At 45.0% G+C, this 142357-nt stretch overlaps 5 protein-coding genes and 1 long non-coding RNA gene across 15 annotated transcripts in view; 2 read left to right on the top strand and 4 right to left on the bottom strand.

Annotated features, from left to right (window-relative positions):
* Positions 1-707, bottom strand: part of lin7b (lin-7 homolog B (C. elegans)) — a 12691-nt gene extending 11984 nt beyond the window's left edge. The window contains exon 1 of one of the 2 annotated variants that reach the window (XM_038277833.1): positions 507-707. In XM_038277833.1, coding sequence (XP_038133761.1) covers positions 507-582 — 76 coding nt within the window. In that variant the 5' untranslated portion in view covers positions 583-707. The remainder of the gene's footprint in view (positions 1-506) is intronic. The other variant, XM_038277825.1, reaches the window with a different exon arrangement.
* Positions 708-4819: 4112 nt separating this feature from the next.
* On the bottom strand, positions 4820-17551 carry snrnp70 (small nuclear ribonucleoprotein 70 (U1)). The gene is made up of 10 exons (XM_038277811.1): positions 17342-17551; positions 16937-17089; positions 16464-16526; positions 14884-14938; positions 14742-14806; positions 14597-14659; positions 14438-14519; positions 9117-9218; positions 6020-6119; positions 4820-5940 (listed from the first exon to the last, which is right to left on the bottom strand). Exons 2-10 carry the CDS (start codon positions 17081-17083, stop codon positions 5235-5237), a joined length of 1383 nt encoding a protein of 460 aa, XP_038133739.1. The 5' UTR covers positions 17084-17089; positions 17342-17551; the 3' UTR covers positions 4820-5234.
* Positions 17552-28914: 11363 nt separating this feature from the next.
* rgs9a (regulator of G protein signaling 9a) lies at positions 28915-89266 on the bottom strand. The gene is made up of 17 exons (XM_038277803.1): positions 88855-89266; positions 85588-85684; positions 66782-66832; positions 64484-64590; positions 63612-63663; positions 62992-63050; positions 61458-61534; positions 59994-60075; positions 58853-58915; positions 37661-37690; positions 37467-37528; positions 36927-37040; positions 35838-35953; positions 33760-33847; positions 32463-32601; positions 32178-32260; positions 28915-29260 (listed from the first exon to the last, which is right to left on the bottom strand). The coding sequence occupies exons 1-17, from the start codon at positions 88921-88923 to the stop codon at positions 29104-29106; spliced, it is 1446 nt and encodes a 481-aa protein (XP_038133731.1). The 5' UTR covers positions 88924-89266; the 3' UTR covers positions 28915-29103.
* Positions 89267-93000: 3734 nt separating this feature from the next.
* LOC119778522 (guanine nucleotide-binding protein subunit alpha-13) lies at positions 93001-122405 on the top strand. The gene is made up of 5 exons (XM_038277790.1): positions 93001-93355; positions 105268-105497; positions 110063-110113; positions 119604-119804; positions 121771-122405. The coding sequence occupies exons 1-5, from the start codon at positions 93073-93075 to the stop codon at positions 122140-122142; spliced, it is 1137 nt and encodes a 378-aa protein (XP_038133718.1). The 5' UTR covers positions 93001-93072; the 3' UTR covers positions 122143-122405.
* A 4507-nt stretch (positions 122406-126912) lies between these two features.
* slc16a6b (solute carrier family 16 member 6b) lies at positions 126913-141892 on the bottom strand. 7 transcript variants are annotated; one of them, XM_038277749.1, is made up of 6 exons: positions 141805-141892; positions 129608-129855; positions 129380-129523; positions 128815-128943; positions 127828-128733; positions 126913-127749 (listed from the first exon to the last, which is right to left on the bottom strand). In XM_038277749.1, exons 2-6 carry the CDS (start codon positions 129837-129839, stop codon positions 127514-127516), a joined length of 1647 nt encoding a protein of 548 aa, XP_038133677.1. In that variant the 5' UTR covers positions 129840-129855; positions 141805-141892; the 3' UTR covers positions 126913-127513. The 7 variants fall into 7 exon arrangements, with proteins under 7 accessions (XP_038133677.1, XP_038133685.1, XP_038133650.1 ...); XM_038277757.1 differs by having other exon boundaries at positions 129608-129852; positions 141805-141856; XM_038277722.1 differs by lacking the exon at positions 141805-141892 and adding an exon at positions 141243-141268.
* Positions 132752-137167, top strand: LOC119778513. Of its 3 annotated transcripts, none has more exons than XR_005280073.1 (9): positions 132752-132917; positions 133316-133379; positions 134389-134590; positions 134692-134773; positions 134931-135204; positions 135325-135409; positions 135523-135708; positions 135828-135931; positions 136709-137167. It is a non-coding gene; the product is annotated as an uncharacterized LOC119778513 (long non-coding RNA). The 3 variants fall into 3 exon arrangements; XR_005280078.1 differs by lacking the exon at positions 136709-137167 and adding an exon at positions 135932-136015 and having other exon boundaries at positions 135828-135835; XR_005280076.1 differs by lacking the exons at positions 134389-134590; positions 134692-134773; positions 134931-135204; ... (1 more) ...; positions 135523-135708; positions 135828-135931 and having other exon boundaries at positions 132777-132917.
* Positions 141893-142357: the final 465 nt, after the last annotated feature.

Genomic DNA, 142357 nt, shown 5'->3' with positions numbered 1-142357 from the left:
TTTTTTTTGTTTTTTTTAGGTTTGTTTATATATGTTGGTGGATTTGAAATTGTTGTTGATTTAATTGCCACTAATGTGGCATTGCTACCTGGAAGATCGTTAAACCTCAGCATCAGATGGCGTTCCGCTGTGGGCGGCTCCATGCCACCTATAAGGTGCCCTTTTTCCAACCTGAGCCCCTGCCCCTAAAATATTTGTGCACGCCTCTGCAAAGCAGTATTTATTTCTTTATTTAATTTTGAACATAACGGCTTTCCATACTGCGGTCAGTGGTGGGCTTCACCATGACCACAGAGCCCCGATCCTGGTCCAGGACCAGGACCTGGATCAGGACCTGGACCTGGACCAGGACCTGGTCCACCTATGGACCTATGGCTGTGAGGCTGAGGACTCCTGCAGAGACCAGCAACAGCAGCAGTCTGGCGGCTTTTCGTCACAAACAGACGCTCTAAAGCAGGCCTGATGACGTCAGAGCGATGTCCGATGAAGGGCCCACCCCGCCTTACCTCGCTCCAGGCACAGCGGCTCCGTCATGGCCGCCATCTCCGCCTTCTTGGTCGGGTGGTAGAAAGAGGACATCATCGTGAGCTGCTCACTGACGCATCAGAACCAGGCGCTCCATGGTTCGGAAGGAGGACCGGTTCCGGATCCCGCACCTGCAGCCGCTGCTTCAGCCTGCAGAGAGCCGCAATCTGATTGGATGGAGCCAGAACCGTGACGTCATCCGCTGATCCAGAGGATGAAGAGCAGAAAGAGGATGAAGAGCAAGAACAAGAGAAAAACAGGATCACTGAGGAAGTGAAAAGTTTAGCGACTCAAAGAAGATATTTAAGAAAATAGAAAGTTTTTAGATGGAAAAACATCAAAGATTAATAACATGTTGGGTTATGACATTATTGATATAAAGTAAAGTATTTGCTAATATATTCAATTAGTTCCACAATCCCTACCAGTAGAGGGGGGGGGGGGGATTATTTACCATTAGGCATTACTCGACAGTTGCCTAGGGCCCCACGTTCCTAGGGGCCCCATAAAACTCAGTATGTTTAATTCAACTATTGCTTATTTATGCACATTATGATTTTGATAAAAATCCTTTGTCTATTCTATTAACATTTCTCTATCTGTATAATGAGTCCTAATTCAGAGGGGCCCCTGCCTGTCTTTGCCTAGGGCCCCAAACTTCCTAAATCCATCCCTGCCAGTAGGTGGCGGTAATAAACTTTAAATTGTTTGCCAACCGCCATTAAACATCACAAAAAGAGGTGGATAGAGAACCTGGACCGTTTCTCAATTCACTACAACACGAGCATGGACTCAATTATCTGAAGGTCACCTGGAACAGCAGCGTACTGATGACATCACCACATTCAAAGCTCGTCTGGAGCTGCAGTTAACCTCCTATTAATAGTCTCTAGATGATAATAAATTATGGAGGAATAATAAAGAACAGGGTCAGGTCAGCTGGCTCTCCTCCCTCTGACCTCTGCTCCCTCAGTAGAACATCCCACCTTCTCTGGTCTCTAAGACAAACGGTGGAGATGTAGCAGAACATCAGAGATCTGTCTCTTGTTGTTACTATTGCTGCTAATGTTTACTTCCTCTGTTGTCCTCTAAGTTAACTACATGTTAAGGTTCGATCTGTTCACTCTCTGCTGCTAACTAGCAACAGAAAGTGATTTACTGCTTTAGAACAACCGTCTAATCAGTTGGATGTTTTTGGTTTTAGCGGTTGGTGTGTGCACCCTGTATGGCTGTCAGCGTCCGGCCTCTCTGCTGGGCTGGCTGCTGGGTAACGGGAGCTGTCCGAGGGCTGGGTACTGATTTATCTGATTGACATAACTGTAGTTGCAACATATTTTATATTGTTCCACTTCATGTTATTGGTTCACTTTTTGAACGCAGTAAAAGAAGAGATGCAGATGGGCAGCCTTGCAGCCTGCAGGTTTGCTTAATGTGGACCAGGACCTGCAGGGACCGACATCCTGACCAACATGGAACCCAGCCTGCAGCCTGATCCATGCGTGTTCAAAGGTCCTGCCTGTTTCTCCACAATATTAACATTCAACAGCTAATTATTAAAGCAATGACTTTTAACGGCAGCTGGAAGGACAATAGAAAATACATTTTAAAAGTTGATGTTTGGTCGCATGAATCCATCTTTAAGAACGGACACAAGGAGATTCAGAATTGGAAAATTTATTTTTTCAATAAAGCCATTCTTTGACTGTGTTTTAATTAAGCATTGGCTGGTTTGATAATACCACCAATTACAGCATATCAGGTAGAATTGGTTGCAGGCTGTTAAAGGCCCTCTCCTCGGTGCTCAGTCATGGATCTACAGCCCTCGAACCCTTATCCTGCCTGCAGGCTGCTTCTCAACACATTTCTAGTTTGGAATCTCATCTAATCAAAGTATAATTTCTATCATTTCCGTCCGTCTGTTTATGGTGTTCAAGATTAGTGTGATCTAATCAGCTCAGTTAGATGTCGCTACGCCATCATTTTTCCATGCAAATATAGCACAGGTATACATATCCATAGATATGTATATATCTGTATGTATATATATGCATACATGCCAATGTTTTGAACATGACTGAACTCCCATTAAGGTAGTTTGAAGCTTATTTTTCGTACAAAACTAAAGGAATAAGCAGGTATTAACTTTGGGGAAGCTGGTCTTACAGAACACAGGCCATTTTTCTATCAAATATTTCATTTATATTCATAATTTAATTCTTACAGCATAGAATGCTGGTTCTCCTGGTTTTAGAGTCGTACACCAACCTGTGGCGATGGGCGGGGTCCGGCAGACCGCCCTCTCCCGTCCAGTTCGGCACATGGATCCAGAGCAGTGAACCTTGATTTACCAAGTTTAAAGGTTTTGGTAGTTTAAACAATCCCGGGAACATTGCTAACCTTCTCTGCTTTTCTCATTAAGTTTCATATTATTTCCACTGCAGTCAAAACGTCACTTCACTGAACGAGATTTGTTGACTTTAACCAGTTTGGACCCTTAGATAGAAAATGCTCTCATGACTGATTTTAAAACTGATGTCAGAAATAGCTTTCAATTCAAGAATATTCACATTGTGGACAGAGAGGATAGGCAGTTTGAGAGGGGTGTGAAGGATGCCAACCTTAAACATAGGGGGGGGGACTCAGATTTCAGCTTTCAAAAACATCCAATGCAGCGATAGAGTTGATTCCTTCCCGCTATCATCGCAGCTCCACCCCTTTACAGGAGAACAGAAGACCTCACCTGTTCAGCCAGACCAGTAATTCCCTCTAACGACCCCCCTTTCAGAGACATAGACAGGTATGGGGCATTGCAGGCTAACAAAGAAGCCAAGCGACCCCCATTCCAAAGGGGGGGACCCGTACGTCTGTTTCTATTTGCATGTTTTCTAAACTAAAACCAGGCTTTGTTGGGCTGCTGGATAAAACCTGGAACTAAACGCTATTTCTGACATTTTGGATTGAAAAATCTTCCTGGATGGAAGAGAAACGTCTTCAGACTAAAATAGTTTTTTAACAGTTTGGGAATGACTGACCTTGATGACTGAGGACCTTCACCAGCATACTCTAATGAACGATCCACTGACACCAGGTGGAGTTAGTTAGGAACCTCCTCAGATCTACCAGGTGAATTTCTACCTTATATAACCAACAGGCCTGGATGGGAGCAGAGTTCAGGCCCCTGGCGGCTCTACTAACCAAAGAAATGACCTTTTCCTAATTAAAATCAGGACGAAGCAGGTAGGTACCAGATCTGCTCAGCGCCATTACCCTTCCTAAGATGTCATCATATGGCAACACCCCTCGGACAAACTGTACCGCACCCGTTATTGAAAGGATCAAATCTTTTTGAGTCTCAACATATTATTACCTATATTTGGTATTATTTTACATTTCATGGGCGATCTAAAGTAGCTGATAGAAAATAATTGCCAGTCTGGATGGAAAGTGCTGCCTTCTCTGTGATTTACCGAGGTGACACAAAAGCTTATTTTATCCTTTTTATTGAGATCTGAGGGCAGAGGACAAATGAGACAACCTAAAAATTACTGTCAAACAAAGGAAGCAGTTATTCTACTTATAGAAAACAAAAGGTTTTTGTTGACATGAGGTTAAAAGTAACGTAGCTTAATTTGGCTAACTGGCCGATAGCTGTGTGTGTGTGGGGATATATCTTTCAGTACCTAGCATTAATTTTAAAATCAATGAGGGAAAACTGAACACCTCTGCACTGCTGCTGATAGATGGCGCTGTGGAGCCCTTTTGCTGAGCGGCGCCATATCTGTAGTTGGGGCCGTCACAGTGGAAGATGTGGTCGGACTACAACCCCAAACATGGATGCCAAGATGACTACATGATCAAAACCTCCTGATGAACACGATCAGTCCTCGCTGTTTTATCTATACATTCATAGTTGGGAAAAGTGTTGTAATATATAGTGACATCGTAGACCCCTACTGACCGAGCTAATATAGGCTAACCTGTTAGCCACAGCGCTACCCAGCTCTTTATATCTAACAGTTTGTTCACCGTTTTGTTAATAAGGTAAAGCGTCATCGGTTATTAGACACGCTAACGCTACAGATGCTCTCCACTCTGCATGATGTTATTGTTGTCAGGGCAACCATGGTGCGTTACATCATGTGGCAACGTTCAGCCAATCATGTAGCGTAGCGTCACTAGCATGAAGCAGATCCGGTAGCCGCAGCGGCCGGCGGGTTCTTAGAACCTCTGCGGACGCAGCCGGAGCAGGAAGTGAACGCTGGCGAGGTTTCAGAGAAGGAAAGACAAAGCGGAGTTTCGCTGTTCAGCCACATCTTTATTAAAATTACCTTGCAAATCTAGAAAGAGCTGATTAAAAAAAGACCCGAGCCGTCAGACCGATGTGCAGCTCCCACACATCCTCCAACAGCGGCATCAGCCTTCAACGCAAACTAACCCAAACTAACTCAGGTCCCGTTCTTCTTCTGCTGACAATTTCCTACCAAACCATAAGCGGGACCCCCCCCCCCCCCCCCCACAAAGACAAATAAAGATCATTAAGGTACTGGGATTACATCGGTGGCACACAGCTGGGGCGATGCAGGACAGGTGTTTGAATGAAATTTAAATGAGTCGACTGTTCGTGCAACAGGAGAGGCGGATGACGGACAGGAAGCCCTGGAGGAATGAAGGCTTTGGGCGCAGTCCAAGGACGCTGATGGAGGAGCGGCTCAGTACTCGTCCCCCTGGCCCTCCATCTTGAAGCCGTTCTCGCCTGAAGCGTAGTCCTCGGCCGACTGCTGGTCCATCATCCCGTCCTGGCTGTACTCCTCCATGTTAGCTGGAGGCCCCTCCTCCTCGTTGGCCACGTTGTCCTGGGGGCTTGTGTTGTCTCGCGTGGAGCCGTGGCGGTCCTCTCTCCGCTCCCTGTCCCTGTCTCCACGCTCCCTCTTGTGCTCCCTGTCTCTGTCCCGCTCCCTGCGTCTGTCTCTGTCCCTGTGGCTCCGCCTTCTGTCCCTGTCTCTATCTCTGTCCCTGTCTTTGCGCTCCTCTGTCCCATCAGGCCCCCCTCCCTCGTGCTCCTGCACGCGCTCCCCAGCCTCTGTGGCGCCGTCTCCCTGGCTAACCTCCTCCCCGTCCAGGCCTTTGGCTCTCTCCCTGTCTCGCTTGCGGTCCCTGCTCCTGCTCCTCCTCTTTCGGTCCCTACTTCTTTCCCTGCTCCTGCTGTCTCCTCCTGTTGCCCCACGCTCGCGGTCCCTCTCTCGACGCCGGCTGCTACCGCCGCCATCTTCAGCTGCTACAACTCCTCTGTCCCTCTCCCTCTCTCGCTCCCTGGAGCGGGTGTGCCGGCGCCTTTCGCGGGACCGGGTTCTCCGCCGTTCTCTGTCCTTGTCACGGTCGCGGTCCCGACTGCGCTCCCTTCGCTCTCCGCGGTCGCTGCGTCAGAAGAACCAACAGAAGCCATTAGGAAAATGTCTGGTTTAAGCGACCTGAATCTGTGAGGAGAACCACTCACCCTCCCAGTGAGCGGTCGTCATAACGCGACGCATCGTCTCGACCGGAATGCTTGATGTTGACGTCAGCTCCGCCTCTCCTCGTACCTCCCAATCCTCCTCCTGCACAGAGTTACGGCAGACATGTTGAATTTAGCAAATAGGAAATAAAACAACAACAACAAAAACATCCTCAAAGTCTGTCCTCCAACCAACAGGAGGTCGGCCATTTTAGGTCCAAAGATCATTCGTTTTTTGCTGAACTTTATCAGATACTGTCAATAGATTCTGAGGTTTCACCTTTTGTGACAAACGGACAATTATAAAGAGCAAAAACAACCTTACAGGTGCTGGTCATAAAATTAGAATATCATGAAAAAGTAGATTGATTTCAGTAATTCCATTTAAAAAGTGAAACTTGTATATTATATTCATACATTACATACAAACTCATATATTTCAGATGTTTACTTTGTTTAATTTTGATGATTACAAATGACAACAAATGAAAATCTCAAATTCATCATATCAGAAAATTAGAATATTGTGAAAAGGTTCAAAATTGATGGCCCCTGGTGCCACACTCTAATCAGCTAATTAACTCAAACCACCTGCAAAAGCCTTTAAATGGTCTTTCAGTCTAGTTCTATAGGCTACACAATCATGGGGAAGACTGCTGACTTGACAGTTGTCCAAAAGACGACCATCGACACCTTGCACAAGGAGGGCAAGACACAAAAGGTCATCGCTAAAGAGGCTGGCTGTTCACAGAGCTCAGTGTCCAAGCACATTAATAGAGAGGCGAAGGGAAGGAAAAGATGTGGTCGAAAAAAGTGTACAAGCAAGAGAGATAACCGCACCCTGGAGAGGATTGTGAAACAAAACCCATTCAAAAATGTGGGGGAGATTCACAAAGAGTGGACTGCAGCTGGAGTGAGTGCTTCAAGAACCACCACACACAGACGTATGAAAGACATGGGTTTCTGCTGTCGCATTCCTTGTGTCAAGCCACTCTTGAACCACAGACAGCGTCAGAAGCGTCTTGCCTGGGCTAAAGAGAAACAGGACTGGACTGCTGGTGAGTGGTCCAAAGTCATGTTCTCTGATGAAAGTAAATTTTGCATTTCCTTTGGAAATCAAGGTCCCAGAGTCTGGAGGAAAAGAAGAGAGGCACTTCATCCACGTTGCTTGAAGTCCAGTGTAAAGTTTCCACAGTCAGTGATGGTTTGGGGTGCCATGTCATCTGCTGGTGTTGGTCCATTGTGTTTTCTGAGGTCCAGGGTCAACGCAGCCACATACCAGGAAGTTTTAGAGCACTTCATGCTTCCTGCAGCTGACCAACTTTTTGGAGATGCAGATTTCATTTTCCAACAGGACTTGGCACCTGCACACAGTGCCAAAGCTACCAGTACCTGGTTGAAGGACCATGGTATCCCTGTTCTTAATTGGCCAGCAAACTCTCCTGACCTTAACCCCATAGAAAATCTATGGGGTATTGTGAAGAAGAAGATGCAATACACCAGACCCAACAATTCAGAAGAGCTAAAAGCCACTATTAGAGCAACCTGGGCTATCATAACACCTGAGCAGTGCCACAGACTGATCGACTCCATGCCACGCCGCATTGCTGCAGTAATACAGGCCAAAGGAGGCCCAACTAAATACTGAGTGCTGTACATGCTCATACTTTTCATGTTCATACTTTTCAGTTGGCCAACATTTCTATAAATCCTTTGTTTTTATTGGTCTTCAGTAATATTCTAATTTTCTGATATGATGAATTTGAGATTTTCATTTGTTGTCATTTGTAATCATCAAAATTAAACAAAATAAACATCTGAAATATATGAGTTTGTATGTAATGTATGAATATAATATACAAGTTTCACTTTTTAAATGGAATTACTGAAATCAATCTACTTTTTCATGATATTCTAATTTTATGACCAGCACCTGTACAGGGCTTCTTCAACGCATAAGAGCAAATACTTTAGACATCAAATTTCAGCTTCAAATTTCCCCACATGTTCCATGTCAGTTATCTGATGGTCGACATCCGTTCAGTGTCGGTTCCTCATCAGTCGTGGCGTCTAGCTGATCCTAAACCTCTGAGTAACTTCTGCGTGACTTATCCAGAACTTCTCTCCAACATATCAGCGTATCTGCCGTGTTCCAGACGAGCGCTGAACGTGTTTCTAACGTCCAGCTACTGTATAATGGCGTATTGGCAGCGTTTTGGTATAAAGGGGGTTCACAGGAGGAAACCGTCAGTTCTCCTCCAGACTTCATCCCCATCATAGGGTGAGCCAGAAGGTGAGTGATGGATCCTCCCTGCGTTCACGCCCACCACCAACAACCTTCCTAGCAGACATGACGCTCAATCTGCTGACACCAGAAACCTTTCTTTTTTTTTGGCAGGTGGTAAACCGCAGCTAGGTTAATACCACGACTGCAAAGTTTGGAGAAATCTTCTTCAGTGTAGTCCTGTTTTTCTGACTGTCACTAACCGGATGTGCTCCCTTCATCCTCTGCTGGAGGTTTCGTCCTGTTCAAAGGGAGCTTTTCCTCTCCACTGTCGCTAAAAGCATGCTTAGTGTGAGGGATTGCTGAAGAGTCAATGAGTCGATGCAATCAGCTGGTTTTCCTTAGATAGAAAACTTTGAATCAATCTGACTGGATGATCTGGTGAACTGGAAAGTGACCCGAGATGACATGATGGGAATTGGTGCTATAGAAATAAACTGAATAGAATACCTGTTTCTGCAGGCTGGTCGCATCGCTGCCCCCCACATTAAACTGTTCATCATTTTCTGGGCATTACGCTGCCGTGTGTTATGCAGAAGTTAGGCTGTTGGACAGAAGTTCTGTCCTCGTTATGAATACTCTATGTTTACGCCCAGAATAGAAATAATCCATAGAAAGTTCAGCGTCTGGTGCAACGGCTATTTTAAGGTGCTACAGAAACCATTGGCTGCCAAATGGTTCAACACCAGATGACTCCCTTCATCCTTTATGCCTTGAATCAATGTAATCTGTCTATCTAAAGGAGTCACTGAGTATCTAAACTATCTATATCTATCCTGACACCCAGAAGCACCGTAGGCAGAAAGCCCAGCTGACCTAGCCTGCGAGGACGCCATCCTTTGACGGTGCGTCCTCGTTCCACGTCCACCAGCACTCGTCTGCCGTCGATCTTCTTCCCATCGGCGTGCTTGTAGGCGGCTGTAGAAGAGCGGAGAGAGGAGAGGCAGAGATTAGACTGGAGGAAACCTGCAACAATGTGGCCAAGGGAGGAAAACAGTGGATTATTATACTGACCAGGAGCAGGTGAAGCCAAGACGGCTGCTCTCTGGGCAAAAGCCGAAGGATAATGGGAGTAGACTTCCTTCCACCAGATGAGTGACTGATACATTACATTTGGACGTAAAGCCTCCAGACACCGGCTACTCATTGATCAATTAGGCAGCAGACTAAGAGAAACCTACAACGGCTGCTAAAGCAACGGTTTCTGGGGCCTAAATTTATCCAAAGCCATCAAGTCCCACTTAGAGGCACGAGTCAGAGGATGAGACATGATGATTAATGAGTCTAAAAGTGAGCAAATAAACAGAGACTGAAGAGAAATTCAAAGAGTTATATTGCTGCTATGCAATAACTCATTCATGCAAGGTAAATTTCTGTTTTGATGGATCAAGAGTTTCTACAGAGTATTAGGGCCAGGGTAGAGATGTTTTTAGAATAAAGTCATCAAACCACAACCGGTTCCAGAAATAAAGCTTGGAGCTCCGACGGCCGACCAGCTCCTCCAATCAGCAACCACTTTGACAGTGCTGCTAAAAGATTTCCTTATTTGTCAAACTGATGCCAAAGTAGAACTTCACATGATGCTCTACATTCCTCATTTTAGGGAAGAAAGGGATTTTTGGAAGAGTGACTATTGGCTATGACTATTCTCTTAACTTTACGCGTTTACCCTGGTCACGTCAAGACTTTATGCTCGTCACGACTTTGTGCTCGTCACGACGTTGTGCTCGTCACGACGTTGTGCTCGTCACGCTACGACGTTATTCTCTAGCCCAGCCCTAATACTCAGTCGGAAAGAGTGTCTTTCAGTTCTAAATTATTTAATCTTTAAACTCGTAGAGAAGCGGCCGTTCCAACCGTTGCATTTCTGAATTCTCCCAGTGGTGCCCGACTTTACACGAGTGAATAAAGTGAATGTAATTGGTCGATTATCAAGGGGGCGGGATTGTTTTGGGGGAAGGTTCGCAAGCATGTTTAGTTGTAGCCGGTTTGTTGGAAGCATCTTGCTAACCAGTTAGCATCTTAGTGCTAGCAGGTTCCCAATGGGAAATTCCATTGGGACCAAGTAGCACTAAATTGGTGACTTAGAAACGACGCTGTCAAGGAACGCTATGGACAGCGGAAACATGCAAGAGGAGGAGAGTTTAGTGTCGGAGGTCGTGGATGAGTCTCCTCCGACATCCATTTTTTATTTAGAGGAGGAAAGCGGGGACGAAGATGTTGTGGAAGAGGACGCCAGGGCGGCAGAAGCTTGGTTTGGTGTAGAAGGCTTCCAGCCGTCCATGTTTGAGCCCTTGCCTCGCAACGCTGCCAGTTCTGTTAGCTCTACGCCTGCCGAAGACACAGACGTCCATCCCCGTGAACACTGGGACGCAACTCAATGGGAAAGGAAAGGATTCTGGTTTCAACCGTTGCGTATATTAGCTGCGACACATGGATCAAGATGCTATGACCGAAAACATTTGATTGACAGATGACCATTGATATATGATTGGCTGAATTTAGGTGTTCAGGCTGACGTAGAACTAACTATAGAAATGTTCTAAATTTTGGGACAATATGGTCTGATAAAGGGAACATTTATATACATGTTTAAGCCAGAACGATTTGACATTTAAATTTGATTTTAAGGTTCACGTTTGACTGATAAACTAAAGCTAATTTATTCTGTAAACCATTGAAGTCGTTTGATCAGTCTTTTATCAGTTTCCAATCAAAGGCAGTCAGAGGACGTTACCAAACCAATTCACTTGGTCCGTCCAAATACTCCAGAACCCCATCAAAGGTCAGGTTCACCACAGTTACCAGGACCACACGTCTGCCAGGGGCCTTAACCCCCCAGACCCCCACCCTCACCTGTAGGGCCTTACCACACCCCCACTGTTCCCAAACAAACTGAACGACTGAAGAAAACGGGACAAATGGGAGCAATAGAGGTGGACTAGCTTGTTTAGTTGTGTTTGGCAGCTGCTCTCAGACCCCCGCTGGCTTACACTTCTGCTTCTGACTCACATGCTTTACAGCAGAGCAGAGGAGATGCATGTATGTGGGCGTGTGTGATTGTTAGAAACTCCCTTAGCTAATTCTCATCGTGTGGAGGTTTGGTTTGGTGTTGGGGGGAGGGGGGTCTGTCTCTTAGGCCTGATGTTAGGCCTGAAATCTCTCAGGAGCAGTTTCCACCAAACCGGTTCCAGTACTGATCTGATGCTGGAGCTGAGGAAGCAACCAGTTCTCCAGCTCACGTCACAGAGCGGTTCCATCGAGAGCTGGAGGAGGTTTGACCTTCAGACGACCTCTGAGGTCATCGGCTTTGGTCTCAATCAGTGGTTCCCTGAAGAACTTTATATTAGTAAAGGACCGTGGGAGAGGAGGGCTACAGCTAGTAATTTGCTCAATGTTACACGGTTGTCATGGTTACAGGTCAGCATCTTCCAGACGGTTATTTTTTCTCCTGATCCATAATCTCTGGTCCTAACAGCTGCCAGACTTTCCTTTCCTTTCTCTGAACGCCATTGAGGAGGCGTTGGCGTCTGCAGGTAAACGTGGTTCAATGCGCTCCGTACGCCGCCAAGCTTACATGCTGTGTAAAACACAGCAGGAGGAAGAGAGGAAACCTATGAAGATGTGTTTCTGCAGAGCTGTAGCACCAGGCTGGGCTGACAGGTGGAACCGCTTTGGTGGAAAAGCTGGATGAGTGGATCAGTCAGGGCTGAACTGTGGCTGCAGGAAGTAGGCCTGATTCCTAATGTCAGAAATAATGAAGGAATTATCAAGGAGTTCCCCTCATCTGCACCTTGGACTAAAGCCAGATCAGGACCGCTGTAGGAGGTTCCAAACAGCTGAACCAAATATAAACATTAGAAATCCCTCCTATACGTACTTTTATCTGCTGGTTTCCACCCTGAGTGCAGTCGCAGTTAAAGTGGGAAACCCGGCAGACGTCAGCGCGCCTCACAGCAGCTGAACACGTCAGAACGAGTGACGGAGGACAGAGAGGATCCTGGCCTCAGGTCCAACCATACCACAGACATCAAGCCCTCCGTGCTTCTACACTAGAACCGCCTCGCCCTGCTCTGATTGGACACGGCTCCAGAACAGATGAAGCAGTTTGAGATTTTCACAACGAATCACTGAGAACAGACCAGATCCTGTTTATCAAAGCGACGCTCAGAATGATGGTTCTGGATGAACGGGTTGATCGGTCGACTCCTCGCTGACTGCAGACAAACTCTAAAATAAAACCTCCTTCTTCTCTGTAATTAACTAGTAAATAGCTGCTGTAAGTTCAGAAACCATCCTGCTCCCCCCTCCCCCGGCTCTGAGTGAAAGCCTGAACACGCTGCTGGTGGAAACCTGATCTCACTGGATTGATGATAGCCTAAAAAAAGGTAAGCCACCAGCCGCCATGTTGGTCCTCCCCACTCCCACAGAGCCATGCAGTGATAATGCCTCCCACTGCAGCATTTAGCTGCTAAAACTGCTGCAGGAAGACGTTCCACAGGTTTTTATAGCGTTTGGGTTTATTTCTCATTTAAAAAAGTCATGAACTAAAACATATTGCAGGTTATATTAACAGAAAAAAAGCAACTCAGACATATAACCCATATATATATATATATATATATTATTTATTTTTTTTTGAATAATATGTTATATTACATAATTTATAGACTTTACAATGATGCAATGTGACAGGCCTATTTATTTTATTCTAAGTTAAAGTTAATCTACTGTTGCTATGAAACATTCAGTCTGTATCAAAGTGATGAATTTATCTTTATTTTAAAAGTCTTAATTCCCCCTGAAAATGAGAACATCCTGGTTGTTCGATGCTGCAGCACACAGATTGTTTACATTGCGGCTGGTCTAACTAGGGAGTACCAATATGGCGGAAAGTGGCTTAAATTCCACCCCGTACTACCAACGGGCAATTAGCAATCCAGGGAATAAACAGACCAGCTGTGGAAACGCAAACCGCTGACCCGAACCAGGCCGCCGTCAGTGCGGCAGCGTCCAGCTCTGATGGAGATAAACCCGCCTTTAAAGTGGATCCCACCATCTGCCCTCATGACGTCACAGGGACCAAAAGCAGAATGATTTGGTACGCTAATCATCATGAAGTGGCTTTAGCCCAGAGGGCGGAGTCTTTGGGAAACGTCTCAGCAGACTAGTGTGAGGGGAGCGTTCAATGGCCAAAGCCTGGAGTCCACATGGTGTTAAAGGAAAAGCGTTTGGGGCCGACAGAGACGCTTTACCCATTGAACGCCGCTCCACTTCCCTATGTAGGAGATGGGAGGGTGGAAAAAAATCTTACCCATCATACAAACCCATTATACCAACCATATACTGAGCTGTGGTAGTAGGGTGTAGATGTATCATAACCATCATCATCTGCCAGCCAGCTCTGGCCAATAGCCATCACAGATTGGCGGCTGCAGTGGCAATGAGAACAACACACAGTTAATATACTGTTGAGCCCCACATCCCCCCGTACTCCCCCTCCCATCGCTACGGCAACTCTGGTCCAGGAGGCCTGACTGCACCATCGCTGGTCTGGTGGAGATGCTGTCCAGCTGAGCATCTGCTGCCTCATCAGATCCCTGCAGAGGCGTCGCTGGAACCAGAACATCAAACAGGCCCAGATGGTCCAGGGCAGCCAATCAATGAGCAGAACCGCGGTTCAGCCCATTCATTCAGAACCCGTGGAGGAAGAGCTAACAAGGAGAACCGGTCCGCAGAGCGAGGCTCGTGGATCCGGCCCGGTCCAGACGGGTCCCTGCAGGGATCGCTGAGGAAGCAGACGGCAGCCTTTGGGCCCAGAGGTCCGAACCGATACCTGGTTTAATGAACAGGCGCACCGTGACCAGAGTTCAGCTCCACCTTCTGCTTACCAATCCGTCCCACCGGGAGAACAGCTCTTCCACTGAACTACAACGCCTCACAGTTAAAGACAGTTTGGCCTTTGACAAGCAAACATGTTCAGGTTGACAGATAGAGAGCACACTCTGCTTCCTGTCCACAGGCATCAGGCACACAGACCAGACAGGCAGGCAGCACACTGGGCGTCACGCACACTCTGACCCTCCCCCCCAGGTACTACAGTAAGGCTGAGGCTATCCAGAAGGGCTGCTACTCACAGTGCATGTCCCGCTCATGCTCGTACTCAATGAAAGCGTAGCCTCGGGGCTTTCCTGTCCTCTTGTTGTAGACGATATAGATCTGCAGGACAGACGGAGACTGAGAACAGGTTCTAACAGCTCCTCACATAGAGCCGCGGGAAACAGAAGCTGACCTACCCGTTTGATGGGGCCGTAGACCTCAAACTCGCGCCGCAGTTTGGACTCTGTCGTATCATAGTTCTGTCAGAAACACAAAGATCTCCGTTCAAACGGTGACATGTTTGCAGTTTGAATAGAAAGACAATCTGTTCTTCTTACTTACAATTCGAGCAACAAACAAGGTCTTGAAGGCATCTCCTTGTGCGTTGGAGTCATTATGAGGGTCCCCTGCGGCCCAACAGAGAAGCATGGTCAGAACAGAGCAGAAGGACAGAAACAGTTTGGTGTCTGTGTTAGAAACCTACAGAGCTTCAGCTCCGTCTCCAGCACCGTCTGACGTCTCTCGATCTTCTCCCTCCTCTGGAAAACAGAAAACAAACATGACTGTTTCAGCCACACATGCTCAGGTAGAGCGGCCGCCGTCCTCATGGGGCCGAGACAGAGCCGGGGGAGAACCGGTGTTCTATCAGCTCAGCATACGGCGTCAGGCCAGCATACCCATAGTAATAAGCATTACAGAGTTCCCTCTGTCTCCGCTCTCCTTACAGCCAATCACACTGTTTTACTTCCTCATTTAGTTACATTTTTGTCATTGTTTTGTCAATAAAAAAAAAACTAAACAATGTCTTTTTGACGAGGATCTTTTTCATTTAAGAATGATCAGCATTTTTTCACAGAGAATTAAATATTTATGGGGAGAGGATTCTACAACTCAGTTAACAGGATATGAGATTTATTTGTTTTTGGTTTGTTTAACATGAATGACATGCAGATCATTTTATTTATTCCTTTTTACAGCACATAAAGAACTACTGGAATTATTTTCAGATTCAATAATAAAATCTGATTGGTTCAGATGTTTCTAAGAGGGCAGCTTCTAGTTAGAGTGGCTCAGGTTATCCTGAGCTATCTCTATAGTTCTGCTGCTATAGGCTTAGACTGCTGGAGGACATAGGGACCCCTTTTTCATCATTCTGCTTCATTCTATCTCTATTCTCCCACTCTGCAGAATCTGTTAGTTCAATCTCTAACGTTCTGCTCTCTCTGCTTTTTCTCATAGTAGCTTCATCTGGTCTGTTCCTGTTTGGCTGTGACTCCATCCTGGAGAGAAATATCAGCTGTGCTGCTGCCATCAACACCTTTGTTTCTAGATGTTGGAGATCGGCCTGTTTTCTAGTGTAGTCCTGTTTCTCTGACTGTGACTAACTGGATGTGCTCTCTTCATCCTCTGACATGGGAGCTGGCTCGGAGCTCGTCTGCCTGGCTGTGTGTTTCCTGGACGGGGCCGCCTGTGGAGCTGGTTGACAGTTGCCTTTTGTATCTATGCTTGTTTTTCTATGTCTGCTTCTGTCTCCTTGAACCCCAGTGGGCCTCAGCAGATGGCCGCTCACACTGAGCCTGGTTCTGCTGGAGGTTTCTTCCGGTTCAAAGGGAGTTTTTCCTCTCCACTGTCGCTGCCTGCTCACCCAGGAGTAGATAATCCTGTAAAGTCAACAACTGGATGATCTGATTGATCTGGATCTATAAAGTGACCTGGGATATTGGTGTGGAAGAAATAAACTGCTTAGAATACAAACCCCTCCTGTCTGTGGTAATCAGATGGGAACTGGTCTGGTTCTGTGGACAGGTCCATCCAACCAGAACACCTTCAGGACTGAGTGGAGCCATAAAGCCCTAACCTTCTGGACCAAACTGGCTTCCTGTCATTCCAGACCAAAGTTTAAAGACTGTTTTGACCTTTATTACTAAACCCTAAGTCCAGCTGCTTCCTCTGCTCTCCAGTCATTCTCTTTGCTTTAGGTCTACAGCTGATGTCTTCAAGCTACAATCATGGAGCAGAAACCTTCAGCAAATATCTGAGGTCCAATCAGCTGGAAGCTCTGACCTTTCTCTCCAGACGCTCCTCTCGGGTCTCCGCTCTGGTTGGTGGGGGGGCATCCCTCGGGTCCTGGTCCAAAAGAAAGGAGACATGGAGGTTAGAGAGAACCCACATTAACAGATCAAAGAGGTCCGGCAGCAGAACCCTGAGGTCCGGCAGCAGAACCCTGAAGGTCCGGCAGCAGAACCCTGAAGGTCCGGCAGCAGAACCCTGAGGTCCGGCAGCAGAACCCTGAGGTCCGGCGGCAGAACCATGAGGTCCGGCGGCAGAACCCTGAGGTCCGGCAGCAGAACCCTGAGGTCCGGCAGCAGAACCCTGAGGTCCGGCAGCAGAACCCTGAGGTCCGGCAGCAGAACCCTGAGGTCCGGCAGCAGAACCCTGAAGGTCCAGCAGCAGAACCATGAGGTCCGGCGGCAGAACCCTGAGGTCCGGCGGCAGAACCCTGAGGATCAATGAGGTCCAGAAGCAGCATTAATTACCTCGAAGTGCCTGATGAACGGAGCGATGCCACAGTACGGCTGGTTGTGGTGCTTCTCGTGGGGGAGTTTCTCCAGCTGGGGGAGGAAGGGGATCGGGTCTCGAGGCGCAAACAGGGCCAAGAGGTTCGGTGGGAGGAACTGGGTCATCTTTCACTGAAAAACCCAAACAGGAAGTCCGAACAGAGAGAGCTAACATGTCAGAGCTGCTAAGGGAAGCTAACTGTTAGCAGAAACACAATGGTGTATCTGCTGCCATCATCATCATCATCATAATCATGGGCCCTCACACCAGCAGCAGTCTGAACATCTGCAGCTCCTCTAATGAAAGAATCCGTCACTGAGGCTGCTTCAGTCAGCTAGCCGCCATGCTAACAATGCTAACACGCGCTGAAGCGTTGCTCTTACCTTCTCTCCTCCGGTGTTCGGGGACTTTCTCACCATCGACCTGAGGAGGAAGCCTCGGTGTTCGCGGGTCTCCTTCTTCTTCTCCCGAACCAGCGCCGCAGCGGACCCAACAGAACCGTTCAGAGCTTAGAAGCAGCGAGCAAAGCGGGCCGAGTGGCTGGATGTGTTCAGCAAAGCAGTTAGAATTCTCCACAATACAAAATGGCGGGATGTCGTAAAACAGGGGCTGCTGCCGTAAAACGAACCGACCTGACGTAAAAGTCAAACAAGCAGAGCTTCAAAACACAAAGCGAAGTAAGAAATGAGTGAAGTTAGAGTGAAAATGCTCCATTATCACAGTTTAAGATTTTTTTTTTCCAATGAACTTTATTTAAATGAAATTAGTATACAACAAACAGTATAATGAACAATACAACATTCAAGCAATACAACCAGGGGTGATTAGATAAGAACATGCAAAGACGTACATATCGAGATTGTCCTTTGAGCCTTTTGATTTGTAGAGTCTGTTATTGATTTGACATATAGACCCATATCTTTAATGAAAAAAGAAAAACAAGGTGTCCTATTAGCAAACTTGCATTTATGAATATAATATTTAGCAAAGAGTATTAGTAAGTTTATTATAAAGAAATGATCAGCAACCTTTCTATGAAATCTATAGAAACAAAATAAAACATTTTCCCAGCATAAAGAAAAATTGTTTAAGATATGGTCAATAATAAACCTGCTAAATTCAGACCAAAACCTTTGTATAACAGGGCAGAGCCAAAAAAGATGTGTCACAGTTTCTGAATGGCCCTCACAGAAAGTGCAATTAGTGTTTATGTCGCGTTTATATTTTATCATATAATGTTTAGCAGGGTAAATTTTATGGAGAATTTTAAATGACACTTCCTTCACCTTGTTTATAATTAAATATTTATGGGGGATCATCCAAACAGTTTTCCAGTGAATATCTGGGATATAACGGCTCCAATAAAATGTTATGGCTGGACGAGAAACAGTAAGTTCTTGGAACAATCTGCGTATTCTCTCATTGCTTTTCCTAAACTCCATTGAAAAACATCTTTTTCCCACAGATGATTCGGTTAGAGCAGGGATAAAAGGAGGAACAGACAGAGTATAATTAGTGTTTTTAAACAACATTAAGGTGCCCAAAGGTACAGCCTTAACCACCATGGAGAATTCCTGGATACTAACTGGAAAATTATATATCGAGCAGAATTCATTGTAATTGATTAATCGTCCTTCTTTATTAATCAGCTGAGCCACCAGTAAAATTCCATTTTGAACCCAGGTTTCAAGATAGAGGGACCTGTTTTTAAATAGAATATCTCTGTTGTTCCAGATGAGGTATTTGTGAGGTGAGAAGTTATGTTTATAAATGAGCGTCCACGCTAAGAACACCTGCTTATGGAAAGATGAGAGTTTTACAGGGAGTTTCTCAACATTGTAATTACAATGTAGAATAAAGTTGAAGCCACCAAAGCATGAGAAAATGTGTTGTGGTATAATGTTCCAGATAGAGGTTGGATTCTTAAGGAAGTGTTTAGCCCATTTAATTTTAAATGTGTTATTTAGGGTAGAGAAATCCAGAAAGTTAAGTCCACCTGATTCATAATTATTCATAATAACACTTTTTTTTGATATAGTGAGTACGATTTTTCCATATAAAATTAAGAAGCATACGATCAATATCTTTACAGATTTTATTGTCTAAATGTAAGGCGAGAGCAGCATAAGTCAGTCGGGATAATCCTTCAGCTTTAGAAATCAAAATTCTTCCTCTAAGAGATAAATCCCTCTGAAGCCACTGGTTCAGTTTATTTTTGGTTTTCTGTATAATTGGTATGAAATTAGAGGAGCATCTTAACTTCTGGTCTTTAGAGATTAAGATTCCTAAATAAGAAACTTCTTGTTTAATAGGAATATTGCAAATATCAATAGCATGACAATCCTTAATCGGTAGCAATTCACATTTTTTTTTTAATTTAAAAATAAGCCAGAGGCTTTGGAAAAAGTATTAATCACCTCTAAGGCCAGAGGGATCTGGTTTGCATTCCTTAAAAATAGTGTGGTATCATCTGCCAGCTGGCTGATTATGAGTACTTTGTTAGGTAAGCTGACACAGTTTATTTATTAAAGCTCCACTAAAGGCGGAAATATTGAGTTTGGTTCAAGTTTTGGTATAAAAAAATACTTAATAAAACAACTTATTTTGCAAATCCAAGGATCACTTAAAGCCTTCCGATGAAAAGGCTTCAGACTGGTTCAAACTGACACATAACTAAATAATGTTCTATCCAGCCGCCGCTGTCCAAACAGCAGCGGCTGTTTAACGTGAAGATTATTTCCTGAATTTTTAATTCATTGATCTAAAGCATCCAGTTTATGACCAGCAGGGGGCGGTATTCACCTATTTGTTTTTATTTGACCCTCCTCTTTCACACATATGTTGTACTTGTTCTTAATTGATGTTAATGTGGATCATCTTAATCTAACTGTAAATAGTTTATTAAAGCATTAATTAGGATAAACTCTGATTCATCATCTCCACTGGAGCGACCTTCATCCTTCCATGTCATGTCAAAGATTGGTTGAAAATTTTGGCGAATGGTTATTGAAAGAAAGAATTTAAATTGTTGTAAAAGTTTAAAATATATCATTTGAACGTCTGTCTATGGTTGTTTGTCAATTTGTAAACATTTTATTGCATTTCTTTCAATTCTATTCAGTTTATTTCTATGGCTCCAATTCACATCATGTCATTTCAGGTCACTTTCCAGTTCAACCAGATCATCCAGTCAGATTGATTCAAAGTTTTCTATCTAAGGAAAACCAGCTGATTGCATCGACTCATTGACTCTGTTAGGAACATAAGGAACAATCAGATCTCTGATATCAGATGGAGCTTGGCCATTTAAGGCTTTATATGTGAGAAGGAGGATTTTAAATTCTATTCTGGATTTAACAGGAAGCCAATGAAGAGAAGCCAGGATAGGAGAGATATGATCTCTCTTTTTCATTTTCATCAGAACTCTGGCTGCAGCATTTTGGATCAGCTGAAGGCTTTTAACTACAGTTTGTGGACTTCCTGATAGTAAAGAATTACAATAGTCCAGCCTTGAAGTAACAAATGCAAAGACTAGTTTCTCAGCATCACCCCTGGACAGGAGATTGCTCATTTTTGCAATATTCCTCAGATGAAAGAAGGAAATTCTAGAAACCTCTTTGATCTGGGATTTAAATGACAGGTCCTGATCAAAAACAACACCAAGATTTTTTTACTTTAATATCTATGTAATTTACATTATTTGAGATCAGTTTGAACCCATCCAGATGAAGTGACTAATACCAAGGAGTCTCACTGGATAGTCAGCTTTTAAAGGGTCCTGATTGACCTGGCATTGACTGCTGCCACTGTAGCAAGAAGATGGAAGAAAAAACTCCCCGTGGAACTTGACGACTCAGTATTTTGGACTGATAGTACCTGAGTACGCATCAATAATAAAACAACCAGGTTCTGCACTTTTATTGCCAAAGGAGTGTCTGAAATTGCAGAAGTTTAGAATGCTTTAAAGTGGAGATATGTTGATACAGATAACAACCCTGCAGATTTGGCTTTTAGATTTGGAGTTTAACAATTCAATCCTTTTTAAAGAAACATGGCTGACTGGGCTGCCGTTTATTCTGCTTCCACAGGAGGAGGGGCCTGATTATCCTGATGAAGTAATGGAAGTGTCATGAAACGACCCAGAAGGTAAAACAGCAGTGGATGCCGTTCAAACAGCACACCAAAGGGACACAGTTTCTCACTTTGTTCAACATTTTTCATCCTGGGTTCATTTAAAAGGCACAGGTGGATTCTAAGAATTAAAGAACTGCTTTCTGCAATGAAGCAGAAAGGAGAAACAGATTAAGGAGAACTCTAAACACGAACTTAAACTTCAAAGGCAGAACATCTAGAATGACGATGTTCCTGCTTCTGTTTTCTTCCCTCTCAGCAGTCCTTTTCTCGTTGGGTTTAATAAAGACCCTCTGGGATAACTATGCTGTCCTGATAATCCCTGTTCTCTCATCCTTGTCCATCTTTCCATCTCTATATTAAGATGTCCATCTTTCTATTTCTTTAAGGTAATTGGGACCAGGAAGATAACAAATCTTTCGCTGTAGATAAACCTAATGTTGCAAAAAGCTATATTCGTCTTCAAAGCCAGAGGTGACGATGGTATCAGTGTAACCAGATAGGCCATACACAGCACACATGTCCTGCCACTAAGCAGAGTAAACCTTTGCTTCTGTGATCAGCTCCCTGACCAACTCTACCTCCACCGGTTCATGAATCTGCTCCAACTGTACTGGTGTTAGTAAATGGTAAAGTTAAGGTGTTTCACGTCTACAACTAAATCAGCCTTAGATTTCATCACAGGCCCAACCCAGAGAGCGTTGCTCCCGTTTAGGAATCAGTCAGTTCTTTAATATCTTCAGATGAGATTTCCATCCTCACATGAAATAAATATTCACTTTGGCCCTTGAATTGTATCTGAATACCGCACATAAAGGGTTAATGTTTTACGCAGGTTACATTACAGTAAATACAGTAGGCCAATAGGATTATGTGTGTGTGTGTGGGGGGGGGTCACATGATGTCTTACGGTCTTCTGGTCAGTTCAATAAAGTGCTTATAATGTCAAGACACAATTAATATTTTTAACTAGAAGGTAGGACAGCCCTTCCTGTTACAGTCTTGGTTTTATTATGTTTATTTAGAGTATTCAGTTTTACTTTGCTCCTTGTTTTAGTGTTTAATTATTATTTTGTTGTTTTCTTGTTAGTTCCTGTCTTCCAGGTTTTCCATTTGTTGTCCTCTGCTGCCCTCTGGTGTCCTCTTTCCCTAGCTCTGTTTTCTGCTCTGTCCTCACCTGTTTCCAATCCCCTCGTTAGCCCTCTCTTTGTCTCTGTCCCCTTTAAAAGCTCTTCCTCTTCAGTTCCTGTTTGCTGGATCCTTGTCTAACATCTGTCTGCTTACCTCGTCTCTCCCTGGCTCCTAGAGTTTGGTTTCCCCTGATGTCTCCCTGGATCTGGTTTGTTTGTTATTTTCGTTGGATTTTTGATTCCTGCCTCTGTACCTGTGGACCTCATTAAACCCACCTAAATTTACCTCTGCCTACCTGCCTCTGCTTTTGGGTCCTCAATCCAACACCAAATTGTGACACTTCCACTCTCCTGTCGCCAGTTGAATGGCTGCTTAAGTAGACTCTGTTACATCATTGACATTTGATCTTCATGGTTTTATATTGAAAATTGTTTCTACTGCATGAAATTAGTTATTTTGTAATCATGTTACTCCATCCAGACAGTGTCTTGCCCACGACCAAAATCTAATAAATTAGCAAAGATTCCCAAAGGAGTAAATCATGATAATCTAATTAAAATCAACATAACTCCAATTGGGGAAAAAGTTAAAACAATTAAATGCGGTCTGTTTAACATAAGATCTCTTTCCTCTAAAAGTCTACTAGTTAATGACTTGATTTGTGATAATCACATTGACTTGTTTTGCCTTACAGAAACCTGGCTGCAGCAAGAGGATTATGTGAGCATAAATGAGGCAACTCCTTCAAGCTATTTAAATTTTCACATCCCCAGAAGTTCTGGGCGAGGAGGAGGAGTAGCAACAATCTTCGAGTCTGACTTACTGATTACTCCCAAAACAATTAATTCCTACAACTCTTTTGAACATTTAACCCTTAATTTCCCTGATCCAAATTTCAAGGCAAGAAAACCTCTTCTTTTTGTAACTTTGTATCGTCCACCAGGTCCTTACTCTGAATGTTTAGATGAGTTTTCAGAGTTCCTTTCTGATTTGGTATTAAATACTGACAGGGTCATCATAGTGGGAGATTTTAACATCCATGCTGACATTGAAGGCGATAGCTTAAGAGCAGCCTTTAATGCTATCTTAGACACTATTGGCTTTGTTCAAAATGTGAATAGTCCCACGCATTCTCATCTTCATACTTTGGATCTTGTGCTGACATACGGCATAGAATGTGAAGAAATAACAGTATTTCCTCACAACCCTGTCCTCTCTGACCACTTTCTAATAACCTTCAGGATTACTTTAACAGAGTTCTCCTCCCCCAAAAGAAGGTTCAATTTTAGTAGATCTTTATCAGATAGTGCAGTTATAAATTTTAAAGAATCTGCTTCACTTTCTCTCTCCTCTGTGTCGCTGAGCAGTGCTGCAGAGTGCAAAAGCATAGCTTATTTCCCTTCACAGGTTGATGATTTTGTTGATGGGGTTGCTAGTTCTCTGCGTATTGCCTTAGACAGCGCAGCTCCTTTGAAAATGAAAACCGTTAAAAATAGAAAGCTTGCTCCTTGGTTTAATGCAGAGCTGCGTACTTTGAAGCAAAATGCTAGGAAACTGGAGAGAAAATATCGCTCCACAGGCCTGCGGGAGTCCTTCCTAGTCTGGAAAAATGGTTTACTGCTGTATAAGAGGACCCTTTGTAAAGCAAGAGCAGCATACTTCTCCTCATTAATAGAGGAGAATAAGAATAATCCTAGATTTCTTTTTAATACAGTTGCCAAACTCACCCAGAGCCATAGCTCTGTTGAACCGTCCATTCCACCTGCTCTTAGCAGCAATGATTTTATGGGATTCTTTATAAATAAGATTGATCTTATTAAAAATAAGATCATAAGCACTCCTCTATCCGCGATTGTACCTGAGGTAGTCATGGAATCTGAACCGGGTTTAGACTGCTTTGATCCAGTTGAACTTTCTGAATTAGCAAAATTATTGTCTTCATCTAAGCCTTCAACTTGTATGTTAGATCCAGTTCCAACCAGGTTATTTAAGGAGGTATTCCCTTTGATCTCCTCCTCCATTTTAGATGTGATTAATCTATCTCTGGTACAGGGATATGTACCTAAAGCTTTTAAGGTTGCTGCAATTAAACCTCTGCTTAAGAAACCGTCTCTTGACCCAGATGACTTGGTCAATTATAGACCTATATCCAATCTTCCTTTCTTATCCAAAATTCTTGAGAAAGTAGTTGCCAAACAAGTTTGCGATCACTTCCACCATAATGAACTTTTTGAAGAGTTTCAGTCTGGCTTTAGAGCTCATCATAGCACTGAAACAGCTCTGGTGAAAGTCACTAATGATATTCTCATGGCCTCAGATAATGGACTTGTATCTGTGCTCGTCCTGTTGGATCTTAGTGCTGCATTTGATACAGTTGACCATAATATTCTTTTAGAAAGACTTGAATATTTTGTTGGAATTAAAGGAACAGCACTAGACTGGTTTAAATCTTATCTATCTGATCGAATTCAGTTTGTTCATGTTAATGATAGATCTTCAACACGCTCAAAGGTTACCTGTGGAGTACCACAGGGATCAGTGCTAGGACCAATTCTCTTTACTTTATACATGCTCCCAATTGGTAGAGTTATTAGACAGCATGGGATTAATTTCCACTGTTATGCTGATGATACCCAGCTATATCTGTCTATAAATCCAGATGAAGCTAACCCATTACATAGATTACAGGCATGTCTGAAGACATAAAAACCTGGATGACTCTTAACTTTCTGCTTCTGAATGCAGACAAAACAGAAGTTATAGTCTTTGGACCAGAGTCTCTGAAAAAGAAGCTGATTAGTCAGTCACTTCATTTGGATGGGATTAAACTGATTTCAGATAATAATGTAAAAAAACTTGGTGTTGTTTTTGATCAGGACCTGTCATTTAAATCCCATATCAAAGAGGTTTCTAGAATTTCCTTCTTTCATCTGAGGAATATTGCAAAAATGAGAAATCTCCTGTCCAGGGGTGATGCTGAGAAACTAGTCCATGCATTTGTTACTTCAAGGCTGGACTATTGTAATTCTTTACTATCAGGAAGTCCACAAACTGTAGTTAAAAGCCTTCAGCTGATCCAAAATGCTGCAGCCAGAGTTCTGATGAAAATGAAAAAGAGAGATCATATCTCTCCTATCCTGGCTTCTCTTCATTGGCTTCCTGTTAAATCAAGAATAGAATTTAAAATCCTCCTTCTCACATATAAAGCCTTAAATGGCCAAGCTCCATCTGATATCAGAGATCTGATTGTTCCTTATGTTCCTAACAGAGCACTTCGCTCTCAATCTGCAGGTTTACTAGTGGTTCCTAGAATTTCTAAAAGTAGAATGGGAGGCAGATCTTTTAGGTATCAGGCTCCTCTCCTGTGGAACCAACTACCAGTTTTAGTCCGTGAGGCAGACACCCTGTCTACTTTTAAGGCTAGGCTTAAAACTTTCCTTTTTGATAAAGCTTCTAGTTAGAGTGGCTCAGGTTATCCTGAGCTATCTCTAGAGTTCTGCTGCTATAGGCTTAGACTGCTGGAGGACATAGGGACCCCTTTTTCATCATTCTGCTTCATTCTATCTCTATTCTCCCACTCTGCAGAATCTGTTAGTTCAATCTCTAACGTTCTGCTCTCTCTGCTTTTTCTCATAGTAGCTTCATCTGGTCTGTTCCTGTTTGGCTGTGACTCCATCCTGGAGAGAAATATCAGCTGTGCTGCTGCCATCAACACCTTTGTTTCTAGATGTTGGAGCTTGGCCTGTTTTCCAGTGTAGTCCTGTTTCTCTGACTGTGACTAACTGGATGTGCTCTCTTCATCCTCTGACATGGGAGCTGGCTCGGAGCTCGTCTGCCTGGCTGTGTGTTTCCTGGACGGGGCTGCCTGTGGAGCTGGTTGACAGTTGCCTTTTGTATCTATGCTTCTTTTTCTATGTCTGCTTCTGTCTCCTTGAACCCCAGTGGGCCTCAGCAGATGGCCGCTCACACTGAGCCTGGTTCTACTGGAGGTTTCTTCCTGTTCAAAGGGAGTTTTTCCTCTCCACTGTCGCTACAAGCATGCTTAGTGTGAGGGATTGCTGAAGAGTCAATGAGTCAATGCAATCAGCTGGTTTTCCTTAGATAGAAAACTTTGAATCAATTTGACTGGATGATCTGGTTGAACTGTAAAGTGACCTGAGATGACATGTGTTGTGAATTTGGTGCTATATAAATAAACTGAATTGAATGTTATTTGTATTTTAGTCTTTAAAATACCAGAACCGTCACATAACATCTGTCCAACTATATTATTAGTAATAATTCATTCAGATGTTCTAGAATGTACTTTAGGAGCCTTTAACCAAATCATTTTTATTCATACTGTACTTTTTACTTTTACTTGAATAAATAAAAGTACTACTACTACTCTGAGTAGTAGTACTACTGATCCAACCTCTGCTGATATACGTTAGCCCTCCAGGGTTTCAGGGATCAAAATGACTGTGAAAACCATGTCAGGACTCTTCATAGAGTCTGAATGGCGCCATCATCTGTGGCGCTTCAGTCCTGTTTATCTTCTATTCTATTCCAGTTTTCTATGCTGTAGCAGCCAATGACTGACAGGACAGTTTTCCTATCATTTAATTGATCATAAAGCCATTTATCTCTACAGGACAGCAGAGCAGAGAGGTTTTAATCCTCCATTGCAGAATAAAGGTCAGAAACAGTGATGATATTTTCACACATTGGTTTGATCATTATGTGGTTTATAAATACTTCATGGATGTTCCAATCAGGTCACTTTAAAGTCAGACACAGGATGACATGAAAGATTCATTTATTGCATCAAAGCATAGCAGGTTACACATGGAGGGCCTGATGATGGAGAGTCACGAATGTTCTCCCCACAAAGAACATTAAAGCCTTACGGCCTCAAAATCACAGAACTACAGCAGCTGCTTTTCTTTTTCACCCCCCTTTACTCTCATACCACTAAATGGTCCAGGTTCAGTAAGCACAGCCCTGATGGGGGTTAAATCTCCCAGAGCTCTGATCAATCCATCACCTGAAGCCAGAGGACAGAGGATGGACCACCTACAGACCTACGTCCACCTGAAGATATGGCAGATGGCTGCTCACACTAACTGCTAAAATCCTATTAGAATCAGAGAGAAAAAGCAAACATCCCAAAACTTAAAATGCTAATTAGATGTGTTCCCCTCCGCTGCAGCAAATGAACCAGGCTACAGATAGCTGGAATAAACAGGAAAGCTCACAGGGACCACAGATCAGTGGTGGAGGGAGGTTATAATTAATGTTTTCTAACCAGGCAGGGTGTCCTTCCTGTATCAGGTCAGCTAGCTCTAGCCACGCTACCTGCTATCGGCACATAAACCACCTTAACTAAGCCTAAAAACTTGTGAAATTTAGTAATTGATTCAAATTTAGTTGTTTCCATCAAGATCTTCTAAGGAGCATAAAACACACAGAAGGAAACCCGTTTTTTTGACTCTGATGAAGCTGGATGTTCTTGCTGGGAGGAAGTCTTTTCTTTCCACAGTCACCACATGCCTGCAGAGAGCAGATATCTGGACAGGTTTGTAAAATGCTTAGAGATGAGATTTATTATTCATCATGCTAAAAGTGGTCCAGTCCAAACTCAAGGTCTGAACACAGCAAATCTGATTTTGCGTCCGATCCAAACAGAAAATGGTGCCTCAGAGGTGGCGGCATTTAGCGCTGATTGAAAGTTAATGGGGATGTTTTCCTGCAGGGGGCAGCGTAGCTCCGACTGAGATAGATCCCAGGTCTGTTTTAGTCGGACTACGCAGCAATTCAGCAGTAATTTCATGGGTCTGACAGGAAAAGAGAAGCGGTTAAAAAGTAAAACAGATCCGCTTTGGAGGAAAATAAAAAATAAAATCTGTTAATCTCACGGGGAAAGAGTCAGTTTGGGTCACACATCGGGTTTAAACAGGACAGACTGGAGCAAAAACAATGAATGAAACATTAAAATAGAAAATTTTCCCCATGATGGGAGTTCAGGAGGACAGAAACGGATAAAGTAGAGATCCTCCAGAATAAGGAGGAGCAGACAGAGCAGGTCAGCGCAGCGTATCTCTCTCACCTCTTTAGGAAACAAGAAAGAAAAACTTCCCAGATTTCTCTGAGAATCACCTCTCTGTCACCATGGAAACCGTCCCACGGAGTTTATTGCTGCGATTTTCTTTTCTTTAGACGTCGATCTCATTATGTTTTTAATAGATAAACATTCTCTATCTGTTCTGGTTCTAGATGCTGCACAGACTCGTTAAGTAGAGCTTTGGTTCATAGAATGCACAGGTGGCTTATAATTTCTTTTATTTTAATAACTTTTAATGATCTGATCCAGGCAAATGTGGGAATACGTTTAATGTGTGTAAAGCACAGAGATGGAAGTGAAAATCATCTGGTTAGATCTGCTCATGCTGCCTAGTCGGAGCCTCTCTATGCGCAGTCAGTGGGACATGGAGAAAACATCCGTTCAGAGAGTAAAAAGTCGTACGCAGCCGATGTGTTCAGGCCTTAAAAGCTGATGGAGAAGCTGTAGCAATGCTGGAAAACTGGAGCTCACAGATGTTTTGCACCAGTTCTGCTTCTGTGGAGAGACACCTGCAGGTTGTTCAGTTCTGGATCTGTGATTCTATAGACAATCTGTTCTAGATTTGACTTTGTTTTGTTTTGTGACTTGCGCTGTGATGTTTCACCAGTCGTATCCTTTTATTGGGTCTGTGCAGCGCTCTGCATGAAGCACCTTCACCTAAACCTCCTCAGGTCAAACATTTTATGTCTCATTATGGGAACGGGGAATCTTTGCTAAGCAGAACTCAGACCCTACAGCAGCTCTGGTTCCTGGTTCCACCTAATTCAGGATCACTTTTCTCTACTTCTTCCTGTCTATTTTGCTCATCACAGCCTTGACGTCGACTGGAGCCGCTGCAACGGCGGCCTTGGCCTTCTCCTCCTCCTCCTGCTGCCACAGGATGATGGGATGGATGCCGGCGCTCCGGTTCCGAGCGTTTTCCTCTAGCTGGGCTGGACTGGAGTGGGAAAAGCAGAAAGGCTCAGTTTGTTTGGTTTTTTAACTATAAATAAATCATATTTAAACTCATTAAAATATTTTAGGTTCTTTTCCAACTATTTTTTGCTAAATGGATTTTTTTTCTCACTGTATATATTTGCGGATGATTAGAAATTTAAAAAATCCTTTCATTCAAATATTTTTAACGAAAAAAAGCAAAAAGTTAATAAAAACATAAATAAAGGCTAAGATGCTAACAGTTCTCCAGGCGTCCGTTTCACAAAGCAGGTTTAACACATTTAGATTAAAATCTGCAACGTCGGAAACTCTGAGTTTTCGGTTTCATAAAAGCTGCTGTAAATCAGTTTAATCAACTCTAATTAGGTCCAAACCGAGTTGAACAAGTGTGTAATAAGTTTGAAAAGCCATTATCAGTGGAGCCCAGATTCAACAAATCACCATGACAACAGGAAACAGGAAGTGCTTATTTCACTCCACTGGAACTACAGATATGAATGCAATAATAAAAAAAAGGAGAGATTGTTTAAAGGACAGAGAGTCTGAGCTATAGCTGCAACAGAGAGGAAGATGGAGAAGATTGTTGGTTGAGTTTATGTATGTGTATGTGAATTTGTCTATGGCAGGCCATTTTATTAATTCATTTATTATTTATTTATATTCATTTATTAAAAGCACTCTCCTTTCTGTTGTTCCATTTGTAGATCTCTAAAATAAGATTCTTCCTGATCAAAATCACTCTCCTAGACTGAACTATAATAAAATATTTTCCAAATTTAATTTTTGTTGCAGAAACTGAATTTCATAAATAAAAAATAAAATAAACTGTACTAGTAAGAATTAAGTTTTATATACCTAGAAATGTTTACACAACAATTTCTAGACATCCAGAATGTTTATTCTAGATGTGAATAATGTCATTTTGACAAGGAAAAATGTTTGAAATATAAGGAATACATTTTCAGTCAAATTACAAGTTTAATTTTTTGAATGGTGGTGGATCAATGTTAGCCTGACGTAGTCCGACTCAATTCTAGTCAGAATATGAGTCTGTTGCTGCTCCATAGAGCTGTGATTATGGGGCGTGTTTCGAACGAACCAGGAAAAAAAATGCCTCTGCACTCAATTGGATAGACCTACAACCAATAAGAGCAACGGAGTGCGTGACGTATGTTAAGCGACGCATAGTTGTTGTCCACAAAAATCAAAGCGTGCAGTTGCACGCCTAGAATAAGAAGATGAGACTTGATCGCGTTTCTCTGTTCCTCTTTTAAAATTGATTTGCTGTCGATGTCTTCTAGAACAGACCTAATAGCAGAATCTACTCACCTCAACTCTCCAGCGGCAGCCATTGTTGTTGTCACCCAAGCGCGCATTGGTCACGTGGTTGATTACGTTACTGTTGATCATCTGTCCATCATCGTATAAAGCCCGCCCTGACAATTTGATTGGCCCGCCAGATATTGTGCGAGCATACTCGCGCTACTATGGAGCAATGCCAGACCGAACTTCCCGACCTCAAACGTTGTGGGCGGGACTAAGTTCGGAATGGCACCCAGGCTAATTCAATGTATCTATTTAGGTGAAATCAGTTGTCAGCAGGTGAAGTCTAAAAATGTTGTTCTAATATATCGAACCTGTTCATCATCTCATGGGTTCCTCCTCATGTTGATTCAGTCTCTTTTACACAGTAAATACTAAATGTCTGTTTGCAGCCGTTTTGGATCTTATCATCCCAATAAATGGTCGTTATTAGCGGCTATCAGTCCCATAGAATGGCTTCAGATTGAGCCGGTAGGATCCGTAGGTTTTTATCGCCTAGTGAATCCTAATCCTAACCCTAAAGTCATTCCTTTTTCCCGTGGAATTAATTCATCTATTTATGTGTAATCTGAAAATAATTTCATTTACTTCCTGTACTGTAAATATAACTAAATAAAAATAAAATGATCAACTTATAAAAAAAAACAATCAGATAATCTCCTATCCTGTCACTGAGTTGTAGAATTCTCTCCCTATAAATATTTAATTCTCTGTGAAACAGTGCTGATCGTTCTTCAATAAGATCCTCATCTAACGGAAATGCAATGTTAGTCTTAATATCTAATGTGTCTAACTAACCTAGTGAATTATTGCTTTTTGTGTGCATTAAACTAAGACAAAAATTTGATTAATTTAGGAAATAAAACAGCCTGATTGGCAGTAAAGAGGGCGGAGCCAGAGGACACTGAGTTTACTGAGGAAAACCTGCTGCTGACCAGGTTAGCTCTGAGGAGGATGTTACTATGGCAACAGAAACAGAGGATGGAGAAACTCTTGAACAGAAAAGTCAGAGTTTCCCTCATTTCAGGTTTAGACGACTTAGTTTTCAGTAAACCTGCTTGGTGAAACGGACCCTTTGGCTATTCCCACTTAATGCTCCCTCTGGGAATTTGTAAAAAAAATATAAAATGAACATAAAAGATAATTAAGAGCTAATCTTTAGCTCATCTTGGATAGGATCATTTCAGTCATTTTAGCAGGACAGCTCTATTCCTCTGCAGAGCGGTTCTTTCCATATCATCCAGACTGATCACCACATTGGTGATTAGTGTGATCACCAATGTGGTCGTAGTGATCACCACCATGGCACCACGTTTGTTCCCACTGAAACAGGAAGGACTGCATTATTAGGCAAAGGTTCCTGGACATTCATCAGGTTAAACAAAGAGAGGAACTTTTCAGTGACTTCTACTTTATTTATAAAACCAGCATTTGGATTCAGGCCTCAATTGAATAAATAATCAGACTATGGGTTTGATTTGCTTTGACTTCAGGTGATAAAGAATGTTTGATTGGACCTGTGGGTTCTAACATGTTCTGATGGTGTTTGAAGCTGATAGCTGCTATAAGCATGCTAGGATCCAGCTCATACCAACCTGAAGTTATGGGCTTCAGGGTTCAGGGCCTTCTTCTGGATCTCCTTGTAGGTTGGTGACTTGAGGTAACGGAAGAAGGTGTCCTGTACAATAAAGAAGTGCGATCAAACTGCATGTCATCACCCTGAAGGGAAGGTTCTGGTTTGACACAGCAGAGACCCTCCGATGTGTTTTCCATCGAATCAGTTTTAACGTCTCCATCTTTACATTCTTCATTTGGCCCAGGATGCCTGACCCAATAACGGCTGCATTTTGGTCAAAACTACAATCTAAAACAGGACTCACCTTCTTCATGAGCATGAAAACATGCGTCTGCGCCGCCTCCAGGACATAGCGGTGAGGATGCTCCAGACCTTTCACTGTCAGCCCCATGGTCCGCCCATCGATGTTGATCCAGCGAGGGGCCCCCGGCGCCAGGAAGGTCCTGGTGGATCGAACACACGATGCTGGATGAACCCAGATCAGATTCATCAGAGCGAGTCTGACTGCAGGACTCAACGCCTAACAGTCCTTTAAAGTCGCTCATATTCAGAATCCAAACGTCTGAAAGTTCTTTAAATCTGAAATTATTCCATCCTGTTCAATAAATGATCAGTGTTTTTAATTCAGAGTAATTTTCATGTGAATGTGCTTTACTGGAGGCATCCATGTTTGCCAAAGAACACTACTGCCACCTACTGGTTAGTGACGTCACGGTGCGGTATCGGCTGTTGATCAAGTCCCAGTGCTGTATCTGGTGTTTGTCACAACGCGCTATTATCCAAGTCATCTTGAAAACATTCTTCTTCCAAATGTTGGCTACATATTACGGGTTTTTTCTCTGGCCAGAAGTTCGATGGCAAATCCTCCCTCTTCAAGTTGGCGATCCAACGACCAACCCGTCCGTGGAGGATCAGGAACCAGAAAGGTGGAATAACTCTTTTTTTTCCCTTTTACCCGATGTATTCCAGCATCCAGCTGCCATGCACGTGGGCATTGTCAGTTTCACTATAGCTCTGGTGAATTTCAATGGTGAAGTCCTCTGGAAATCTTCCATAATTGTTGTTGATTGCAGATGTGTCTAGTAGTTCCCATTGATTTAGCTTGGAAAGCGGGGAGAATGGTGCTAGGCTTACCGCACCGTGACGTCACTGCTGGAAGATGGCAGGAGGGAGGGGCTACTGTATTTGGGCAAAGATGGCCGCTCCCAGACTCAGTGATCGCAACGAAAATTATTGTTTGATTGTTCCTCGCTGACCGGACTTTTCCTTTAATGAACAGAACATGTTTTGGTTATTTCTCCTCAAACAGGTTTAGTTGGAAGAAGAAAACTTTTTTTCCAGGAAGATGGCCTTTGATTTTAATGACAAATACTTTGTTTATTAACTATGAAAATGTAATGCCATGTTTATTATCAGCACAGTTCTAGTATCCTCAGTGTCGGTCGGACACTTTTTACCATTCAGTGATGGATAAATTCAATATGCTGGAGAGTTTAGAACAATAATTAAATCACCGGCCCTTCATTGCTAAGATCGATATATAAATGAAACCAGGCCATAACTACAACACACTGAGTGGAACAGTCCGTTTACGGGCTTACTTAAAGATGGTCTCAGCCTTTGCTGACATGGAAGAGGCGGTGCCCCACTTCAGTTCCTCAGCTGCTTCCCAGAAGGCCAGGTTCTCACCTGGAACACAGAACGGATCCACAATCAGGGCCAACGGCTCTACCACCCATCTACCTCCTCAAAAATAAAAAATCAATCCTCTGGACTTTGTGTCCAAGTTTGAAGACGTTTCTCTTCCATCCAGGAAGCTTTTTCTATTCCAAATGTCAGAAATACCGTTGAGTTCCAGGTTTTATCCAGCAGCCCAACAAAGCCTGGTTTTAGTTTAGAAAACATGCAAATAGAAACGGATGAACGGGTCCCCCCCTTTGGAATGTTGCGATCGCTATCAACGCAGCCCCAACCCATTTACAGAGGAACAGAAGACCTCGCCTGTTCAGCCAGGCCAACATTTCCCTTTAACCTCTTAAAGGAATAGTACACCCAAAACATGATTAGCCTTCATTTTCTACTCCCCCCCATGCTGAACAACACTCTGGAGTACTTTTTTGATATCTCAAATGCATCTGGAGATCTGGGAGGCTTCTTGCTGTCTGCTGACATTCAAATAATGGAGGTCTATGGCGCCCGAGGCAGAAAGGTCCATAAAAGTCCACAAAAAACGTGTCAATATTCCTCCATACTGCTCGTCCAATGTATTCCAAGTGTCCTGAGTGGGTAGCGTCCAGAATTTACTCGAAACAAAGTCATTTAGAATGTTTTTAGAGCATAAACAGTAGTGTATAGGATTTCCTGAAAGCGCGCGCCGGCGAGTTCATGACGCTACGGAAACCGCGGCAGACCAAACCAGATGAAAGTGCGCATTCAGCTCGGCAAAGAACTCATGCTCTTCCTCAACACTGAAGTCCTCAGACATTTTTCTTCCGTTGTTTCTTTCTTTGCACAGGTAAACAGCACATTTCTTCTTCTACGCTTGCATTATCGGCAGAGCAGACGCTGAATGCGCACTTTCATCTGGTTTGGTCTGCCGGCTTCTGTAGCGTCATGAACGCGCCGGCGCGCGCTTTCAGGAAATCCTATACACGTTATGTCAACCACAAATGCAGAAAATGTCAGACCTCTAGCTATAACAGTTCCAGAGCTGTGGGGCTTTGAACGTTTGGTGTCAGCATGGAGCTGCGCGCAATGGCTCCACCTGCTGGTACAACTTTACCGGTGGAATTTTATGCATTCTGAATTATTATTAAGGTTTTAAAGGATTAACAACCCCCCCTTTCAGAGACATAGACAGGTATGGGGCATTGCAGGCTAACAAAGAAGCCAAACGACCCCCATTCCAAAGGGGGGGACCCGTTCATCCGTTTCTATTTGCATGTTTTCTAAACTAAAACCAGGCTTTGTTGGGCTGCTGGATAAAACCTGGAACTAAACGCTATTTCTGACATTTGGAATTGGAAAAGCTTCCTGGATGGAAGAGAAACGTCTTCAAACTTGGAAACAAAGTCCAGAGGATTGTTTTTAACTTTTTTGGAACTTCCACAGAAATCAGTTAAGGATCCTTAATAAAACTGAAAGCAGTGAAACCTCTGCTGCCGATGCTACAGCTGGTTACGTTTTTACATGCTTCACCAAAGGATTCACACCTGATGAACCTTTAGTAAAGTTGCACATCAACACAGAGCAGCACATAAAGGTCAGCTATTACACATTGTGTTAATTTGGTTTAAATACGAATATAAAAAATATGATTAATATTTGCTTTTGTGTCCTTGTTCATTTTGATATCCATAAATAAAACCAGTCGTTCCTCGAGGCAGTTTACCTGCAGCTCACTGAATTAAACCGGTGGCGGCGTTATTGTCTAGGAAGGTTTCTGTTTCTTCTGCAGGAGCAGAGAACCAGATTATCAACATTAATGCTTGCTGTGAGATGCCGAATGCTAAGAACAGCTGCAGGAGGTTTCAATATCTGATGGCTTTTTAATTAGTTTGTAAAACAGCAGAAATGATCCCAGATCTGCTTGATAACGAGCCACTGCTTCAGAGCTGAAGAACAGCAAAGCTTTTTATTGAGAGCTGTAAAAGAATAAAAGCAAACAAACAAAGCTTACCACTGAACTCCTTCTTCAGAAAGATCTTAAAATCGTCTCGGCCTCGCAGGTCAGTCAGAAGCTCAAAGAAGCTGAAGGACCAGCGCTCCACTCGCATCTTAGTGGGAACTTCAACCCTGGGAACAAACATCTGCCAGATCTGTTTGTGGTCTAGAATATGATGTTATACATACAATAATTAAGCTAAACATCGGGGGAAAAGATGGCCTATAATATTTAAGTTTGGTTCAACATCAGTGTTATACTCTTATAGGCTTAGACTGCTGGAGGACATAGGGACCCCTTTTTCATCATTCTGCTTCATTCTATCTCCATTCTCCCACTCTGCAGAATCTGTTAGTTCAATCTCTAACGTTCTGCTCTCTCTGCTTTTTCTCATAGTAGCTTCATCTGGTCTGTTCCTGTTTGGCTGTGACTCCATCCTGGAGAGAAATATCAGCTGTGCTGCTGCCATCAACACCTTTGTTTCTAGATGTTGGAGCTTGGCCTGTTTTCCAGTGTAGTCCTGTTTCTCTGACTGTGACTAACTGGATGTGCTCTCTTCATCCTCTGACATGGGAGCTGGCTCGGAGCTCGTCTGCCTGGCTGTGTGTTTCCTGGACGGGGCCGCCTGTGGAGCTGGTTGACAGTTGCCTTTTGTATCTAGGCTTCTTTTTCTATGTCTGCTTCTGTCTCCTTGAACCCCAGTGGGCCTCAGCAGATGGCCGCTCACACTGAGCCTGGTTCTGCTGGAGGTTTCTTCCTGTTCAAAGGGAGTTTTTCCTCTCCACTGTCGCTACAAGCAGTGTGAGGGATTGCTGAAGAGTCAATGAGTCGATGCAATCAGCTGTTTTTCCTTAGATAGAAAACTTTGAATCAATCTGACTGGATGATCTGGTGAACTGGAAAGTGACCTGAGATGAAGTGTGTTGTGAATCGGCTCTATAGAAATACACTCCTTCTTCTCTGTCTGCTAGCCTGTCAGAGCTCCTCATCATACTTCGCCAGGCTTCAATTCGTCCAGGGCTGCGTAGGAGCCTTTAAATCTATATAGGCGTCTTTATAAAGAAAGAACATCTAAAAATATTAGCTGCTGTGTTCTCTGCTTACCTTCTCATGTTCAGAGTCCAGTATGCATCATGGTCAGTTTGCCAGGGATTGCTGGGCAGACAGGGAGCCAGGAAAGCATCGTGGTTTTTGTAGGATGTGATGTACTTGAGCAACCTGTAGAAACAGCAGCAGGTTCACGTTGGGCCTTTCACAGCAGTGGCTGCAAAAATCCACAAACGTCTGGCTTTCTGTCAGGTTTCTGTTTCTGTTATGTTTTTCTTTTGAGCATTCAGTCATACTTTACTCCTTGTTTTCTAGTGTTTAGTTTTCTTTTCTCCATGTTTCATAGTCCTAGTTATTTGATTATCATTTTGTTTTTATTTCCAGTCTTCCAGGTTTCTATTTGTCGCTCTCTGCTGCCCTCTTGTGTTCTCAATCTGGACGCTATAGCGTTGATATAGCGTCCAGATTGATAACGTAGATCTACACATATCAATCTGGCTACTGCCAGGTTAGGAGGTCTGTGCTCAATCAGAGGGTTTTTCTGGTAAATTTGTTCTGTTGTTGAATATGTACAAACACTAAAAGAGGAGAACTTACGCCCCAAGGGAAACACTGGATTTGACCTTTGATCTCATGATTGCTTGCTGGTAGAAAATATTCTGGAAAACAGGAGCATAAAACTTTATTTAATTTGCAGACAAACCAGCAGAGATGAGTTGGAATCTATTTCAGTGATTAATAATCAACCTAACGAAGCTACATGTTAAAACCCGTTAAATAGTTGAACTTACCATCCGCCTGTATTGGTCGAAGGTGATTTTCTGTGAAGTAAGAAAATAAAGATTATTTTACATCGTTATGAAATATGATATGCTGCAAAACTACTGGAACCTCAAACTTCAGTTTTCATTAATGTGTTGGACCAGAAAAGGTAGAACTGATGACATGAAGGAGAGGAAAGAGAAGCACGGTTAGAAAAACCTCAAACAAAAACCTCCACATCGTGGCCTGAATGTTCCGATCACGGAGAGACAAGGAGACTTTATGGTAGAGGGGTAATAGCAAGGATGGCTAACATTTGCACGGTGATAGCAAGGATGCTAATATTAGCATGGTATAGCAAAGAGGGCTAACATTAGCATGGTGATAGCAAGCAGGGCTAATGTTAGCATGGTATAGCAAGGATGGCTAACATTAGCATGGTGATAGCAAGCAGGGCTAATGTTAGCGTGGTATAGCAAGGATGGCTAACATTAGCATGGTGATAGCAAGCAGGGCTAATTTTAGCATGGTATAGCAAAGAGGGCTACCATTAGCATGGTATAGCAATGATGCTAACATTAGCATGGTGATAGCAAGGAGGGCTAATGTTAGTGTCATTACCCGATCCGTACCATCAGCTCATTTGCGCGTGCGCAAACAGAATAACTTCCGGTGGCCTTTTTCTTACTTTTTTATTCTTTTGTTTTTTTTAGAGGCATGGGTTTCTTTTTGTATATCTTTGTATTTTCGTCAATATTACATTTTCTAAAAATAAAAAAACTGAAATACATAAAAAAGTTCAATCGCCTTGTGATAGTTACTTTGACTGCTCTGAGCATGCGCAAATATACGTCACACAGCGTATATATTTAAATTTGTTTAAATATTCGATTTACTCTGTACTTAACTATGCACTCCAGCAGTACTGATCCCACAATAGATTAATTTGCTACCTTTCGTGACCTGCAGTTTTTCATTGATAAGGGAACATTTCCCGAAAATTTGGATTTTTATTCCAGAAAAATGAAGTCAAGCAATACAATGGATTGAATTTAAAAAGCATCCATTTCTTCCAGAAAAGTCTTCAATATTGTCTTTACGATGTAGTTTAGTATTCTTTAATTATTTAAGGATATAAATAAAGTTTTTTCAGTACCGTAATTACATTATTTTTTGGCGACCCGGAAGTTATTCTGTTCGCGCAGCCGCAAATGAGCTGATGGTACGGATCGTGCTACCGGTACGGATCGGGTAGCGACAGTTAGCATGGTATAGCAAGGATGCAAAAATTAGCATGGTAATAGCAAGGAGGGCTAACATTAGCGTGGTGATAGCAAGGAGGGCTAATGTTAGCATGATGATAGCAAGGATGCTAATATTAGCATGGTATAGCAAGGATGGCTAACATTAGCATAGTGATAGCAAGGAGGACTGTTAGCGTAGTTTGCAAGGAGGGCTAATATTAGCATGCTGATAGCAAGAAGGACTGTTAGCATGGTGATAGCAAGGCGGGCTAATGTTAGTATAACGTTAGTCGAGCGCTCTAGTGGCTCACATTAAAAAGCCTCCAGATTTTCTGGAAGCTTGTAACTGAAGCCCAAAATAAACAAACATTTTAACTGGAATAAAATCTAATTCCAGGTGACGACTGCTTTATGAAGGACTTAAGGGTTTGTCACAAACCGGGAAGAGAAACTTGATAGCACATGCACCTACAGACCCGGCGAAGACTGAACTTTGACATCAGAGGAACAGCATTAATCAATTTAACCTGTTTATATTCATTAATGTGAAAAACATCTGCTGATCATCAGGAAGTTGATCCAGTTCCTGCAGCTTGAAAGATGGGCTGGCAGGTAAAAATGTCTGAAGGAACTGAGGCGAGAAGGAAGCTAGACATCCCTCCTCTGTATCCTGGAAGGCAAACTCAAATCCTCCAGAGCTGCTAGGCTGCAACCTTTAGATCTTTCCCCGGTTCTAAGTCCCTGTCACACCTTGATGATTTATCCAGCGTCTGCCTGATGTCCCAGATTCTCCTAAAACGCTGGCAGACGCTGAACTTTCTATGCATTATTTCTATTCTGGGCGTAAACATAGAGGATTCATAATGAGTCCAGAACTTCTGTCCAACGACAGCCTAACTTCTGCATAACGCACAGCAGCGTAATGACCATGAAATGATGCACAGTGTCCTGAGGGGGGCAGCGATGCGCCCGGAGGCACCCGGCCTGCAGAAAGAGATGTCTTTGATCACGGTATTAACCTAGCTGCTGTTTACCGCCCGCCGGAAGGAAGGAAGGAAGGAAGAAAGGAAGGAAGGAAGGAAGGAAGGAAGGAAGGAAGGAAGGAAGGAAGGAAGGAAGGAAGGAAGGAAGGAAGGAAGGAAGGAAGGAAGGAAGGAAGGAAGGAAGGAAGGAAGGAAGGAAGAAAGCAGGTTTTTGGTGGTGGCAGTTTGAGCGTCATGCCAGTTTTTTTTTTTAGACATCAGACATACGATGGTCTAAATCGTCAAGGTGTGACAGCGGCTTTAGATACATCCTCAGTTGAAGTCGAGAACTCCAGACTTCTACAAAGGATCTAATTGCTGGATTAAGGCAGAGTTGTACCTAAAGGTGCAGACAGCAGCTCTAGAGGAGCGGATTCTAACATCCCTTATCTATAGCGTCGAATGTGCAGGAAGAGCTCCCAGCAGGACCAACTTTAAACATTTATCTTTACATTTTAAGGTTCCAGAAGGTTAATAAGAGTGAGACTGAAATAAGTCTCACTTACATAAATTTTGTTTGTGCTGCTGATGCTTCCTACTAATAAATAACTCAAGTAAAAGTAAAACGTACAGTGCAGTGAAAATACTCCTGAAAGTACATTTTGGTGTAAAAAGTTATTCAAATAAAACTCAATGAGTAAATATAATATTTTCCTACGTCCGTCTAAACTGGTGTGAAGGAAAACAGATGAAGAACACCCCTGCAGTGAAGCACAGAGGGGTCAGCATCATGCTCTGAGCATGTTTGCTTTTATGTTTCAGAGTGGACGGTTCTATGAGGGCTGAACAGATGTACACTTTAACTATTTCTATGTAAAGATGCGTCAATTTCCTTCTCCATCAAAGCTTTTCTCTGCTTTTTATATCATTAAAAAGTAGAAATCACTGAAGTTTGTGGTTGAAGCGACACAAACCTTTGAGCTTTACGGTAAATTACAAACTAAAACTACAACAAAGCACATGGGATGGTGGACAGCTATACGATAGAAACCTGCTGAAACTACAGTCTCTGAAGAGAGACCCGGATCAGGACCAGATCGTCAGAGACCAAGCCGTTGGTGATAAAGTTTTACAGCTTTTCTATTTCCAGGAGTTAGGTAGGACATCATGCACCACATCAGCTGCTCCTACGCACACAGTGACGTCCCAAAGCCTCACATCCACGCTGCTTTTAAATCCAACTCCAGGGTTTCAATCTGTGTTTTTAACAAACCGAATTTAGAATAAATTCTCATTCATTTCCGCCAATGATCATTTTGTGACCTCAGCATGGTCTTAAATCTGATCTTTGATGCTGTTTATAAAGGTGTGGATGCATGCTTGGGACCACACTGTGTGGAGACAATCACAACTACACCTTCATCTCATCGTCAGAGGATGATCTGTTAGAGAGGAAGAAGAAAACAAAAGATGACAGTGAAAAAGGTTTTTCTTTGCAGGCAGTTTTAGACACTTTATTTCCCCATAGAGCTGGGCATTCACTGTATGATATCACTAAGCACAGCTCATTCTGTACGACGACGCCGCAGGGGTTAAAAGCCCGGCTTAAGGAGGAGGTTAAGGGTTGAGGACTGACATGACTTTCAGGGACAGACACGGGAATCAGCGGAAAAATAAAGGGAAGTCAAACAAAGGTGGTGCAAGCTCGCTACAAATACGTTCAATAATGCTAAAGTGATGCTAGCACATGAAACACATTCAAAGGAAAAGGCTGTAAAAAAAAACCCAAAACCTGCAAGGTAAGAAAAGCTGCAAATAATTCCGAATAGCCGAAGATCTCCGGACGTCTGAGGAAGACCATCGTCTACTCATACTGGCTCAGACCACAGACATTACTACAGATTAATGTTGAACCATAGCAAAAACCAAAAGGACGCCAATCAGAGGATATTTGAAGGATGGAAGGAAAAGGCAAAATCTGATCAGCAAAGATTCATGTGTGCAGAAATGTGTGTTTCCTGTGCAATAAGTGGGCCTGCTGCAGGCAAACTGCAGAGATTATTCCCAAAATGATAAGAAACACAAACTGGTTTGGCTCCGCATGATTAAAATGAGCAGACTGGGTTTGACAGGGTGCAGTTTGAGAGCAGCCATAAAAGACAAGGTTCTAAGCCATGAAAGAAAGACGAGGTTCTAAGCCATGAAAGAAAGACGAGGTTCAAAGCCATGAAAGAAAGACGAGGTTCTAAGCCATGAAAGAAAGACGAGGTTCTAAGCCATGAAAGACGAGGTTCTAAGCCATGAAAGAAAGACGAGGTTCAAAGCCATGAAAGACGAGGTTCTAAGCCATGAAAGAAAGACGAGGTTCTAAGCCATGAAAGATGAGGTTCTAAGCCATGAAAGACGAGGTTCTAAGCCATGAAAGAAAGACGAGGTTCTAAGCCATAAAAGACGAGGTTCTAAGCCATGAAAGACGAGGTTCTAAGCCATGAAAGAAAGACGAGGTTCAAAGCCATGAAAGACGAGGTTCTAAGCCATGAAAGAAAGACGAGGTTCAAAGCCATGAAAGACGAGGTTCTAAGCCATGAAAGAAAGACGAGGTTCAAAGCCATGAAAGACGAGGTTCTAAGCCATGAAAGATGAGGTTCTAAGCCATGAAAGACGAGTTTCTAAGCCATGAAAGAAAGACGAGGTTCTAAGCCATAAAAGACGAGGTTCTAAGCCATGAAAGACGAGGTTCTAAGCCATGAAAGAAAGACGAGGTTCTAAGCCATGAAAGATGAGGTTCTAAGCCATGAAAGAAAGACGAGGTTCTAAGCCATGAAAGATGAGGTTCTAAGCCATGAAAGAAAGCCATGAAAGATGAGGTTCTAAGCCATGAAAGAAAGACGAGGTTCTAAGCTATGAAAGAAAGACGAGGTTCTAAGCCATGAAAGAAAGACGAGGTTCTAAGCCATGAAAGACGAGGTTCTAAGCCATGAAAGAAAGACAAGGCTCTAAGCCATGAAAGAAAGACGAGGTTCTAAGCTATGAAAGAAAGACAAGGTTCTAAGCCATGAAAGAAAGACAAGGCTCTAAGCCATAAAAGAAAGACGAGGTTCTAAGCTATGAAAGAAAGACGAGGTTCTAAGCCATGAAAGAAAGACGAGGTTCTAAGCCATGAAAGAAAGACGAGGTTCTAAGCCATGAAAGAAAGACAAGGTTCTAAGCCATAAAAGACAAGGTTCTAAGCCATGAAAGACAAGGTTCTAAGCCATGAAAGAAAGACGAGGTTCTAAGCCATGAAAGAAAGACGAGGTTCTAAGCCATAAAAGACGAGGTTCTAAGCCATGAAAGACGAGGTTCTAAGCCATGAAAGAAAGACAAGGCTCTAAGCCATGAAAGAAAGACGAGGTTCTAAGCTATGAAAGAAAGACGAGGTTCTAAGCCATGAAAGAAAGACGAGGTTCTAAGCCATGAAAGAAAGACGAGGTTCTAAGCCATGAAAGAAAGACGAGGTTCTAAGCCATAAAAGACGAGGTTCTAAGCCATGAAAGACGAGGTTCTAAGCCATGAAAGAAAGACGAGGTTCTAAGCCATGAAAGATGAGGTTCTAAGCCATGAAAGAAAGACGAGGTTCTAAGCCATGAAAGATGAGGTTCTAAGCCATGAAAGATGAGGTTCTAAGCCATGAAAGAAAGACGAGGTTCTAAGCTATGAAAGAAAGACGAGGTTCTAAGCCATGAAAGAAAGACGAGGTTCTAAGCCATGAAAGACGAGGTTCTAAGCCATGAAAGACGAGGTTCTAAGCCATGAAAGAAAGACAAGGCTCTAAGCCATGAAAGAAAGACGAGGTTCTAAGCTATGAAAGAAAGATGAGGTTCTAAACCATGAAAGAAAGACGAGGTTCTAAGCCATGAAAGAAAGACGAGGTTCAAAGCCATGAAAGACAAGGTTCTAAGCCATGAAAGAAAGACGAGGTTCTAAGCCATGAAAGATGAGGTTCTAAGCCATGAAAGACGAGGTTCTAAGCCATGAAAGAAAGACGAGGTTCTAAGCCATAAAAGACGAGGTTCTAAGCCATGAAAGACAAGGTTCTAAGCCATGAAAGAAAGACGAGGTTCTAAGCCATGAAAGATGAGGTTCTAAGCCATGAAAGAAAGACGAGGTTCTAAGCCATGAAAGATGAGGTTCTAAGCCATGAAAGAAAGCCATGAAAGATGAGGTTCTAAGCCATGAAAGAAAGACGAGGTTCTAAGCTATGAAAGAAAGACGAGGTTCTAAGCCATGAAAGAAAGACGAGGTTCTAAGCCATGAAAGACGAGGTTCTAAGCCATGAAAGAAAGACAAGGCTCTAAGCCATGAAAGAAAGACGAGGTTCTAAGCCATGAAAGACGAGGTTCTAAGCCATGAAAGAAAGACAAGGCTCTAAGCCATGAAAGAAAGACGAGGTTCTAAGCTATGAAAGAAAGACGAGGTTCTAAGCCATGAAAGAAAGACGAGGTTCTAAGCCATGAAAGAAAGACGAGGTTCTAAGCCATGAAAGAAAGACAAGGTTCTAAGCCATAAAAGACAAGGTTCTAAGCCATGAAAGACAAGGTTCTAAGCCATGAAAGAAAGACGAGGTTCTAAGCCATGAAAGAAAGACGAGGTTCTAAGCCATAAAAGACGAGGTTCTAAGCCATGAAAGACGAGGTTCTAAGCCATGAAAGAAAGACAAGGCTCTAAGCCATGAAAGAAAGACGAGGTTCTAAGCTATGAAAGAAAGACGAGGTTCTAAGCCATGAAAGAAAGACGAGGTTCTAAGCCATGAAAGAAAGACGAGGTTCTAAGCCATGAAAGAAAGACGAGGTTCTAAGCCATAAAAGACGAGGTTCTAAGCCATGAAAGACGAGGTTCTAAGCCATGAAAGAAAGACGAGGTTCTAAGCCATGAAAGATGAGGTTCTAAGCCATGAAAGAAAGACGAGGTTCTAAGCCATGAAAGATGAGGTTCTAAGCCATGAAAGATGAGGTTCTAAGCCATGAAAGAAAGACGAGGTTCTAAGCTATGAAAGAAAGACGAGGTTCTAAGCCATGAAAGAAAGACGAGGTTCTAAGCCATGAAAGACGAGGTTCTAAGCCATGAAAGACGAGGTTCTAAGCCATGAAAGAAAGACAAGGCTCTAAGCCATGAAAGAAAGACGAGGTTCTAAGCTATGAAAGAAAGACGAGGTTCTAAACCATGAAAGAAAGACGAGGTTCTAAGCCATGAAAGAAAGACGAGGTTCTAAGCCATAAAAGACGAGGTTCTAAGCTATGAAAGAAAGACGAGGTTCTAAGCCATGAAAGAAAGACGAGGTTCTAAGCCATGAAAGAAAGACGAGGTTCTAAGCCATAAAAGACGAGGTTCTAAGCTATGAAAGAAAGACGAGGTTCTAAGCCATGAAAGAAAGACGAGGTTCTAAGCCATAAAAGACGAGGTTCTAAGCCATGAAAGACGAGGTTCTAAGCCATGAAAGAAAGACGAGGTTCTAAGCCATGAAAGATGAGGTTCTAAGCCATGAAAGAAAGACGAGGTTCTAAGCCATGAAAGATGAGGTTCTAAGCCATGAAAGATGAGGTTCTAAGCCATGAAAGAAAGCCATGAAAGATGAGGTTCTAAGCCATGAAAGAAAGACGAGGTTCTAAGCCATGAAAGACGAGGTTCTAAGCCATGAAAGAAAGACGAGGTTCTAAGCCCAGAAAGAAAGACGAGGTTCTAAGCCATAAAAGACGAGGTTCTAAGCCATGAAAGACGAGGTTCTAAGCCATGAAAGAAAGACGAGGTTCTAAGCCATGAAAGATGAGGTTCTAAGCCATGAAAGAAAGACAAGTTTCTAAGCCATGAAAGATGAGGTTCTAAGCCATGAAAGATGAGGTTCTAAGCCATGAAAGAAAGCCATGAAAGATGAGGTTCTAAGCCATGAAAGAAAGACGAGGTTCTAAGCTATGAAAGAAAGACGAGGTTCTAAGCCATGAAAGAAAGACGAGGTTCTAAGCCATGAAAGTTGAGGTTCTAAGCCATGAAAGACGAGGTTCTAAGCCATGAAAGAAAGACAAGGCTCTAAGCCATGAAAGAAAGACGAGGTTCTAAGCTATGAAAGAAAGACGAGGTTCTAAGCCATGAAAGAAAGACGAGGTTCTAAGCCATGAAAGAAAGACGAGGTTCTAAGCCATGAAAGAAAGACGAGGTTCTAAGCCATAAAAGACGAGGTTCTAAGCCATGAAAGAAAGACGAGGTTCTAAGCCATGAAAGATGAGGTTCTAAGCCATGAAAGAAAGACGAGGTTCTAAGCCATGAAAGATGAGGTTCTAAGCCATGAAAGATGAGGTTCTAAGCCATGAAAGAAAGACGAGGTTCTAAGCTATGAAAGAGAGACGAGGTTCTAAGCCATGAAAGAAAGACGAGGTTCTAAGCCATGAAAGACGAGGTTCTAAGCCATGAAAGACGAGGTTCTAAGCCATGAAAGAAAGACAAGGCTCTAAGCCATGAAAGAAAGACGAGGTTCTAAGCTATGAAAGAAAGACGAGGTTCTAAACCATGAAAGAAAGACGAGGTTCTAAGCCATGAAAGAAAGACGAGGTTCTAAGCCATAAAAGACGAGGTTCTAAGCTATGAAAGAAAGACGAGGTTCTAAGCCATGAAAGAAAGACGAGGTTCTAAGCCATGAAAGAAAGACGAGGTTCTAAGCCATAAAATAAAAAAAAAAAAAAATAAAAAATGTCGGACTCCGTAATTTTCTCTGGTCCCCTCCCTGATCTGACCAGTGATGACATGTTTAGCCGCATGTCGTCATTTAATCGCTGGTTGTCTAGGTGGTGCCCTGAAAACAACGTGGGCTACATTAATAATTGGCAATCCTTTTGGGGAAAGCCTGGTCTGATTCGGAGAGACGGCATCCATCCCACTTTGGATGGTGCAGCTCTTCTTTCTAGGAATCTGGCCACATTTATTAGTCCTCCAAAACCCTGACCACCCCGGGTGCAGACCAGGAAGCAGAGTTGTAGTTTAACACACATCTCTGCAGCTTCTCTACTGTTACCCACTCTTTACTCCATCCAGACAGTGTCTTGCCCACGACCAAAATCTAATAAATTAGCAAAGATTCCCAAAGGAGTAAATCATGATAATCTAATTAAAATCAAAATAACTCCAATTGGGGAAAAAGTTAAAACAATTAAATGCGGTCTGTTTAACATAAGATCGCTTTCCTCTAAAAGTCTACTAGTTAATTACTTGATTTGTGATAATCACATTGACTTGTTTTGCCTTACAGAAACCTGGCTGCAGCAAGAGGATTATGTGAGCATAAATGAGGCAACTCCTTCAAGCTATTTAAATTTTCACATACCCAGAAGTTCTGGGCGAGGAGGAGGAGTAGCAACAATCTTCGAGTCTGACTTACTGATTACTCCCAAAACAATTAATTCCTACAACTCTTTTGAACATTTAACCCTTAATTTCCCTGATCCAAATTTCAAGGCAAGAAAACCTCTTCTTTTTGTAACTTTGTATCGTCCACCAGGTCCTTACTCTGAATTTTTAGATGAGTTTTCAGAGTTCCTTTCTGATTTGGTATTAAATACTGACAGGGTCATCATAGTGGGAGATTTTAACATCCATGCTGACATTGAAGGCGATAGCTTAAGAGCAGCCTTTAATGCTATCTTAGACACTATTGGCTTTGTTCAAAATGTGAATAGTCCCACACATTCTCATCTTCATACTTTGGATCTTGTGCTGACATACGGCATAGAATGTGAAGAAATAACAGTATTTCCTCACAACCCTGTCCTCTCTGACCACTTTCTAATAACCTTCAGGATTACTTTAACAGAGTTCTCCTCCCCCAAAAGAAGGTTCAATTTTAGTAGATCTTTATCAGATAGTGCAGTTATAAATTTTAAAGAATCTGCTTCACTTTCTCTCTGCTCTGTGTCACTGAGCAGTGCTGCAGAGTGCAAAAGCTTAGCTTATTCCCCTTCACAGGTTGATGATTTTGTTGAGGGGGTTGCTAGTTCTCTGCGTACTGCCTTAGACAGCGCAGCTCCTTTGAAAATGAAAACCGTTAAAAATAGAAAGCTTGCTCCTTGGTTTAATGCAGAGCTGCGTACTTTGAAGCAAAATGCTAGGAAACTGGAGAGAAAATATCGCTCCACAGGCCTGCGAGAGTCCTTCCTAGTCTGGAAAAATGGTTTACTGCTGTATAAGAGGACCCTTTGTAAAGCAAGAGCAGCATACTTCTCCTCATTAATAGAGGAGAATAAGAATAATCCTAGATTTCTTTTTAATCCAGTTGCCAAACTCACCCAGAGCCATAGCTCTGTTGAACCGTCCATTCCACCTGCTCTTAGCAGCAATGATTTTATGGGATTCTTTATAAATAAGATTGATCTTATTAAAAATAAGATCATAAGCACTCCTCTATCCGCGATTGTACCTGAGGTAGTCATGGAATCTGAACCGGGTTTAGACTGCTTTGATCCAGTTGAACTCTCTGAATTAGCAAAATTATTGTCTTCATCTAAGCCTTCAACTTGTATGTTAGATCCAGTTCCAACCAGGTTATTTAAGGAGGTATTCCCTCTGATCTCCTCCTCCATTTTAGATGTGATTAATCTATCTCTGTTACAGGGATATGTACCTAAAGCTTTTAAGATTGCTGTAATTAAACCTCTGCTTAAGAAACCGTCTCTTGACCCAGATGACTTGGTCAATTATAGACCTATATCCAATCTTCCTTTCTTATCCAAAATTCTTGAGAAAGTAGTTGCCAAACAAGTTTGCGATCACTTCCACCATAATGAACTTTTTGAAGAGTTTCAGTCTGGCTTTAGAGCTCATCATAGCACTGAAACAGCTCTGGTGAAAGTCACTAATGATATTCTCATGGCCTCAGATAATGGACTTGTATCTGTGCTCGTCCTGTTGGATCTTAGTGCTGCATTTGATACAGTTGACCATAATATTCTTTTAGAAAGACTTGAATATTTTGTTGGAATTAAAGGAACAGCACTAGACTGGTTTAAATCTTATCTATCTGATCGAATTCAGTTTGTTCATGTTAATGATAGATCTTCAACACGCTCAAAGGTTACCTGTGGAGTACCACAGGGATCAGTGCTAGGACCAATTCTCTTTACTTTATACATGCTCCCAATTGGTAGAATTATTAGACAGCATGGGATTAATTTCCACTGTTATGCTGATGATACCCAGCTATATCTGTCTATAAATCCAGATGAAGCTAACCCATTACATAGATTACAGGCATGTCTTGAAGACATAAAAACCTGGATTACTCTTAATTTTCTGCTTCTGAATGCAGACAAAACAGAAGTTATAGTCTTTGGACCAGAGTCTCTGAAAAAGAAACTGATTAGCCAGTCACTTCATTTGGATGGGATTAAACTGATTTCAGATAATAAAGTAAAAAATCTTGGTGTTATTTTTGATCAGGACCTGTCATTTAAATCCCATATCAAAGAGGTTTCTAGAATTTCCTTCTTTCATCTGAGGAACATTGCAAAAATTAGAAATATCCTGTCCAGGGGTGATGCTGAGAAACTAGTCCATGCATTTGTTACTTCAAGGCTGGACTATTGTAATTCTTTACTATCAGGAAGTCCACAAACTGTAGTTAAAAGCCTTCAGCTGATCCAAAATGCTGCAGCCAGAGTTCTAATGAAAATGAAAAAGAGAGATCATATCTCTCCTATCCTGGCTTCTCTTCATTGGCTTCCTGTTAAATCAAGAATAGAATTTAAAATCCTCCTTCTCACATATAAAGCCTTAAATGGCCAAGCTCCATCTTATATCAGAGATCTGATTGTTCCTTATGTTCCTAACAGAGCACTTCGCTCTCAATCTGCAGGTTTACTAGTTGTTCCTAGAATTTCTAAAAGTAGAATGGGAGGCAGATCTTTTAGTTATCAGGCTCCTCTCCTGTGGAACCAACTACCAGTTTTAGTCCGTGTGGCAGACACCCTGTCTACTTTTAAGGCTAGGCTTAAAACTTTCATTTTTGATAAAGCTTATAGTTAGGGTGGCTCAGGTTATCCTGAGCTATCTCTATAGTTATGCTGCTATAGGCCTAGACTGCTGGAGGACATAGGGACCCCCATTTCATCATTCTGCTTCATTCTCTCTCTGTTCTCCTATTCTGCAGAATCTGTTAGTTCAATCTCTAACCTTCTGCTCTCTCTGCTTTTCCTCAGAGTAGCTTTGCCTCGTCTGTTCCTGTTTGGCTGTGACGTCATCCTGGAAAGAAACATCAGCTGTGCTGCTTCCATCAACACCCTTGTTAATAGATGTTGGAGATCGGCCTGTTTTCCAGTGTGGTCCTGTTTCTCTGACCGTGACTGAGTGGATGTGCTCTCTTCGTCCTCTGGCATGGGAGCTGCCTTGGAGCTCGTCTGCCTGGCTGTGTGTTTCCTGGACGGGGCCGCCTTTTACAGCTGCTTTTTGTATCTCTGCTTCTGTCTCCTTGAACCCCAGTCGGCCTCGGCAGATGGCCGCTCACACTGAGCCTGGTTCTGCTGGAGGTTTCTTCCTGTTAAAAGGGAGTTTTTCCTCTCCACTGTCGCTACAAGCATGCTTAGTGTGGGGGATTGTATTTGAGTCAATGAGTCAATGCAATCAACTGGTTTTCCTTAGATAGAAAACTTTGTATCAATTTGACTGTATGATCTGGTTGAACTGTAAAGTGCCTTGAGATGACATGTGTTGTGAATTTGGCGCTATATAAATAAACTGAATTGAATTGAATTGAATTGAAAAGACGAGGTTCTAAGCTATGAAAGAAAGACGAGGTTCTAAGCCATGAAAGAAAGACGAGGTTCTAAGCCATAAAATACGAGGTTGTAAGCCATGAAAGAAAGACGAGGTTCTAAGCCACGCAGTTGGAGCTAACAATGACAATAGTAATAATGATGAATACTAATTACTTACAATGCATTTCAGAATGATATCAAAAAAGAAAAAAATAGAAAAAACTTTGAATCTAAAAAATTAAATATAAAAGATTAGGAAGTTATCTTTCTCTGCTCCGCCACCCCTCTCCAACACAGAAGGCATTTTTATTTTGCACAATGTTTAATTTTATTCTACTTTTGTTCCCAGCACTTTAAGATCGGCTAAAAGGTGGTGCACTGTAAACATTTTTTTTTATTTTTTTATTTTATAACTATGATAAAAACCTCCATCTCCTTGGCATTGAACCTCATCTTTCTTTTATTGCTGCTCTCAAACCGCTTGCAAACCAAACAGTCCGATTCAATGGGTTTAAACAGAACTTGCTTGCATGACAAAATTTGCACAATAATCTTTGTAGAACACACAACAGCATCCTCACTTAGTGCACAAATCCCAAAAAATGCACATGCAATTTAGAGCCTCTTAACTGAAAAATAACTCAAAATATCTCAAATTACACTAATGCTGGGGTCAGAGGTTACACAGTGATACCTTTAGACCAGATGTTGCTTTAATTTTGGTTGACTGCCATCCTGTTGCAGAAATCTTTTGCATTTACATCTTTTGCAGACATTTTTTCCCTTCTGATATTAACCCGCTCTCGTTATTTGTGATGATCCAAATATGGCCGCATGGTGGCAGACTTCCTCTCCATCATGTTTGCCAATACTTCGTTTGTTGCCACATTTCTGCACCTGACCTTCAATAGGGCTAAAAATTGTGAAAAATCAGCTGCAGTTTAGTTTTACATTTGAAAAAAACATTTTGCACGTGGTGAATATTTACATTTTCAAAATCCTCCACCCAAAAAGTTGTGAGGTTTGGTCATTAGAGGAGATCTGCATATTAGTGCACATGTAGAGAAAGGTTTGCTTATCCTGCCTGCTGAATTGATCATGGAAGTCTCTGTACATTCTTCATAGCGCCTCTCTATGTTTGTGTTAGGATCCTCAGGCTTGCCCTCCAGAGGGCGCCGAGGATCCTCTTCTGCTCTGTGTTTTTCCTTAGGGTTGGAGTTACTGTGGGGATCTGGAGACTACCCTCTGTCTCCAGCAGAGTGCGCCGTGGGTCTTCTGGAGCTGGAACCTTCCTGCACACCTTTTGCTAATCCTCTCATCAGAAGACCTCTCCTATATAAGCTGACTTCAGACCTTGCCTCAACGCCGCAGTGTTGATCTTAGTTGGTTAGCTTCCTGAGCCTCTGTTACAGAAGAATCTTTGTTATCTCTAGTGAGAGATCAGATTCTAACTCTTCCTTGTCTCTGCCTCACAGGAAACCTGTCTCTTCGCGAAAGCTCTGGATGAGCTCCACCACCTGTCTCTACGTGAAGCTCAGGAAGAGCTGTCTCTCTGGCAACCTGTCTCTGGCCTGCAGCTCTTGGAGAGTTGCATCACAGGAAACCAGTTTCAAGCCTGAAGCTCTAGGAGACCTAACCTGCTAATCTGCCCTGGTGAGCCAACCCAAGATTCCTAAGTGGTTGAAACCTGATGACTTCTATGTGGAGTTTCCCTGGAGGTTCCCCTGTGGATTTTCCCCTGTTGTTCCCTAACCCGAAGATTCCTACGTGGTTGAAACCTGAAGACTTCTGTGTGGAGTTTCCCTGGAGGTTCCTACGTGGAATCAGTTTCTTCGTGTTTTCCCCTGTTGTTCTCTGCAGTGAGCTGGAAGCTCAAATCCAGGACTGCCACGCTAAGCCTGAAGCTTAGCCTCTAATGAACTCTGCTAACCAACAGTCTCCAGTCCCAGTCAAGACTCCGGTGAACCAGCCCCTGACCAATTCCAGTCCCAGTGCTTTAACCTTGTGTTCAGAACTTTAATAAACCCTTTGAACTTTTACCCAGTTTTCCCGTGTGTGTTCTGCATATTGGGCTTAAACTTAGAACCCATCATGACAGAACACTGCGGCCAGACACAAAGCCCAGCAGATCACCTCCGTCGTTGGACTGAGAAAAGGGACGCTCAGATTCAGGAACACACACAAACCCTCCGTGAGCTACTGCCTAATCAAACCTTCGCTAACCACTTCTATAATGCTAACGCCACGTCAGCGGCTCGTCCTGCCCCGAATCCACTTCCGTCTCCTAGGTCACCGGCAGTGACGTCACCTCCGAGTCAAGATAATAATCCTCCTTTCTGGTCAGAACTCAACCCGTCGTTTTCGTCACCCGGTCCTTCTCTGCCTGAGAGATTTTCCGGCAATCCAAGTAAGCTTAAGGGATTTCTTTTTCAGTTCCGATTATTTTTTAGTTTTCATGCTTCTTATTTTCTTTATGATAAGGATAAGATAGCTTTTGTTATTTCCTTTCTGTCTGGTGAAGCCCTTGATTGGGCGGAGACCAGATTTCCGCCTAAAATTAGAGAAAACTGTACACTTGAGAATTTCATCCAGGAATTTGAAAGAACCTTTAGTCGGGTCACTAAGTTCTCCGTTTCTTGCAACCTTCTTAATACAAAACAGGGTAATAGGTCCGTTGCCGAGTTTTCTTCCGAGTTCCAGGGTAGAGCAGCCGTTTCCGGGTGGAACGAGTCTGCACTCAAGTCCGCTTATCTCTTAGCTCTTAATGATTCTGTCAGAACCCAGCTTTCATTTTACGTCGAGCCAGCTAACCTTGAGGACCTCATAGAACTAGCCATTGTGTTAGACCCAGCATCACAAATCAGTTTCAGTCCCTCTTCGCGCCAGTTTAGCCTCTGTTCACATATTCTAGACCAACATTTAGCTCCATCCGTTAAAGGACTCAAGATTGGCCCACCAAACTCACGTCAAACAGTTAGAGTTCCCCGCCAGCCTGATCAGACACCTGCACCCGTCACCGTTGTAACTAGACCTGTTCCCTCGACTGATAATCAAGCTCCCCACATCCATGAGGCTGATCTATAGAATTTTTTCTATGGAGATAGAGGGGATATTTTCCCTTTCGAGCCACCACATTCAGTTCCACGCCAGCCAGATCCAGATCCTGAACCAGTTAAAAACCCAGTTAGGTTAAAACCTGACCCCGTGCCTGATTCTTTAGCCTCAGATCCCGTTATTCATTCTGGAATTCTTATTTCTAAACCGGTTAGCCTAGCTCCAAAGACCCCTCTGTGTAAGAAAAGGCGTCGCCATAAGTCAGCTCTGTGCTGTCCAGAGACCCCTGAGCTGAAACTTAAGAGGGCTTCAGAATGTGGAGTTGGTGAAGATATGCCTCCAAGAGCCCCTCAGCAGAGTCCACAAACCGCCAAGAGCCCTCTACAGACGCCTCAAGCCACCTCAGAGACTGAACTTGAGCCCCCATGGGTGGTCACTCCAGTTCCAGAGGTGGAACCACAGTCGGTGGTCCCTCCAGTTCCAGAGGTGGAACCACAGTCGGTGGTCCCTCCAGTTCCAGAGGTGGTACCACAGTCGGTGGTCTCTCCAGTTCCAGAGGTGGAACCACAGTCGGTGGTCCCTCCAGTTCCAGAGGTGGTACCACAGTCGGTGGTCTCTCCAGTTCCAGAGGTGGAACCACAGTCGGTGGTCCCACCTGCTCCTGAGGCTGAACCGCAGTCGGTGGTGTCACCTGCTCCTGAGGCTGAACCACAGTCGATGGTGTCACCTGCTCCTGAGACGGAACCACAGTCGGTGGTGTCTCCTGTCCCTGAGGTGGAGCCACAGTCGGTGGCCTCCCCAGTTCCTGGGGCTGAACCACAGTCGGTGGTGTCACCTGCTCCTGAGGCGGAACCACAGTCGGTGGTTCCGCATGTTCCTGAGGTGGAGCCACTGTCGGTGGTCTCCCCTGTTCCAGACCCAGAGCCGCAATCGACGGGCTCTCCTGTTCCTGACCCAGAGCCGCAATCGGCGGGCTCCCATGTTCCTGAGCCGCAATCGGCAGGCTCCCCTGCTCCAGAGCCGCAATCGGTGGGCTCCCCTGCTCCAGAGCCGCAATCGGCGGGCTCCCCTGCTCCAGAGCCGCAATCGGCGGGCTCCCCTGCTCCAGAGCCGCAATCGGCGGGCTCCCCTGCTCCAGAGCCGCAATCGGCGGGCTCCCCTGCTCCAGAGCCGCTATCGGCGGGCTCCCCTGCTCCAGAGCCGCTATCGGCGGGCTCCCCTGCTCCAGAGCCGGAGCCGCAATCGACGGGCTCTCCTGTTCCTGACCCAGAGCCGCAATCGGCGGGCTCCCATGTTCCTGAGCCGCAATCGGCAGGCTCCCCTGCTCCAGAGCCGCAATCGGTGGGCTCCCCTGCTCCAGAGCCGCAATCGGTGGGCTCCCCTGCTCCAGAGCCGCAATCGGCGGGCTCCCCTGCTCCAGAGCCGCAATCGGTGGGCTCCCCTGCTCCAGAGCCGCAATCGGCGGGCTCCCCTGCTCCAGAGCCGCTATCGGCGGGCTCCCCTGCTCCAGAGCCGCTATCGGCGGGCTCCCCTGCTCCAGACCCGGAGCCGCAATCGGCGGGCTGAGCTTAACCTCCTGTCTCTTCGTGAAGCTCTGGAAGAGCTGTCTCTCTGGCAACCTGTCTTTGGCCTGCAGCTCTTGAAGAGTTGCATCACAGGAAACCAGTTTCAAGCCTGAAGCTCTAGGAGACCTAACCTGCTGATCTAACCTGGTGAGCCAACCCAAGATTCCTAAGCGGTTGAAACCTGATGACTTCTATGTGGAGTTTCCCTAGAGGTTCCCCCTGTGGATTTTCCCCTGTTGTTCCCTAACCCGAAGATTCCTACGTGGTTGAAACCTGAAGACTTCTGTGTGGAGTTTCCCTGGAGGTTCCTACGTGGAATCAGTTTCTTCGTGTTTTCCCCTGTTGTTCTCTGCAGTGAGCTGGAAGCTCAAATCCAGGACTGCCACGCTAAGCCTGAAGCTAGAAGCTTAGCCTCTCATGAACTCTGCTAACCAACAGTCTCCAGTCCCAGTCAAGACTCCAGTGAACCAGCCCCTGACCAATTCCAGTCCCAGTGCTTTAACCTTGTGTTCAGAACTTTAATAAACTCTTTGAACTTTTACCCAGTTTTCCCGTGTGTGTTCTGCATATTGGGTAGGGCTGCAACAACGAATCGATAAAATCGATAAAAATCGACTTTTAAAAGCGTTGGCAACGAATTTCATCATCGATTAGTTGTGTCGCGCGATTATTGCGTCATCCGCCGCGCCGTCATCACTGCCTCTTGACTGAAAGAGGAAGAAAAAAAAATATGGCAGAGCGAGTCAGCACTGCAGGTGCAGTGTTGCCAACTCAGCAACTTTTCAGACCCCTCCAGCGACTATTTTTCAAAAAAGCGACTAGCGACAAATCTGGCGACTTTTTTCGGTGTCACTGGCGGCTTTTGGAGACTCTTACGTGAAAGCATGTATCGTTCCTACTCTGCCGTGGGGCGCATCCCCCCGCTCCCGCAGGAGTCCCTCTCAGCGCTGCAGTCAGAGCCTCAGCGTCCAGACTGCAAATGAAGCGCGCATGCACCGGGACTGACGGCGCAAATTGATCACAATAATTAAAATAGCCTGCGCTTTGTAAAGCGAAAAAAGTGATAACATGCAACTTTTTTCAAAAGAAATTAACATGGCTCGGAACCACCATGTTTGTTTGGTTTTAAAGTGGGGAAACGTTACGTTAGTTTCTCAGGTAGCTCATCTGATGCTTTCCTTACCTTGTTAGCAGGTTACAGACAGTGATAAGGTTGGCTACTTATTTTACTTTTAATTTCATTTGAATTAGCTTAAGCAGCGTTTATATTTTCTTTATAAATAAATTAACATGCAAATTATGAGGGCAAGGCTTTTAAAGTTTAAATCTTCTGGCAAAGATAAAGTAAAGAAGATCCTGCAATTTATGGAAGTAAAGCAGAATAAAATCCAGCAAGATCAGTAATATGTCAATTAATTGTCTGCCACATTCCCATGTAAATATCTGTCTTTGGAGGATGTGTTTTTTAGCACCCCTAGTTCTCTCATTTTTATTCCAAATACAATTTATAATTTGAATCACAGGCTATTTTTATCTCTATGGTTAAGTATTTTCTCAAGTAGCAACTTTAACTGCTATACTTTCCTGTCTTAAAAGGCAGAACTCTTCTAGTCTAAAAAAACTCATTTGTTGAAATGGGGGGGCCTATTGTTTGAACCCCTTAGGGGCTTTTAAAAACAAAAATGTATTTTTTTGCGCTTTATGAAACAAAGTACCCTATATTTTGTGGATGTTCAGCTACATTTCTCATGTAAGTTTGCGTAGTTTTAACACAAACATTTATTTTTCATATTGCACCAGTACAGTTAATGAGCAACCTGTACTGGTGTGCTTGTTTGTTCTGTCTAAAATTTTTATTTTGGAATAAAGAGGTTAATATAAAAAATATTTTTTGTCCGATTCATCGATTAATCGAAAAAATAATCGGCCGATTCATCGATTTTTAAAATAATCGTTAGTTGCAGCCCTAATATTGGGCTTAAACTTAGAACCCATCATGACAGTTTGCATGTGTTTTTAGACCTTATGAAGATCAGGGCCTATGCTTATATGATGCATGGATAAGTTTGATCATGAGTGAATACGGTTATTACATTGCAATGGTTTTATCAATATCTTGGTCATTTTTGACTGCATAAGTTACAATTATTTTGCCGTTTTATTTATTTGACCTGTTAAAGGTATATAGGGCGATGTTTTATTTCTGGGTGGATCATCTCAATCAGTGGTCCTACTAACTGTCAATCATCCTGGTGATATGATTGCGTAAGGCTGTACTACGCATTCGTCCCGTTAGCAACCTTTTTCTGCGCACTTTAAGTAATATCTGTGGTTAGCTACAGTTTCAGACGGTCATTGAAGCTCACCTTTCACCGCGCTTCTTTGAAAATATCCGAGGTTCGTAAGAGAAAAAGCATCTACGAAGTGTATGAGAAGAAAAGAAAGACCTCAGAAGAGGCAGATATATCCCAGAATGCTTTGCCCGGAGAGCTCTCCTTGCAAAGTATTATAGGAATTGCTGTCACAGCGTCCCGCTGTCGCCATAAGGCTGGTTTATACTCAGAAACCAGGTCGTCTGCGTATTTGTCACAGTTAACGCAGATATGTTAGTTGTTATGCTAGTTTGTAGCTCTGTGCGACGGTCTGTTGGTTTGCACCTGAAGCCAAAACACGCAGCGCCACGGCCAGTCTTTGGAAAACACTCACGGGGGAACGGTGTGTCGTCCGGCGTTGGATGAGGGGCTGTAGACGCCGAACAAGCTCGTCAAACCGACATTAAGTTGTGGCGTGGAATAACATAGCGCAGACCACGCTTCAAAATTAGAAATAAATCAAGAATATCTGCATCATGCCAGCAACAAGCTAACTGTGACACACTGCTGCGGGAGGATAACCAGCCCTGAAGGCTGTCGCTACTCGACTGCGGCAACTAATAACAAAGAGGAGGAGGAGTTACGTGACCAATGGACGAAAAAGCAGTGATCATCTGTCTGAATGGTCAGTTAACAGAGTTCACTATAAAGTTCACTATATAGGCCCCGCTCTAAAGTGATGGAGGGTTTTAGGCTCAGAGTCAGTGAGCTTGGATGAGAACAGCAACTTTTAAACAGAGCGTGCACGAGGAGGAATGGACTCTTGCATACGCGTTTTTTTTTTATGTAAAGGGCGGGTCTTTTAAAAAATCCTCCACAATACCTTACCACTAGCTGTGGCTATTAGGACTATTATTTTATCATCAATGTTGACTTCATCTGTAGCCACTAAACAAACCAAATGAACTACCTACACTCTGCCTTTAACTTTGATTCATATATTTCTGTTCTAAAAGGCTTGTTATTCATTGTGAATATAACAGAGCATTCAAAGCATGTCAGGTCATATTTCTATGCTGACTACATTTAATGATGACTGAATATTTTGCAGTATTGTCTGTTAGTCTGTAAAGAGGGTCCCCAGCAGGAAGCTGCTGCTCTTTGCAGGTCTGAAGAACTCCAGTCATGCCATGTGAGTTTGCAGCTTTTCTCATCATGCAGTTGTAGTTTTTTTTATGCACCTGCAGGGTGTTTGCACCCCTCGACCACCATACTGAACATCTGTGAGTGTGTGCAGGTACCCACCTGTTACCTCCTCCAGGTTGGGATTGATCAGCCGTTCTGGGCCAGAGTCCAGAGCGCTGTGAGTGCGCCGCTGGATGGGAAACAATGGCAGACAGCGAACAGTGAATAGAACAGTCTCTGCTGACGTGGACCAACCAGCCGTAACCTGCTGAGCACTGACAGGGGAGCTGGAAACCACCAGGCAGCAGGACCTAACTCTATCCTTTCTCTGCCTGAAACAATGGCGGCTATATTAGCTGTGATCAGCGGGTAGAAAGTAGTTAGAATCTCTGTTGAAGTGAGAAAGTCCTCCTGAAAACATGGTCTGTGCAGTCAGTTCATCCAGATTACCATCCTGCCTTCAAAGATTATTTCTCTGTGGGAGCCGCTCAGACCCCCACATACCAGCGCTGCGCTGTCACTGGGAATCCCCAGCAGCAGCTGCCTCAGACCCGCTCGCCTCTCCAGGGTTTTCCCCTCCTGTTGGTGGCGGCTGGAAGTAGATGTTAGCGTTTTTCAGGTCTGTGCTACAAACTGCAGGCAGCAGGATAATAAAAGCCAACATATTCTGCCGGCAGGTTTCTACATTTGAAGTTAATTAAGGAGTTTCAGAGGAGTGATCATAGCGCTCTGCATCAGCAGTGCTGCGTCTGACTCCCTGCCAGCTCCCAGATCAGCTTCTCTCATTGGTTGATGCAGCGCGTCCAGCAGCTGCTTGTAAAGCGCCTCAGATGCTCAGAAGCTCATGAGGCTCCTGCTGCTCAGACGCCGCAGGACTTTAATTGCTGCGCCTTGATGCGCATCAACCATTGACTCTGCATGTAAACCAGCTACTTCTGCTGCCTGCGTCTGAACGTAGCATTATGCTAAGAAAACATCCACCTGGAGGACAGACAGTGAAGTCAGTCACTGCAGGGAATTCAGGTGCCTTAAAGAAATAAAGCAGATTTTTTCTTGCTTTGGTAGTTTATCATGGTAGTTTAGTTTATCATGCTAGTTTAGTTTAACATGGTAGTTTAGTTTATCATGGTAGTTTAGTTTATCATGCTAGTTCAGTTTATCATGCTAGTTTAGTTTATCATGGGGCTGCTTCAGCGGAGCAGCAGTGACGTTATGGCTGGTTGGTGTTTTTCTATACATGCTGTGTGAACAGAGGGAGACCAACAAACCGGAGGCCTGTTCACCATCCAGTAGGCTCTCTCCTGGCAGTCCATCACCACCCGGTCTGCCTTGTTCCTGTCTCTACCTGCCCTGGAAAACAGCAACAAAGAGACACAGAAGAAAATATTGATAAATGTTCATACATCGCTGTTAATAGGTAGCTCTTTCTTTATATTTCTATAGATATTAAAAGCTTAAAAAGCAGAAAGGTGAGCAGATTGATGGAAATCTACAGCAGGTGTTTGTCCCTCATCACAGCATGGACATGTTCACCACAGCAGAGCTTTTAGAGATGCTTAAAAAACACCTGCAGAAATTAATGATGAGCAAAAGTTTGATTTGTTTTTACTCCATACTAGGAAGCAGGAAACAGTAAAGCTGTTGATGTTCTGTCTGCTGTCCAGGGAGGTTCTAGCAAAGGTGTCAAACTATTCATGTTTATTCCTCCAGTTTAAATCCTGCTGTTCAAAAACATTTTATAGAAGTTAGAGGATCAACTTCAGCTTTTTACTTCAGTAAAAGTGTAAAAGTACAATTCTTTAAATCTACTTAAAGTATAAAACTAAAAGTAATGCAAGAAAAACTGTTCAGGCCAGAAGCTTTACTGCTCTACTCTATTAAAGGAAAATTTCTCTACTATTCTGGATGATAACTTCCTTAGACTTTGTTTTCTTGGTTTTATAACTAATGGTAACAGAGTCATGTTTAACTTTGAATCATCTGAAAAAACTATTTATTCTGGTATGTGGTGAGCAACAAGTTGGGGCAGCACCGAGTCCAAGCACAAAGAAATTAATTGTCTGGTTGAAACTAATTATTTTGTTGGTTTTTATTGTTTTTAAATTCCAACAGGCCAGAATGAAAATGAGATTAATTGAAACTAAAATAACGAGTCTATTTTAAGGAATAGAAAGTCCAGGTAATTGTAAGAAAATATAACGAAAAAATAATCCAGTGGGGTACAGATAGCCAACATTTCTACTTAAGGAACAAAACCCTGAAATTATTTCCTTTTTTTTTAGTTTTTACGGCACTAGTGGCTGATAGAAAAGTGTGTATGAGAGATGGGGAGAGACATGCAGGAAAGGACCACAGGTCGAATTCGAACCCGGGTCGGCCACGGCCAGGACTAAAGGCAGCTATACACGGGTCGTGTGCGCTAACCACTGCGCTGTCAAAGCCCCTTTATTTCCTTTAAAGTTTAATGAAGGTGCATCCCCTGGAGCTTCAGGCGTATCGGAACAGAGTTTGACCTCTTAGATTGGCCTCTAGAATCTTCTAATGTTCCCCTTTTGAAAACTGTCAAAATGTCTCCTTTGTCTTCAGATGAGAGTCTGAGCCTCATGTTCTAGCAGTTTGTAAATGTTAACGTTTGAGCAGACGTTTCTCTGGTGATGTTTCCACATGAGGACAGCAGAAGGCTCCATGTGTAACGCTAATGAAGAAGCTGTTTCCATGCAGAGGTCACTTACTTGTACTGCTCTGTTGCCTGCATTACAATGAAGTCCCATTTATGGTTCAGCCATTCATGCAGGTGGTTATAATGAGCCTGTTAAAAACACAGACAGGGGCAGATTTAGGACATTTGGGGCCCTAGGCAGAGACAGGCAGGGGCCCCTCTGAATGGAGAACCCATCAAACAGCCCCATTCTCCAGATAGAGAAATGTTAATAGAATAGACATCCATTATCTGTTCTAGGTTGTGTCCCTCTCTTCTTGTCCCTTTTCTTCTTGTTTTCCTCTCTATGTTTTGTACTCAGCTGACTTTTCATGCTGTCTCTAAAGGAATGAAAGATTTTTTCCAAGCACTAAGCTCACTTAGCTGATTGCTCCTTCCTGTGTTTCCAAAAAGGCCAAAGTAAATAACCCAGTCCTTCTTTTCACTGTAGACAAGCCATGATCTGCTTATCTGTTCTCCATTTTTTCATTTGGATGAAATAATAGCTGCATGAATCATGACAGCAGACAAGATAGAGGAGAGCAGGAGGCGGGGTTACCAATCTACTCGCTCTGGAGAGCAGAGTTCGCTGCTTTTAGATGTTGTCTCCAAAGTCTCCAGTAGCAGAAAAAAGTCTCTAGATTTGGCGCTAGGAGCTTTTTAGAAATCAAAGTGCTAGAGGGGTCTGAAAAGTGGCTAAATATAGCGACTAAAGCGCTAAGTTGGCAACACTGCTCTTTGCATGGTTTGTTTCCAAATGGTTTACTGCTGTCTGTTTGGACCTTTCTGAACATGTGCAGCAAATGGACTGATCCAATATGGTGGACACTGAAAGGGGGGGGGGGGGGGGGGGGGGGGGCTGAGACATGCTTAGGAAAAACTAAAATTCTTGCAAGAGAATGTTAATGTTTATTTAACCTCGTCAGACGTAGAGACAGATCTCTGACAGAGCTCAGTACATTTATACAACAGCTCCCAATATACACACTCTACGTTGAAACTATCCCATCCCTACATAAAGAACTTTCTCACAGACGAACATTTGGAGGAAAAACAACTGTCATCAAAGTCAGTCCCATGGAGGCTGTGTAACTCATTCTTATCTCTCATGATCTTCGTTTGGAGCCTGTGAGGCTAAAAACAGACATTTTTTACTCCACAGCTATAAATAATGTTATAAGCGTTAATGGTAAATCCCTCACTGAACAGACAGGGGCGATATTGACCAGCATGAGTTTGTGAAATAACTGCTTTATAGAACAGAAATTCCTCTGCGTCCAAGTTAACCCTTTAAACCGATCAGGCAGAACCCCTGTGGATCTGCTCCACTCTCAGGTATGTCAAGTATGAAGGTCATCCTTAACTTTATCATAAATGTACCCATCATCTACATGGGTTTACCTGCCAAATAAAAACAACTCTACCTGAATTAAAGCAACAACATGACGCTGATGATTTCAAGCCTTCAATCTAAGGTTGTAACAATAAACACTTTCTATTCATTCCTGACATGTTCCTAAAAGGATGCCCCTGTGGAGGCGTCTGTGGCCCCCTGCACAGCGCGGTACCTGCTCATAGGGTTCCAGCATGCCTTTCTTGCGGATGTTCCTCTTTGCCAGATAAATGGCTGAAAAACAGCAGAAACACAGGAAGCTGAACTTGTTTAATGACGGGCAGCTTTAGTTAAAACTGCAGGAACAGGATTGCTTTTCTGAACACATGAAAACACTCTTTAAAGTCGCAGGGAAATCATATTTAAATATCAAATCATTCTGGCTTAAAACATCTAGATAAATATATTCTTTATCAGACCATATTGTCCCAAAATGTAGAACTTTTCTATTTAAAAAAAGAAAAAAGCTGTCATAAAGTCTGCGTTTTTTTTCGTTATCTTATGCAGGCTGGATGGTCATACGTCAGCCTGAACACCTACATTCAGCCAACCTTGGATCAACGGAAGCATAAATAAACCAACACTGCTGTTAAACATAAAGCCATGTAAGCAGGATTTGGACTAGAACTGGTACGAGGCTCATTAGCTTTCCATCAAACAACAATAATGACAGACTGGATATGGCAAGACCTTAATGGCAATAAATAAACACACAAAGATCAGACAACAGCTTAAAGTGAGTGAAGCTAGCTAACCAAAGGCCGTGACATTTCTGCTCTAAATCACTGCACCTACCGTAATCAGAGTCGTCTGGAACCCATTGCTGCGTCGGCCAGAAGTAGGGGGTCTGAAAAAGTCACGCATTGATTCTGCTGTTAATACAACAGTGGGAAAAAAATATATATATGTACATATATATATATATATATATATATATATATATATATATATATATATATATATATATATATATATATATATATATATATATATATATATATATATATATATTTATGAGTTAACGAGCAAAGTCTCTCCCATAATAACACTCATTCAGAGTCTATATCATAGTTAACATCCACTTCATTGAAAGAGAAATGGCTAATAGTCTGGGCATGTCACTATATCTCTGCAAATTGAAAATCATAAGAGTTTCCCATATTTTATTAATCTTCTGTTCTGTTATCCAGTCACCTGTTAGGTTCCTGTTTTTAAGGAAACTTCTGTTGTTTTTTCAGTCCGTATTTAGCACAATTGGCAGAACAAATTGTTAAAACATAAACAGTTTCTCAAATGCACCATATTTAAACTGCATAAGGAACAATGTGCTATGCATGCAGAGCGGCATAAAGGGTCAACAGTCACGGCCCCCAGTCTGCCCACTGTTATCGCTATTCTTTGAAAAAACAAAAACTATATATAACGATATCCGAGCTTTCCATCTGCCTTGAAGGCATCATTTCATTGATGAATCAACCCTCGGTAATAAACAAAGTCTCCCTGAACAATTACGACATTAATCTGGCAGCCACTACAGGTTAGATGTTAGGTCCTAATAATCTGTCAGCAGAACCTGAGTTAAAAAAGTGAACCGTCACTTTAATATCCAGTAAATCTCTGCAGCGAACAAACAGACTGTTGATGACATCAGACAGCAGGATGGGTACCTGGAAGCGGTAAAGGCTGCTGTCATTGCACATCACCAGCTTCTTATGGTTCTGCAGGGGGTAGATGTAGCCATAGGCCACTAGCATGGTGCCAAACACCTCAGCCTCTGGAGAGAGAAAGCAGAGAAGATGGCAGCTTGTTTTTTATTTAGTCTCTAAGATCCTAAAGAATACAAAGCTTTCAATGAACAGCAAACATAATCATTTTCAGATTCCAGTTTAATGTCAATCAATAGGAGGATCAGCAGATTTGATTTCTGTCCCAAAGCTGTGCGGCACAAACTGTTTTATATGATGCAATCAAAGATCCTCTGAGGCGCCTGCTGCAGGTCGCTGCCATTTATAGGGTCCATCTGAAGCCTGGTTGATCAGAAACCAAGAGGTCTGCATCTGTGGCGCAGATAACACAGATATGCCCCCCTTCTTCACACCTGCACCTCCACAAAATTGTGGGTGACCGCAGACAGGAGGCCTCTGATTGGTCAAATCTACGACCGTTTCTCGTGTCCTCGCCAAGTCTGTTCTTGATAAGAACCCAGGAAAGTCTGGACTCGGGGAGAACATGCGGCATAAATCTGGGTTAACTGGAACAGCAGCGTACTGATGACATCACCACATTCAAAGCTAGTCTGGAGCTGCATTCCTCCTCCTGTTATTAATAGTCTCTAGATAATAATAAATTCTGACTTTTTCATTTATTTGGGGGAATAATAATGAACACAGTCAGATAAACACAAATCAAATGAACATTTGCCAAATAAAACAATCAAACCTCCATCAGAGCCAGCAGTACTTCACACACGGCTATGCAGAGAGAGGGCTGCTGCAGACGGACTAACGGGAGAACATTTTTTTTTTTACAGCACTAGTGGATCATTTTTACTGACAGTAGGCTGACAGGAAAGGGGACATGAGAGACATGCAGGAAAGGACCACAGGCCGGATTCAAACCGAGGTCGCCCGCGGCTGTTGGGATCTGGAGGCTTGTCTAACTTTCTCCACCAGAGGGAGCCTGAGATCTTCCTCCTGAGGGCTGAGCTGACTTCTGCACACCTGTTTCCCATCTGCTCATCTGGAGGCCTTCTTAAGGAGGAGGAGGCTGACACTTCCCTGCCAGAGTGTTTGCCAGTAATGGTACCAGCAAACCTGAGCCAGCTAACTCTGATCTGTTTTCCTGATTTTTTGAGAACCTCTCTGACTCTGTGTTCTTCTGCTTCTCAGATCCTGACATATCTGGTGATCAGTCAACTCCTGGAGAAAACTCTCGCTGCCTGGAACCAGCCTGTCTGCCCTCAGCCTCTGCCCTCTGCCCTCAGCCTGCCGATCAGCCTCTGGACCCTCAAGGTTCCCCCCCTGCCGGTCAGAATACCCCCTGAGCAGGAATTAACCCAAACCGCCGTTAAACAGTAAGTTTCCTGGATCCTCCCTAACCGATCTGTCCTCCCCTAGTTGCTTCCCTCCCGTGACCAGCCTGACGAACCAAGACCCTGTTCACATTTCTCAGAAAACATTGTCAATAAACCTTTTAACTTTTTTCCTGTTTCTGGAGTGTTTCTGCATGTGGGTTAGAAGATTAGACCCCAACATGACAGGGGCAAGGACTAAGGTCTCCATACATGGGTGGTGTGCGCAAACCACTGCGCCACCAAAGCACAGCCCATAGGTTTATATATATATATATATATATATATATATATATATAAAATATGACCTGAACAATTATTTCAGGTTCCTCCTTAATGCAGTGGACTTTTATAACACGAGCCTGACCGCCATCTTGGACCGCCATGTTACTGTTAAAGAGAGGGCAGTTTCCTTTCCTCGCTCGGCCGCCTGGTTTACCTCTGAGCTTAGGAAAATCAAGGCTGCAGGTCGAGAGCTTGAAAGAAACTTATTGGCCTCTGGGCTACTAGTTGACAATAACCCTTATCAGAGGCATCGCAAAACATATTCAAGGTCAGCCAAGCTGTTAACTCGGGTATTTCTAAAATACTCCTTTGACCCCACCAACCATTTTTAAATATAAACTTATTTTCTTCATCCGTAATAAGATCCCCCCCCCCCCCCCCCCTTCCTGTATGCTACACAGTATCAGGAGCATAAAGCAGGTCTCAACAGGTCAAACTTGTCCTGGTTCCATTGGGCGTCACTGAGGTATCATCATAAGAGCATTTGTCTCAGTTTTCAGTCAATGTACCAATGCACACAGATACAAATATTAGACGTCTTTATTCTCCAATGATTTTTTTATTTTAGGATCGTAGAGGAAAAAAACAAATTTCCATTCACTGATACTACCTTCTGTGGTTGTCTTCATCTTGTTTCTAATCCAAGCGATTATGTTGCTGCCTGTTTGGGAACAGAAAATGAGCCTTTAAACACACGACAACATTTATTGAAGTTAAAGAAACCAATCAGTATGACGATGCTACGCTAATGAGCTGCTTATTGTGCAGCAAATATGCAACAGAGAACAAAAATGATTAATTTGTCGCTGACTAGAAACAACCCAGTGCTACAGCAGCACTGATGGTTATTTCTACCGAAACACACAGATGAAAACATTGTCCTGCAGTTTCCACACCTCTGGAATAAATGCACGCTTTGATTCATGCACAATATAACAAATGAAAATATTTTACTGTTTTTTAAATAGTTTTATCAAGTTCTATGTAGTTGGAAAAAAAGTATTAAATTTAATTCAATTCAGTTTATTTCTATAGCTCCAATTCACATCATGTCATCTCAGGTCACTTTCCAGTTCACCAGATGATCCAGTCAGATTGATTCAAAGTTTTCTATCTAAGGAAAACCAGCTGATTGCATCGACTCATTAGCTACGTTTACATGGACACAAATAATCGGATTGAAGGCCTGATCAAATCAAAAATGTTTCATGTAAACATGTCTGAAGATTCTAATCCGATTCGGTCCGATCGGAAATAAATTTAATTCCGAAAGAGAGAGGTGGTTTTTGCCGATCGCCATTCTGATTGGCGTCCATGTAAACACCCATTCGGATCTTAAGAGTAAAATAATCTTCACTGCGCATGTGTGCGACATCAGCGTGACGTTTTTCCGCCTTAAATGTATAAATAAATGTAAGGCAATAAATGTAAGGTGCGGATGGACATGCCATCCTGCTCTCTACCACTGAAGCGAAGGAGGGTTAGCATAAGGTACTGGTGAGTCCTTAACTTAACTAAAATGACCACCAAAAACAAAAGTATTGTTACAAAGATGCGACGAAGGTCCATGATGGAAAAAAACAACATCAACAAACACGACTGAAGAAAAAGAAGTGAGGGGCAGGCACAAAGAGTAGCTAAAGTTGAGGAATTGTGGACAGGTACTAGTTTGTTTACAAAAAGCCGGTTTCTTCTTCTACTGCTAAAGCGGAAGTACACAGTTCTGCGCATGCTTAAAAGATTTAATCTGATCCAACGCTTGGTACATGTATACACACGTCATGATCGGATCATTTCCTTTAGTGTCCATGTAAACGGAGAATTTGAATTTCCGATCAACCAAGGTTTGGATCGGATCGGGGAAATTTTGCGCATGTAAACGTAGCTAATGACTCTTCAGCAATCCCTCACACTAAGCATGCTTGTAGCGACAGTGGAGAGCATCATGTGGCCTTGCAGGTGAAACAGGCTGATTGAAAACTTTTATAGTGAGTAAATAGTATAAATTAATATATGAAATAAGAGAAATCTAAATTTTCGGACCACAGTCTATCAAATAAAAGTAATTTGCAGTTTTGTGAATGAAATTTGATGAAATTCAAAATTTTTACTTTATTTAATGAAACTACATTTGCCATGTATTGTGTCTGTTGTTTGCATTTAACATAAAAACACAGAGAAATAATATGTTCCTTAAAAATATATGAGAGGAAATTATTTTTTTTCTGGATGGTGAAAATAAGGCTTGGCCAGTTAATCATTTTGTCTTCCGGTCCACTTGGCCGGTGAGTCAAAAAGATGATTTTAGACCCTGCATGTGACTTTTACATGTGGAACAAATCGTCTTCTTTCTGTTCCACCTCATTTTGGAGTAATCCTCGCCGTTTTTGCATACCCAAATGGAAAAACAAATAACTGAGGAACTGTACAGTTATGGCCAAAAGTTTGAGAATGATTCAAATGTTAATATTTCCAAAGTCTACTGCTTCAGTTTTTATAACGTCAATTTGCATAAACTCCATAATGTTCTAAAGATTGATCAGCGTAACAGCAATTAATTGCAAAGTCAATATTTGCCTAGAAAATGAACTTTATCCCCAAAACACATTTCAGCGTCATTGCAGCCCTGCCTTAAAGGAGCAGCTAACATGGTTTCAGTGATTGGTCCATTAACACAGGTGTGGGTGGTGATGAGGACAGGGCTGCAGATCAATCTGTCAGGATTCAGTCAGAATGACGCCACTGGACACTTTAAAAAGAGGCTGCTGCTCGGCATCATTGGTTCTCTGCTGTGAACCATGGTTATCTCTAAAGAAACACCTGCAGCCATCATTGCACTGCACAAAGATGGCCGAACAGGAAAGAGAATGGCAGCTAGAGAGATTGCTCCTCAGTCAGCAATCTATGGCATCATCAAGAACTTCAAGGAGAGAGGTTCCATTGCTGCCAAAAAGGCTCCAGGGCGCCAAGAAAGACCAGCGAGCGCCAGGACCGTCTCTGAAAAGTGTTTCAGCTGCGGGATCGGGCTGCCAGCGGTGCAGAGCTTGCTCAGGAATGGCAGCAGGCAGGTGTGAGTGCATCTGCACTGTGAGGCGGAGACTCTTGGAGCAAGGCCTGGTCTGAAGGAGGGCAGCAAAGAAGCCACTTCTCTCCAGGAAAACCATCAGGGACAGACTGATATTCTGCTAAAGGTCCAGGGAGGGGACTGCTGAGGACTGGGGGAAAGTCATTTCCTCTCAGCAATCCCCTTTCCCATTGTTTGGGACATCTGGAAAACATCTGGTTGGGAGAAGACCAGGTGAGCGCTACCAGCAGTCTGGTCTCATGCCGACTGTAAAGCATCCTGAAACCATTCATGGTGGGGTTGCTTCTCAGCCAAGGGAGTCGGCTCTCTCCCAGTCTGACCTAAAAACAGCCATGAATAAAGAACGGAACCAGAATGTCCTCCCAGAGCAACTTCTCCCAACCGTCCCAGAGCAACTTCTCCCAACCGTCCCAGAGCAACTTCTCCCAACCGTCCCAGAGCAACTTCTCCCAACCGTCCCAGAGCAACTTCTCCCAACCGTCCCAGAGCAGGTTGGTGATGAACGATGCCTTTTCCAGCATGATGGAGCACCTCGCCATAAAGCAAAGGTGGTATCTAACTGGCTCAGGGAACAAAACATGGAGGTTTTGGGTCCATGGCCTGGAAACTCCCCTGATCTTAATCCCATTGAAAACTTGTGGTCAATCATCACTTTTTCTTCTGGCAAAATGCAAGCATTGATTGAGCAGAATGGACGCTATCAGTCAGGATTTGGTCCAGAAGGTGATTGAAAGCAGCCAGGGAGAAATGTCCTGAAGAAGAGGGGTCAACACTGCAAATACTGACTTGCTGCATTAACTCATTCTAATTGTCATTTAAAGCTTTTGTTACTCATAATAGCATTGCAATTATATTACTGTATGTGACGACAACATCTGACATACACACATGAAAACCAGAGGGCAGCAGATCATGAGAAACTAGAATATTTGTGTCATTCTCAAAACTTTTGGCCATGACTGTAAGCACTACTCACATGTGTGATACATCATTTAAAGGTGAACAACTTCTAGTTTGTGAATATATGAATGGAAATTGGGTGAGTAAAACATAGCCCAAGCTGTATCAGGTTTTTGGGAGGGGTTTGTACCCCTTGTAGTGGCTCCTGCTTTAGACAGTAGACTGACAGGAAACGGCGAATGAGAGAGGGAGAGATATCGAAGCCGGGTCGGCCGCATCGAGGGCTAATGCCTCCGTACATGGGTTGAGCACACTAACCACTGCGCCACCTGCACTTCAAACGTGAATTTTTTATTCCCGAAAATAATAGGTCTTTTTTGAACAGCAGTAATAAAGATATGCTGGAGAAAAGGCAGGTCTCATTATATTCCATTTGTTCTACATCATCATGTCAACCAGAGAAATCTCAGACCTCTGGCTCAGACGGTTCCAGACCTCTAGCTCAGACGGTTCCAGACCTCTGGCTCCAATGGTTCCAGACCTCTGGCTCTGACGGTTCCAGAGCTCTGGCTCCGAGGGTTCCAGACCTCTGGCTCAGACGGTTCCAGACCTCTGGCTCCCACGGTTCCAGAGCTCTGGCTCCAATGGTTCCAGACCTCTGGCTCCGACGGTTCCAGACCTCTGGCTCCCACAGTTCCAGAGCTCTGGCTCAGACGGTTCCAAACCTCTGGCTCCAATGGTTCCAGACCTCTGGCTCTGACGGTTCCAGAGCTCTGGCTCCGACGGTTCCAGACCTCTGGCTCAGACGGTTCCAGACCTCTGGCTCCCACGGTTCCAGAGCTCTGGCTCCAATGGTTCCAGACCTCTGGCTCCGACGGTTCCAGACCTCTGGCTCCCACAGTTCCAGAGCTCTGGCTCAGACGGTTCCAAACCTCTGGCTCCAATGGTTCCAGACCTCTGGCTCTGACGGTTCCAGAGCTCTGGCTCCGACGGTTCCAGACCTCTGGCTCCGACGGTTCCAGAGCTCTGGCTCCGACGGTTCAAGATCTCTGGCTCCACCGGTTCCAGACCTCTGGCTCCCACGGTTCCAGACCTCTGGCTCCGACGGTTCCAGACCTCTGGCTCCCACAGTTCCAGAGCTCTGGCTCAGACGGTTCCAAACCTCTGGCTCCAATGGTTCCAGAGCTCTGGCTCCGACGGTTCAAGATCTCTGGCTCCACCGGTTCCAGACCTCTGGCTCCCACGGTTCCAGAGCTCTGGCTCAGACGGTTCCAGACCTCTGGCTCCAATGGTTCCAGACCTCTGGCTCCGACGGTTCCATACCTCTGGCTCAGACGGTTCCAGAGCTCTGGCTCAGACGGTTCCAGACCTCTGGCTCAGACGGTTCCAGAAATCTGGCTCCAATGGTTCCAGACCTCTGGCTCTGACGGTTCCAGAGCTCTGGCTCCGACGGTTCCAGACCTCTGGCTCAGACGGTTCCAGACCTCTGGCTCCCACGGTTCCAGAGCTCTGGCTCCAATGGTTCCAGACCTCTGGCTCCGACGGTTCCAGACCTCTGGCTCCCACAGTTCCAGAGCTCTGGCTCAGACGGTTCCAGACCTCTGGCTCCCACGGTTCCAGACCTCTGGCTCTGACGGTTCCAGAGCTCTGGCTCCGACGGTTCCAGACCTCTGGCTCAGACGGTTCCAGACCTCTGGCTCCCACGGTTCCAGAGCTCTGGCTCCGACGGTCCCAGACCTCTGGCTCCCACAGTTCCAGAGCTCTGGCTCAGACGGTTCCAAACCTCTGGCTCCAATGGTTCCAGACCTCTGGCTCCGACGGTTCCAGAGCTCTGGCTCCGACGGTTCCAGACCTCTGGCTCCGACGGTTCCAGAGCTCTGGCTCCGACGGTTCAAGATCTCTGGCTCCACCGGTTCCAGACCTCTGGCTCCCACGGTTCCAGACCTCTGGCTCCGACGGTTCCAGACCTCTGGCTCCCACAGTTCCAGAGCTCTGGCTCAGACGGTTCCAAACCTCTGGCTCCAATGGTTCCAGAGCTCTGGCTCCGACGGTTCAAGATCTCTGGCTCCACCGGTTCCAGACCTCTGGCTCCCACGGTTCCAGACCTCTGGCTCAGACGGTTCCAGACCTCTGGCTCCAATGGTTCCAGACCTCTGGCTCCGACGGTTCCATACCTCTGGCTCAGACGGTTCCAGAGCTCTGGCTCAGACGGTTCCAGACCTCTGGCTCAGACGGTTCCAGACCTCTGGCTCCAATGGTTCCAGACCTCTGGCTCCGACGGTTCCATACCTCTGGCTCAGACGGTTCCAGAGCTCTGGCTCAGACGGTTCCAGACCTCTGGCTCCCACGGTTCCAGAGCTCTGGCTCAGACGGTTCCAGACCTCTGGCTCCCACGGTTCCAGAGCTCTGGCTCAGACGGTTCCAGACCTCTGGCTTCAATGGTTCCAGACCTCTGGCTCTGACGGTTCCAGACCTCTGGCTCCGATGGTTCCAGAGCTCTGGCTCCGACGGTTCCAGAGCTCTGGCTCCGACGGTTCCAGACCTCTGGCTCCGACGGTTCCAGAGCTCTGGCTCCAACGGTTCAAGATCTCTGGCTCCACCGGTTCCAGACCTCTGGCTCCCACGGTTCCAGAGCTCTGGCTCCGACGGTTCCAGAGCTCTGGCTCCGACGGTTCCAGACCTCTGGCTCCGACGGTTCCAGAGCTCTGGCTCCGACGGTTCCAGACCTCTGGCTCCGACGGTTCCAGAGCTCTGGCTCCGACGGTTCCAGAGCTCTGGCTCCAACGGTTCAAGATCTCTGGTTCCACCGGTTCCAGACCTCTGGCTCCCACGGTTCCAGAGCTCTGGCTCCAACGGTTCAAGATCTCTGGCTCCACCGGTTCCAGACCTCTGGCTCCCACGGTTCCAGAGCTCTGGCTCCAACGGTTGCTGTAATTAAACCTCTGCTTAAGAAACCGTCTCTTGACCCAGATGACTTGGTCAATTATAGACCTATATCCAATCTTCCTTTCTTATCCAAAATTCTTGAGAAAGTAGTTGCCAAACAAGTTTGCGATCACTTCCACCATAATGAACTTTTTGAAGAGTTTCAGTCTGGCTTTAGAGCTCATCATAGCACTGAAACAGCTCTGGTGAAAGTCACTAATGATATTCTCATGGCCTCAGATAATGGACTTGTATCTGTGCTCGTCCTGTTGGATCTTAGTGCTGCATTTGATACAGTTGACCATAATATTCTTTTAGAAAGACTTGAATATTTTGTTGGAATTAAAGGAACAGCACTAGACTGGTTTAAATCTTATCTATCTGATCGAATTCAGTTTGTTCATGTTAATGATAGATCTTCAACACGCTCAAAGGTTACCTGTGGAGTACCACAGGGATCAGTGCTAGGACCAATTCTCTTTACTTTATACATGCTCCCAATTGGTAGAATTATTAGACAGCATGGGATTAATTTCCACTGTTATGCTGATGATACCCAGCTATATCTGTCTATAAATCCAGATGAAGCTAACCCATTACATAGATTACAGGCATGTCTTGAAGACATAAAAACCTGGATGACTCTTAACTTTCTGCTTCTGAATGCAGACAAAACAGAAGTTATAGTCTTTGGACCAGAGTCTCTGAAAAAGAAACTGATTAGCCAGTCACTTCATTTGGATGGGATTAAACTGATTTCAGATAATAAAGTAAAAAATCTTGGTGTTGTTTTTGATCAGGACCTGTCATTTAGGTCCCATATCAAGGAGGTTTCTAGAATTTCCTTCTTTCATCTGAGGAACATTGCAAAAATTAGAAATATCCTGTCCAGGGGTGATGCTGAGAAACTAGTCCATGCATTTGTTACTTCAAGGCTGGACTATTGTAATTCTTTACTATCAGGAAGTCCACAAACTGTAGTTAAAAGCCTTCAGCTGATCCAAAATGCTGCAGCCAGAGTTCTGATGAAAATGAAAAAGAGAGATCATATCTCGCCTATCCTGGCTTCTCTTCATTGGCTTCCTGTTAAATCAAGAATATAATTTAAAATCCTCCTTCTCACATATAAAGCCTTAAATGGCCAAGCTCCATCTTATATCAGAGATCTGATTGTTCCTTATGTTCCTAACAGAGCACTTCGCTCTCAATCTGCAGGTTTACTAGTGGTTCCTAGAATTTCTAAAAGTAGAATGGGAGGCAGATCTTTTAGTTATCAGGCTCCTCTCCTGTGGAACCAACTACCAGTTTTAGTCCGTGAGGCAGACACCCTGTCTACTTTTAAGGCTAGGCTTAAAACTTTCCTTTTTGATAAAGCTTATAGTTAGAGTGGCTCAGGTTATCCTGAGCTATCTCTATAGTTATGCTGCTATAGGCTTAGACTTTTGGAGGACATAGGGACCCCCATTTCATCATTCTGCTTCATTCTCTCTCTATTCTCCTATTCTGCAGAATCTGTTAGTTCAATCTCTAACCTTCTGCTCTCTCTGCTTTTCCTCAGAGTAGCTTTGCCTCGTCTGTTCCTGTTTGGCTGTGACGTCATCCTGGAAAGAACATCAGCTGTGCTGCTTCTATCAACACCCTTGTTTATAGATGTTGGAGATCGGCCTGTTTTCCAGTGTGGTCCTGTTTCTCTGACCGTGACTGAGTGGATGTGCTTTCTTCGTCCTCTGGCATGGGAGCTGCCTTGGAGCTCGTCTGCCTGGCTGTGTGTTTCCTGGACGGGGCCGCCTTTTACAGCTGCTTTTTGTATCTCTGCTTCTGTCTCCTTGAACCCCAGTCGGCCTCGGCAGATGGCCGCTCACACTGAGCCTGGTTCTGCTGGAGGTTTCTTCCTGTTAAAAGGGAGTTTTTCCTCTCCACTGTCGCTACAAGCATGCTTAGTGTGGGGGATTGTATTTGAGTCAATGAGTCAATGCAATCAACTGGTTTTCCTTAGATAGAAAACTTTGTATCAATTTGATCTGGTTGAACTGTAAAGTGCCTTGAGATGACATGTGTTGTGAATTTGGCGCTATATAAATAAACTAAACTGAACTGAACTGAACGGTTCAAGATCTCTGGCTCCACCGGTTCCACAGCTCTGGCTCCCACGGTTCCAGACCTCTGGCTCAGACGGTTCCAGACCTCTGGCTCCCACGGTTCCAGAGCTCTGGCTCCGACGGTTCCAGACCTCTGGCTCCGACGGTTCCAGAGATCTGGCTCCGACGGTTCAAGATCTCTGGCTCCACCGGTTCCAGACCTCTGGCTCCCATGGTTCAAGATCTCTGGCTCCACCGGTTCCAGACCTCTGGCTCCCACGGTTCCAGACCTCTGGCTCAGACGGTTCCAGACCTCTGGCTCAGACGGTTCCAGAGCTCTGGCTCAGACGGTTCCAGACCTCTGGCTCAGACGGTTCCAGACCTCTGGCTCCCACGGTTCCAGAGCTCTGGCTCAGACGGTTCCAGACCTCTGGCTCCCACGGTTCCAGAGCTCTGGCTCAGACGGTTCCAGACCTCTGGCTCCCACGGTTCCAGACCTCTGGCTCAGACGGTTCCAGAGCTCTGGCTCCAATGGTTCCAGACCTCTGGCTCCGACGGTTCCAGAGCTCTAGCTCCAACGGTTCAAGATCTCTGGCTCCACCGGTTCCAGACATCTGGCTCCGACGGTTCCAGAGCTCTGGCTCCGACGGTTCCAGACCTCTGGCTCTGACGGTTCCAGAGCTCTGGCTCCGACGGTTCCAGAGCTCTGGCTCCAACGGTTCAAGATCTCTGGCTCCACCGGTTCCAGACCTCTGGCTCCCACGGTTCCAGAGCTCTGGCTCCAACGGTTCAAGATCTCTGGCTCCACCGGTTCCAGACCTCTGGCTCCCACGGTTCCAGAGCTCTGGCTCCAACGGTTCAAGATCTCTGGCTCCACCGGTTCCAGACCTCTGGCTCCTACGGTTCCAGAGCTCTGGCTCCAACGGTTCAAGATCTCTGGCTCCACCGGTTCCAGACCTCTGGCTCAGACGGTTCCAGACCTCTGGCTCAGACGGTTCCAGACCTCTGGCTCCCACGGTTCCAGACCTCTGGCTCCGACGGTTCCAGAACTCTGGCTCAGACGGTTCCAAACCTCTGGCTCAGACGGTTCCAGACCTCTGGCTCCCACGGTTCTAGACCTCTGGCTCCGACGGTTCCAGAGCTCTAGCTCCAACGGTTCAAGATCTCTGGCTCCACCGGTTCCAGACCTCTGGCTCCGACGGTTCCAGAGCTCTGGCTCCGACGGTTCCAGACCTCTGGCTCTGACGGTTCCAAACCTCTGGCTCAGACGGTTCCAGACCTCTGGCTCCCACGGTTCCAGACCTCTGGCTCCGACGGTTCCAGAGCTCTAGCTCCAACGGTTCAAGATCTCTGGCTCCACCGGTTCCAGACCTCTGGCTCCGACGGTTCCAGAGCTCTGGCTCCGACGGTTCCAGACCTCTGGCTCTGACGGTTCCAGAGCTCTGGCTCCGACGGTTCCAGAGCTCTGGCTCCAACGGTTCAAGATCTCTGGCTCCACCGATTCCAGACCTCTGGCTCCACCGGTTCCAGACCTCTGGCTCCCACGGTTCCAGACCTCTGGCTCCGACGGTTCCAGACCTCTGGCTCAGACGGTTCCAGACCTCTGGCTCAGACGGTTCCAGACCTCTGGCTCCCACGGTTCCAGACCTCTGGCTCCCACGGTTCCAGAGCTCTGGCTCAGACGGTTCCAAACCTCTGGCTCCAATGGTTCCAGACCTCTGGCTCCGACGGTTCCAGAGCTCTGGCTCCGACGGTTCCAGTTTCTGGCTCCGACGGTTCCAGAGCTCTGGCTCCGACGGTTCAAGATCTCTGGCTCCACCGGTTCCAGACCTCTGGCTCCCACGGTTCCAGACCTCTGGCTCAGACGGTTCCAGAGCTCTGGCTCCGACGGTTCCAGACCTCTGGCTCCGACGGTTCCAGAGCTCTGGCTCCGACGGTTCAAGATCTCTGGCTCCACCGGTTCCAGACCTCTGGCTCCGACGGTTCCAGAGCTCTGGCTCCGACGGTTCCAGAGCTCTGGCTCCAACGGTTCAAGATCTCTGGCTCCACCGGTTCCAGACCTCTGGCTCCCACGGTTCCAGTCTTCTGGCTCAGACGGTTCCAGACCTCTGGCTCCCACGGTTCCAGAGCTCTGGCTCAGACGGTTCCAGACCTCTGGCTCCACCGGTTCCAGACCTCTGGCTCCGACGGTTCCAGAGCTCTGGCTCCGACGGTTCCAGACCTTTGGCTCCGATGGTTCTAGAGCTCTGGCTCCGACGGTTCAAGATCTCTGGCTCCACCGGTTCCAGACCTCTGGCTCCCACGGTTCCAGAGCTCTGGCTCAGACGGTTCCAGACCTCTGGCTCCCACGGTTCCAGAGCTCTGGCTCCGACGGTTCCAGACCTCTGGCTCCAATGGTTCCAGACCTCTGGCTCCGACGGTTCCAGAGCTCTGGCTCCAACGGTTCAAGATCTCTGAATCCACCGGTTCCAGACCTCTGGCTCCCACGGTTCCAGACCTCTGGCTCAGACGGTTCCAGAGCTCTGGCTCCGACGGTTCCAGACCTCTGGCTCCGACGGTTCCAGAGCTCTGGCTCAGACGGTTCAAGATCTCTGGCTCCACCGGTTCCAGACCTCTGGCTCCCACGGTTCCAGAGCTCTGGCTCAGACGGTTCCAGACCTCTGGCTCCCACAGTTCCAGAGCTCTGGCTCCGACGGTTCCAGACCTCTGGCTCCAATGGTTCCAGACCTCTGGCTCCGACGGTCCCAGAGCTCTGGCTCCAACGGTTCAAGATCTCTGGCTCCACCGGTTCCAGACCTCTGGCTCCCACGGTTCCAGAGCTCTGGCTCCGACGGTTCCAGAGCTCTGGCTCCGACGGTTCCAGACCTCTGGCTCCGACGGTTCCAGAGCTCTGGCTCCGACGGTTCCAGAGCTCTGGCTCCAACGGTTCAAGATCTCTGGCTCCACCGGTTCCAGACCTCTGGCTCCCACGGTTCCAGAGCTCTGGCTCCCACGGTTCCAGAGCTCTGGCTCCAACGGTTCAAGATTTCTGGCTCCACCGGTTCAAGATCTCTGGCTCCACCGGTTCCAGAGCTCTGGCTCCCACGGTTCCAGAGCTCTGGCTCCAACGGTTCAAGATCTCTGGCTCCACCGGTTCCAGACCTCTGGCTCCCACGGTTCCAGAGCTCTGGCTCCAACGGTTCAAGATCTCTGGCTCCACCGGTTCCAGACCTCTGGCTCCCACGGTTCCAGAGCTCTGGCTCCAACGGTTCAAGATCTCTGGCTCCACCGGTTCCAGACCTCTGGCTCCCACGGTTCCAGAGCTCTGGCTCCAACGGTTCAAGATCTCTGGCTCCACCGGTTCCAGACCTCTGGCTCCCACGGTTCCAGAGCTCTGGCTCAGACGGTTCCAGACCTCTGGCTCCCAGGTTCCAGAGCTCTGGCTCCGACAGTTCCAGACCTCTGGCTCCAATGGTTCCAGAGCTCTGGCTCCGACGGTTCCAGAGCTCTGGCTCCAACGGTTCAAGATCTCTGGCTCCACCGGTTCCAGACCTCTGGCTCCCACGGTTCCAGAGCTCTGTCTCCAACGGTTCAAGATCTCTGGCTCCACCGGTTCCAGACCTCTGGCTCCCACGGTTCCAGACCTCTGGCTCAGACGGTTCCAGACCTCTGGCTCCCACGGTTCCAGAGCTCTGGCTCAGACGGTTCCAGACCTCTGGCTCCAATGGTTCCAGACCTCTGGCTCCGACGGTTCCAGACCTCTGGCTCAGACGGTTCCAGAGCTCTGGCTCCGACGGTTCCAGACCTCTGGCTCCGACGGTTCCAGACCTCTGGCTCCGACGGTTCCAGAGCTCTGGCTCCAACGGTTCAAGATCTCTGGCTCCACCGGTTCCAGACCTCTGGCTCCCACGGTTCCAGAGCTCTGGCTCCGACGGTTCCAGAGCTCTGGCTCCGACGGTTCCAGACCTCTGGCTCCGACGGTTCCAGACCTCTGGCTCCGACGGTTCCAGAGCTCTGGCTCCGACGGTTCCAGAGCTCTGGCTCCAACGGTTCAAGATCTCTGGCTCCACCGGTTCCAGACCTCTGGCTCCCACGGTTCCAGAGCTCTGGCTCCAACGGTTCAAGATCTCTGGCTCCACCGGTTCCAGACCTCTGGCTCCCACGGTTCCAGAGCTCTGGCTCCAACGGTTCAAGATCTCTGGCTCCACCCGTTCCAGACGTCTGGCTCCCACGGCTCCAGACCTCTGGCTCAGACAGTTCCAGACCTCTGGCTCCCACGGTTCCAGACCTCTGGCTCAGACGGTTCCAGACCTCTGGCTCCAATGGTTCCAGACCTCTGGCTCCCACGGTTCCAGACCTCTGGCTCCAACGGTTCAAGATCTCTGGCTCCACCGGTTCGAGACCTCTGGCTCCCATGGTTCCAGACCTCTGGCTCAGATATTTAGGTGTCTTTTCATGTATTGCTTTTTTCTTTCAGTTTTCGAATATACACTATTTAGGCAAATACAAAAATATTCAAAGGAACCTCCCACCCGAAAAAGACAAAATAATTCAGTTCAGTTTATTTCTATAGCTCCAATTCACATCATGTCATCTCAGGTCACTTTCCAGTTCACCAGATCATCCAGTCAGATTGATTCAAAGTTTGCTGTCTAAGGAAAACCAGCTGATTGCATCGACTCATTGACTCTTCAGCAATCCCTCACACTAAGCATGCTTGTAGCGACAGTGGAGAGGAAAAACTCCCTTTGAACAGGAAGAAACCTCCAGCAGAACCAGGCTCAGTGTGAGCGGCGAAAATATTAACTACACAGAAGTTATTCTGTTTGCGCATGTCCAGGGCGGTTATGCTTCCGGGACTGATCGTGTAGGGACACCCAGGTCTGCTAATGCTAATGTTTAGCATTTTTGCTAATGCTAAGTTAATAAAGCAAAAATGCTAAGTTGATAATACTAATACTAATGCTAAATTAGCAATAATGACTAAGCATTGGCATTATTGCTAATTAGTATGAGCAATTGACTTTAAATTCATGTTTTATCATTTTTAGGAGAAGGAAAATCAAACAGAGTTCATTCTGAACTGGTGAAGATTCTCAGTCATCCAGGTCATAGTCATTCCAAAAAACAATCCACTGGACTTTGTTTCCAAGTCTGGAGATGTTTCACTTCCCATCCAGGAAGCTTTTTCCATTCAAAAGTTTAGAACATTCTTCTGAGGACCAGAATGTTCACATTTTGGACAAAGAAGACAGGGGGGGGGGACTCAGATTCCAGCTTTCAAAAACCTTCAAAGCAGCGATAGAGTTGATTCCTTCCCGCTATCATTGCAGCCCCAACGCCTTTATAGGAGAACAGAAGACCTCCATGTTCAGCCAGGCCAACTATTCCCAACGACCCCCCTTTCAGAGACATAGACAGGTATGGGGCATTGCAGGCTAACAAAGAAGCCAAACGACCCCCATTCCAAAGGGGGGGACCCGTTCATCCGTTTCTATTTGCATGTTTTCTAAACTAAAACCAGGCTTTGTTGGGCTGCTGGATAAAACCTGGAACTAAACGCTATTTCTGACATTTTGAATCGAAAAATCTTCCTGGATGGAAGAGAAACATCTTCAAACTGGGAAAAAAAGTTTCCTAATCTTACCTAATCTTAAAGCAGAATGTCTAAGAGCCGTCCTGAATGCAGGTGCATGTGCACCCAGGCGTGACTTCAACTTAAGCACAGTTCACATCTCATCCACTTAGGAGCCTCTTTATTTAGCCCCTGTTAGCAGCTTTAGCCTCTGTTAGCAGCTTTAGCCTCTGTTAGCAGCTTAGCGGCTGAGGCAGCCTGTCAGTGGCAGTCTATTCTTTTTGTTAACGCTGAAGAATAAATCAGGATTATTTTCTACAATCTTCTATACAAACACGGCCTCGTAAAGTCATCCAGAGACGGTGAAACCCGTTTCTTTCAAAGGTCACGTAGTGAGTCAAATAAAGTCCACCTGTTTGAAACCTAAGAGTCAATCTGTCAGCGTTAACACACCTGTTCTGAAACACCAGTGATGCTGCCTTCATGCGCTAAAGATGGTCATTTGTAAAGTGTAAATGACCAGCGTTGTGTTGTGGTAGAGAAGAGAAACATGTTGGATCCAAAGATTATCCTGACCTGCTACCTGGCAAAGACAGTTAAACTTCCTGGTTCATCTGCTACAGGAAGAAGACGATGCATCAAAAGCACTGACTGATCGCTAATTGGCATCTGATAAAAATCAAACCATAACAGTTATTTTAAAAATGAGACAAGTTCAAATCATGATACATATACACACATATATATATATATATATATATATATATATATATATATATATATATATATATATATATATATATATATATATATATATATATATATATATATATATATATATATATATATATATATATATCTACTTTAAAGCTATAGAGGACGATCTTTTAATTCCGGGTGGATCATCCATATAAGTGGTCCTCCTAACTGTCAATCATTCTGGTGAAATGTTTACGTAAGGCCATCCAACACTGCAAAAATTTTAATCTAAATAAGTAATTTTTTCATAAAATACGTGCATTTGGCCGTGAAATGAGGGAATTTACATTTAAAATGATAAAAATCCAATTGTATTGTCTTATTTCAAGTGCATAATATCTAATTTTCTTATTTTAAGAATAAAAAAAACTCATTGCATTGGCAGATCATCTTATTTACCTGCTCAGATTAAGAGTAAATACAGTTAATTTAAAACATTTTTACTCATTTTTAGATAGTTTTTGTAGCGTACGTGCTCATACAATTAGCTATCTTTCTCTGCGTACTTTCAGGCATAGATCTGTGGTGAGCTACGGTTTCAGACAGTCATTGAAGCTGAAATTGAAAATGGCCGAGGGTCGTAAGAAAGGTAGTGATTGTTAAGTGCATGAGAAAAAAAGAAAGGTCTCAAAAGAGGCAGATATATCCCAGAATGCTTTGCCCGGAGAGCTCTCCTCCTTTGCTGTCACAGCGGCCCGCCATCGCCATAGGCTGTCGCTACCTGACAGCAGCGACTAATAACAAAGATGGCAACTGAATCTTCTGCTGGGCCGGGTCAAAGCAGCACCTCCTGCTGCTCCTCGCTCTACTGACTCAGCTCCATGAAGGAGGAGTGGCCACCTCGCAGTCCAAGCCGGGTTAGCTGGCAGCAGTGGAGGAGGACTTCAAAAAAAAACTTTAAAATCAATCCACTGGACTTTGTTTGCAAGTTTGAAGACGTTTCTCTTCCATCCAGGAATATTTTTCAATTCAAAATGTCAGAAATAGCGTTGAGTTCCAGGTTTTATAAAGTGGACAAAAACAAACCCTGGTTTTTGTTTGGAGGAGGAGTCACGTGACCAACAGAGCAAAAAGCAGTGATCATCTGTCTGATTGGTCAAGCACGATCCGTACCATCAGCTTATTTGCACAACCAGATATACATCCAGGTTTCTATAAATAATGTAATTATGGTACTAAAATTACTTTTTTTTATCATTGAATGCTAAAGAATGTTAATACATATCTTTAAAAATGTTTATTTGTTTAAAATATAATTTCTTGATGCTTTTTCAATTTTCTTTGTTAAACTGCTTCTGTGACATCATCATGGGACATGCTCAGAGCAGTCCGGCTAAATATGATTAAATCATGTTTATCTGCATTTTGGTTGTTTCTTTCTTTAGATTATGCACTTTATACCATAATGTTAACAGGAAAGGAAAACATAAAACTAAAAAAAAGACTAGATAATGTTTAAATCCAAAGCTGAAAGTTAGCTCCTGGAAGTAGCGTAGGATCCCATTTCTGGAACAGATCAGACAGAGAAGACTGATAAAATAAATATTTTCCCATGAAATACATTTCTAACCTTTAACACAGTATAGTTTCTTTTTTCTTTTTTTTTTTTGTCCTTCCGCTGTCACAAGTACAGAGCAACAAAATTCCCTCTCTCCCTTTAACCCCTCCCCTTGGGGAGCAGTGGGCTGCCATTGTGCGGCGCTCAGGGAGCAGTGTGGGGTTAAGGGTCTTGCTCAGGGACCCAGAGTGGCAGGCTGTGGGAGTGCCCTAACCACTAGGCCGCCGCTCACCTTATAGTTTAATACGTTTACTATTGCTGGGGAGTGAAAAATGTACTTTAGGTATATTTTACAAAATAAACTCGAGGGCAACCTGGATGTATATCTGGTTGCGCTGATGAGCTGATGGTAGCCTACGGATCGTGCTTCCGGGACGGAGCGGCTAGTGATATTTATCACCCGGAATCGTTTCGCTGCTCTCCGCCATGATGAAAATCAAAGTTTACCTCATCTCAGCAGCTTGGGTATCAGAATGTTCTCCGCTTTCCAGTGGAAGTTCATGTCAGCTTTTGGTATTTACCGTAATAATGAACCACATGAAGGCACCATAAGCTACAGGCAACATAATCTATTAAACAATCAATTAAACAATTCATAGACAAGGCTAATGACACATAAAAGTTGTGGGGTTATGATAAAATATCTATTTTTTTTTCTGTTCCCATTGCTGGGCCATAAACCATGATATTAATTCTAGACATTAATTCTAGACATTGGCGACTAATGACCATCCTGATATTAACTGTGATCATTGATTGAGGAAGATGCAGTCGGCTCTGTATCCCCTCTCATCGAGTCACTACCACAAGGACATGTGATCCTGCCCCCCAGGATGCATTAAGGCAAAACAATCAGCTCAAAGGAACTCTCTCTGATGCTCCACTGAGGATCACATCGGTTTAGACGTCATCATGGAAGGCCACTTGTAGAGGACCAGGATCTGCAGACTGTTCAAAGGTCTGGTGACTAAGTTGTTGGGGCTGAGATTGGGGCCGGTGTGTTGTCAAATATCCCCCAAACAAAAAATACTCACAGGTCCAAAGGGGGACATTCAAAGGGCCCCCAAATGGTAAAGCCTTCTTCTTTGAGTTGGGTTAGGGTGTATAAAATGAATTAAAGTTGGTGAAAGGTCAGGCAAACAGAGGCTTTATGTGTGTGTGTGTGTGTGTGTGGGTGTGTGTGTGTGGGTGTGTATTGCCATGCATTTGTTTCAATTGTTTATGGACTTGTAGGTACCTGTGGAGACCAACAACTCGTCCCAATGAGGAGAAGTTCTCTTCTTGGGTTGGAGGTAATTTGAGGACCAATGTGTGGATTGAGTTCAGGTTAGGTATGTTTTGCTAATGTCACCCAGGAGAGAAATATCAGCTGTGCTGCTGCCATCAACACCTTTGTTTCTAGATGTTGGAGCTTGGCCTGTTTTCCAGTGTAGTCCTGTTTCTCTGACTGTGACTAACTGGATGTGCTCTCTTCATCCTCTGACATGGGAGCTGGCTTGGAGCTCGTCTGCCTGGCTGTGTGTTTCCTGGACGGGGCCGCCTGTGGAGCTGGTTGACAGTTGCCTTTTGTATCTATGCTTCTTTTTCTATGTCTGCTTCTGTCTCCTTGAACCCCAGTGGGCCTCAGCAGATGGCTGCTCACACTGAGCCTGGTTCTGCTGGAGGTTTCTTCCTGTTCAAAGGGAGTTTTTCCTCTCCACTGTCGCTACAAGCATACTTAGTGTGAGGGATTGCTGAAGAGTCAATGAGTCGATGCAATCAGCTGGTTTTCCTTAGATAGAAAACTTTGAATCAATCTGACTGGATGATCTGCTGAACTGGAAAGTGACCTGAGATGACATGATGTGGATTCCCAGCCTCGTGAGACCATCCTGATCTCGCGAGCTTTCAAGGTTTCACTCGCTAATCAGTCTGGAGACTCTCCGTTAGAGAAAATTTGGAGCCGTTCACCAAACGAACGTCCAATCAGCGTTGGCTTTGAGGCGGGTTGAGGTGTGACGCAACGAGAAGCGCGACAGTTCAGTCTAAAGAACATGGCGGCTTCAGCCGATGAAACTAGCGTTAGCGTGGCTATCGAGCAAGTTTTATGGGAATTACAGAGTATTTCTTCACTGAAAGAAGAGCAAAACACTGCTCTGGAGGCTTTTCTCAGAGGAAAAGATGTTTTTGCTCTTCTCCCAACTGGTTTCGCCAAGAGTAGCCTGGCTTGTGGTTGTGTTTTCGTCATCGCTCTGTTATTACGTGATATGCTTCGTTGATCTGATTGGTTTATTTGGCCCGTCTATCACCAACATAGGCCAATCAGCTAACCAGTATTTTCGCCCCTTCCCAAAATTACTTCAACGGAAGGTTTCCAGATGGATATGCGGAGCAAATCCATCTGGCGGAGTCAGGTTAGTGAATTGGCGCTATAGAAATAAACTTAATTAAATTGAAAATATTTATGGTCTTGATTAAACCATAGAAGAAGAATGCAATATGAACGGAAGTCAATAAAAGTCCTCACAAGGATAGTGTGATACAATGTGTGTATGAGGGGTATGCACCCCAGTCTCACCGGTGATGGCATGTGGGATTGTGTTCACATTCAGTTTCTGCTCTGACCCTTTGACCCCGGTCTTTGGGTCCTGCATCTCCACCACAATGGCATCGAGCTGTAAGACAGAAACATTTCCAAACATGTAAACTGACTGATAAATGCATCCACAGCCAAACGCCATGAACATTAAGGTGATGCCTCACGAGGATGGTGAACCCAGTTACTAAATAAGCACGTTGGAGGTTGATATTTCTACATATTCCACACCTTAGAGATCCTTCCTTCATTCGACCATCAGCATGTCCCTTCAGGGATCAACTGGTGTTTTGATCTGAACTGAGTTAATATTAATTAATACATTAATAAAGTGAATGTAATTGGTCGATTATCAAGGGGGCGGGATTGTTGTGGCGGAAGGTTCACAAGCAGTTTGGTTGAGACCGGTTTGATGGAAGCATCTTGCTAACCAGTTAGCAACTTAGTGCTAGCAGGTTCCCAATGGGAAATTCCATTGGGACCAAGTAGCACTAAATTGGTGACTTAGAAACGACGCTGTCAAGGAACGCTATGGACAGCGGAAACATGCAAGAGGAGGAGAGTTTAGTGTCGGAGGTCGTGGATGAGTCTCCTCCGTCATCCATTTGTTATTTAGAGCAGGAAAGCGGGGACAAAGATGTTGTGGAAGAGGACGCCAGGGCGGCAGAAGCTTGGTTTGGTGTAGAAGGCTTCCAGCCGTACATGTTTGAGCCCTTGCCTCGCAACGCTGCCAGTATTGTTAGCTCTACGCCTGCCGAAGACACAGACGTCCATCCCCGTGAACACTGGGACGCAACTCAATGGGAAAGGAAAGGATTCTGATTTCAACCGTTGCGTATATTAGCTGCGACACATGAATCAAGATGCTATGACCGAAAAAATGTGATTGACAGATGGCCGTTGATATATGATTGGCTGAATTTAGGTGTTCAGGCTGACGTAGAACTAACTGGCCTGCAGAAGATAATGAAAAAACACAGATTTTAAGCCATTTTTTTTTATATAATTTTTCTTTTCTGACAATATGGTCTGATAAATATTTATATACATATTTAAGCCAGAATGATTTGATATTTAAATATGGCTTCCCTGGGCGTGCAGGTGGAACAGTGGTTAGTGCGCATGACATGATGATGTAGAACAAATGGAATACAATGAGACCTGCCTTTTCTCAATCATGTCTTTATTACTGCCGTTCTAAAAAGACCTATCATTTTCGAGAGTAAAAAGGTCATGTTTAACGTGCAGGTAGAGCAGTGGTTAGAGCGCACAACCCATGTATGGAGGGTTTGAATCTGGCCTGTGGTCCTTTGCCGCATGTCTCTTCCCCTCTCTCAGCCCCCTTTTTCCTGTCAGCCTACTGTCAGAAAAACGAGCCACTAGTGCAGTAAAAACTAAACAAACCTCATCTATACGGCTACCCTTCCTGACAGTAATAGTAATCAATAGCAGTGGTAGAAATAACGGCAGCAGTAATGTCTCTAGTAAGTCTGATGATGCCACTAAACACCATGAACCATCATGTCTCCTTATTTAAGCCGGCCGTACATTGTACAATTTTTTTGCCCTTTTCAGGCCGATTCTCCAGTCGTGCGAGAATTTTTCAATCGGGCTGACTTTCAGCCTGATGGTGCGTGGTGTAGAGACCAGGGGGGGTAACGACAGGCGATCAGCCTCTAACGACCACCCCCCCCATCAGGAATCATAAGGTCAGGAGAAAATCAAACATGTTTGAAATTCAGTCGGCCGTCGTAAGGTGGTCGTGGACAAATCGCTCAGTGGGCAAACAAGGATTCTTCTTCTTCCTCTCAGAGGAAAACACAGAAGCATGGCGGGGGGGCAATGACAGACCGTAGTAGCCATGTTTGCTCAGCCATGTCTTTGTCCAAATACGGTTTGGTCGTACAGTCTGAGCTGTATCTGCGTGCAACCATTGGAAAAATCGTACAGTGTACGCCCGGCTTTACAAACTGGAGCAGAAAACAAAGACCACAGTTTTCTGTCAGAATCCTCGTTCGTCCCGCCATCACTCATTAACAAGACACCAAGATAGTTCAACTCTTGGGGCAAAAACCAACAATCCAATGGAAGCAGTCAGTCCAGCTCTGGTGAAGCGCCACGTCGTTAGACTTGGACTCTCAATCCAGCTGTTTCAGACTTATCTCTATTCAGAGTATCGTGTCATGAAGAGACCAACAGAACCAAATCGAACCAAAACAAATCATTAAAAAAAAGGATAACTGATATCCTGAGGTTAACTAAGTAGACCTAATCCTCCTCGATACCTATGAGATCAGTAAACAACAGGAAAGGTGCCCTATCAGGGTATTAAAAGACAAAGCTCTTGGTTTAGGTGTTTCAGGGCTGGTTAGTCCTCTGTATCACTCAGATACTTTATACTCCCTATAAAACCTGAAGGTCTCCTACCTCAAACTAGCAAAATCGTCATTGATGATCTGCGGATCTCTGGCTCCCTAAGCCCAAAACTACATGAGATCCACTGAAGCCGCTTGCTTGAATGGGTCGACAGGATCCAGGAGGATCCAGGAAGACATAAGACCATCCAGAATAATTCAGGAGGATTGAGGATGATTCAAGATGACCCAGGAGGACATAGGAGGATCCAGTAAGATTCAGGAGGAGCCAGGAGGATCTGGCAGGATTCAGAAGGACTTAGAACAATGCAGGTCTGCATGGATGGACTGCAACACAGCTTTCTCCCCATGGCTGAGAAAGAAACTGCTGTAGGAACAAACACTACTACCTCCCGTTCCAAAATATGGACCACTGCAAAGGTTTAACACAAACCTTCCATCAATCATCCAGGAGGATCCAGGTCTATAGAGATACTGCCATACATAACTTTGCTGAGTAATATTATTCTGAATAAATCCCCCCCCCCCTTGGTCATGAACTCTGACTGCAGAGCAGCTAATTGGCTTTAAAGTGGAATTAAAGATTATCTTTGGAAACCTGCTGCTGTTCTCCTGGCTAAGCTGAAAGCCTTAAGGAAACACATGCATCAGGTTTCCCCACAAAACTAACCAGAACCAGCTGATTTCCAGTGGGAATGGCTTCCTGCTGATAAACTGCTGGTTGGGAAGGTAGAAACCAACAGAAGGACTAACCTGTAGACAACAAGCCTAAATTACTAAATGACACATATTACAACCAGAGTTTAAAGGTATTTACAGCATATGAACACAATCAATAGCTCAGATGACCAAAAGCAGCAGGACTTTGACCCACCTTTTTGAGGCAGTGCGTACGCGGCCTGAAATGCTGCCCCCTGTTCGGACGCGCCGTTCTGATTGTCATACCTGCTCCCTGATCAAAACCACATCAGACTGAGTCAAATTAAATATCGGAGCGACACGTCCAAGCTTTAATGGTTGCAGAGAGACGAGTGAGTGCATGCAGAGGAACGAATGCGCTCCTGCTGAGCAGATTACAGGAAGTTAATCCACCAATCAGCAGTCAGATAAACCCCCAGTGATTCCAGTAAAAAGCCAGGCTGGGAGGATACTAGGCTGTTGGCAGTAGCTTCAGCTTTAATGAACTCTAGATGAGGCTGTTTTTCCGTCTTTACTTCAGCTTCCTAAGGTGGGAAAATATTAGACTAAATAGTTGGTTCCCCTCATTTGGTGAAAGAAAACCTACAATTAAATTCTATTCAGTTTATTTCTATAGCTCCAATTCACATCATGTCATCTCAGGTCACTTTCCAGTTCACCAGATCATCCAGTCAGATTGATTCAAAGTTTTCTATCTAAGGAAAACCAGCTGATTGCATCGACTCATTGACTCTTCAGCAATCCCTCACACTAAGCATGCTTGTAGCGACAGTGGAGAGGAAAAACTCCCTTTGAACAGGAAGAAACCTCCAGCAGAACCAGGCTCAGTGGAGTCTGGCCTATTTTCCAGTGTAGTCCCGTTTCTCTGACATTTTGTTGGGATCCTCAGGCTTGCCCACCAGAGGGCGCCGAGGATCCTCTTCTGCTCTCTTTTTGTCTCTTTGTCTTAGGGCTGGAGTCACTCTCAGGTTCTGGAGTTTACCCTCTGCCTCCAGCAGAGTGCGCCGTGGGTCCTCCTGAGCTGAGCCTCTCACACACCTGTGGCTGATCTACTAATCAGGAGGACCACAGTATTTAAGCTACCTCCAGACCTGGATTCCACGCCGCAGTGTTGATCTTAGTTGGTTAGCTTCCTTAACCTTCCGCTATAGACTGAGTCTTGGTTATTCCTAGGTTGAGACCAGATTCTAATCTCTCCTTATCTGTGCCTCACAGGAATCCTGTCTCCTCGTGAAGCTCTGGACGAGCTTAACCTCCTGTCTCCTCGTGAAGCTCTGGACGAGCTTAACCTCCTGTCTCCTCGTGAAGCTCTGGACGAGCTTAACCTCCTGTCTCCTCGTGAAGCTCTGGACGAGCTTAACCTCCTGTCTCCTCGTGAAGCTCTGGATGAGCTTAACCTCCTGTCTCCTCGTGAAGCTCTGGATGAGCTTAACCTCCTGTCTCCTCGTGAAGCTCTGGACGAGCTTAACCTCCTGTCTCCTCGTGAAGCTCTGGACGAGCTTAACCTCCTGTCTCCTCGTGAAGCTCTGGACGAGCTTAACCTCCTGTCTCTTCGTGAATCTCTGGATGAGCTTAACCTCCTGTCTCCTCGTGAAGCTCTGGACGAGCTTAACCTCCTGTCTCCTCGTGAAGCTCTGGATGAGCTTAACCTCCTGTCTCCTCGTGAAGCTCTGGATGAGCTTAACCTCCTGTCTCCTCGTGAAGCTCTGGATGAGCTTAACCTCCTGTCTCCTCGTGAAGCTCTGGATGAGCTTAACCTCCTGTCTCCTCGTGAAGCTCTGGATGAGCTTAACCTCCTGTCTCCTCGTGAAGCTCTGAACGAGCTTAACCTCCTGTCTCTTCGTGAATCTCTGGATGAGCTTAACCTCCTGTCTCCTCGTGAAGCTCTGGACGAGCTTAACCTCCTGTCTCCTCGTGAAGCTCTGGACGAGCTTAACCTCCTGTCTCCTCGTGAAGCTCTGGACGAGCTTAACCTCCTGTCTCCTCGTGAAGCTCTGGACGAGCTTAACCTCCTGTCTCCTCGTGAAGCTCTGGACGAGCTTAACCTCCTGTCTCCTCGTGAAGCTCTGGACGAGCTTAACCTCCTGTCTCCTCGTGAAGCTCTGGACGAGCTTAACCTCCTGTCTCCTCGTGAAGCTCTGGACGAGCTTAACCTCCTGTCTCCTCGTGAAGCTCTGGACGAGCTTAACCTCCTGTCTCCTCGTGAAGCTCTGGACGAGCTTAACCTCCTGTCTCCTCGTGAAGCTCTGGATGAGCTTAACCTCCTGTCTCCTCGTGAAGCTCTGGATGAGCTTAACCTCCTGTCTCCTCGTGAAGCTCTGGATGAGCTTAACCTCCTGTCTCCTCGTGAAGCTCTGGATGAGCTTAACCTCCTGTCTCCTCGTGAAGCTCTGGATGAGCTTAACCTCTTGTCTCCTTGTGAATCTCAGGAAGAGCACCCTCACTGGAACCCAGTCTCTGGTCTGCAGCTCTGGAGGAGCTGCATCTCAGGAAACCAGTCTCAAGCCTGAAGCTCTTGGAAAGCCTAGCCAGCTAATCTGCCCTGGTGAGCCAAGCCGAAGATTTCTACTTGGATGCAACCTGACGACTTCTCCGTGGAGTTTCCCTAGAGGTTCCCATGAAGATCTTCCCCTGTTGTTCCCTGCCACGAGCTGGAAGCTCAAATCCTGCCTTCTCCCTTTCCCTGCACAAACCCCAGTGAACCAGTCCCCTGCCTGTATTGTTTTCATTATAATCCATGTGCTTGTCTTAAAATAAACTCCTTGGACTTTTACCAGTGCCTCCGTGAGTGTTCTGCATCTTGGGCTTTACTCTAAGAAAACCCATCATGACACATTTAGGAAGTCAGTGTTTGCTGCATCTACCGGGGAGGAGGGTGTGTTGTAGTCTGTGATCATCCGAATGCATTTCTACATCCTCCTGGTGATGCTGTCTTCTTGGAAAAAATCCTGGAGAGAAGAGAGCGTTCTGAGCAGCTGTCTCACTGTGTGGTGTGGAGGCTGCAGCGCCTCAGACTGGAAGAAGGTGAGAACAGCAGAGAGGATCATGGGGGCTCCTCTTCCCTCCATTAAAGACATTTCATCCCAGCGCTGCGTGTCCCGAGTCCGTGACATCATCAATGACCCCCCCACCATGGACTGTTCTCCCTGCTGCCCTCTGGGAAGAGGCTTCACAGCATTCAATGCAGGACCAGCAGGTTCCTATAAGTCTATGATCTTTAGATTTAGGTTTTATTTTATAAATCAGAATTAGAAAGCCTCTTCATTCAAAATGGTTTATCTAAAGTCTGTAGTGAAAATCAAACTGCTGACGTCATTAAGTGATTAAAATGACCGTGTCCAAACTCTCTGCATCCATCTGCTTGTCTCCCTGTAGTGTTGCATGACCCACCCAAACACTGAAGCTGGAGCGCGCTCACGCTGCACGCGGCAGTCTGTGCTGCATTCAAAGACAGTCTGTTATGGACATAATAGACGATAGGTAGATAAATACAGAGGTATCAAGTAACAAATGTACAAATACTCCATTACCTTACTTGAATAGTAATATTTTACTATCTATGCTTTACTGGAGTAATTATTTTTAGACAACTTTTTACTTATCCTTACATTTTAAAAATAGTCTCTTTAGTTTTGTTTCATTTAAGGTCATTTTCATCCTGGCCTGTTGGTGTTTAAAAGAAATAAAAACCATCAAATAATTAATCTCTTTGTTGTTGGACTCGGTGCTGCCCCAACTTGTTTCTCACCACATACCAAAATAAATAGTTTATCCAGATGATACAAAGGTAAATGTGACACTGTTACCATTAGTAATAAAACTAAGAAAATGAAGTCTAAGGAAGTTATCATCTAGAATCATAGAAAAATGTTCCTTTAATAGGGTAGAGCAGTAAAGATTCTGGCCTGAACAGTTTTTCCTGCACAAATTTGTTTATACTTAAAAGAATTGTACTTTTACTGGAGTAAAAAGGTGAAGTTGATCCCCCAACTTCTACAAAAGTAATAAACATTATGGATGGATGGAACATTAGTTTCCTGAAAGAAAGAAAGAAAGAAAGAAAGAAAGAAAGAAAGAAAGAAAGAAAGAAAGAAAGAAAGAAAGAAAGAAAGAAAGAAAGAAAGAAAGAAAGAAAGAAAGAAAGAAAGAAAGACAGACAGACAGACAGACAGACAGACAGACAGACAGACAGACAGACAGACAGACAGACTAATCGTGGTTAGAATGGAACATTAGTTTCTTCTCTGGGTGTAGAAAAATCCGGATGGACCATGAAGGCAGCAGCAGCGGCGGTCCGGATGGGCCGTGAAGGCAGCAGCAGCGGCGGTCCGGATGGGCCGTGAAGGCAGCAGCAGCTCTCCTCTCTAACTGTATCGATGAAGTTGCTTCAAAGATGGCGGACTTCCTGCCGTCCCGCTCCCTGCTATCGCTCTGTTTTCCTAACTGTTTCCTCACGAGCGGAGAGGCAGAGCAGCTGCGGAAGTCTAAGGAGATAGATAAATGCATCCACCGAGATAAAACCTACGTTAAAAGGTTAGTAAAGATCTTATTGCTGGGAGCGGGAGAGAGCGGCAAGTCCACGTTCCTCAAACAGATGCGGATTATCCACGGAGAGGACTTCGACCAGAAGGCCAGGGAGGAGTTCAGGGCCACCATCTACAGCAACGTTATTAAAGGTGAGGCTGCTGGGCTAACAGATGTGCTAACGGGCTGTGGTGGGTGGGTGGGGTCCCTGTGAGCGGCTCAGACAGCCGGGGACACGCCCTTAGATCCACGGACAGAGTGATGGAGCCACGCGGGGATTTCTCACTTCCACGGTTTGACTCCAGCAGGGTTCCTCACGGCTGCTGCTGGAGCTCCACGCCCCTTGGTACGCTGAGATCACCAGACTGATCCACTGAACTAAAGCTCCTCCATGCAGGGCCGGGGTTAGGAAATGTGGGGCCCCAGGGGGCCCTCTGAAAACAGCCCCATTCTACGGATAGAGAAATGTTAATAGAATAGACATCCATTATCTGTTCTAGGTTGTGTCCCTCTCTTCTTGTCCCTTTTCTTCTTGTTTTCCTCTCTATGTTTTGTACTCAGCTGACTTTTCATGCTGTCTCTAAAGGAATGAAAGATTTTTTCCAAGCACTAAGCTCACTTAGCTGATTGCTCCTTCCTGTGTTTCCAAAAAGGCCAAAGTAAATAACCCAGTCCTTCTTTTCACTGTAGACAAGCCATGATCTGCTTATCTGTTCTCCATTTTTCATTTGGATGAAATAATAGCTGCATGAATCATGACAGCAGACAAGATAGAGGAGAGCAGGAGGCGGGGTTACCAATCTACTCGCTCTGGAGAGCAGAGTTCGCTGCTTTTAGATGTTGTCTCCAAAGTCTCCAGTAGCAGAAAAAAGTCTCTAGATTTGGCGCTAGGAGCTTTTTAGAAATCAAAGTGCTAGAGGGGTCTGAAAAGTGGCTAAATATAGCGACTAAAGCGCTAAGTTGGCAACACTGCTCTGCATGGTTTGTTTTCAAATGGTTTGCTGCTGTCTGTTTGGACCTTTCTGAACATGTGCAGCAAATGGACTGATCCAATATGGTGGACACTGAAGGGGGGGGCTGAGACACACTTAATATTATCAGCGTTCTGATGGCATTTTAGCCAAAGGATTTTTATCAGAAACATAATTAATGTGCAGAAATAAGTTATAGTTGTATTAACCATACATGTAAACAGAGTTTTATGGGGCCCCCAGGAACTTGGGGCCCTAGGCAGCTGCCTAGTATTGCCTGATGGTAAATCCCCTGCTGCCTCCATCTGGCCAGATGTTTGTTTCCTGTCTTCCTTCCTCCTCATTGGTTGGTTTTACGCTAGTTTCTGCAGAATCCCAAACCCTGCATCATTCAGCAGCAGGATGCTGAGAGATTCAGTGATCTGCTAGCTAACAGAGGAGCAGGAGAGACGCTGCAGCTTCTATCACTGCAGCTCTATCCAGGGGGTGCTGTCAATATTTTTTTTTTGTTCTTTTTGGACAAAACAGTATGAGCTACGGTTATCAGATGTCCCTGATTTCTAAGGACAGTCCCCGTTTTGGACCATCTGTCCCCAGCTAAAGCCGCCCCGGAAATGTCCTCAATTTTACGGTTTTATGAATGAAGTAGGAGTTGATTCTGCTGGATAGATCAGAAGCAACTGACGCGGTGCGTTCAGTAGTATCATGTAATTTAGCAAGTTGACCCGGGTCTGGTGTTCCCCCAGCATGCCGATCAGAGCCGAGGTGATTTTAACGCGGGTTGCCTGTTGAGTCGTTTGACCCGGGCAGACACGCGTCACTGAGCTGTTCCCACAGGCTGATGGACCGATGGTTCGCTGACAGGCTGATTAATCAGCTGTCTGTCCTCAAAGACAGAAGTGCTGTCTCTGTTTTTAGGAACCTTGGACCTCTGGCTGCCTGTTTCCCTGCGTTCTAACGTCTCTTTGAGGTTTATTTCAGGAACGTATCAGAGCGCCGTTCATGGCGTGTATTTCAGGCCTTCCTGCTGTGAGCTCAGCAGCTATTGGTGTCAGAGGCGACTCATAGGTGTCCAAGCTCGGCGCTGCTGTGAGGTCGCTTTGTATCGTCTACGACAGACCCCTGCTGGTTACAGGCTGTTTGAGCCGCCTGAAGCTCAGACCATCTATCAGAGCCACATGATCTGCCTCAGGCCCGCTGCCTCTCAATATGGGAAGACATTGAGATGAGGCGGCGGGGCATCATCAGGGCTGCAGGGCGGCTAGGGGGTCATCAGGCCGGCGGGGGTTCATCAGGCCGGCGGGGGTCATCAGGGCGGCTAGGGGGTCATCAGGCCGGCGGGGGTTCATCCAGACGGCGAGGGTCATCAGGGCGTCATCAGGGCGGCTGGGGGATCATCAGGGCGGCTGGGGGGGTCATCAGGCCAGTGGGGATTCATCAGGACAGCGGGGGTCATCAGGGCGGTGGGGCGTCATCAAGGCGGCAGAGCGGGGGGTGATCAGGGCAGCGGGGCGTTATCAGGGTGGCAGAGCGGGTGGTAATCAGGGCGGCGGGCGCGTCATCAGGGCGGCAGAGCGGGGGGTGATCAGGGCGGTGGGGGAATCATCAGGGTTGCAGAGCAGGGGCTCATCAGAGCGGCGGGGGCTCATCAGGGCAGCTGGGGGGTCATCAGGCCGGCGGGGGTTCATCCAGACGGCGAGGGTCATCAGGGCGGCTGGGGGGATCATCAGGGCGGCTGGGGGGGTCATCAGGCCAGTGGGGATTCATCAGGACAGCGGGGGTCATCAGGGCGGTGGGGCGTCATCAGGGCGGCAGAGCGGGGGGTGATCAGGGCGGTGGGGGGTCATCAGGGCGGCGGGGGAGTCATCAGGGTTGCAGAGCAGGGGCTCATCAGAGCAGCGGGGGCTCATCAGGGCGGCTGGGGGGTCATCAGGGCGGCTAGGGGGTCATCAGGCCGGCGGGGGTTCATCCAGACGGCGAGGGTCATCAGGGCGGCTGGGGGGATCATCAGGGCGGCTGGGGGGGGGGTCAACAGGCCAGTGGGGATTCATCAGGACAGCGGGGGTCATCAGGGCAGCGGGGCGTTATAAGGGTTGCAGAGCGGGTGGTAATCAGGGCGGCAGGGCGGCTAGGGGGTCATCAGGCCGGCGGGGGTTCATCAGGCCGGCGGGGATCATCAGGGCGGCTAGGGGGTCATCAGGCCGGCGGGGGTTCATCCAGACGGCGAGGGTCATCAGGGCGTCATCAGGGCGGCTGGGGGATCATCAGGGCGGCTGGGGGGGTCATCAGGCCAGTGGGGATTCATCAGGACAGCGGGGGTCATCAGGGCGATGGGGCGTCATCAGGGCGGCAGAGCGGGGGGTGATCAGGGCAGCGGGGCGTTATCAGGGTGGCAGAGCGGGTGGTAATCAGGGCGGCGGGCGCGTCATCAGGGCGGCAGAGCGGGGGGTGATCAGGGCGGTGGGGGAATCATCAGGGTTGCAGAGCAGGGGCTCATCAGAGTGGCGGGGGCTCATCAGGGCGGCTGGGGGGTCATCAGGCCGGCGGGGGTTCATCCAGACGGCGAGGGTCATCAGGGCGGCTGGGGGGATCATCAGGGCGGCTGGGGGGGTCATCAGGCCAGTGGGGGTTCATCCAGACGGCGAGGGTCATCAGGGCGGCTGGGGGGATCATCAGGGCGGCTGGGGGGGTCATCAGGCCAGTGGGGATTCATCAGGACAGCGGGGGTCATCAGGGCGGTGGGGCGTCATCAGGGCGGCAGAGCGGGGGGTGATCAGGGCGGTGGGGGGTCATCAGGGCGGCGGGGGAGTCATCAGGGTTGCAGAGCAGGGGCTCATCAGGGCGGCTGGGGGGGTCATCAGGGCGGCTAGGGGGTCATCAGGCCGGCGAGGGTTCATCCAGACGGCGAGGGTCATCAGGGCGGCTGGGGGGATCATCAGGGCGGCTGGGGGGGTCATCAGGCCAGTGGGGATTCATCAGGACAGCGGGGGTCATCAGGGCGGTGGGGCGTCATCAGGGCGGCAGAGCGGGGGGTGATCAGGGCGGTGGGGGGTCATCAGGGCGGCGGGGGAGTCATCAGGGTTGCAGAGCAGGGGCTCATCAGGGCGGCTGGGGGGGTCATCGGGGCGGCTAGGGGGTCATCAGGCCGGCGGGGGTTCATCCAGACGGCGAGGGTCATCAGGGCGGCTGGGGGGATCATCAGGGCGGCTGGGGGGGGTCAACAGGCCAGTGGGGATTCATCAGGACAGCGGGGGTTATCAGGGCAGCGGGGCGTTATAAGGGTTGCAGAGCGGGTGGTAATCAGGGCGGCAGAGCGGGGGGTGATCAGGGCGGCGGGGGCTCATCAGGGCGGCTGGGGGGGGTCAACAGGCCAGGGGGGATTCATCAGGACAGCGCGGGTCATCAGGGCAGCGGGGCGTTATCAGGGTGGCAGAGCGGGTGGTAATCAGGGTGGCAGAGCGGGTGGTAATCAGGGTTGCAGAGCGGGGGCTCATCAGAGCGGCGGGGGCTCATCAGGGCGGCTGGGGGGGTCATCAGGCCAGTGGGGATTCATCAGGACAGCGGGGGTCATCAGGGCGGTGGGGCGTGATCAGGGCGGCAGAGCGGGGGGTGATCAGGGCGGCTGGGGGATCATCAGGGCGGCTGGGGGGGTCATCAGGCCAGTGGGGATTCATCAGGACAGCGGGGGCTCATCAGAGCGGCGGGGGCTCATCAGGGCGGCTGGGGGGTCATCAGGGCGGCTCGGGGGTCATCAGGCCGGCGGGGGTTCATCCAGACGGCGAGGGTCATCAGGGCGGCTGGGGGATCATCAGGGCGGCTGGGGGGGGTCAACAGGCCAGGCCAGTGGGGATTCATCAGGACAGCGGGGGTCATCAGGGCGGTGGGGCATCATCAGGGCGGCAGAGCGGGGGGTGATCAGGGCGGCTGGGGGATCATCAGGGCGGCTGGGGGGGTCATCAGGCCAGTGGGGATTCATCAGGACAGCGGGGGTCATCAGGGCGGTGGGGCGTCATCAGGGCGGTGGGGCGGGGGGTGATCAGGGCGGCTGGGGGATCATCAGGGCGGCTGGGGGGGTCATCAGGCCAGTGGGGATTCATCAGGACAGCGGGGGCTCATCAGAGCGGCGGGGGGCTCATCAGGGCGGCTGGGGGGTCATCAGGGCGGCTAGGGGGTCATCAGGCCGGCGGGGGTTCATCCAGACGGCGAGGGTCATCAGGGCGGCTGGGGGATCATCAGGGCGGCTGGGGGGGGTCAACAGGCCAGTGGGGATTCATTAGGACAGCGGGGGTCATCAGGGCGGTGGGGCATCATCAGGGCGGCAGAGCGGGGGGTGATCAGGGCGGCGGGGGAGTCATCAGGGTTGCAGAGCGGGGGGCTCATCAGGGCGGCGGGGGCTCATCAGGGTGACGGGGGCGTCATCAGGGCGGCGGGGCGTCATCAGGGCGGCGGGGGGCTCATCAGGGTGGCGGGGGGTCATCAGGACTGAGTCTTATATCTATCAGGATCAGCATTGAAGGTTCTTTCCTCTGACTGTCCTCCATCTTAGTTCTCGGTGTTTGCTCCGACTGTTACCGTGTCCCTGACCCCCGTACCTCTGAGCCCGTGACATCATGAATGGGGCGGAGCTCAATAGGTCCCCAGAAGGTCAGTAAACATTTACAGCATTGATGACTCAGATGATGAACCAGCCTGCTGGTTCCTGTCCAATAATGATTGATTGATCCGTCTAATCCAGGCTCTGCTCTGAATCTATGAGGAAACGGCAGCTGTGCTGATCGAGTCCTGATGCTCCTGATTTAGTTATTAAAGGATTTTGGGTTATTTTCTGCAGAAAGGAGAGAAGCCTGAGAGACGCTGAAGGCTGCCAGCCGGGGCCCCCGGCACCTGTCAGTCTGTGGCTTCATGCTGGAGGACGTTTTCTTCTCCATTTGCTGAAAAGGGGAAGAATGTTTCTCAGCGCGGTCACATGGACAATAACAGGAAGTGATTTATTGTTTTGGCCAGTTTGAAGCATCGACGGTAAACTTAGCTTTGGTTCCATCCGTCACGCCGCTTCCACATCAAAGACGCAGACGAAGGTTAAACAGCATTAATGTTAATAGTTTAACATCAGAACATGAGAGGAAGAGGAGGGAACCTGATGATGATGATGATTCAGACCTTAAAGACCTTCCCTTTCTTATAAAGTAATATTTAATGATTTTAATTTTGAATAAATCAATTAATAATCAGATAACAAAAGTTTCCCTAAAGGAGATTTTTTACCAATTTAAACCAAGTGAAAGTAAAACTTCAGGATTATAGAGCAGATAGAGGCAAAATGTTTATATATTATTTTCTAATTCCTGCTCTAAGTGGGTCCCTCTGTCAGCTAAAAGCAGGTTTTACAGTCGCTATGCTGCAGCTAACGTTTAATTGATTAGTAAATTAGTTGGCAATTATTTCAATAATCAATAATTAGTTGCAGCCCTTGATGAAGTCCTGAATGATGGAGCCTGTGGAGGCTGACGCACGACATGGTGCTGAAAAATAAAACCACTTCCTGTTTAGAATCAGCGACACCATTCTGTTTAGGCTGCCCCCACCCCAGTCAGACTGACCTGGTTTTTGGGGGCGTATCGACCTGCAAACACCCGCTGACCCTCATCCAGACCACAGTGACATCATCAGTCCCTCTGTGCTGCTAACCAGTTTCCTTCTGCTGTGGTTATTTATTTAAAGGAGAATTCCGGTTTTTAACACTTTTAGCCCATTTTCTGTAGTGTCCAGGATGAAATCGAATGATCGAAACCAAAATGTTGACAATTGGTCGTGTCTCTGCTATTTGGCTCATGCAGAATCCCCCCCTGGCTGCTTCAGAATGGCTTCCATAGTGCATGTCCAATAATGTCCTTAAAACAACCTTAAACGTTCTTTTTTTTAAATATGCTACTCACCGGGTCGTCAGCGCTGTTCAATGACGTTCCAAAAAAAGTTTCGTAAAGAAAAACCGTTCCTGTAGTGTTTTATTTAGCATTTTGTAAATCCCATTGAGTTCTGTTGGAATAGTCAATATCCCTCCGCCACCGGAAACGGAAATGGGGCCTGTTTACGCTTAGTTGTAGTCTTTTCGCAAGGCCCAAGTGTTTCTGCTTCACTCTGTGTACTCCGACGTCGAGGTGCTAACGTCTCTGTTAAACACTTTAAAAAACTCTGAAAATGGAATACGAAAGGTGGATTCTTGAGGAGGACATATTGGACTTTGAGTTTGACGGTAGAGGATACCGTCGCCAACTAGTGGTCTGGAGTGTGCAACGCTTCAGATTCGAACGGGAAGCGGAAGTTTATAAGCGGTTGTGATGTATCGGAAAAAATAGTTCTGGGATTTACAAAATGCTAAATAAAACAAGACAGGAACGGTTTTTCTTCACGAAACTTTTTTTGGAACGTCATTGAACAGCGCTGACGACCCGGTGAGTAGCATATTTTAAAAATTCAATTCAATTCAATTCAGTTTATTTATATAGCGCCAAATTCACAACACATGTCATCTCAAGGCACTTTACAGTTCAACCAGATCATACAGTCAAATTGATACAAAGTTTTCTATCTAAGGAAAACCAGTTGATTGCATTGACTCATTGACTCAAATACAATACCCCACACTAAGCATGCTTGTAACGACAGTGGAGAGGAAAAACTCCCTTTTAACAGGAAGAAACCTCCAGCAGTACCAGGCTCAGTGTGAGCGGCCATCTGCCGAGGCCGACTGGGGTTCAAGGAGACAGAAGCAGAGATACAAAAAGCAGCTGTAAAAGGCGGCCCCGTCCAGGAAACACACAGCCAGGCAGACGAGCTCCAAGGCAGCTCCCATGCCAGAGGACGAAGAGAGCACATCCACTCAGTCACGGTCAGAGAAACAGGACCACACTGGAAAACAGGCCGATCTCCAACATCTATTAACAAGGGTGTTGATGGAAGCAGCACAGCTGATGTTTCTTTCCAGGATGACGTCACAGCCAAACAGGAACAGACGAGGCAAAGCTACTCTGAGGAAAAGCAGAGAGAGCAGAAGGTTAGAGATTGAACTAACAGATTCTGCAGAATAGGAGAACAGAGAGAGAATGAAGCAGAATGATGAAATGGGGGTCCCTATGTCCTCCAAAAGTCTAAGCCTATAGCAGCATAACTATAGAGATAGCTCAGGATAACCTGAGCCACCCTAACAATAAGCTTTATCAAAAAGGAAAGTTTTAAGCCTAGCCTTAAAAGTAGACAGGGTGTCTGCCTCACAGACTAAAACTGGTAGTTGGTTCCACAGGAGAGGAGCCTGAGAACTAAAAGATCTGCCTCCCATTCTACTTTTAGAAATTCTAGGAACCACTAGTAAACCTGCAGATTGAGAGCGAAGTGCTCTGTTAGGAACATAAGGAACAATCAGATCTCTGATATCAGATGGAGCTTGGCCATTTAAGGCTTTATATGTGAGAAGGAGGATTTTAAATTCTATTCTTGATTTAACAGGAAGCCAATGAAGAGAAGCCAGGATAGGAGAGATATGATCTCTCTTTTTCATTTTCATTAGAACTCTGGCTGCAGCATTTTGGATCAGCTGAAGGCTTTTAACTACAGTTTGTGGACTTTCTGATAGTAAAGAATTACAATAGTCCAGCCTTGAAGTAAAAAATGCATGGACTAGTTTCTCAGCATCACCCCTGGACAGGATATTTCTAATTTTTGCAATGTTCCTCAGATGAAAGAAGGAAATTCTAGAAACCTCTTTGATATGGGATTTAAATGACAGGTCCTGATCAAAAATAACACCAAGATTTTTTACTTTATTATCTGAAATCAGTTTAATCCCATCCAAATGAAGTGACTGACTAATCAGTTTCTTTTTCAGAGACTCTGGTCCAAAGACTATAACTTCTGTTTTGTCTGCATTCAGAAGCAGAAAGTTAAGAGTCATCCAGGTTTTTATGTCTTCAAGACATGCCTGTAATCTATGTAATGGGTTAGCTTCATCTGGATTTATAGACAGATATAGCTGGGTATCATCAGCATAACAGTGGAAATTAATCCCATGCTGTCTAATAATTCTACCAATTGGGAGCATGTATAAAGTAAAGAGAATTGGTCCTAGCACTGATCCCTGTGGTACTCCACAGGTAACCTTTGAGCGTGTTGAAGATCTATCATTAACATGAACAAACTGAATTCGATCAGATAGATAAGATTTAAACCAGTCTAGTGCTGTTCCTTTAATTCCAACAAAATATTCAAGTCTTTCTAAAAGAATATTATGGTCAACTGTATCAAATGCAGCACTAAGATCCAACAGGACGAGCACAGATACAAGTCCATTATCTGAGGCCATGAGAATATCATTAGTGACTTTCACCAGAGCTGTTTCAGTGCTATGATGAGCTCTAAAGCCAGACTGAAACTCTTCAAAAAGTTCATTATGGTGGAAGTGATCGCAAACTTGTTTGGCAACTACTTTCTCAAGAATTTTGGATAAGAAAGGAAGATTGGATATAGGTCTATAATTGACCAAGTCATCTGGGTCAAGAGACGGTTTCTTAAGCAGAGGTTTAATTACAGCAATCTTAAAAGCTTTAGGTACATATCCCTGTAACAGAGATAGATTAATCACATCTAAAATGGAGGAGGAGATCAAAGGAAATACCTCCTTAAATAACCTGGTTGGAACTGGATCTAACATACAAGTTGAAGGCTTAGATGAAGACAATAATTTTGCTAATTCAGAGAGTTCAACTGGATCAAAGCAGTCTAAACCCGGTTCAGATTCCATGACTACCTCAGGTACAATCGCGGATAGAGGAGTGCTTATGATCTTATTTTTAATAAGATCAATCTTATTTATAAAGAATCCCATAAAATCATTGCTGCTAAGAGCAGGTGGAATGGACGGTTCAACAGAGCTATGGCTCTGGGTGAGTTTGGCAACTGTATTAAAAAGAAATCTAGGATTATTCTTATTCTCCTCTATTAATGAGGAGAAGTATGCTGCTCTTGCTTTACAAAGGGTCCTCTTATACAGCAGTAAACCATTTTTCCAGACTAGGAAGGACTCCCGCAGGCCTGTGGAGCGATATTTTCTCTCCAGTTTCCTAGCATTTTGCTTCAAAGTACGCAGCTCTGCATTAAACCAAGGAGCAAGCTTTCTATTTTTAACGGTTTTCATTTTCAAAGGAGCTGCGTTGTCTAAGGCAATACGCAGAGAACTAGCAACCCCATCAACAAAATCATCAACCTGTGAAGGGGAATAAGCTAAGCTTTTGCACTCTGCAGCACTGCTCAGTGACACAGAGCAGAGAGAAAGTGAAGCAGATTCTTTAAAATTTATAACTGCACTATCTGATAAAGATCTACTAAAATTGAACCTTCTTTTGGGGGAGGAGAACTCTGTTAAAGTAATCCTGAAGGTTATTAGAAAGTGGTCAGAGAGGACAGGGTTGTGAGGAAATACTGTTATTTCTTCACATTCTATGCCGTATGTCAGCACAAGATCCAAAGTATGAAGATGAGAATGCGTGGGACTATTCACATTTTGAACAAAGCCAATAGTGTCTAAGATAGCATTAAAGGCTGCTCTTAAGCTATCGACTTCAATGTCAGCATGGATGTTAAAATCTCCCACTATGATGACCCTGTCAGTATTTAATACCAAATCAGAAAGGAACTCTGAAAACTCATCTAAAAATTCAGAGTAAGGACCTGGTGGACGATACAAAGTTACAAAAAGAAGAGGTTTTCTTGCCTTGAAATTTGGATCAGGGAAATTAAGGGTTAAATGTTCAAAAGAGTTGTAGGTATTAACTGTTTTGGGAGTAATCAGTAAGTCAGACTGGAAGATTGTTGCTACTCCTCCTCCTCGCCCAGAACTTCTGGGGATGTGAAAATTTAAATAGCTTGAAGGAGTTGCCTCATTTATGCTCACATAATCCTCTTGCTGCAGCCAGGTTTCTGTAAGGCAAAACAAGTCAATGTGATTATCACAAATCAAGTCATTAACTAGTAGACTTTTAGAGGAAAGCGATCTTATGTTAAACAGACCGCATTTAATTGTTTTAACTTTTTCCCCAATTGGAGTTATTTTGATTTTAATTAGATTATCATGATTTACTCCTTTGGGAATCTTTGCTAATTTATTAGATTTTGGTCGTGGGCAAGACACTGTCTGGATGGAGTAAAGAGTGGGTAACAGTAGAGAAGCTGCAGAGATGTGTGTTAAACTACAACTCTGCTTCCTGGTCTGCACCCTGGGTGGTCAGGGTTTTGGAGGACTAATAAATGTGGCCAGATTCCTAGAAAGAAGAGCTGCACCATCCAAAGTGGGATGGATGCCGTCTCTCCGAATCAGACCAGGCTTTCCCCAAAAGGATTGCCAATTATTAATGTAGCCCACGTTGTTTTCAGGGCACCACCTAGACAACCAGCGGTTGAATGACGACATGCGGCTAAACATGTCATCACTGGTCAGATCAGGGAGGGGACCAGAGAAAATTACGGAGTCCGACAAAAAAAGAACGTTTAAGGTTGTTTTAAGGACATTATCGGACATGCACTATGGAAGCCATTCTGAAGCAGCCAGGGGGGGATTCTGCATGAGCCAAATAGCAGAGACAGGACCAATCGTCAAAATTTTGGTGTCGATCATTCGATTTCATCTTGGACACTACAGAAAATGGGCTAAAAGTGTTAAAAACCGGAATTCTCCTTTAAAGATGAGCAAAATTATTCAACTTTGAACTAATAATAATTTCACTAAACAACATAGAAAACCATAGAAAAGCTAAACTCCTCCTTCATCAGGTTGGTTTAGGCTGCGTCCAGGAAGTAGTCCTCTCCCTGTCAGCTTCCGCCGCAGCGTGAGCAGTGGAAACAACAAGGAAGACAGGTGGTCGGTTTGGTCCTGATGAAGGTTTGCGTGCAGCCCACACCCTGACTCTGCCGCATGAAGCCCTGCTTCTCTAACAGCTGTGCTGCTGAAAAGCACGCCGCCCTCAGAAGGCGGAGCTCGCCTCCCGTTCAGTTTGTCAGGAATCTTTCTCCTCATGGTGTTTATGAACCTTTGTCCATCCCTGCAGGTATCCGGGTGCTGGTGGATGCACGGGAAAAGCTCCACATCCCATGGGGGAACCCATCCAACCAGCAGCATGGAGACAACATGATGGCGTTCGATACCCGTTCCGCCGTGGCCCATGGTCGGGGGATGGTTCAGCCCAAAGTGTTCCAGCACTACCTGCCGTCTATCCGCGCTCTGTGGGCGGACCAAGGCATCCAGAACGCCTACGACCGCCGCCGCGAGTTTCAGCTGGTGAGTGAGAAACGGCTTCTGGTTTCGCTCCACTTTGACCAAAGCGGCGTGCCCTTTGACCCGCCTTCTGATCGGGTTGGTCTTCATTGGATATGTTTAATAACAGAGGGAACTGATCCAATGTTGCTGAAAGCCGATTTGCTGAGTTCTCTACCTTCAGCCTTGTTTTAATCAGCCTTTTGAAACCGTTCTGAGCTCAGAAACCAAGATAACTGCTGAGTTAACTGGAACGCAACTGAACCGAACAGAGCTAAAGCTAGTGCTAGCTCAACAGTAGGACTCGGCACGATCATCTGTGGCTCGGTTCTTTGATAACAAAGATCAAATGAGCAGAACGTCTCCTATTTCAGTTCTATTCAGTTTATTTCTATAGCTCCAATTCACATCACGTCATCTCAGGTCACTTTCCAGTTCACCAGATCATCCAGTCACATTGATTCAAAGTTTTCTATCTAAGGAAAACCAGCTGATTGCATCGACTCATTGACTCTTCAGCAATCCCTCACACTAAGCATGCTTGTAGCGACAGTGGAGAGGAAAAACTCCCTTTGAACAGGAAGAAACCTCCAGCAGAACCAGGCTCAGTGTGAGCGGCCATCTGCTGAGGCCCACTGGGGTTCAAGGAGACAGAAGCAGACATAGAAAAAGAAGCATAGATACAAAAGGCAACTGTCAACCAGCTCCACAGGCGGCCCCGTCCAGGAAACACACAGCCAGGCAGACGAGCTCCGAGCCAGCTCCCATGTCAGAGGATGAAGAGAGCACATCCAGTTAGTCACAGTCAGAGAAACAGGACTACACTGGAAAACAGGCCAAGCTCCAGCATCTAGAAACAAAGGTGTTGATGGCAGCAGCACAGCTGATATTTCTCTCCAGGATGGAGTCACAGCCAAACAGGAACAGACCAGATGAAGCTACTATGAGAAAAAGCAGAGAGAGCAGAACGTTAGAGATTGAACTAACAGATTCTGCAGAGTGGGAGAATAGAGATAGAATGAAGCAGAATGATGAAAAAGGGGTCCCTATGTCCTCCAGCAGTCTAAGCCTATAGCAGCAGAACTATAGAGATAGCTCAGGATAACCTGAGCCACTCTAACTAGAAGCTTTATCAAAAAGGAAAGTTTTAAGCCTAGCCTTAAAAGTAGACAGGGTGTCTGCCTCACGGACTAAAACTGGTAGTTGGTTCCACAGGAGAGGAGCCTGAGAACTTTTTACAGTCAGCTGACTCATTTTGCGGGTTTTCTGGCGTGTCCGGCTTAGTAATTCACAGATCTGTTCACAACTAGGGGTGGGTATTGCCAAAGAAGTCACGATTCGATTCGAATCACGATTCACAGGCCACGATGCGATTCTATCACGATGCATCACGATACTTGAATTATTGCGATGCATTGCAATATTTTCTCCTCCATGTTTTGTTTTTGAATGACTATGCACAGTATCCCGCGGCCAGAAATGCTTGTGACACAAGGCAGCGTGCGTCAACACATTTGCAGCGACATCTACTGGACTGGAAGTTGTATTACACTTGTTTTTGGCTCATGTTCGCCAACCATTCATGCAATTTTATTTATTCATTTTTTTAAATTAATAATCGATACTTGGCGTCAAGAATCCATGCAGTAGATCACGAAAATTAGAATCACGATGCATCATCATGACGATTATTTTGCACACCCCTATTCACAACACGAACTTGATCTCAGCTTATTAACAATAAATCACATCAGAAGGTGCGGTGTGACCTGGGCTGATCCAGGGACAGACGCTCTCATTCAAATTTGACGCTATCCAGGCACATAAGGTCCTGTTATGGGTGCAGAGATTTTTGTTTGCGTAATTCTCACCTTGAGAACTTTAGTATGGTGGACAGCTGATAGGAGGCGAGGAACCGTGCTAGCGTGATGTTAGAATGGTCGTAAGAACCAAGCTGGGGTTAACTGAACGCGGCACAGATCGGTTTCAGAGGGCCTACATGGCCACAGGTACAGCAGCATCGTTCCTCCAACGCGTCGCTGTCACACGACCGCTGCCTCCCTAAAAACAGGTTCATCGCTGGCGTTTCATACAGAAGTGTCTGTAGAGTTCAGGAGTTTCAGGGAGAGGAGGAGGGGGGAGAGAAAGCACCGTGCTGCCGCTCCCTAGCCTCACCTGCTGCAGCAGAAGCTCCCCAGCAGTTAGAGGATGTCTGACTAGATGAGGAGTAACCATGAAGACGCTTAAACGCCACAGCATCAGTGGATCAGAGCTGCAGGCCTGTAGTCTGGCAGGAAGGAACGCCGCAGCTCCACCGATGGACGAAGATCTGAGTGAGAACAGAATCCAGAAGGTCGCAGGCAGAGCGGAGGCGGGTCTGACTCCTCAAACATTTCCATCTAACACTAGAACTACCAAGGCCGCCATTTTGATGGATCGGAGATTTTGGAGTGAAGTAACTTTATTTACATTAATCATGTGTTGCTCGTGTTAACTGACTTTCTATATTTCCTTCATTTTCACCTAGTTTAAAAAAAAAATAAGGTAAAAAATAAATAAGTTAATTTTACCTCTATTAGTTGCATTGTAAATTCTTTCTGCAGTTGATTGACGTTCTGTACCGTTGCCTAGCAACCAACATTCTACATAGAGCTCTTTGGCTAAACAGAAAAATTAACCTGATAAACCAGACTAAATATGAGATGAATGAGACATCAGAAGATTGTTGATGAAAACAACCCGTTGTTTTTCAAACCATGTCTGTGCCTATTGGCCAACGCTCTGACCAATGAGAGCAGCTGACTGTGACGTAGGAAGCGCGACAGAAAGCTGGTGGGGGAGTGGAAACAGATTGTTGGTAAAACGGCGAATACAACCTTCTATGACTATGCAGAGAGAGGGTCGCTGCAGACGGGCTGCCGTTAGCCCTGGCTGCTGTTAGCCTCAGAGCTCCGCTGGTTGCCGCAGTCCTCTCAGCTTTTTAATTACGCATTAAATCGGTAAATGTTCCATATAGTGAAGTTTTAAAGTATAATATTCTCGCCTCAAATGATCTTAAAAGTACTTTTATTGAACAACAGCAACAGAAAGAGAACTTTTAGCTTCCAATGGAGCGCTCCATTTGAAGCTGCTGCTATCGCAGTGAATGCTACTGCGTCTCACAGCTCTGCTGTCAGGCCCTCAAACCCCGCCCACTTCGCATCCAGACATTCAAAACACATCTCTGCGTTGTGATTGGCCCACCAGTTCTAGGGCCTGGGGCATTGATGGAGGCTAGACCACTGCAGGCAGAAATGATTTTAGTCACTAGCTGTTGGGGCTAGTTTACTAGGCTACAGGAAAACGCCTTTCAGAAGAAATCTAAGAGTGAAACCGGCTTTAGAAATGCTTCAAAATATTGATGATGGCAACTCAGGAGGAGTGGAGAGACCGATGAGGAGGACTGGGTAGGAAGCGGCTCAGATTATGACAGCGAGTCTGAGGATGATCAACGAAGACGTATCGGTGACCCATCGGACAATAGTGATAGGTCTGCTTACACCTGAGCTGGCCACGGCCAAACAAGAGCCTGTGGGCCACTATAACCACTAGGGGTGTGGGAAATAATCGTTTTGGCGATATATCGTGATATCCGGCTGCCCAATATAATATCGATCTTTCACTTTTTAGTATCGATAAAAAAAAAAAAATGGTTCCATAAAACATTGATGGGAAAATGGGCTACCTCTGCACCACCACTCTGGCAGAAAGCGCTGTGGAGCCCTTTAACTGTGCGTGCAGCACCAAATCTGTATTTGAGGCAGTCACAGTGGAAGAAAACCCCAAACAACATGGATAATAATACCTCATCAATATTTTCTGATGAAAATATACAGCACTTGCTGTTTTATCTCATCATTTGATTTTGATAGCTGGGGAAAATATGGCAATATATAGTGATACTGCAATATCGTGATAATATCGTATCGTGACCCAAGTATCGCGACATGTATCGAATCGCAACACTCAAGCCAATACTCACCTCTAATAACCACACAGGTCGGGGCGGGGGGGGGGGGGTCACATCAGATGAGTATTGTGGCTCCAAGGTGAAAGTGTTCTGTGGTTTTTACCTCCTGGACAGAGCAGCCATAAATGCTTTGGTTTTGTTTTGGAGCTGTTTGAACATCATGGTCTCACTCAGTGATTTTTATCCTCCAAACTTCCAGCCTGTGTAGTAAAACAGTCTTATTTATTTAACTGATTGATTTTAATGCAAATTTAGACAACAAATAATATTAGCATACAATATACAGCCTTTAAAATCTATATTAAACCTGTTTTTAGGGCTACACATCCACACTGGGTTTATATCGCACACTAGAACTGTTTCAGTTGATGACATCATCTCTACTCTTGCGTTTTATTGGGGGGAAAAGTCGCCCGTAAAACTGATGTCCAGCGGGAGTTGTGGCGATAACCTGGAAGCTGCGTCACTAAACCTGGAGTCAGGAATGGCTTCATTTCCCAGTTAGTCGGTCTGGATCCATGACATAGAGACATCCGGTCCGCTTCTTCTCAAACTGAACTGTTTCTCTTTCTCTCCTCAGGGCGAGTCAGTCAAGTATTTCCTGGATAATTTGGAAAAGCTTGGGCAGTCGGTAAGTCAACCCCCCCCCCCCACGCACACACATAACAATTGAACAAGTTGACCTGTGATTAGAGCGAGAAGTGAATGCTTCGTCTTCCTACCTCAGTCTTTACCTTTAAAACATAATGATGATCATTTTTTATCTCATCAGTCTGGAAACATGGAACAGACCAAACGTTTGGACAGCTTCTCATTCAAAGAGTTTTCTTTATTTTCATGACTGAAAATTGTAGATTCACCCTGAAGGCATCAAAACTATGAAAGAACACATGTGGAATTATATACTTAACAAAAAAGTGTGAAACGACTGAAAATCTGTCTGATATTCCAGGTTCTTCAAAGTAGCCTCCTTTAGCTCTGATCACTGCTTCGCTCTCTCTTTCATTCTCTTGATGAGCTCCCAGAGGCCGTCACCTGAAATGGTTTTTCCATCGTTCATGAAGGAGTTCCCAGAGATGCTGAGCACCTGTTGGCCCTTTGCCTTCACTCTGAGGTCCAGCTCACCCCAAAACCATCTGGACTGGGTTTCAAACCGGATGGAATAGCATGGCGCTGTAAGATGCTATGGTAGCCATGTTGGCTCAGTATACCTTCGGCTTTAAATCCCCACCATCAAAGCACCCCCACACCATCACACCTCCTCCTCCATGTTTCATGCTGGGAACCAGGCATGTAGAGTCCATCTGTTCATTTGTTCTGCGTCACACAAAGACACGATGGTTGGAAGCAAAGATCTCCAATCTGGACTCATCAGACCAAAGGCCAGATTTCCTCTGGTCTAAGGTCCGTTCCTGGTGTTCTTTAGCCAAAGCTAGTCTCTGCTTGTTGCCTTAGCAACGGTTTCCTAGCAGCTCTTCTACCATGAAGGCCTGATTCACACAGTCTCCTGTTAACAGATGTTCTACAGATGTTTCTGCTGCTAGAACTCTGCTTCATTGACCTGCTCACTAATCTGAGCTGCTGTTAATCTGAGCTGCTGTTAATCTGAGCTGCTGTTAATCTGAGCTGCTGTTAATCTGAGCTGCTGTTAATCTGTGGTTTCTGAGGCTGGTGACTCAGATGAACTTCTCCTCAGCAGCAGAGGCGACTCCTGGTCTTCCTCTCCTGGGGGGCTCCTCATGTCAGTTCATTTCTTTAAGGGCGCTTGATGGGCTTTGCGACTGCACTTGGGGAAACTTTCAAAGTTTTTCAATTTTTCAGACTGAATGACTTTCATTCCTTAAAGTAATGACGGCCGCTCGTTTTTCTTTACTTATCTGCTTTTTTTGGCAGTTTGTTCAGCAGGACTATCAGCTGTGGGTCCGCCTGACTTCTGCTCAACACAACTGATGCTCCCAACCCCATTTATAAGAAATCCCACTTATTAAACCTGACAGGGGACACCTGGGAAGTAAAACCATTTCAGGCGACCATTTCAGGCCTCTGGAAGCTCATCAAGAGAATGAACGAGTGAGCGAAGCAGTGATCAAAGCTAAAGGAGGCTGTTCAATGACGTTCCAAAAAAAGTTTCGTAAAGAAAAAACGTTCCTGTAGTGTTTTATTTAGCATTTTGTAAATCCTATTGAGTTCTGTTGGAATAGTCAATATCCCTCCGCCACCGGAAACGGAAATGGGGCCTGTTTACGCTTAGTTGTAGTCTTTTCGCAAGGCCCAAGTGTTTCTGCTTCACTCTGTGTACTCCGACGTCGAGGTGTTAACGTCTGTTAAACACTTTAAAAAACTCTGAAAATGGAATGCGAAAGGTGGATTCTTGAGGAGGACATATTGGACTTTGAGTTTGACGGTAGAGGATACCGTCGCCAACTAGTGGTCTGGAGTGTGCAACGCTTCAGATTCGAACGGGAAGCGGAAGTTTATAAGCGGTTGTGATGTATCGGAAAAAATAGTTCTGGGATTTACAAAATGCTAAATAAAACAAGACAGGAACGGTTTTTCTTCACGAAACTTTTTTTGGAACGTCATTGAACAGCGCTGACGACCCGGTGAGTAGCATATTTAAAAAAAAGAACGTTTAAGGTTGTTTTAAGGACATTATCGGACATGCACTATGGAAGCCATTCTGAAGCAGCCAGGGGGTGATTCTGCATGAGCCAAATAGCAGAGACAGGACCAATCGTCAAAATTTTGCGGTCGATCATTCGATTTCATCCTGGACACTACAGAAAATGGGCTAAAAGTGTTAAAAACCGGAATTTTCCTTTAATCTAATAGGACGTCAGAGTTTGAAGCCATACGCTGAAGGGAAACGCACTCCTGCAGTGGGCGGAGCTTTATGGACAGGATGCTCTCTGGGGATATTTTTCTGCGCAGGTCGACCTGAAACACACCTTGAGTGTCAACATCACGCTGGTTCCTGTTTTTCTATATATATCGGCGTTAGTGTCAACGTATCGGTCATTTTTAGGCTTATTGGCGTCGGTCTGATGGAGAACTAGGCCAATATCAACAACCAGTGATTATTTCCAGCTAGTTTCTGTGTTTGTTTCAGGAGGGGAAAGCAGTGACTGAAGCAGAGCAGCACTGCGGCGTCTCTCATGGCGTCCAGAGTAGGATCAGTAAACGTCAGCCATAATGTGAATATTGCATCCCTATTTCCAAAGTTGAATAAGTTTCTGTTAGAAGCCAGGAGAAAGTGCAGCAACCATGTTTCAGCCAGCTGACCTGCAGTGCAGAGCAAAGGCACTGTGAGAAGCCAAATTCTTGCTACGTTTTTTTCCATCTCAGTAATCGGCGGCCGCCATCTCTCGCTGCGTCAGCGGTCCAGCAACATCAGGGAGCCTCTGAGGGGTTTTCATCCAGCTGTGGGACTTTCCTGAACTTCTTCTCTGTTCCATACAGCTTCCATTCACCCTAGAAGGAAAGTCCTGATTCCTGTGGGTCTCTAATGTTGGGAGGACCCATGGAGGCCCCCTGCTCCTTTAAGTGAGCCTCTAAGACAGGGGTCGGGAACCTTTTTGACTCAGAGAGCCATGACAGCAAAATATCTGGAAATTTATTTCAGGGAGAGCCATATAACATATTTTAAGACTGAATTCAACTAAATGCGAGTATAATAAGCCTCTCAACTTATTTTTTAAATAATGTCGTTATAATACTCACCATTAATGCGACTTCTGGTGCTGCATGGATTTGCTGATGGCTTTGTAGTCTGATTGGTACTTGGTAAGGTTAAGCTTCATGCAAGCATTGAGGCTTTCATCCGTTAAACGTGATCGTAGGCTGGACTTGATGTTGTTAAGATGTGAGAATGACTGCTCACATGCATACGTAGATCCAAACATGGTCAATACAGCAATACTCACACGCTGCAGTGTGTGGTATGTGACAGGAAGCGCGTTCCAAGTTTTGATAATCAGCTGGTCTTCGGGTTGAAGTTTTTTCATTTCTGCCCACATGTGCTTGCTCGCCAACTCTGCTTTTTGTCGTGCAATTCTTTCCAAATCTTCATTCAGTGACTTGAACTTATTCACCCACATGTCTGAGGCCTTCAAGTCAGCCACTTCTGCTTCAAAATCTCTGACGGAGACACCAGGAATGTAACTCAGGTCGGCTGTGTTCAGTGAAGACTCGTTTGGATGGGTGATGAACTTGAAAAGCCGAGTGTGCTCACGAAATTCTCCAAAGCGTGTTTTGAACGACTGTAGGAGACTGGATGTGAAGCCAGCTAGCTGGCGGAGATCAAAGTTTTGAGTGGGCTCACTTGCTGTGCATGCATCTTTAAAATTTCTCAATTTTTCAAAATGTAGTAAACGACCTGTTTCAAGATCCATGATAAAGAGCTCCAGCTTGTTTTCAAAAGCAAACACGGCTTGTTGAAGGGATAAGACTGTATTTCCAGTTCCTTGCATTTTCACGTTGAGCTGGTTCAGATGTTCAGTCATATCCACGAGATAGTAAAACTTGAGGAGCCACTCAGTTTCGGCTAGCTCAGGATGCTCAATGCCTTTCATCGCAAGAAAAGTCTGGATTTCGTCCAGGCAAGCCGCAAAACGGCAAAGCACCTTCCCTCTTGACAACCAACGCACATTGCTGTGCAAAAGCAGACCATGATAGTTATTTCCAACTTCATCCAGCAGTGTTTTAAACTGGCGATCATTTAGGGCTCGGGCAACAATAAAGTTGATCACACGAATGACCAGCGACATCACTTCGCCAAGCTGCCCGTCACACATCTGAGCACAAAGTGCCTCCTGGTGTAGAATGCAATGGAAACTTAGGATGGGTCTATTTTCATGTTCACGGAGAAGCGCCACAAATCCTTTGTTTTTTCCCACCATACACGGCGCACCATCAGTACACACTGAGAGAAGTTTATCCATAGGTAGATTTTTTCTTTGAGCGAACTCCATGAAAGACTTGAATAAATCCTCACCTCTTGTGGATCCTTTTATTGGCAGAACAGCAAGACTTCCTTCGCACAGTGTGTCACCAGCAGGATATCTTGCAATCACACTGAACTGTGACAAATGGCTTGCGTCTGTTGACTCGTCCAAAGCCAGGGGAAAAAACAGCGCTGCCTTTATGTCTTTCACCTGCGTTTCCTCCACTTGATTTGCCATCATGATGGTGCGATCATGAACAGTTCTTGCCGACAGAGGCATGTCTTTTATCCGTTTGATTATCTTGTCTTTGTTCGGAAAATCATCAAAAAGTTCATTGGCTACATCCAGCATGAACGTTTTAGCATACTCGCCATCTGTGAATGGTTTTCCGTTCCTCACTATTGCTAAAGATCCAGCAAAGCTAGCGGAATTATAGTCACCTTGTCGCGTCCATACACGGAGCTGCTGCTGGCTAGCCTGCACGCTGCTCAGTAGCTCTTGGCACGCTTTCTTCCGGCTGTCCCCCGCCGGGTACTTTGACGCAAAGGTAGCATGGCGTGTGTCCAAGTGTTTTACATTCGACCGTTTCATCGATGCAATTTTGTCATTGCAAATAACACACTGCAGAACCTGCTCTCTCCACAAAGGCAAATTCTTCGGTCCATTCGTCCTGAAATGTACGATACTACTCGTCTTTTTTTTCTTTTTGCCATCTTCTTCGTTGAAGGGTTAGCTGTGAGCTACTGCCCGAGCAGACTGATTCAAAAGGGGGTTTACCCAGCAACAGTCCACGTAGGCTATTATTATCCAATTAAAATAATGGACTGCTCCTGCAGCCAATAGCAACCCTGAACAGGACATGAGCAGAGGAATACCGATGCATGGATTAAAACAGATTTTATTCTATCCAAATTAAATATTTTGTTTCGTCTGCGAGCCAGATGATATCATCCAAAGAGCCACAAGTGGCTCGCGAGCCATACGTTCCAGACCCCTGCTCTAAGAGCTGAAACGAGCCGAGGCTCTGAGCTGGAGCTTTCCACCAAAAACAGACAAATGAATGTTGGTTTTATGGATGGGAAACTAAGAGCCCGAGAAAGTCTCCTGAAAGGATCCTGTGGTCTGCATCAGGCTTTCATGATGTTTGCTGGTGAGATGCTAATATGAGGCCAGCAATGACCTCGTTCTGGGATTAATATTTATGGTGATGTTGAACGTCTGAGAGGAATGAATCTATCTTCAGTTATTCTCATCTTCTGTCCCCGTCGTCTTTCTTCCAAAACCTGTTTGTGGCTGACCGCTCCTTTCCACCTTAGAGTTAATTGTTCATCGCCTTTGCCTTTGGCCTCAAGCTTTATTAATAAGCTTAATGTCTTACCCTTCATACATGTATTATGGACCATGAGTTGATTCCCATTAACATCCATTCATTCTGTGCCATAACCCTATGATAACCCTAAACCGTTACCGGTGCACGCCCCAATCCGACCGTTACCGGTGCACGCCCCAATCCGACCGTTACCGGTGCACGCCCCGATCCGACCGTTACTGGTGTACGCCCAACAGTTACCGGTGCACGCCCCAATCCGACCGTTACCGGTGCACGCCCCAATCCGACCGTTACCGGTGCACGCCCCAATCCGACCGTTACCGGTGCACGCCCCGATCCGACCGTTACTGGTGTACGCCCAACCGTTACCGGTGCACGCCCCAATCCGACCGTTACCGGTGCACGCCCCAATCCGACCGTTACCGGTGCACGCCCCAATCCGACCGTTACCGGTGCACGCCCCGATCCGACCGTTACTGGTGTACGCCCAACCGTTACCGGTGCACGCCCCAATCCGACCGTTACTGGTGTACGCCCAACCGTTACCGGTGGACGCCCCAATCCGACCGTTACCGGTGCACGCCCCGATCCGACCGTTACTGGTGTACGCCCAACCGTTACCGGTGCACGCCCCAATCCGACCGTTACTGGTGTACGCCCAACCGTTACCGGTGGACGCCCCAATCCGACCGTTACTGGTGAATGGCAAGTCCACCCTAACCTACGCAAGTTCCAAACCAAAAATAAGGAAGCGAGGGCCAACAAAGTGTCCTCTCTCAATTTGATGATGAAATAGGAACAATGGTCGTCAGTCTACCAAGCAGGAGTAGGCAAAAACACTAAATGACTCTAGAGAGCAGTCCAATAAACACAGTGTGTTACTGACGGCTGTTTAAGGTTTAAGATAAATTCAGACTGGAAACTGGGAAAAGATCCATATTCCCAGTGTGATGTGTCATCAAAGGAATGCTTGAAAGGACAGAGACTAAAGCTCAGCAGCAGGAGAGAAGAATGAAGCTGAAGCAGCTGAGCCTGTGAAAGCTGACAGAAGAGCGACCATGGTTTATCATCATTTTCTTATTTATTTATTCACCTGGGAAGTGATTATTACAACATCTCACCTGTAACATTGCAGTTTTTCCATCTGTGGTGCTGTTATGGTGGTACCCTAGGATAGGAATCTGCCAACGTTTTCTGAAACAGGCTGCATTCCTGAAAGGCAGAGCAGAGCCGACTGACCAGAACACAGGCCCAAAAGCTTTTAGGTTAAAGATGGAGGGAAGTCATATTTAACTGTCAAATCATTCTGGCTTAAACATGTATTTAAATGTAATCTTTATCAGACCATATTGTCCCAAAAGTTAGAACATTTTTATTTAAAAAAAAATGTCTTAAAATCAGTGTTTCAGCCTGACGTCAGCCTGAACACCTAAATTCGGCCAATCATATACAGGTGCTGGTCATAAAATTAGAATATCATGAAAAAGTAGATTGATTTCAGTAATTCCATTTAAAAAGTGAAACTTGTATATTATATTCATACATTACATACAAACTCATATATTTCAGATGTTTATTTTGTTTAATTTTGATGATTACAAATGACAACAAATGAAAATCTCAAATTCATCATATCAGAAAATTAGAATATTGTGAAAAGGTTCAAAATTGATGGCCCCTGGTGCCACACTCTAATCAGCTAATTAACTCAAACCACCTGCAAAAGCCTTTAAATGGTCTTTCAGTCTAGTTCTATAGGCTACACAATCATGGGGAAGACTGCTGACTTGACAGTTGTCCAAAAGACGACCATCGACACCTTGCACAAGGAGGGCAAGACACAAAAGGTCATCGCTAAAGAGGCTGGCTGTTCACAGAGCTCAGTGTCCAAGCACATTAATAGAGAGGCGAAGGGAAGGAAAAGATGTGGTCGAAAAAAGTGTACAAGCAAGAGAGATAACCGCACCCTGGAGAGGATTGTGAAACAAAACCCATTCAAAAATGTGGGGGAGATTCACAAAGAGTGGACTGCAGCTGGAGTGAGTGCTTCAAGAACCACCACACACAGACGTATGAAAGACATGGGTTTCTGCTGTCGCATTCCTTGTGTCAAGCCACTCTTGAACCACAGACAGCGTCAGAAGCGTCTTGCCTGGGCTAAAGAGAAACAGGACCAAAGTCATGTTCTCTGATGAAAGTAAATTTTGCATTTCCTTTGGAAATCAAGGTCCCAGAGTCTGGAGGAAAAGAAGAGAGGCACTTCATCCACGTTGCTTGAAGTCCAGTGTAAAGTTTCCACAGTCAGTGATGGTTTGGGGTGCCATGTCATCTGCTGGTGTTGGTCCATTGTGTTTTCTGAGGTCCAGGGTCAACGCAGCCACATACCAGGAAGTTTTAGAGCACTTCATGCTTCCTGCAGGTGACCAACTTTTTGGAGATGCAGATTTCATTTTCCAACAGGACTTGGCACCTGCACACAGTGCCAAAGCTACCAGTACCTGGTTGAAGGACCATGGTATCCCTGTTCTTAATTGGCCAGCAAACTCTCCTAACCTTAACCCCATAGAAAATCTATGGGGTATTGTGAAGAAGAAGATGCAATACACCAGACCCAACAATTCAGAAGAGCTAAAACCCACTATTAGAGCAACCTGGGCTATCATAACACCTGAGCAGTGCCACAGACTGATCGACTCCATGCCACGCCGCATTGCTGCAGTAATACAGGCCAAAGGAGGCCCAACTAAATACTGAGTGCTGTACATGCTCATACTTTTCATGTTCATACTTTTCAGTTGGCCAACATTTCTATAAATCCTTTGTTTTTATTGGTCTTCAGTAATATTCTAATTTTCTGATATGATGAATTTCAGATTTTCATTTGTTGTCATTTGTAATCATCAAAATTAAACAAAATAAACATCTGAAATATATGAGTTTGTATGTAATGTATGAATATAATATACAAGTTTCACTTTATAAATGGAATTACTGAAATCAATCTACTTTTTCATGATATTCTAATTTTATGACCAGCACCTGTATCAACGGTCATCTGTCAATCAAATGTTTTCGGTCATAGCATCTTGATTCATATGTCGCAGCTAATATACGCAACGGTTGAAATCAGAATCCTTTCCTTTCCCATTGAGTTGCGTCCCAGTGTTCACGGGGATGGACGTCTGTGTCTTCGGCAGGCGTAGAGCTAACAGAACTGGCAGCGTTGCGAGGCAAGGGCTCAAACATGTACGGCTGGAAGCCTTCTACACCAAACCAAGCTTCTGCCGCCCTGGCGTCCTCTTCCACAACATCTTCGTCCCCGCTTTCCTCCTCTAAATAAAAAATGGATGACGGAGGAGACTCATCCACGACCTCCGACACTAAACTCTCCTCCTCTTGCATGTTTCCGCTGTCCATAGCGTTCCTTGACAGTGTCGTTTCTAAGTCACCAATTTAGTGCTACTTGGTCCCAATGGAATTCCCCATTGAGAAACTGCTAGCACTAAGATGCTAACTGGTTAGCAAGATGCTTCCAGCAAATCGGCCACAACCAAACTTGCTTGTGAACCTTCCGCCACAACAATCCCGCCCCCTTGATAATCGACCAATCACATTCACTTTATTCACTCGTGTAAAGTCGGCACCACTGGGAGAATTCAGAAATGCAACGGTTGGAACAGCCGCTTCCCTACGACTTTAAAAATAGATTTGCTACATATGAAAATAAATTTGACAAATAATGCTTTTTAAAGCTACATAAGCCAAATAACAACATACCAAATAAATCCTGTAAATGATTGATGTTTTTAGGAATCCTGTCGGGTCTAAATGCAACGCTTTCCTTGCAGGACTACCTCCCCAGCCAGCAGGACATCCTACTGGCCAGGAAACCAACCAAGGGTATCCACGAGTACAACTTTGAGATCAAGAACGTTCCTTTCAAAATGGTGGACGTTGGTGGCCAGCGCTCGGAGAGGCGGCGTTGGTTTGAATGCTTTGACTCGGTCACTTCCATCCTCTTCCTTGTCTCCTCTTCTGAATATGATCAGGTGAGATTATGTTGGGGTCATTATGAAGTGCTCTATATCTCTATAACGGTTTTTTTCATGTTCAGAGGTTGTTTAGTAGGACTCTTTGCTCAATTTCACAGCTTTGATGCCTCACTAAAGGCAAACACTGACATGATGGACTGAAGCCACCTTCCATCTAAGACCTCCTACCTTCTTATTAATTCATTTTTTTTCTGGGGGGCTATGTTGTTTAATGCAATATACAGAAAGGAAGTAATCAGTTCAACAAGATCATCAACAAGAAAGGGAGGAAATTAAATGGCTGCCCTCAGCAATGTTTTTCTGTTATAACAGATAAAAAAAGGGAACAGATACTAATCCAGTGCTATCTGATGATTTGCTAAAGTGAAACCTTCTTTTAGAGAATTAGAGAATTTTGCTAAATAAAATGTGAAAGTCATTGCTCATTTCTACACAATCAATGCCAAATGTGAGGACAAGGTCCAAAGTATGAAGATGAGAAGGTGTCTGTCTATGCACATTTTGATCAAAGCCAATCAAGTCTAAGATGCCATTAGAGGCGGGATAAGCTATCGCCTTTAATGTCTGCAATGAGATAGCTGCTAGTTTAAGTCCTCATAGAGTGTGTCAAACCCGAATCAGCCAGCTTTTGTTCTGTACTGTTTGCAAGCCGGTTTCCAGGTTTGCTAATGCTAACCTTCAGTGGGGTTTTTTGTTTAAATGTTTTGGCTTGAATTTGAGAAATGTAAGGCTGAGAAGAGGCCATTTCTCAGAGCTGATGCAGAGCTACTAGAATGTGGCAAACCCTGAGCTCCATCACCCAACCTACTATTCCTATCCACGCAGAATCCTGGTGTCAACGTTGGCATGGTAACCAGTAGTTAAATTAGAAATTTTAAAGCAATAATGTTTTCACTAAAATAAATTTTTCTTCACTAAATAATCTGTGGAGGTATACTTTTTTTTATGAGTTGTTTTTTTTTCTTCCTCACTGTAATAACCTTTAGTATTTAACACTGACTCAGAGAGGAAGTCTGAAACAGAAGTTATTTGTAGCGCTTTAACATTTATATTGAGGATATTTAGACTTGAAATTCCAAGAGAAATTGAACTATTAATGAGTTTTTGACTGATCAGTAAATCAGAATACTGTGTGCAGAATTATTAGGCAAGTTAGTATTTCCACCACATCATCGTTTTCATTCATGTTATCCTCCTCCAAGCTGTAGAGGCTGGAAAGCCAACTACCAATGAAGTAAATCAGGTGGTGTGCTTCTCTGTAATGAGAAGGGGCGTGGCCTAATGACATCAACACCCTATATAAGGTGTGCTTAATTATTAGGCAACTTCCTTCCTTTGGCAAAATGGGTCAGAAAAGAGATTTTAAAGATTCTGAAAAGTCAAAAATGGTCAGATGTCTTCCAGAGGAGCAGCAGTTTGGAAATATCCAAGCTTCTGAAGCGGGATGATCGCACGATCAAGCGGTTCATGGCAAATAGCCAACAGGGGCGCAGGAAGCGTGTTGAATAAAGAAGAGGCAAAATACCTACCCATGAATAGAGAAGGACGCGTGAAGCTGCCAGGAAGCCATTAGCCACCAGTTGGGCCATATTTCAGAGCTGCAACGTGTCTGGAGTTTTCTGGGTTGATTGAAAACACAATTGTGGCCCAATAATAAAAATAAAAATGCAACTTGCCTAATAATTCTGCACACAGTATAAAGATTGTTTCTACTCCTTCTGCAGAGAATTTCTTGCCCTGTAATACGTGAACAAGTTGACCGATTTATTCTGACATAGTCCTCTTGCTGCAGCCAGGTTTCTGTGAGACAACAAGCAATTCAATTATTACAAATTACAAAACTATTTGTGAAGGGAGATTTTATATTCATTAAACAGCTTTCTGTTCATTTTTGCTGAATTGGAGAGATTATTTTTATGTTATGATTTATTCCGTCTTCCTGCTTCCGCTCTGATCCCTTCAGGTGCTCATGGAGGACCGGCAGACAAACAGGCTGAGCGAGTCGCTCAACATCTTTGAGACCATCGTCAACAACAGGGTCTTCAGCAACGTCTCCATCATCCTGTTCCTCAACAAGACGGACCTCCTGGAGGAGAAGGTGAAGCAGGTTTCTATCAAGGACTATTTCCCCGAGTTCTCTGGCCATCCCAGCAGCCTGGCTGACGTTCAGAGCTTCCTGGTCGAGTGTTTCCGCAGAAAGCGCCGCGACCAGCAGCAGAAGCCCCTCTACCACCACTTCACCACGGCCATCAACACGGAGAACATCCGGCTGGTGTTCCGGGACGTCAAGGACACCATCCTGCACGACAACCTGAAGCAGCTAATGCTGCAGTGAGGGAGCAGACCGGGACTCGGACCTGAACCCGGACCGGGACTCGGACCTGAACCCGGACCGGGACTCGGACCTGAACCCGGACCAGGAGGAGAACAGGAGCAGGTTTCTCAGTGCCTTCATGCATCCTTCTGCTCCTGTTGAACTCAGACTGTGTATTAAAGTCACCACTACTGCGGCCACGCCCCCCTCACCCTCCGCCTTAACGAGCTCGTTGGCTGTGACTGAGAGCCCCCCCTCACCCTCCGCCTTAACGAGCTCGTTGGCTGTGACTGAGAGCCCCCCCTCACCCTCCGCCTTAACAAGCTCGTTGGCTGTGACTGAGAGCCCCCCCACCCTCATTTGCTCCAGTGTTCCCAGTCTGTGCTGCTCTAACCAGTGTTACTGGGGGGGTTGCTGCCGTTTGCTCCGTCTTCCTTCTCTGATGCAGACAGGAACCGCCTGTAGAGTCTGGACACTGGGTGGGTGTGTTCTGATCCGGTTCCTCTGACTCCTCCTCCTCATGCAGTGTGTCCCGCCTTCTCTCATCATCAACCACTTCGCTGTGATTTGAAGCCAAATGGAGCCCAAAGGTTCTGATCCGATGTGTTTTCTGTGGGTGAGCAGACTTCCTGTGCTTGAAAAGCAGAAGTCGCGCCACATTCAACCCGGGTCCCGTTTAACCGGCCCGATCCAGACCCGAATCCTCCTGTTTCCACCTGCTGACAGCGGCAGGTCAGTTTTGGAATGAAAGGGGTTCTGGTTTCTGTTCCGGACCCAGAGCCAAAGTCCTCAGCCAAGAAGAGAAGGAGAAAGTTTCCTTTTTTGACCCGTTTGTAGGAGAAGCAGCATAGATGGGAGACGGGGAGTCGGAGACCTGAACGTTCCCTCTGATCCAATAGAACCTCTGATCCAATAGAAGCACCTACCAGGGTAAACTAAGCGCTGTTCTCCTTTGAGATGTCAGTCTGACCCGTTAGCCTCTGGTGCCGTGCGTCCTCCATCAGCCGGTTGGTGGACAGAGCTGGTGTTGTTGGATTAGTCCACTGGTTCTGAGAGATGAACCGTTTCTCCATCAGGACCTTTTATATGAACCACTAAGGTTCTTGGTAGGCCCAGTAAGTGCCTGCTGTCTTACACCATTGAGATGTTCTGAATGGTACCAGTACCTGACCCGCTGGGTCTTCCTCAGGCCCAGGTGGTGCAGGCTGGACTGCAGCCTGTATGCAGAGAAGGTTCTGGTCCTACTTCTGCTGAGTTTCATGGTCCCAGTGGAGTGGTTCCCCTCAGCAGAACCGGGTTTACCGTCATAGACCGTTCCCCTAAAGCTGTTCTGTTCTGTGGGATTCACTCTGAACTGGACCCAACCTGGAACGGGTCTCCATCTAAAAACCAAACATCTGTGGTTCTTCATCTCTGTCCTTCAGCAAGGACATGAAGGTTCTGGTCCAGCGGTTGGTGGAGAGTCAAACAACCACATGATGATGATGATGATTGTCCTTCATCCAGCCTCCATTGGTCTTATGCGACCTGCTGGTACCGGTTTCACACTGTGAGAGCTCCACCCAGCCTTCCTGTTATCCGCTCTTCCTCACACCCTGAAGGAGCTGCAGACACACAGAGGTTCTGCAGAACCACCAGCCTCTTTCCCAGCCCTTCCACACTGAAGAGCGTTAAGCAGCTGCTTGGTGACAAATGAGGTCACAGGGGGCGGAGTTTAGACCTGAACCAGGTGGAGCTCGGTTCTGGTCACCAGCTGAGGGTTCCATAGTGGGCTCCAGTTCTCAGGAGCGGTCCGGTTCTGGTTCCTTTAAGGTTCCTCCTGTAGATCATCTTGGTCCCTTAAAAACATTTTCATCCAGAAGCCGACGGACGGCCTCACCGAATCTTAAGGTCAACATGCGTCGTTCCCATAGCAACGAATGGAGGAAGTGGAGAAATCTGTCGAGAAACGTAGACGAGCAACTGAGTCCCGTATTTCCTGGCGGGTCACTCTGCTCAACGCTCCACTTCCTGTCTGAATGTTCGCCGTCTGGAAAAGGCTCCCAGTTTTCAGAGCTGCCGCTTCCCAGCGGACCCCAGAAGCTCTGATTCAGGTCAGAAGGCTCCATCTTCAGGTCCTCCATGCTCCTCCGTCTCCCCTCGGCGCGGCGTCCTGAAGGAGGCGGAGCTAGAAGCTCCTCTGGTTTCTGACTGAAGGTTCTGATGGCCATCTGCTTTAATTAACCTATAAACTAGCTGCCCTGACGTCAGACAAACGGCTCCCTCTGGTGGACAATCAAAGTGCTTTATCTCCCGTCTCCATGGCAACGGGGTTTCCTCTGCAGACTGTAGCCTTATGCCGTGCTGCCTTCCAGATGTTGCCTTTGAACATTTCTGGGTTCTGGTTTGAGTTGGACTCTATGAGCCGCCCAGTACAGCAAACAGTGTTAGCTTCAGTTTATCTTTGTCTGTCGCCGTGACGATGATGCTACCACTAAATACTGCCACTTTGGGTTTGTTCTGATCCGTCTAACTTATTCTGTCTTAACCTCCTCAATAAATCTGCAGATTTTAACACTCCTCCTCTCTGGTCCTTGGATTTAACTGCAGATAAAATCTGACTAAAGACTCCAGATGGTGAAACTTTATAATTTTATATCACATGAAAGGAAAAGTTCACTTATATTGAGAATTCAAACTTCTGAAAGTTCTTTAAATCTGAAATGATTCCATCCTGTTCAATAAATGATCAGTGTTTTTAATTCAGAGTAATTTTCATGTGAATGTGCTTTACTGGAGGCATCCATGTTTGTCAAAGAACACTACTGCCACCTACTGGTTAGTGACGTCACGGTGCGGTATCGGCTGTTGATCAAGTCCCAGTGCTGTATCTGGTGTTTGTCACAACGCGCTATTATCCAAGTCATCTTGAAAACATTCTTCTTCCAAATGTTGGCTACATATTACGGGTTTTTTCTCTTCAAGTTGGCGATCCAACGACCAACCTGTCCGTGGAGGATCAGGAATCAGAAAGGTGGAATAACTCTGTGACGAAATGTCAAGGCCAGGCTAGAGATGTTTCTTCTATTTTGAGAATAAAGTCATCATAGAACAAGCCGTTCATTAAGAAAGCTTGGAGCTCCGCTCAGCAGATGACGGCCGACCAGCTCCACCAATCAGCAACCAGAGTCCACTTTGACATCCTGCCCAGTTAGATGCTGCTGCTAAAAGATTTCCTGATTTGTCAAACCGATGCTAAAGTAGAACTTCCCATGATGCTTCACATTCCTCATTTTAGGGAAGAAAGGGCTTCTTGGAAGAGTTGTTATAAAATATAATTTGTTTCTCGTAATTATAAGACTTAATTCTCTTTTATAAATTTCTCATAATTTTACGACTTTATTCTTGCAATGTTATGGAAATAACGTTCAAATAGAAAAGAAGAAAAAAAAAATCTCTAGCCTGGCCCTAATACTCTATCGTAAACAACATCCAACTGCCAACTATATCTAGCATTTTTTACTGATTAGCTCTAAATGTATCAAATCACAGCGAACGTTTTAGTTTTAGGTATAATGATCCATTGATCGTTCCCTGCTGACCGGACTTCTCCTTTAAAACCAAGCATCCATCCACCTCTAAGATGATTTAAATTAGACAAACTTTGCCCCAAAAATGGAGCTTTTTATTTCAGAAAAGAAGGTTCACCCCACCCCCCCACCCCCCCCCCAAATGGTTAAATAAGCTATGAGTTCGCAGAGTAGGGGCCAGGACCCCCATGGGGGGTCTCAGGAGGGTTTCTACGGCTCTGTGATCTCTGAGGATCACAAACACATCATGAACTTAGTAACACTGATTTATCTAAAACATGATTTAAGTATTAAATCAAATCTTTATATTTATCCACAAAATGAAATGTCCAACTGAGTCAATAAATAATGATCATCATTATTGATAATCATTTATGATGATCATTTAAAGAATAATTTTCTTAAATTATGAAGTCAAATAAGAAAAGAGAAGAAAGGAGGGGGAAAAAAGGACCAGTGCACCGTTTCACACGGACCTATAAGAGGGACGGACAATGGAGGAAGGAGCAGAAGGACAAAAGTTTGGGACTCAGAGGTCCTGTTGGATCTGGATGAACCTGTGGACGGGCGGAGAGGTAGCCGGTTTTTACCTGCTTCTGGACTAATTGTAAATATATCCTGACGATCACTAAATAAATGGAGGATAAAAGGAAGAAATCTGTGTTGTCCTTTGAGTTAAACCCTGTTGAACTAAGTCTGCATCTATTTATCCCTTTTCAGGTGGGGAAGCTTCATAAGATAGAAGAGAACTAGAATAAATGATTGAGTTCAGTTTGTTAGAGTAAACATAAAGTGGTTCCATGTAGTTTTAGAGGCTGCTCTGTTTTCTGGGTCAAAGGATGAGATGTTTGGGAAGCTCTGATCCAGTCTTCACTTCAGCAGATAGAAAATACTTTAGCATTATTATTTTTTGAAGATTGGATTTTCAATCAAAATCATTTTTAGAGAAATAAAGACCTGAAATGTTGATATAACTGAGAAACATTGAACCCGTTTTTCTAAACCTTCCTGTTCTTATTCAGCCTTTTCAACCTGAAGGTCAAACTCAGTTTCATTCTGGTTTTTATTGCTCCATCATGTGTTGCAGAGTCGATTCCATGGTAAAACTTACTGGTTGTACTGGTTTCCTAAAGCCTGACTGGAGCCGTTAAGTTATGCAGAACCTGGATGACGCTGTCCGTGGTGCTGAAATCAGTACCAGAAGTGGAGTCAGACTCGCTGCGACTGTTTTCAAAGCTTTATTTAAAAAAGACAGATGGTTCAGCTCTTTACACCAAGTTACCTGCCTGGCACTTACAAAGTTTAAAATAAAAAAACATCAAATAAACACTTTAAATAACAACAAAGGAACCTTTTCTATCTAAAGTTCAAGTTGCAGAGGATGAAGGTGCTTCAAACATCATTTACAGGTTTATGTTCCCGATGATCCACACTGATGATCTGTGGTTTTATTTCAGCACGATGATCTTTTCTCTGGTTCCTCAGGAAATGTTCAATGATTTGTTTTTTTTTTTGTTCTAAAAATGTGCTGCATGACCCAGCAGAACCAGAGCAGAACCACAGCAGAACTGGAGCAGAACCAGAGCAGAACCGGGCTGGGAGGAGTTTATTCAGGACTAAATGTTCAGGTGAGCCTAAAAGAAGCAGAAAGTCTGATTGGCTCCAGCGACGGAGAATCGGTCGGACCGAAGCGGACCCCGGTTCTCTGGCGCCATGTGACCCGGTGCCTGAAGCAGACCGCCGCCCGCCCGCGGTCTCTGGTCTCTAGCAGAGGCGGTTCAGAGGAGGAGCACCTGAGATTTGATCAGCAGCTGAACTCCGGCTCAGACGACCTCGGCTGGCTTCCCTGGACCAACCAGGTCCACCTCAAGGAAGTCCAGCGGGCCGCTGTCCTGGGACATCTTCTCCTCTTCTTCTGGGTTCTTGCTTTCACTCGTTCTTTGGCAGGTGCGGGCTTTGGCCACGCCCACCAGAGCCAGGCACACGGCGCTGAGGCCCATCCCTGCTGCGCACGAGTAGAAGGCGGCGCCGTAGTTCTGGGTGACATCGACCAGGACACCTGGAGGCAAAGACGGGTCAGAGGTTAGAAACGCTAACGGCGGGACGGAGACGGCTGGCAGAGCGGAGCAGAGCGTACCTCCCAGCGGCGGCCCGGCCAGCCCGGCGAAGCTCTGGATGAAGACGTAGACGCCCACACAGGAAGGCATCTTCTGGATGCCGACCACTTCCTCCTCGGCCAGCAGGGGGATGTGCGTGGAGGCCACCGTGCCCATGAAGAAGCCGTAGAGGGCGCAGCAGACCGCCAGGCCCCAGAACCCCCAGACCACCGTGAAGACCACCAGAACCAGGCACATCAGAACCACGCAGCCCAGCAGGACGTGCGTCTTCTTGCAGCGGACCTTGCTCAGCACGACACCGATGGAGAAGCGTCCCACAATGTCGGCCACGGCCATGATGGACAGCATGTAGGACGCCATGGCGGGCTCCACGCCGCGGCTCTTGCTCAGCTCGATGATGTAGAGCTGCGGAGCGAAGAAGCCCAGCGTGGCGAAGAGGCCGAACAGAGAGTAGCAGATGAAGGCGCCGTCTTTGAGCATGGAGAAGTCCAGGAGTTTGGGGGCGGGGCTAGGAGTGGCCCCTCCCTCCGACAGCTGTGCATTCAGATCCTGCTGGACAGGGCTGGGAGGTGGGCTGGGGGGGCCGGAGCCAGACTCCTCGCTGTCCTTCGGGCTCCACTCCATCAGAGCCTTGGCCTCCGGAGCGTTTCTCAAGTCTTCGTCTGACGACGACAGGAAGGTGACGCCGGAGTCCCCGGAGCCCTGGGAGATGGCGGAGCTGAGGGACGTCCGGGTTTGTTCGTTCTCCAGCTCAAAGACGCTCTGCTTCAGGGACAGCGAGGCCAAGTCGCCGTCCTCCTTCTCAGGCTCCGCCTCGATGCTGATCGGACGCAGCAGGGCGCCAAAGGCCATCACGGACGCCTGCATGACGCCGAGGACGACCAGACAGTAGCGCCAGCCGATGTCCTCCTTCAGGCTGGTGAAGGCTGCAGAGACACGATCGCATCACATCTACGTCCTGACCTTCAGGCTAAAGCTAACATCCAGGAGCTACGCCTCAGACTCACCGGGCGCAAAAGCAAAGATGGCGAAGGATTCCCCAGAGGAGGCGATGGACGTGACGAGGGCCCGGCGCCTGGAGAAGTACTGGGCGAGGATGGTGACGGTGGGGATGAAGGACAGACAGAAGCCCAACCCTAAAGAGAGGAGAAAAGAGACGGGACATGACAGCCACTGGCCCGCATGGTAGGAACCCTGCATGGCTAGGGGGGGTGGGGTCAGAGAGTCAGGCGGTCAGCGCGGCGTCTGGCGGCTGCTGGAAGACAAAACCAATGTAAAGACAGAAGAGAGGGGGGGGGCGGGGAGGTTAGCGCCGATCCACTGGACTCATGAATTCATGGGGAGAGCTAGCAGTGCCGCTGTTCAGGGAGAACTCAGTCCAGTCACTGCGTTCCCCCGTAGGCTCCGCCCACAAAGCTGAGGCGGCAGGACGGATCGTTCTCTCAGAAAGTTCTGGATTGTAGCAGAAGTTTGACGGACACTGCTAGGAGTCCCTTTACTTTAAACACGACACACGGCTCTGCGGGGGGAGGAGCCAGCCGGGCGCCAGTTGGGGGGGGGGGGGTCTGGTACCTGAGACGATGCCGGTAGTGATGTACATCTCGCTGATGCTGCGGGTGAAGGCGGAGGAGATCATCCCCAGGCTCATCAGGAAGCCGCCCATCATCACCACGGGGCGGCAGCCGAAGCGGTTGCTAAGCAACGAGGCCACGGGTGCTGTGGGGGGAGGAGGGGGGTCATTATCGCTCTGATAACGGATTGAAAGTGAAGAATCAGAACCTGGACCCGGCGGGAACCAACCTGCGAAGGCGAAGATGAAGACGGAGATGGAGATGACCCAGGACACTCTGCTGGTGCTCTCCTGGAACTCCTCCATCAGGTCCTGGAGGAACACCCCCAGCGTCTTCAGCACGCCGTACGTGCTGACCTCCACCATGAAGAAGACCACGGCCACCGCCCAGCCCCAGCCGCCTTCCGGCACCGCCGGGTACACGTTTGGACCCAAACAGTCCGGGGTTCTGACGCTCTTCATGGCTACAGGCGTCCTGCTGGGAGAAGCAAACATCACATGACCTTCAGAGACGTTTCCACGGTCGATCCCAAACGGGTTCCTGGACCCCAACTTTCCGTTTCCTCCTGAGGGAGACGGCAGCTTCCACTGCGACCCGCTGGGTTCCAGCAGCTCCAAGCCTGAACTGGAGAAAAGCAGAACAGCAGCAGGAGGTTCTGCTTGGACTACAGGTCCGTTTACTGCAGACGCTTTAGGAGCAGCAGAGAGGCGATCACATTAATACATCATTTAAACAATCAACTAATTTAGTAACGGATTAATCTTTAACTCACTCAGAGCAGGAATTATACCCAGATTGTAAAAATATAGAAACATTTTGCATTTATGATTTAAAAAACTGCTAAATAATCATTAGCTGCAGCAGCTGTGAACCACAAAGCAGAACTGATTGGTTGCTGGAAGCCAAACTGGACTGAACCGGATCGCCCTGTCAGGGATCAACACTTGGTGGCGCTGTTGCAACAAGCCTCAGCCTGTTTTAACCCTTTATATGGCAAAAATTAATCTCAATGTAATAAGAAGAAACGCCAACTTGCTGAAATATATATAAAAAATTCATGAAAAACACTGAGAGCGAAAGAGACACTTTTTTGTTGGTCCAACATAACCTTAGAGGCATTAATGCAGATACTGGCATTTACATGTTTTAGTTTATAAACTTAAATATAATTGTTAACTAGGCTTATTAACTTTTCAATTAGCTTTTAACCTTTTTTTTCTTAACTATTTTTTCAGCTGCTCCTTCCTGTCAGACAGGATGGATTCAAATTTAACATTAAAGACCTGAAACAAAGAGTTTCAGATAGAAATGTGTAAATAGATCCAACAGACGCCTAATATCTCCTAATTAAACAGTGAGTCCAGCTTTTAATCCTAAGATCAGAGATCAGTCACTCATTTCAAAATCTCATTGTTTTTATTCAATTACACAATTAAAGTATAAAATATTTTTTTCCCTTCAGACTTTTTCACTCGTTTGATAAATAAAATATTTGCTATTTTAGTCTTTATCTGCTGTTAGATAAAAAAAAAAAAAGTTTCAGAAACATTTTGTTTATAATCGCAGGATGCGGCCGCGAAGCGCGCGCTTCCTGGTTGCTTGTTGTAAACGCGCGCGCACAGCAAAGCGCCGTTTCCTGGTTTTTCTCCAGCTGCGTGAAGCTGACACCCCACCCACGTCAAAAAACTCTGCAAATAGACTGAATGGTTAGTGCAACGTTAGTGCAGATTTGTGCAGAAAAAAATATCGTTTGTGCTACTTTTGTTTAAGAGATATTAAAGATTATTTTTTAGGTCATCCAGAGGTCACCATCCCCCCATTAAACTCCAATTTGAACCAAAGTGGTCTCGTTTTTTAGTGCTTCGTTTGTGCTGATTTGTGCAGTTAAAACGGTCATTTGTGCTATTTTACTTTTAAAGATATAATCATTTTAATTTTTGGCTGATGACGTCACCATCCCCCCATCAAGCTCCGATTTGATCCAAAGTGGTCTCATTTTTTAGTGCTTCGTTTGTGCTGATTTGTGCAGTTAAAACAAACATTTGTGCTGCTTTACTTTTTAAGATATAATCATTTTAATTTTTTGGCTGATGACGTCACCATCCCCCCATCAAGCTCCGATTTGATCCAAAGTGGTCTCATTTTTTAGTGCTTCGTTTGTGCTGATTTGTGCAGTTAAAACGGTCATTTGTGCTGCTTTACTTTTTAAGATATAATTATTTTAATTTTTTTGGCTGATGACATCACCATCCCCCCATCAAGCTCCGATTTGATCCAAAGTGGTCTCATTTTTTAGTGCTTCGTTTGTGCTGATTTGTGCAGTTAAAACGGTCATTTGTGCTGCTTTACTTTTTAAGATATAATTATTTTAATTTTTTTGGCTGATGACATCACCATCCCCCCATCAAGCTCCGATTTGATCCAAAGTGGTCTCATTTTTTAGTGCTTCGTTTGTGCTGATTTGTGCAGTTAAAACCGACATTTGTGCTGCTTTACTTTTTAAGATATAATCATTTTAATTTTTTTGGCTGACATCACCATCCCCCCATCAAGCTCCGATTTGATCCAAAGTGGTCTCATTTTTTAGTGCTTCGTTTGTGCTGATTTGTGCAGTTAAAACCGACATTTGTGCTGCTTTACTTTTTAAGATATAATCATTTTAATTTTTTTGGCTGATGACATCACCATCCCCCCATCAAGCTCCGATTTGATCCAAAGTGGTCTCATTTTTTAGTGCTTCGTTTGTGCTGATTTGTGCAGTTAAAACGGTCATTTGTGCTATTTTACTTTTAAAGATATAATCATTTTAATTTTTGGCTGATGACGTCACCATCCCCCCATCAAGCTCCGATTTGATCCAAAGTGGTCTCATTTTTTAGTGCTTCGTTTGTGCTGATTTGTGCAGTTAAAACAAACATTTGTGCTGCTTTACTTTTTAAGATATAATTATTTTAATTTTTTTGGCTGATGACATCACCATCCCCCCATCAAGCTCCGATTTGATCCAAAGTGGTCTCATTTTTTAGTGCTTCGTTTGTGCTGATTTGTGCAGTTAAAACGGTCATTTGTGCTGCTTTACTTTTTAAGATATAATTATTTTAATTTTTTTGGCTGATGACATCACCATCCCCCCATCAAGCTCCGATTTGATCCAAAGTGGTCTCATTTTTTAGTGCTTCGTTTGTGCTGATTTGTGCAGTTAAAACGGTCATTTGTGCTGCTTTACTTTTTAAGATATAATTATTTTAATTTTTTTGGCTGATGACATCACCATCCCCCCATCAAGCTCCGATTTGATCCAAAGTGGTCTCATTTTTTAGTGCTTCGTTTGTGCTGATTTGTGCAGTTAAAACAAACATTTGTGCTGCTTTACTTTTTAAGATATAATAAATTAAAATTTAGGCCGGTGACGTCACCACCCCCCTATTAGAGAGCTGCGGAAGTGAACAAGTCAGCAGCAAAGCAAAGGAGTCTCGTCTAAGTTAGTTTGAGTCACCTATGCATGTCAGTGGATGTTTCAAGTGTGTAACTGATGACATGTAAGTTTATTATGCCTTGTGTGTTGTAAAATTTCCTTATATAACCTCTGTTTAACTGTGTTGTTTTGTAGCTGCAGCTTTAGTTTTGTAGCTGCAGCTTTAGTAGTACTAACTAACTGTTTATACTCAATGTTGTTCATTTTTTGGGCTTAGCCTGAACGTTTAAGTTTATATTACATGTTTTGTTATTCAGTCTTTATGCACAGTGATACGGAGTTTATAATCCTGTTTGACTATCATCTTGTTGAGTTAAGTTTTTTGGGCTAGATTGACCACTAGGTGTCAGCAGGCTAAATGATATTTCTTTATGGTGAATGTTATTTCATGCCTGATTACTTACTTTATGCTTACTGATTATTACTGATATTTAGTATGATATTATTTGTGTTTTTCTTTAGACCAACTTCAAGATCCTTGTATCTACTACCTGTATACCTTAGCCCTCCAATAAAGCTGCACTCTGTAAGTATTTTGACCGACCTTCCAGGCAGACTTCAGTGCACCTGAACCTCATTTATAAGTCTTCTAGTTTTCTTCAGTACATATTTTGATGTATTTCTACTGATAAAGCAGTGACATTATTATGAAGCTGTGTCATTTACCATCACCAGCAGGTTCAAAACAAACTGTATCTGTGTCTTACATCTACATCCATGTTGGCTCTTTTTCATTTGTCAACAATAACCTTGGAATGAAAAGTTTTATTAAGATTTGCAGCCCAGTAATACTGTATGTGCAGACTGCTACGTTTTTAATATAAAGTTTATGCTGAGCTCATTAAATAAAAAACAAATTGCTCTACATTGTTAGTAATTTCTAATTATTTAATTAAGCCAATATATTAATTTTTGGACAATATTTCCCACTCCACGCATGAAGCTAGTAATGAACTGGAGAGGACCTTCAGCCTAATTGAACCTTTAGCTTGAACAGACAAAATTTTTTGGATATTGTTCCTTACAGATGCTGTTTTACTTTATAGTCTAACCACAGTGCTGTATTTTGTTATAGTTTACTACTAGCCTGTAAACTGTAATTAGCTTATTTTTTGGTGCAGAAACACCAAAAAGGAGTAATAATAATAATAATAATAATACATTTTATTTAGCAGCGCCTTTCTTGACACTCATAGTCACTTTACAAATAATACAAAAGATAAATAAAAAGAGAGATGAAAATACAATAATGTAATGAAGTATGACTTCTAAAATCAACTATAACAAAGTGCCCTTGAATATGTAATAAACCTTTTACTTTCAAAGAAGAACAAACACTTCTGATTTGGAAAACGAACTTTATGTTAACATTTGAACATTTTGATAAAAGAAAACGCCTTTTTAAAACTGTAATATGGTCCTAACAACTGGGAACTCTTCTGGGCTTCTCAAAACTGACCTCCAAAGTATATTTCTTAACAGCATTTAATCTGCTGTGTATAACACAGCATGTGGATGCACTTTGGTATTTTCAGGCACTGTCTTCACTACCTTTGCCAGATCATCATAAAGTTCCCACATACATGGAGCTCTTCGGCAGTAGGCAGTGTAATGTCCAAGACCGTGTTTGGTTGAGCTGGCCTTGAAAGCGATCACTCCTTTTAAGGTCAGTGTCTTTCCTTGGAGAGCCACAACAGAGGGAAATTCACACAAAGGAAATTCAGTTGTGTTTGCAAGGTCAGTGTCAATCCATGCTATTTCTCCAACGCTGTAGCTGTGAGTCACTCTTCCAGCACAGAGCATTTTTCCTGAAGGAGTGGCTTCTGTTTTGAATTCAGCTGGACACTCTGATTCATCCTCCAGTGGGCGTAGGCAGGGAGACTCTGGTAAAGAGAGCCCGTTTTCTACTGCAATGTCAAGGTGAGAAATGCCAGAGTCCACCAGGACAGAGAATTCAGGAGAAAGAAATGGTACTTCCCTTGTGATTCCTTTATTTAGCTGGCAGTACGGTGAAGAGCAGTGCTTTGAGAGGTAAACACTTGAAACATTCCTCATTGTTTTTCCAATTATCGTACAGATGTTGCACTGGGCATCGATTTGGTAGGCGCCAGACCTCAACTGGACTTTCTCAAACATTGTACAAAGTAGCTGTGCTCTCTCCGAATATATCCTTTGGGTCACACCCTCTGTAACAATGGCTTTAACCAGCTGCAAGATGGGGTTGTCACCGTCATTCCTGACAACATTCTGAAATCCTGTGCTGTCACAGAAACCACAACATAAGCACTGACAGAAAGCATCAAATGCACATGTGTTCAGCACAGAGATTGCTGACTTCCCAACTCTAATTGGTAGGTGCAGGTTTCCATTTTTTATTAGTCCCACTTTCACTCTTTTTCCCCCAAATGATGGGTCTGCATGGAGCCATTCAGTGCAGGAAGTGAGATATGAAGTTAGCTTTCTTTTTTTAGGGGGAAGAATTTGTCCCTTCCAGTTTTCCACCACATCTTCATCTGCTGGAGGAATGTCTGTGGTTTTGTCGGATTCCTCAGAGTGGTAAGAGTCAGATCTTCTCTTGGCTTCAGCACTGTGGTTAGTCGTGGATGCAGATTTTTTATCTGTTACTTTTGTTAATCCAGTTGTTTCCTCGTCATTTTTTGCTTTTGCAGAACAAATCCTCATATTTCCTTCTATGAAGGAAAGATGACGGGAAATGAAGCGATCAACTCGAATAGGCAAGTTGTCGTGTTTAAAAAGTCCATGTTTTATATTTTTGAACTCTGCTTCAACAGTGGCTGAGCTTGCTGTGAGGCTGGTGCTTTTGAAGAGGGGGACCATAACTCCTGTCCAAAGTGGTAAGTAACTTGCAAGTCTTATTATGTGTGGAACAATCTCAGGTAGAAAATGGATGTTATCCCTATCCCCATTGGCTGCAGCGAGTGACCTGCTCTCCTCACATATGTTTGATACCCAGTCTCTTAGGTCAGTCTGGATCTCATCAAAAGGATCCCCTTGATGCATTTCCTCTGTGTCTTCAGCTGGAATGTTGAAAGAGTCTTCTGTGATCTGTGCTTTCAGGTATTTTTTACACCTCTCTGATTCCAGAGGGACTCCAGAACTGTCATCTCCCTCTGCTTCGCTGAGAGCCACAACAGTGATGGCATGTATTAGCTGTTTTGCATGGTCTAAGCACTGTGACTGAAGCAGCTTTGCTATTGCCCTGACAAAGAAGTCTTTCACACGGTGTGACTTGTTTTTAAGGCAGCTCCACTGGCAGATCATCTTTATGCAGTGTGCCACATCCACCCTGATGAAACAAGGAGGAAGTTTCCCAGACCGGTTCCCAAGTAGCACACGGAAGCACTCATTAATGTATGTCTTCAGATCAGGGTAAGGAGTGAAAGCCTTCACCAGAGCACCTAGAATAGCCAGAGAAAAGTCACTCACGGCTTCTTTTGGTATAGCAGCACCTGTCCGAAGCCATTCTGTCAGCCATGTTGCAATAGCATTAATGTCGTGTCTCTCTGACAGCATTTGCACTACCGGGACTGAACAATTCTCCCCTGTCAGAACCCCTTGATATAGGAAGATGTGGCCAGATGTACCATTTGGTCTCACCAGTCTTCTCACAACTGAACCTGTTGCATCAAAGCAAACTACTGAGGGGCATTTTTTGGACAATGCTTTATACAGATGGAGCTGAGTTGGACTCCAATAGTGGCAGAAGAACTTATCTAGACCAATGTCTCTTATACTACCACTGTGAGGTGAGCTATATTTTGACAACTGCAAAGACAGAATTGGATCTTTGTCACCTAATTCTAAATCTTTTCTCTCCTGCTTTGCTTTTCGTAGGGTCGCCAAATTTGGGAGGTGACTTGGTTCAGGATCTCCAATATCCATCAATTCCGATGCCTTCGCTGACCTCCATACAGCCGGCTCCATCCTGCCCTCACACAGCTCTTTTGAAATCTGTGCACGAAGCTTTCCAGACATGAACCTCTTGGAACGACCAGTGTGCAGGGAGATATCAGTGTCTTCGATGGAACACTCCAGAATCATTGGGCTGTTGACTATTGGTTCTCTGGCACATGTCATTTTAACGTGGCCCTGACACTCTTTACAGAAGCCCTTGATATCGATGTAATTGTTTGTGACAGTTGGATAAACCTTTGCTCTCTGGAACACAAATGTACATGTACTTTTAATTTTTTCCCATATCAGATGGTTAATTACATGACTCCAAGTGCCTGGTTTCAAAATCATATATTCCCTTTTGCCAGATGATGAAAATTTGTCATTATATTGTACTTTCTCTGGTACAAATTTGATCCATTCCTCAAAAGGGACTTCAATCTGAAAACATGAGGAGCTGTCTACTCCTGAAGAAATAGAGCCAGAGTCAAATCCCATGTCCACTCTGCTCTCAGGATCACTTTCCGCCTCATTGATCTCCAAACATGACCAGATGTTATGTCTGTTTAACTTTACAAAAGTGTACACAGCTTTTGGAGACATCTTGTTTTCCAGCTGCTGACTTAATTCAGTCCAAATAGCAGCAGCAGGAGTGGCTATTTTGCCATTTAGAAAGATGGCCTCTTTTGAATTGCAGACAACTGCAAAAAGGGAATCCCTGTCTACTGATGGCTGTCGAGGCATCTAGTTGAAGGATAAAAAGAATTTGATTAGCATTAATACAAATATTCTGACATATAGAATTCTGCTACAACTAAAAACTTCAGTTTAAATTACTGTTCTTCCCTAAATCAATATGCCTTTTATGCTTAATTGTAATTATAGTCTGTTTTTTGGTTATTGCACATATAGCATTTTTATGACTTGTTAACTTTCATTTAAAGTATTAGTTCAACTTTAAAAATGTGCCTTAGCCCTGTGGAGTCTACAGATGTGCCTAATCATAGATAACTGTATGCTTTAATAAATTTAAAAAATCTGGAATTAAAATGTAATTGAATTTTGGATTTACAGAAATCTGTCTGCTTTGTATTAAATTAAATATCGGATACCCTGGCCAACTTAGCTAAAAATAACGTAGTTGCTGTTGATCGTGTCACGTTTGTTACTAAAACCTTATTTGTTGCTAACATTTACTGCCATGTGGCTGCTAGCCCTGTATGTATGGCATTCAACAATGCATCTCCCATTATTTATTATCTTACCTTGCTCTAAAATCACGTTTGACGGATGTTGACGTTTGAAGGATTTCACTTTTATTGATATATATATGATCTAATTTGATTCTTTCTACGCACAGTTCACTGACTCACTAGGTGGCGTCACTCCCTGTAAAGTCGTGTGGGGACTTCCAATTTGCCAAACGGTCAATGCTGTTTTAATAACTCCTACATTTAATGTCATAAGTTACAAATTAAAGCTTGATGCATTTTATTAAAGCATTAAGAAGTTGGTTAATTGAAATGACACTCAATTGCCTACGTGCTGTGCACTTCTAACTTCATCCTTCTGGCGCATCTCAGTTATTTTTTTAAACCAGTTTGCTGCTCAATGTGCGGAAAATAAGGGTCAACAATGTGAATACGACTATCAAAACCACCTTAAAAGAAATCGCAGTTACAATATTAGAATAATAATAATGGAATATAAGTAACAGGTAAAAGATTTGTAGAAGTTATAAGTATATAACTGTTGCAGAATGTGAGGATTTGATCATGTGCAGGCTCAGGATGGTGTGTCCCCCTCTCCATTTGTGAGACAACAATATTGCATTTCTGTGGAGAAAGGTTAATATATTGGTGGCTTTGTTGACATTGCTATATAAAGCAAAGTTCTTTAAATGAGGCACAATAAATCTTGCTGCAATCAATCTTTATTAGGGAATACAAAACAATATAAAACACATTTTACAATAACAGCTAAAACAACTTGCAATATAAAACAAATATATGAAATTAACTGCTTTCTTGAGAACAGTGGTTAGACCAAACGGTGCATCTGGCCACATCTTCTTCCACCAAGGCGTTCTGACAGCGGACCACAACTGCTGTTGTTGAATAACTACTTTCCTTTCCAGCATGGGGCAACCAAGCCACTGTATAAAATAAGTATTCTTATAACAGTGGAAAGTACAAAAAATAATAATAATAAAATAACAATAAAAACACGTTTCCCTAGAGATCTTTGCCAATTAGCATGAATATATAAATAATCTAATAAGAAGGGGACAAACAGGCTCGGTAATCTTCATAATAAAGACACTGATTTATCAGTAGAAACATTTTAAAAAGACTTCCCTTCTTTCCAGTGTTGGCAGTGAGATATAATTTACTTTTGTCCCAGACTAAATTACTGACAAGAATTTACAGGATAAAAAGCGGCCTGAAACAAAAACAGCAGTTGTAGATGTGTAATAAATGTAGTCGGTTGTGATCATCACCTGCAAGTATAGAGAATATAGTTTGAATCGGACATGCAAGCAGCACAAATGTCGGTTTTAACTGCACAAATCAGCACAAATGAAGCACTAAAAAATGAGACCACTTTGGATCAAATCGGAGCTTGATGGGGGGATGGTGATGTCATCAGCCAAAAAAATTAAAATGATTATATCTTAAAAAGTAAAGCAGCACAAATGTCGGTTTTAACTGCACAAATCAGCACAAACGAAGCACTAAAAAATGAGACCACTTTGGATCAAATCGGAGCTTGATGGGGGGATGGTGATGTCAGCCAAAAAAATTAAAATGATTATATCTTAAAAAGTAAAGCAGCACAAATGTCGGTTTTAACTGCACAAATCAGCACAAACGAAGCACTAAAAAATGAGACCACTTTGGATCAAATCGGAGCTTGATGGGGGGATGGTGATGTCATCAGCCAAAAAAATTAAAATAATTATATCTTAAAAAGTAAAGCAGCACAAATGACCGTTTTAACTGCACAAATCAGCACAAACGAAGCACTAAAAAATGAGACCACTTTGGATCAAATCGGAGCTTGATGGGGGGATGGTGATGTCATCAGCCAAAAAAATTAAAATAATTATATCTTAAAAAGTAAAGCAGCACAAATGACCGTTTTAACTGCACAAATCAGCACAAACGAAGCACTAAAAAATGAGACCACTTTGGATCAAATCGGAGCTTGATGGGGGGATGGTGATGTCATCAGCCAAAAAAATTAAAATAATTATATCTTAAAAAGTAAAGCAGCACAAATGACCGTTTTAACTGCACAAATCAGCACAAACGAAGCACTAAAAAATGAGACCACTTTGGATCAAATCGGAGCTTGATGGGGGGATGGTGATGTCATCAGCCAAAAAAATTAAAATAATTATATCTTAAAAAGTAAAGCAGCACAAATGTTTGTTTTAACTGCACAAATCAGCACAAACGAAGCACTAAAAAATGAGACCACTTTGGATCAAATCGGAGCTTGATGGGGGGATGGTGACGTCATCAGCCAAAAATTAAAATGATTATATCTTTAAAAGTAAAATAGCACAAATGACCGTTTTAACTGCACAAATCAGCACAAACGAAGCACTAAAAAACGAGACCACTTTGGTTCAAATTGGAGTTTAATGGGGGGATGGTGACCTCTGGATGACCTAAAAAATAATCTTTAATATCTCTTAAACAAAAGTAGCACAAACGATATTTTTTTCTGCACAAATCTGCACTAACGTTGCACTAACCATTCAGTCTATTTGCAGAGTTTTTTGACGTGGGTGGGGTGTCAGCTTCACGCAGCTTTTTTCTCCTCAAGCTTTTTTTTTGGGGGGGGGGTCAGCCTGTCCGCCCTGCAGGGGGGTGATGATGATGATGCTAAAGCTACTTAGCTCAGCTCTTCATCTGCATTATGTCACCAAGTTTAAACTGCCCGGTGAACTTTCAAAAGAAAATAAACTGACCGCATGAAAGCGTTAAATATTCAGATAATAAATCTAAGGTTTAGTGAAATAAAGTTAGATTTAAAGGAGCCGCGTCCAGACTCACCGGCGGATGGTTTCTGCTTCCTGCTTCTTTTAATCGTTTCTCATGTCAGGATTCTGGTTTCCCGCTTTTTAGAGACGAGCAGCTAAAAAACTTTTTGTTTTTCTAACGTCTATTTAGTGACGGAGAGGCTGAACCTGTGTCCCGGTGCGGCGGCGCGGCTCCCCGGCAGCAGCAGCAGCACCGGCAGCATCCTCTCCTCTACTCCTGCCGGCTCCAGCAGCTCTTTTCCGGCTCAAGCCGGTATTTCAAACGCGGGCGCGCGGTTTCCCGGCGTCATGAACGCGCAGCTCTTCGCCCGCTTTGTCTCATCTCGCTCACGCGCGCAAACCTTTCTGAAGGTGACGCGCGCGCCGCCGCCACTTCAGAAATAATAATAAAATGAAACAGAGAATAAAAACAGAGGCGCTTACCTATAGAACATAGAGCTTCAGCTAATAGATTTTACATCAAACTAGAAAGCTGGCGGGGGGCGCGCGCGACAGGCGCGTTGCGCATAGCGGCGGGGCGCGCGGCGGCAGGAACAGGTTTCCTCCGGTTTGAAACAGCTTCCTTCTCCTCCTGCTCCTGATAGTTAGGATTTAATATAAAAAAATAATTTTTATAAAAACTATTCAACCAGGGAGTAAAGTTTAAAATAATTTAAAATGTTTAATTTGTTCTAATCGACCTGAAAACAGGAAATACCTGGATTTTACTGCTTCACACTAATGATTTAAAAAGACTATAAAATAAATGAAAGATTTCCTCTGGCCTTCACCAGGAGGAGGTTTCTGAGGCAAACAGTGAATCATCTTCCTGCTGCAGCTCAGAGCAGGCCACTCAGGCTCCTCTAAAATATTAAACATGTTCTTACATTAAGGATTTATAAATGCTGCACCTTTTATTTAAATAAAATAAAAGGTGCAGCATCTGTTTATAGATGTCTGAGTGCAGCCTCCCATCTGATCCATCTAATACATGCTGCTGCCTCACCTTTCTCTCAGCTGTGATGGCCCCTCAGACCCGCGATGGCCCCTCAGACCCGCGATGGCCCCTCAGACCCGTGATGGCCCCTCAGACCCGCGATGGCCCTTCAGACCCGTGATGGCCCCTCAGCCCTGCGATGGCCCCTCAGCCCTCTGTGGCTGATCCTCGCAGGTTCCTGTCCTCATATAGCCTCTGAATCAGAGCAGGGGTGTGTCTAAGAGCAGGCTGGGCCGGATCCTGACCCAAATTCTGCAAAGGCCACACCACCACTGCTGTAGCTCCTTAGCTTAGGAATGTTGGTCTGTAGATGCTGCAAACTGAACTTAATTCCTAGACTTTAGAGTATTTTCCCGGTTTTATGCAGTGATACAATCAGATCTCTATGAAATGTTTGATAGATGGACAGACGCAGCTACAATGGCGTCTCTTTTATCTTTCAAAGGATGTTTCCTTTTAAGACAGCGTAACTAAAATGCACATGGCACACGTCCGAAGTCCAAGGAGGCGATGGTGTTTGATTAAAGGTCTTATGTAAGCCGGTAGTCAATCTGTCAGTGAG

Source organism: Cyprinodon tularosa, unplaced genomic scaffold (assembly GCF_016077235.1).
Source record: "Cyprinodon tularosa strain WSP-4 unplaced genomic scaffold, ASM1607723v1 ctg1010, whole genome shotgun sequence".
Classification (NCBI taxonomy): domain Eukaryota; kingdom Metazoa; phylum Chordata; class Actinopteri; order Cyprinodontiformes; family Cyprinodontidae; genus Cyprinodon; species Cyprinodon tularosa.
The sequence above is the reverse complement of the archived record's forward strand: the minus strand, read 5'-3'. Positions and strand labels throughout refer to the sequence as shown.

Bases quoted from the DNA above. Each gene is read 5' to 3' on its own strand.
- snrnp70 (XM_038277811.1), bottom strand. From the start codon at position 17,083: ATGACCCAGTTCCTCCCACCGAACCTCTTGGCCCTGTTTGCGCCTCGA. The intron at 16,527-16,936 runs GTAATTAATGCT...CTTTTGGACCAG, and splicing joins CGTTCATCAGGCACTTCGAG to GACCCGAGGGATGCCCCCCC. The intron at 14,660-14,741 runs GTAAGTAAGAAG...TGTTTCTGACAG, and splicing joins CCTTGTTTGTTGCTCGAATT to AACTATGATACGACAGAGTC.
- rgs9a (XM_038277803.1), bottom strand. From the start codon at position 88,923: ATGACAATCAGAACGGCGCGTCCGAACAGGGGGCAGCATTTCAGGCCG. The intron at 32,602-33,759 runs GTAAGCCCGTAA...TCGATCCACCAG, and splicing joins AAGGCTGAGACCATCTTTAA to GACCTTCCTGGCGCCGGGGG. The intron at 32,261-32,462 runs GTGAGTCCTGTT...TTTATTGTACAG, and splicing joins TTTTCATGCTCATGAAGAAG to GACACCTTCTTCCGTTACCT.
- LOC119778522 (XM_038277790.1), top strand. From the start codon at position 93,073: ATGGCGGACTTCCTGCCGTCCCGCTCCCTGCTATCGCTCTGTTTTCCT. The intron at 105,498-110,062 runs GTGAGTGAGAAA...TTCTCTCCTCAG, and splicing joins GCCGCCGCGAGTTTCAGCTG to GGCGAGTCAGTCAAGTATTT. The intron at 119,805-121,770 runs GTGAGATTATGT...TGATCCCTTCAG, and splicing joins CCTCTTCTGAATATGATCAG to GTGCTCATGGAGGACCGGCA.
- slc16a6b (XM_038277722.1), bottom strand. The intron at 129,524-129,607 runs GTTGGTTCCCGC...CTCCCCCCACAG, and splicing joins CTTCATCTTCGCCTTCGCAG to CACCCGTGGCCTCGTTGCTT. The intron at 127,750-127,827 runs GTACGCTCTGCT...CTTTGCCTCCAG, and splicing joins GGCCGGGCCGCCGCTGGGAG to GTGTCCTGGTCGATGTCACC.